The sequence below is a fragment of the Cuculus canorus genome, chromosome 2 (assembly GCF_017976375.1).
Source record: "Cuculus canorus isolate bCucCan1 chromosome 2, bCucCan1.pri, whole genome shotgun sequence".
In the NCBI taxonomy this organism is placed as follows: Eukaryota; Metazoa; Chordata; class Aves; order Cuculiformes; family Cuculidae; genus Cuculus; species Cuculus canorus.
In genome coordinates this window covers 27,237,195-27,381,373 of record NC_071402.1, presented here as the reverse complement: position 1 = coordinate 27,381,373, position 144,179 = coordinate 27,237,195, and the positions used below count along the sequence as shown (strand labels likewise).

The following is a 144,179-nucleotide window of genomic DNA, read 5'->3' as shown; positions in this document are numbered from 1 at the left end:
AGAGATGGTATGTGCTTATGTTCTACAAATACAGAGATAAAAATTCACAAAGCAGTTTGAGAGAAGGACTGAAAGATGACTGTTAAGCACCGACAGTGGTTTGAAATGTTTGAAGTAGTGCTTTTGTACTTACAGCACCATAGTTAAAATGTACACTTGCTTTGGGATTGCACTCCGAAGTTTTGTAGTTTGTGTGTTTTGTAGGCCTATTTTATCAGAGAATCATAAAATTATTTGGGTTGGAAGGGACCTTAAAGATCATGCAATTCCAAGCCCCCTGCCATAGGCAGGGACACCTCCCACAAGATCAGGTTGTTCAAAGCTTCATCCCTTGAAATTTTTCACTGAAAGGGTCATCAGGCACTGGAACAGGCTGCCCAGGGAGGTGGTTGAGTCACCATCCCTGGAGGTATTTAAAAGATGGGCAGACGAGGTGCTCAGGGACATGGTTTAGTGGCAGATGGTTGGACTTGGTGATCCAAGAGGTCTTTTCCAACCTGGTGATTCTATGATTCTGATTCTATGACCTCCAGGGATGGGGCATATACAACTTCTCTGGGCAACCTGTTCTTTGCTCCAGTACTCATATTTTTCCACTCCAGGTCCTTACCCTGTTTTACCTCTTGCTTTTGTCCTCCACATGTGCAATTCCTTGAATCTCTCTGGTTTCTCACTCAGCTTACCCCAGTTTTCTCTTGCAGCCTTGCATTTTGCCAGAGTTATCTCCCAACTCCACCCATCTGTGACAGAGATCAGTGACTCCCTGTCTCTTTCTCCAATTAGTCCTAGTCCCGTTGTTCATCTCCTATTTTTAAAATTCATAGAATCATATAATAGTTTGGGTTGGAAGGGACCTTTGAAGCCCCACCTAGTCCAACCCCACTGCAATGAACAGGTACATCTTCAACTAGATCAGGCTGCCAGAGCCTCATCCAACCTGGCCTTGATAGTTTCCAGGGTCATCTACCACCTCCCCGGGCAACCTGTTCCAGAGTTTCATTACCCTCATCGTAAAACATTTCTTCCTTTTATCTAGTCTAAATCTACCCTCTTTTAGTTTAAAACAATTACTCCTCGTATCACCACCAGCCCTACTAAAAAGTCTATCCCCCAAATTCCCCTTCTTTTGTCAAACACACCTTCTCCAAGTCCCTCTTCCATTTTCTGTACTAGCTCCAGAACTTCCTTCTTCTTGTCACAACCATGGTCCCTCTCTCAAACCATGTCCCTTCTAGGCCAATGTTCCTTTCACAGCTCTCAGTCAGAGATGTTCCCTTCCCCACCTCTGAGCCTCCAGATTCCTTTTCTGAATCTTCTGCTTGTCCCTAGAGCACTTAAGTTAGGCAGATTCCTTCCCTCCTGGGTTACCCAGCAGATGAGAGCACTGGAGGTGGGCTCCAGTACTCAGTCCTGTGGAGGGTAACAGCAGCCCAGCGTTCAGATTAGAGGATAAGTCTCACTTGGTACTTCAGCCCTGGCTAGACTGCTCCACCAGCCTGCAGGACCAGTCATGCCCAGCTGGATCAGCGCCAGGACTGCTGATGCAACTTCACATGCTGCCAAGCAACATGGAAAAAAGAGAATCTGAGAATAAATTTTTTCTGCTAGATGTGCTACCTGCCATGACCATACTAAAGGTGTTTCTGGTATCATAGGTAATTAAGGATCTATTCTGGTGGATGCCTCATTCTTGTGTGCAAACATTAAATCAATAGGGAAAAGCTTACTCCTAGCTATGAGTTCTTTGCACAGCATTGCAGATGAAGTTCCTGCTTACAGATCTAAATGTACGGTTCTGTACACTAGATGAGATTTGCAACTATTCACAGACCACCAGCATTTAGGATTGTCACTCAACAGGTTTACTCGAACTCCTCTATGAACTCCCAGTGCCGCTGAGTGTGCATGCGTTAGTTTTCCGCTCAAGTACAGCAGCAGTTTGTCTGACACCAACAAATATTTTTGGTTAAGTTGTGACAATGACGGTGAGAATTAACCAGTGGTCTGTATGGTGGAAAGCAATGGCCTAGACTAAGATATAATAATATTTCATTGAAATATGAAATTGTATTGCACAAATCACAGTACAAATTTTTAGTTATACATTTGTCTTGAGGCCTATGTACAATTAAAATGCAATTTTAGCTGGAATGCCTACTACTGAATGCTACTTTGAGACTCTCAAAGATTATAGTAACTGTCCAGTTATGCTTTTTAACAGTTTAAGGAATACCTAGGGTCCCTATTTCCTCACTGCCTGGCAAAAAGTGTCTGCTTACATGTGACACTTGCTTTCAATCATTTTATAACAATAACAGGAGCTATAGTTGGCAACTCCACAGTTTAGACAATAAACAAAGACTGTAGGAAAAACGACAGCAGCCTCAAGGGGTTTAGCAGAGCGTGGATTATTGGCAAGGATTCTTGCCAAGAAGACTACAGCAGCAAAATGTGATGACATTGAGTGCTAACCCTCTGAAACCTGAATGACAGTCCCTGCTGAATGCATTAAGTGACTTTTACTTAAGTACTGGAAATTCCAAGTGTCCAATTTTTAATTTTTTTTTCTACTGAAAAGCAGTGTGAAGAGCTGGTGCTGGGCTTCTTTTTGCTTATTGTTTCTGAGCACTTACGATGCATTCAAGTTACCTCTTGTCAAACACAGATCACGTCTCAGTCTTACACCTAAGAAAACTGCTTAAAAATCCAGACTCATGGTTTTTCATTAAATCTTTCCATTCCAGTTGCTGAGATTCCAGAAAGCAAAATACTGCAAAGCTCACAATACATCTGTAGAAGCTGGCAAAATTGTGCTACTAGCGCACACATTTCTCAATAGCAGTCTTCACAGAAATCAAGGACATCTCCAGGTACGAGCCAGTTTCTCTGTATGCCAGCATTTGTAAGGTAACTGAGTAATAAGTGACCCTGAACCCGTTTGCATTAACAGAGACCTGAGACTTTTTTTATATCTTTAGCACTACAAATATAAAAAGTAAATACACTGGGCTTTGTGAGCTACAAAATGTCTAATCCAGAAATGAACCCCACTATTTTGTTTAACTGATCAATGTGATTTATCACAAATGTTATGAAGTGATTGTGTTTGCATTAGGTCCTGATGCTTGCCGGATTTGTGTTGAAAAATTGTTAGAAGACGGTTTCACAGATGAGGGATCTTAGGTGCACTGTCCAAGTTAAAGGTAACCCTCAGTCATTGCCTTCAGTGACTTGACAATGACTCAGTCACATTTCAAAAGTGATTTTTCAAATCAGTGATTTGAATGGGAAGTTCAAGTTTCTTGAAACCAGCTTAATGAATTCATAACTTTAATACCAGAAAGGGCTGTTATGGTAATCCAGTTGGACTTCTTTGAATTCTGAGAGAATGTGGAGCCCATAACTTTCAGCTGACATAACACATATCCACAGGAAGGCTTTCAGTCTTGATTTAAAGACTTGTGTGACAGTGAACTTATCACCTCCTTGATAAAGTACTTCACAGTCAGTTACCTCAGATTTCAGTTCTCTTCTTTTTTTTTTTTTTTTCTTTTTTTCCCCTTTCAGCTTCTAAGCATTACATTTCATTATAACCTTATCCAGGTCCCCTGGAGCAAGCATTACAGAAGGGAGCGTTGGGGTCCTTGGTGCAGGGGGGAGAGCAGCTGGCACACTTGCAGCCCTGACAGACCCACACAGATGTCACGACTGCAGGTCCCCATGATGATGGTTTCCCTAGATTCATAGTTTTTTTCCTTTTATAAGATACTTTCTGGAGAGTCTGCAGCTTTTGGTCTCCACCATGCAAGCCATACACACACCTTGTGACACTAGCTAGTGTTACTTTTTCAGCTGGTAGCAAATGCCTCCTCCTGTTGCCTGGCTGTTTTTCTCTGGCTCAGCAGCTGCTTTCCTTTGGTATGCTCAAAGCAGTTGTCTTGACAACTTGTCATGTGCTTTATCCAAGCAATAACTGGCCATCAGTTAGTCGTTTATAAGGTTGAGTCCTCTGTTTTCAACAATATTTTCGAGGCCTTTGCTGTTATCCCACATTAAACATCAAGTTCATAATAGCTGTTTAGCACACAGCTGCAGTTCACAGGGCAGGTTCTCACCACAGGTTGGCAAGAAGCCCTGCAGGCTAGGACTGGAGCCTCGTGAAGGACACATTGAGCCTGTGGCATTCTGCTGGCAAGGATAGCGCTCTTCTTAACAGATTTAATTTACTCTAGGTTGCATGATAGGAGAGAAAACTCATCTTTAGCTGGCCATGCAGCATGACCTCCCCAGCATTTATCATACTGCTACTCTCCCTTGTACTTAGCGTGCTCTAAAACCTCCATTCCCACCTAATTTTGAGTTCAACTGTATTGAGATGTGTTGTTCCAATGAGGCTAAAATATCATAAGGTCACATTGATCAACCTAGCTTCCATATCACTTAGCACTTCACATTTGGTCACCTGAGGTATGTGTATGTGTTTATTTGTTTTTTCATATATATTCTACATTTCCTTTTGGATTGCTGCTAAAGATAACAGCAGAAGTCTGGAATAAAATCAGTAGTCACTACAGGGACCTCACTGGATATACCCCTTTGACTGGGGATAGTGGCAGTGAAGGGAAGCAGCCTGTGCTACCTTTTCTTTTGAAATATTTAAGCTTATAGCCTACTTATGTCCAGTCTAAATCTGCCCCTCTCCGGTTTATATCCATTGCCCCTAGTCCCACCACTACAGGCCTTTGTAACAGCCCCTCCTCAGCTTTCTTGCATCCCCCTTACCAGCACATGGGAACCCCAGCTCTTTATGGTCCCAAACAATTATCAGAAATTGCAAGCAGTAACTACTTCTTGTATCAGATGAGCTGACTGTACCCTTTTTTCTCTGCTAAGACCTGCCCACAGAGCCCTTTATGTGGCAGGAAAGCCTCACAGCTATGTCACTCAAGGACAGACATAGAATCATTGAATTACCAGGTTGGAAAAGACTTCTTGGGCCATCAAGTCCAACCATTGCTATCTGCCACTAAACCATGTTCCTGAGCACCTTGTCTAGGTCATTCCCCCCTTGTCCTGTCCCCTGTCAATTGGGAGAAGAGGCCAGCCCCCTCCTTCCTACAACCTCCTTTCAGGTAGTTGTAGAGAGCAATAAGGTCTCCTCTCAGCCTCCTCAAGGCTAAACAACCCCAGTTCCCTCAGCCGCTCCTCATAAGACTTGTTCTCCAGCCCCCTCAGCAGTTTCATTGCTCTTCTCTGCACACACTCCAGAGCCTCAACATCCTTCTTGTAGCGAGGGGCCCAAAACTTAACACAGGATTCGAGGTGTGGCCTCACCAGTGCCGAGTACAGGGGCAGAATCACTTCCCCGGTCCTGCAGGTCACGCCGTTTCTGATACAAGCCAAGATGCCATTGGCCTTCTTGGCCACCTGAGCACACTGCTGGCTCATGTTCAGTCGGCTGTCAACCAGCACCCCCAGGTCCTTCCCCTCTGTACAGCTCTCCAGCCACTCTTCCCCCAGTCTGTAGCACTGCATAGGGTTGTTGTGCCCCAAGTGCAGGACCCGGCATTTGGCCTTATTAAACCTCATCCCATTGGTCTCAGCACAGCGGTCCAGTCTGTTCAGATCCCTGTGGAGCCTCCCTTACCCTCCAGCAGATCGACACTTCTTCTTTGCTAAGAGTGCACTCAATGCCTTCACTCAAGTCATTTTCCCCTAACTTCGGCCTCGGCCACCGCCGCTTCTCGGCACCCGAGACCCAAAGACGCGCCGCCCCCAACCCCCTCCCGCGGCCCATCAGCGAGAAGCTCCTCACGTGGAGCGAGAGCCCTCCCAGGGGGCGGGGCACCATCAGGGGTCACGCGCGGGCGGGCGCGGTGGGCGGGGCCAGGCGGGGCGGAAGCGTGGAGAGGCCCCGCCTCCCGCCGGGGGTTCACGCGCGGGGCGAGGAGCGGCGCGCATGGAGGGCTCCGGGGACGAGGAGTCGGAGGCCGAGGGGCCGCTGCAGCGCCTGGTGAAACGGCAGCGCAAGGAGAAGCGGGAGCTGCAGGGTGAGGGGCGGGGGAGGAGTGGGACGGCGGCGGCGGGCTGGACCTGGCGCCCCGCGGAGGCGAAGCGGGAAGGCCCGGGCGGCCGCGGGAGGAGCTCGGAGGGGCGGGAGGATGGGTGGCGAGCGCGTTCGTCTTCGGCAAAGGAGGCAGCAGCCCCCGCGCCGCCCTGGCAAGCGGGAAAGGCGTCGGCAGAGGTGTCAGAGCGCCGCTTTGCTCCGAGGTGCGGTTCTGGGCATGCGGGGGAGCTACCGAGCTCGCCCTGCTGTCATCGTGGGAGCCTGGCGGTGCCTGAGAGCCGTGACACACTGCTAGGCTGCTTGTGAGTTAGAGGAGGTGTGCCTTTGTAAGGCTCTTTAGATTGAAAAGCCTACATAAGGGTCCTTGCTGTCCAGGTGGTTACTTAAAGGGGGCCTACAGGAAGGCTGGGAAGGGGCTCTTTATCAGGGAGTGCAGTGATAGAACGAGGGGTTATGGCTTTTAGATGAAAGAGGGGAGATTTAGATTAGATACTAGGAAGAAATTTTGTACTGTGAGGGTGGTGAGGCACTGGAAAATTTGTCCAGGAAAGTCATGGATGCCCCACTCCTGTAAGTGTTGAAGGCCAGCTTGGATGAGGCTTTGAGTAACCTGATGTAGTGGATGGTGCCCCTGCTTGTGGCAGGGCATTGGAACTGGAATCTTTGAGGTGCCTTCCAACCCAAACCATTCCTTGATTCCGTAATGTGATTTGTTCATTCAAAGTGCAGTTGATCTGAAATAAACTTTCATGTTCTGTCTATTCACAGTAAAGTACTAACAGTAGAGGACCTGTGTGGTCTCTACAGTGATACATATGAACTGTTCACGAGCCACATTGTACCTACCCAGTTACAGTCAATTAATGTAATTAAGTAGTTCTTGTAGCTGGATTCTGTAAGGCTGAGTTTTGTAGTTGATTGTAACCTTTTTTGTTAAGCTTTTGAAATTACTGGTATATTGATGAGGCCTTTTCCTTGTTTAGCTTTTATGCTATGTAGTGAAGTAGGCCAGTCTGCAGCCTTTTATCACTTAGAGTGTTAAAGAAGAGGAGAGATGCTATTGGACTGCTTTTTGTCATTAAATCTATAGGAACTTACTGTGTTTTGGTTGAAATGAAAAAGAAGGGTAGGAATCAAGCATTGTGGTTAGGTGGCTGGAGCACATGACACAAGGATTGACAGAGGCTGAGGAACAGAGGGATTTTTCATGTGAAGGTGTTAAGGCGGTGTCTTACTGCAGTGCTCTACTGCCTAAAGGTAGGAGGTTTATACGGAAGACAAGAGCCTCAGTCTTGCCTTTTAGGAGAGGCAGGTGACCTGAAGACACAGGTTTTCCTAGTTGAAAAACAGATTTCAGTTAAGTGCAATGATTAACTGTTTGACAGATAGCTAACTGGTTTGTTCATCAGAATTAACATAAGGTGCATCTCAGCCTCTGGAAATCCAGCAGTGATCCAGATGATGATCCTTCTCTCCATACTCCATACCCCCTTATACTCTGCTTGTGTATTTGTGTATGCCTCTGAAGTCCCAGATTTCCTTCTTTCCCATTATGTTAATTTTTATGAACAAAACAGTTTTTCTGTCTGTCACACTCAGAGTCACTTAGGCTGATGCATCTGTGAGGCTGACTGGTTAACACAGATCTCTCCATGTGAGCATTCGTGCTGCCTCCTCTTAAAAATTTCATTATCATCACCATCATCTTCACTTCCATTCTGACAGTCAAGTGTGAAGGACAGGAAAATATACAGGTGGTGAATAGCAAGCAGGGTGTTTAATAATAGCTGCTGTAGCTCTAAAACAGTGGAAACAGAAATAATGAGAGCTACCAGGGAGTGCTCATGTAACAGCACAGGCTGTGAAAGCTGTCTTTGCAAGCTAGAGAAGAGCAGAAGACTATGAGGGATCTCTTAGTTTCCACAGCACAATGGATGAAGCCAGACTCTTTAAAGTGTAGAGAATGGACTAGAGGCAATGGCTGAAATTGGTAACAAGAAAAACCCTCACGAGAGGAAACGGGGAAAATATTTTCTTAAAGAGAATGGTTAAACATTGGAAAAAACCTGCCCAGAAAGGTTGCAGAATGTCTGTCCTTGGAGACTTTGCACAGTCATCTGAATAAATTCCAGATCAATCTGAATTAACATAACTTAATGTAGCTTTTAATTCAACCCTGCTTTGAGCAGGAGGTTGAACTAGATGACCTCCAGACATCCTTTTGAACCAAACTGTTCTATTATTTGAGAAAGTCCATGATTTGAGCAACAGATGTCATCTACTTGGATTTGTACAGAGCATTTAATGCTGTCCCATGGGACATCCTTGTCTCTAAATTGGAGAGACAGAGATTTGATGAATGGACCCTCAGTGGATAAGGAGTTGACTGTATTGTCACACTTGGAGAGTTGTGGTCAATAGCTCAATGCCAGGTGGAGATGACTGACAGGTGGTACTCCTCCGGGGTCGGTATTGGGACTGGCACCATTTAACATCTTTGTCAAAGACATGACAGTGGAAATAGAGAGTGCCCTCAGCAAGTTTGCTGGGACCTTGACAGGCTTGAGAGGGGACCCTATGTGAACCTCATGAAGTTCAAAAAGGCGGAGTGAAAGGTCCAGCACCTGGGTAGGCGCAGTTCCTGGTATTGGTACAGACTGGGTGTGAAGGGATTGAGAGCAGCCCTGGAGAGAAAGGCTGGGGTGTATTGGTGGATGAATAGCCAGATGTGAGCCAACAATGTACGCTCACAGTCCAGCAAGCCAACTCTTTCCTGGGCTGTATCAAAAGCATGGCCAGCAGGTTGAGGGAGGTGATTTTGCCACTCTATTCTGCTAACCTAGCTGGACTACTGCATCTAGCTCGGGAGTCCTCAGCACAGGAAAGACATGGACTTGTTGGAGCGGATCTAGACATGGGACACGAAAATGATCCAAGGGATGGAACATCCTTCCTATGATGAAAGGCTAAGAGAGTTGGGGTTGTTCAGCCTCGACAAGAGAAGGCTCTGGGGACACCTTGTAGCAGTCTTCCAGGACCAAAAGAGGACGTACAGGAAAGCTGGAGAGGGACTTTTTACGAGGGCCTGTAGCGATAGGACAAGGGGTAAGTTTTAAGCTGAAAGAGGGTCGATTTAGACTGCATGTAAGGAAAAAAATCTTTACTATGAGGGTGGTGAGGCACTGGAACAGGCTGCCCAGAGAAATTGTGAAAGCCTCATCCTTGGAAGTGCTCAAGGCCAGGCTGGACAGGGCTATGAGCAGCCTAATCTATTGAAAGGTGTTCCTGTCCATGGCAGGGGGTTGGAACTGGATGACCTTTGAGGTACCTTCCAACCCAAACCATTCTGTGAAATGGAGCCTTGACTTACAACCTAAAAAAACGTATGGAATTTAAGCAAGGTGACGGGTTTTACTTCTTGAATACTCTTTTTGCTTTTAGAAATGTTATTTTAAGGGCAGCTGAACTCTGGTTTTGCTTCTCGTCTGCTGCTTGCCTGACTAAAAATTCACACGTTTTTCCTGTGACAGAATTTGAGATCTCAGTGCCCAAGTATCCTTTTTGAAAGCAACAGGCTGAGGTAGACTGTGTTGATGAATTTCATAAGTGTAGTAGTAGCCCAACACAGTTTTTTCTTCTTCAGATAGAGCACTTGCATCTCTTAAGAAAAACCCAGCTGCTTTAAAATGTGATGAGCCTAATAGGCATTTTCATAGCTAAACTGTTAAAACATACTGATGTGTTGTTATTTGTAAACTTTCTGTACAACTTCCAGTTCTCATTTCTGCAATGACTGGAGTATCTGTATTTAGAGATAATGTTTTATTACATTACTTCTCTAACAGCAAAAATTCAAGGAATGAAAAATGCTGTTCCCAAGAATGATAAAAAGAGACGAAAACAGCTAGCTGATGAAGTTGCCAAACTAGAGGCAGAACTTGAACAGAAGCACAAGGAGGAATTAAAGCAGCTGAAGGAAGATTCACCTGAGGAGAATAAGGTACCTTAACTTTAGATTAATTTGTATGCATACAGTTTGTGTTAGTGCGACTTTAATTTTTAAGAATTATAATGAAGCAACACTTTAAAGTATTGCTCTTTTTCCTCTCAGTTATTCTTTTCATCTTTGGAAAGAAAGCTGTTTCGGTGGGTGGGCATTGCTAGAAGGGGCATGTTTTTTTGTTGTTCTTGAGCAGTTTTGCTCTTAAGGCTCTCCTAGTAGCTCGGTCATCTTAAAGATTTTCTTTTTTTAAAAAACAGTTTCTGTTATATTGTCACTCTAATTGTCTTTTGTAGACCACCAGTGTATTGTTGGCCTTAAGTGTGCATTTGACCGATGCAGTGTGTTTTATCTTCCAATTCTGTCAACAATGTAATTGATCTTTTTGTAAAAAGACACTTTCTGTGATGGTGAGAATTATTGTCTAATGTGCCAGTGGTCTGCCATGTTGGCTACGTACTTAAATGCTTCCAGTTTGCTGTTTGATGGCACACTACTTAATTTTTAAAAGGCTTAGCCATATTCAAATTTAGCTGCAAAAAACGTTGTCACCTGAGTAAACTAGGTACTGTTAAATACTCATGTGACATACAAGATTCACCTGTGTTTTAGCACTTAGTAAGTAGAGTGTTGGAAACTGTCATAGTGACTTTACAATCCATTGACTTTAACTCTGTATACTACTGAAAAGAACTGTCATGTGCCTGAATTTAAGGACTGTCTGTGCGACTGGGCCTGTTGATATACTTTCTCCTACTTAAACGAATGTAAAGCTTATGGCTAAATTGATGTGAATCATGTTAATGTTCCATGCTCATAACGTTTCCTTAAGCATTTCCTGAACAGTTTGTGTCTATTTGCTGTTTAAATCTCATAAAGAAACAAATGAAAACCTGTCTGCCTGACTGCTTTCTAACAAAGCGTCAAGCAGAATGTACTTGTGCTTGAAAATGAGAGTGAAAACACCTCTGAATGACTTAGGGAAAAATAGAGTTGGTTGAGAAGCCTCTGCTGAGAATTCTTGTGAAAAAAAGTTTTCAATTGTGAGAGTTTGGCTTTATAACAATCAGATGCATAAGCATTAAACAGAATACTTCTGTTTACTTGTATCTTAGATTAGTTTCAGGAGTTTGTATTATTTTGCTAAATGATCTGTCAAAACTTTACAGTGGAGCACCTTTCAAGCTAAAGTAGTTGTTCTGGATATAGCTTTGCCTGAAAGGATTTTGAGATGTATTGTTTCTTTGACTACTCAGCTTTGTTTTCGGATTGAGACGTGTCCATGCTTCCAAAGGTGACATCAAGTTCATATCACAGGGCTGGCTTTGTCACCGTTCTTGAGAAACGTCAGCTCTCTGGTGGAGCCTTCTCCTGCTTTAATTTTCACGGAACTTCATGATGGCTCTTTGGGTACTTCAGTTTTGGGTGTGGTGAGGAAAGCTTTCCCTTTCAGCCAGTAAGCAGTGTTCACACTTGCTTGTGGAAGCGTGTGAGAAGATACAGAGATTAAATTCGTGATGCGCAGCTCATAACTGTCTCTTTGGTGAGACTACAAAATAATTATAAAATGCATGACAGTAGTTTGAGGTGTGAAATGCTTTACTTTTTGCTTTGACAGGATCTGCAGTATACACAGATCTTTGTGTTTCAAACTTAATTATATCCTGCAATTACTTAGGAACAGAACTTGGAACTGTTTCAGGAGATGCACATCTCAGTTATCATTTATACTAATAAGAACATTTAACTACTTCTTCTTTTTAGACAGATTCTGTAGCTGATGGGGTTGCAAATTTAGAGCTTGAAGGAGCAGAGCAACGAATTCAGCATCCTCGAATATCAAAGGCACAGAAGAGGCGGGTATGGCTTAAGATTTTAAAATTTTATAGATACTTTCATTGAAGTTATATTGACTTAAACTTAACTGTAGTAACCACAGTTAAACAATTTTGCTGGGTGTATTACCTGGGTAACTTGATATTGGTACTGTACATACTGGGTGCCTTGAAAAAAATCTGTAAAGCTACTACCTAGAGAAATGTAAGCATTTTATAAGTAGTTGTGCTTCAACCCTCAGCCATGAGCTAGGAATCAGAATAGGTCAGGAGATGAGAGCCAGAAAAAACAAATTATGTAAAACAAATTATTCTAAAAGAATTCCACTAAAAACATTCATAAAGTAATTTAATTTTAAAAATGCAAAAATACTGTGTGGAAAGTATGCAAGTAGTAGAACTTTACATAGTTAACAAAAGAACATAAGTGCTGAAATTATTGTGAGTTTTTGAGTTGTTAAGAAATGCTATGCGATGCTCAGCCATTAGGGTTAAATTTTGTTAAGCTTCAGATGATAAATTGCGATGGTTTAGCATTCTTATTGTACCTGCATGAAGGGATGTTCAGGGACAAAGAAGCACTGCTTTATTGCAGAGTCCATCCCCTGTTACATGATCAGTACTGCAGAGCTGCCTTGTAACAGGTGCAATAAAGGAATGTTGTTAATTCATTGCACCATATCTAGGAAAAGTAGAAACTCTGTAGTCTAGTTTTCCTAGATTGTGGTCACTTAAACCAGTCTGGCCTTGATTTATGCTGAATTTTATGGGTGAAAGTGAAAAGATCATTCTCTGTACTGCTTCCTTTTTTGTTTACTTGTTTGCTTTGACTTTTTCCCTTGTTAACTTAAGTGTAAATTTACAAAGCATTCTTTAAAAGTAATTTTTAATTTTTGTATTATTACATCCCTTCTTGTATTCTCTGTGTGTATTCTTAGCCATCCTTTGCATTAAAAGCAGTCTTTTATGATGTATACTACCTAGCCTGAGGGAGTTTCAGTTTCATGACGTGAGCTCTGTTATGCAACCATATGCGTAAGTGTTAGATCATATGCTCGTTAAGAAAGAGCAATATTTTCTTTTGTTTAATTAGAATTCCTGTAGTTGTTTGTCAGTGTGGTGAAATATGTATTCTTGAAGAAATTACTTCTATTAATAGGCCTGGTACAGGTGTTGTAAAGTGTTATTTTGCATGTTGCTATAATTAATATTTCTCCTGCCACATAATCTTGTGTGTGGTGTCAGAGGCAGCTGGGATATATTGGTCACTTATCGTTTGTAATGTTTGAGTTTAGGGGGTGTCTAAGATTTGGTAGTACTGGTTTGGGAGAGCATTTCACAGATATGAATGCACTGCGAATACGTTTGAAGAGTTTGAAGCGAGCACTGGACAGTCTCCGTAGGGAAGCAGTAATGGTGCCAAGCCTGACAATATTCAAGAAGCATTTGCGCAATGCCCTCAGACAAGTGGTGTGAATGTTGGGGTTGTCCTACGCAGGGACAGGAGTTGGTCTCAATGATCCTTGTGGGTCCCTTCCAACTCAGGATGTTCTATGATTCTAAGAGGTGTACAGACATCTTCTAAATTTTAACATTTTATTTGATTTTTTTGTGTTTTTAATTTAAGGAAAAGAAAGCTGCCTTGGAGAAAGAAAGAGAAGAGAGGATAGCTGAAGCTGAGATAGAAAATTTAACAGGTGCTAGACATCTTGAAAGTCAGAAACTTGCCTCCCTGTTGGCAGCAAGGCACTTAGAGATTAAACAGATACCTTCAGATGGCCATTGCATGTACAGAGCTATTGAAGATCAGCTCAAGGATCGCCAAAATTCTTGGACTGTTACAACTCTGAGGAACCAAACAGCAAAGTATATGCAAAGTCATTTCGATGACTTCCTGCCATTTCTTACAAACCCTAATACTGGAGACATGTATAGCAGAGGTAAGACTTATGGCATAAGAGAATTTAAAAACTATTTTAAGTATTTCTGGTAGTTCTCAATCTCTGCTACATCTGAATTGAGAGTAACCCAGTGATGTGAACTTTGTCACTTTGTTGATTTGGTTGTGTTCTGTGGAACACAGAAATGTGATCCACTATGAAACCTGGTACACCTGAATCTTTGTGGGTTTAATCTTGCAAACATTATTCCCTGTTTAAAAAAAAAATAAATCAGAACTTCCTGGTTACTAGATGATAATCACATTCTGGGATGTGATTTAAGTTGTATTATAAATGGCTTGTCTACCAGGTTAGGAAAGTTTTTTTTGTCAACCTCTATATTGGTGTTTTCAATTTACATAGGAGAAAGCTGTTAAAAACGAGTATGAAATTCAAGCAGATCAATTTTATAGTAGTTTATGTAGATGCTTTTTCTTATTCTACCCTTTAATTTCACCGTTTACGCTAGGCTTTTGGAGCCCTTTCTTATAAGGAGACTAAACTAAAAAATGTAAAGGCATTTAACGTGAAGCAATGGTGTAGGCTAAGTAAATGCAGTTAAATGGAGTATATGCACTTCTCTGCGTGTCTTGAACAGCAGGCAAATGACTTTATACATTTTTTTTTAACTTACAGCCACAATCATTTAAGTTATTGCTGTGTATTTCAGTTGGTAACTGGGGGTCTGTTGTGAAGTAGGACGCATTTTTCACATGTTGACAGAGATAATTGTCACAGAATAAAGGTGCCCTAAGAGAAGACCGAATGAAGTTCTGCAGAGCAGCAGCGAGTCGCAATTTTCTTACGTTTCTTAAGTCTGCTATAAGGGGAATGTATGAAACCCAGTTCTGAACAGTTTTCAGGAAGTCTCTTTTTCCTTTATCAGAAGCTGTTCATAGAATTCAGAGCCTAAAGGGTTGTAATTTATAAACTGGAAAGCTTGGTTTCAATAGAATGTGAGCTGCAAAAGGTTTATTTAGCTATTAACAAAGGAACAATTTGGAATACTTCAGAGGTTAAAACCAAGGCAGCTAATTTGGAAATTAAAGAAAAAAAACAAACTACGAAACAAACAACCAGAAACAACCAACTCCCCCAAAAAACAACAGCTGAACTACGTACAGTTACAAGATTTTAAAAATGTGCCTGATGTGTAGGTAGTGTAAGAATTGAGCGTACGTCTTGCTATCATATTTTTTTCTAGGGTTGCAAAACAGCACCCTCTGAAACTTAACAGGAAGATAACTGTGTGCTATTTCATGCTTGTTATTAACAGTTCCTTGAATAAAAAGTATGAAATATAAACCTGTACTACTTTTTGTTCTCATACTTGTTTTTATTTCTGTCTTCCGTCTTAATTTTCCTCTCTAAAACATTTATAGGGTTTTTTGGCCTCTGGTAGTTGTATTAGGTTCATCTATAGATATCAATGTGCAAAGACAGGACCACTAAATCACGGTTCAATCAGATATGCTTTATTCAACTATACTATTATACCTTAACCTATTACACCTGGCTACATAAAAACTTATCAGCTTACAGAGTCATGAATTGGTGTCAACTATTGAGGAGGAGGAAGGGATGGAGCATGGTGCTTGGATGGTCAGAGTCGATAGGAACTGGAAGGTGCCCCGTAGTTTGAAGATGTGCATGTATTCCTTCTCGACCCTCACACATCCAGCCCAGCTCCTTTATACTCCTCTTGAGGACTTCAGAAAAGGGTTAGCAGCATCACCCACACCTCAGGTGGCCAGCGCATGAGCAAACTGAGTGCTAACTTATTTGTCCCACGTTGACAGTGGTTTCAACACCAAGCCCTGTTCTCATAACTGCTTTCCTGACTTTTTTTTTTTTTATCCAGTTCTCTCCCTGTTATCTGCCTAGTTAGGTACAAACAGTCACATACTTTCTCACCGCAAACTGGCTAAGAATTGTTGCTTAAGCTAATTCACTACTTTAAGATTTAAGTGTGCAATACTTTAACTATGTATATATTTATATGCCATTTGTGTGTATATATATATATATAATGTCCAACAATGGACCATTGTTTATCATCTCTGATACGTGCCACTGCATGGTCTGTTCTTGGGACACAACAATATTCAACTATTCTAAACTTATCTAACACAACATTTGACTGTACAATACTTTAACAATACATATATATGTCTCATTTGTCTATGTCATGTCCTACAACGGACCATTAGTTATTATCTCTCATACAGTGGTTTCCTTTTCCTTTCCTTCTCTTCAGTGAACATAGTTTTTTCCTGTATGTGTTTGGACTTCTCAGGTTCTAATTCTTCACTGTACAACCAGTATTTTTCCTCAGTTGCTTGTTATCAAATAAGAGATGTACTAAAAGTTGTCTTTTCTTTCCCTGCAGAGGAATTTGAAAAGTACTGTGATGATATAGTAAATACAGCTGCATGGGGTGGTCAGCTGGAAGTAAGTGTTGGATGGATAATTTGTGTTTGTGAAATTCTGAAGTGAGTAAATATACCTTCAAAAAAAGGCTTCTTAAGAAAGAATACCTGAAGGCATAAGGGAACATAGTCATAACAAGTTTACTTTTACCTATGGTTACAGATTGTTTTCCTATAGTAGTAGCTTTTCTGATGATGTACCGCTGTTCTGATGTATTTGGTAGGATGCAAGTTAACAAATTCAGTAGTTCTAAATGTCATTAGAAAGACTGACAGTGTGAGGGGAGGAAGACTTTCTAAGGAGAAAAAGTTTTATTATGCAGACTTTGATGGTAGCAAAGTTGACTAAAGTGGAACAATAGAAGATTTTTTTAATGTAAACTAGAACTTGAGCTTGAGGAGAACATTTATTTCATTTTGTCTTATTTATTGTTTTATGAAAGAGTAGTTTCCAAATTACTGAAGGTAGCCAAACATTATCTGTGTTGGATCATCAAAACAATGATTAATTTAAAGCAACCTGTTTTCAATTAAAGTATAAAAGGTTAAAGTAATTTTCCTTATTTCAATAAAGTTTATTTTCTAATGGTATTTTAAATGTTATGGCTGAACTCTTGTCTCCTAAATGCCATGTTTTACTCTCTCCTCCCTACGTTGGATTTAATCTTGTTATTGAATTGTTTTTATGCCTTAAAGCTAAGAGCTTTGTCACACATTTTGCAAACACCTATTGAAGTAGTGCAAATGGATTCCCCTCCCATAATTGTTGGTGAAGAATATTCAGGCAAACCAATAATACTTGTGTAAGTATGTAATTTTATCCCTTCTTAAAATTAGTGCACTTATTTCTATATCAGAAGGCTCATCTTTGATTCTCGCCCTTTCTTTTATTTTCTGTTATGTGTCTTACATTGAAACACTGCCCGAAAAATGATCTTGCAGGTCAGAAATAGTGTTTTTGATCGATTCACTAAGTTTAAAGACACTGTAATTTGAGTTCTTAAAATGTTGACAATCAGTCTGCAGTGTGATTCAGTCACTGCTTTATAAAATGCTGCAAGCTCATTTTGCTTGTTAGATAATCACAAGATAATAGGGAAATTGATCTGTGATGCTGCAGGAAACTATTTTTTTCCTCTTCAAAGTTTGTCAGTCTGTGCCTAGAAGTCACCGGAATTAAAAACTCTTTGTTAATACTGTCCTGTTTAATGACTCTATATTTTCTGTGCTAAAGCTTGCCTTTTTTAAAGTTGTCGTTCAGTGCTGTTAATGTTTGGCATGACATTCTTTTAGTTAAACTGAGAACTAATTCTGTAACTTCTTTGGTTTTTAGGTACATGAGACATGCCTACGGATTAGGAGAACATTACAATTCTGTAAAACTTCTAACAGATGCCACTACAGAAAATGGCAGCTAGCATACAAAAGTCATAATTCCACGTGGATAAGTGTTGGGCTCCAGACAGACTGGAAAGTAAAAAACTAAATGGAGTGGTTTATAAATGAAAAAAAGACATACAAGTTTTGACTATAAATCAGAAATTGCTCTTAATTTAAAACAGAACCAAACTAAACCCACGCAGCGCTACTTTGAACTTATTGATATTGTTCATGTTTAGAAGATCTTCTCTAAAATACTGGCTGCGTAGATCGGAATCTTTTTTTTTTTTCAATAGAGCTTCATCCCATGCTGCAGTGAAAATAGTCATTAATGTTTTGGTGAATCAGCATTTTTGCTGAAGAATTAAGATTACCTAAAAGTTCCTGCTACATTTTTTTTCTGGCAGATTGTGATGTCCATGTGAGAGTTAAGGCATTTAAAATAATTGGTTTTATTTTGGTTGTTGGAATACAACATATATATAGTTGTTTCTTCAGTTTTGTCAGGATGTAGCTTTAATGCTGTAGTAGGGATCCCCTTTATTTGGGCACAGAAGAGCGGGAGGCAAACCCAGTACTAGAGTATCTTGCATGGCTGAAGGAACTGCACAATTGTTTTATTTTCATAGGATCACAGAATGCCACGTTGGAAGAGACCTCAAGGATGTTTACGAAGGTTTGAGGACTTCAGTTTGGTGGTTTTTTTTTTTTTTTTTTGCGGTTGGCAAGATCTGAATGTTCAGTGCTGTTCCTAGTACTGAATCTATAGGAAGGAACAGTGTTGTTTATGGACATACACTGTAAAATCTGTGCATCCTTTGTATTCCTTCATTTGTGCGTTTTGGTAACACAGAAATTTTACAAATAGCTCCTCAATGTCCTCACTCCAGGAAGTGAAACTGATCTGAATTCCTCCTTTATGGATCTGCTGATCTAAGGACTTCGTGATCCGAAGTGTGATGCTTTATAATGCTTAAACCAGCTGGTTGCATATGGATGTACAAATAACCACCTTAGGTTTTCTCAGTAACTTTAAAGGTGATCTGCAGAAGAATCAAGTTTATTTCTATTGCGTTTAACGATGCATAGAGACTTCAAAGGCGGTGTTGTTTTAATATGACTTGGCTGTTACATTACAAATGTAGATTTTTGTCTAAGCACTGTAAATGTGGCTCCAAAATAAGCAGCATACTGAAACCAAAGTTATAAAGCAATTGTATTTTAACAATTGAAGTGATGGGGGTTTTTTAAAAATAAAAAAAAAAATAAAAAGCCTTAGTCAATACCATGATAGTATTTTAGTGCTGATGAGTTGGATTAGAGGGAAGTGATTCATGTCAAGTTTTAAACAGCTTTGCCTTGATTTGAGGATTGTGATTTAACAGTGTGCATCTTGTAGTCCTTCAGTAAAGCTGGCCAGCAGATTGACATTCCTGGGGCTTAAGTAAGAGCAGACTTTTCTTTCTAAGAAGGAGGAGATCAGTGGATCAGATTGTCTGATTTAAAGCACTTTTAGAGAGAGGAAGGGGGGAAAAAATGAAGCAGTTACAGTAGGTGGGTTTGGACAAGCAGAACTTGAATTATGGCTTTTTTAGACCGGTGCCTGCCAGGAAAACAAAGTATCTACCAGATCAGGAGTTTTTACATCGTATTTATCTGATACCATATTGCACATATAGCTGTATTCATTGCAGCTGGTTTACTGTAGAATGTGGTTTACTGCCTTGATTGTACAAAACAATGTTTTTAATTGAAAAAAAAAAATTGGACTCAATGGTATGGAAAAAAGTGTCTTTATTCTTAATGCCACTATGAATTTCACTGAAAACAATAATCAGAAATACTCTTCTCTGTGTTGCTTAGAGCTGATGTGACATGGAATGCACATGCTGCGTTTTATAGATAACCTGTGAAAAAAGTCCTTTGGTTTATTGGTTTTTCATTCTTGTTTGATTAACTGACTGAGAAGAGATGCCAGAATTGTGGAATGCCCATACCAATAGTTTGTCCTGTTGGATATGTTTACAATTTGTATAAAGCAAAGTAATGTTTTAATATAGTGAGTGACAGATCCTTACTACTGCTGTATGGGACTTGCCAATAAGTAATAAATCGGTTTATTTGTGGCAAAATTTGTTGTGGTCACTTTTTTTTTGGTACTTGGGTTGTTCACATCTTAATTCCTAGTATTAATAAGTTTACTAACTTATTTTTTTATGGCTTTAGGGCTTTAGTATAATAGGAGTTCTTCAACAACTTATTCCTATTCAAGCAGACAAAGCTTTACACTTTATAAAATGAAGTTGTTTCTGAACAAAATTTATCCTCAGTGTTTTAGCAGTTAAAATTGAATGCTTCTAAAAAACTTTATTTGAAAATACTAATGAACTTCCCCATATGTAAAAATGATGAATTGGAACTGAGAGTTTTTTTTCAGAATTTACCTTTTAACTTCTTTGACGAATTACATTTTTCTCTACAAATTAGCACCACTGCTTTTGAGTTGATAGGTATTTAAGTAGCATTTCTTGCTTTTTCTAGCAATTCATTGACCTCTGTTTCTTCAGTCGCTCTTTCTTTTGAGGCCTGGTAGGTATTATTTTTTTTCCAAGATTGAGATTAGGGCTGCTCGCGTAGATGGGAGGGAAACTGCCTAGTGGTTTGCAATAACGTGTGGGACAATATCCTTAAAGGGGAGAAAGCCTGATTGCTGTTGAAAGCGATGTATGCAGAGGAATCCATAGAGTCATGCGGGGTTGGGTCATGTATTGCTATGTTGTCGCCCTGGCAGCCGTGTGGGTCAGGGTGCAGAGAAGAGCAGTGGCCTCTGCTCCGAGCCACGGCGTTTGCCGCAGTCCCGGTCTCCATGCTCTGTGCTCCCTCACTGGCATGGGCTGCGGGAGGTGGGTGGCAGTGGGAGGGAGAGCAGGCCTGCCATAAAGTGCTTAAATATTCCATGACTAAGGATTTTTTTAAAAGAAAAAATATAAAGTGCAATGATGCAGTGATGTTCCTTGTGCACATGTGCACCATTCTTACAACCTGTTATGTTTACATGTGTTGAAATATTGCACCAAAGCTAAAGTGCCATGAGGATGGGAACTCAGTTTGCAACCAATGCTTCGAGGCAGAAATGGCACTAGAGGCAGCTTCGCATCTCATCTGTGCTCCGTCCTTTCTGTCTTCTCTTTTAAACAGGCAGCTCAACAGGAGCTGTGGCAGGCTGCAAGAAAGAAGCACAGCTGAAATTTCAGGTCTACGCAAAGCACATGTCCTCTGCTCTGTAGGTGAAAAAGGTGCTGGCAATTGTGTGACTGGACACAGCTGATGCTCTGGGTTGGTGTCCCCATGCCAATTTCTGCTTCAGTGTAATATTGTTACGGATTACAAAATTAAGAAATAGTGTAGCTAAAGGTGCTGGTAGCAGATGGGGTAGGAGTGCTGCCGCTTCTGGTTGGTACTGGGGCTGTGGATTTTGTTCAATTTCTTTCACCAGTGCTGCTCACCTCGCAGCTTTTGAATTCACCAATGCGACAGTTGAGTAAGAGCAGATAAAGTGTCATGGATGATAGGGGTGATCACAGTGCATAGAAATTGTGTATGTTCTGGTTATCAAGCATACTGGCTAGGTATTAAGTGACATCTTCAAGGACACAACAACTTTCAAGCCAAAGGAGTGAATGCCAAATGCCCCAGAGATACCCTGAAGGCTGTAGTGAGAGTGGACATCAGAATGTCATCTGGGTAGACAAGATGGCTCTTTGGGCCATCCTCTTTAATAGGCCGTGCAATTGTTGCAAGCACAACTTCTTATTTTTAGTCTTCAAAACACAATCTGCCCTCTTCTATCTCCCAGCCTTTCTCCTGGGATGTATTTACAAATGACAAGCAGACGGTGTTGCTTACTGAATCTATGTAAGCAGCTGATCAGACTTAAAAATAGAATGTATAATATAGACGGCATTTTCTGTGCTTTCCTTGGCTCCAATAAGAATACTAATCCACCAATTCCTTTGTTTTGAGACTAATAAAAGCAGCAGATGGATTATGATTAACTGTAACATATGGTTTACTTACATTTAAAGACAACTAAAATCCTTAGCAGTTGAGTCCATATGTTATAAACAGGTATGTAACAAAAAGAGCTGTACGTGTACACAAAAATCTTCAGTAACATTCAAAATAAACTGATGTAGTTCTTGATCAAATAAATACATTGAAGTGTTGATGGAAAAGATTTATCCTCATTACAAATTAGAGAAAAATGGAGTGTACAAGCTTAAATAATGAGAAGATGAGAAATATTCCTAGGGAGCTACATTTTCTGCAAAAGCTTCCTGAACTTCACCTGTCCTTCAAATATTTTTTCATGATAGCTGAAGAGATAATGTATGTGTGGAGCCTGAAGATGCTGTGTTTGTCTAGAAACAAACTTAAAAACCTTCCAGATGTGCTTCACTTTTAAGGCTTTTATTTTTTCCTTTTGAAGAATAATGTTGTCTTATGAAAATATTTGAGCAAGGTATCATTTTTTGAAATTGCTGTGTAAGTAATGAAGATGCACTTTAATAATTGCATTTTGGAAGGTACTTAGAGGAAGGTACTTCTTTAGAGGAATCTAAGGACAGGAATTTTGAACTAATAATTCTTCCTTACTAATGTATCCTATAAAACTCAAAATACGTATAAAATCTCAGCAGTATAAATAGGTAGTCCTTAGCTGTTGAGTCCTGATAAGGCTCCATTGAGTTGGGAAAGAGTGAGGGATGAAAAGTTGGCATATGTAATGAAGAACCATTTTTCTCTTAGGTGTAAGCAGAATGTTGGAGCACAAAAACCCAGAAGCAGAATAGGGAAATTTGTTAGAAGCTGGAGATAATTGAATAAAATGAACAGAAACATCTGGGCTAAGAACAGTGAGGAGGAGAGAGAGAATACGAATGTGAGAGCTAGAATAGCTGGAGGAGTTGCCAAGCAGAGGGCAAAATAAGCTGGTGGCCTGCTTTCCAGAAACGAAGCACAGATGGATTATGTGTGACTCAATGGGATCTGTTCTTATGCTAATGTATGTTTCTGAAAGGGGAGAGCAAAGTTAAGTATTTGCTGCTTTTCTAGCTCATTATTTACTTAATATGAAAAGTATCAAGTATCTCTTTCTACAGGCCTTACTGATGTGTGACTTTACAAGTCATTGCCCTGAAGAATTGTACCCTATAACCAGCAGTCTGAAACATTCAGGGTTTGGTGAGGTCCCCAAGAAACAGCTGGTTTGTAGCTTCACTGGCAGTTTAAATTGCACTTTCTTTGCTGGTTGATAGAACTGCAGATTACTTTAATGGATTTTAAAACTTTATTTTTGTCTGATATATTTATCAATATTTGGCATACTGTGTTTTATGTCACTGATTCAGTTGCAGTATTTGCTGTCAGCTCAATCTGCTGCTTGATTATATTATCCATCTGCTTCTGAACATTTTATCACAAGTTTTGCAGACAACGGCAGACTGAGAGCATGGGGACCTTTCAGGAAACCTAGATGGGACAAGAAGCTGGAGAATGTAATGGAAGAATACCTGTAATCCAACTTGAAAACCTGTACTGTTTGGTAAAACCAAGAATGAAAAGATTCTTAAAGAAAATTACCCTGCTGATATTCCAAATCTTTACGCTGTACTTTTTACATTTTAGTTGTGACAATCAAGTTTTTTTGTTTGTTTCTCTAATAAAGAAACTGAACATCACACCTCTGATAGCACACTCAGGTTTTGCAGTTTCTGTTATTTCTAAAAGAATGGGAATTTGCCCTAACATAAAAAGTGATATTCTTCCTCAAGAGAAAGGACACTACAAAAATTACGATAAGGGTCTCTTACTAGTTAAACCGTTTTAAACTTGTAGCATTTTTTTTGTGAAACATCCTTGATGCTTATTGTAGAAGTAGAGCTATTCAGTTTTTTTAATTTAAAAAAGTGCCTTTAATGGTGGTGATCTTGAAGTGGGACAGGAAGGACAAAGGTTGCTTTTTTTCTGGACAGGTAATAATTGAACTGAGACATTTGGTCACTATGTGGGCATATTGAGAAAACTGTGTGTTTAAAATCTGTATACCAATGTATCTTCTGCGTGTAGGGTGTGTGTTGACTTGTCCCACATGATAGTCCCTTCAGAAAAAACTTAGCTACAGAATTTTGGCTCTGAACTTGGAAGTCTGTGGACTGTTGCAGATCTAGGACATCACTGGAACAGGCTGCCCAGGGAGGTGGTTGAGTCGCTGTCCCTGTAGTTATTTAAACGATAGGTAGATGAAGTGCTTAGGGATACAGTTTAGTAGTGGACAGGTACAGTTGGACTTGATGATCTCAAAGGTCTTTTCCAACCAAGAGATTCTATGATGCTGTGAAAAGGATATGTGAAATATCCTGTGTGACTGAGGCAGTGCCTTGAATGGATAAAGGCTTTTTAGGAAGGACAAACTGGGAAGGTGAGGAGGAGAGGTTTATCTTGATGCTCAGCAGGTGTTTTCGTAGCCTATGGGTTGGGATCAGAAGGGTGGCCTATATGGTATGTGTTGTAATGGGTGCCTGCTGTGCACCAACCAATAGATTTTTATTAATTTTACTAATAATGAATTTTTTTTCCTCCAGTTTGAGCTCCCTGGCCAGCTCTAGAGCCTTAATCTAGAAGTAAAACAAAGTAGGCTAAATTAAAAAACCTACTGCTTAGTAAATACATTTGATTTATGAAGTGTCCATTAAATCCTCTATGTAAAACTCAGTGTCTTTTCCCTGCAAGTTTTACTTATATATTTTAGGTAGAACATACAAGAGGCCTATTTGTACAACAGATGAAATGAGGCTTCAGTTGAGGCTTTTTTGCATTCTCATGTACTTTTCACAATGCAAGATATGTATCATAGTCATGCACGTAACATCAAAGTTTGTCGGATGCACAAACTAAGGTATTACCTTTCAAGAGCGGGCATTCCAAAATGGTAACAAATGCTGCATGGCTTAAGAGTTTTGAAATATAAATTTCAGCTGCATTGCTCTGCAACATTTTCCAGATCAGAGGACTTAGAAAAGTTAATTTCAAGGACTGTAATTAAATACACATTTTAGTAAGGGGAAAAATCTAACCCTGTGTTGTACACCATATAAAGAGATGACAACTGCTGACTACTGTTGTAATAGAAGCTAAGAAATAGAAAATAGAAGCTAAGTAAACAGGCTGAGAAAAGAACAATAAGGTTAGCTGGTAAATATGTAAGCTTGTTTTTTTTTTAGCAGAATTTCTTATGCATATTCACATAAGCATAAAAGGCATAAAGAGAAGATATTTTGTGGGTTAAAAGTTATTTTAACTAATTAAAGCCATCACCTTAAATAAGAAAGCATAATTGGGATATAATATTAAATAGAAAAGTAATTCCTGAAGTTTCTATAATTAAACTTTAAAAGAAATTCAACAAAGATCTCTAAAGCCATTTGCCAATCTGTCAGAACTTATTCTTTGTTTCTCAGGAAGTACTGACACAAGATCTTTGGTTTCGTTTACACCACTAGTTTTTTCTAAAAATATGTAACTGACAACAGTACCTTAAAAATTATGCAAAATGCACCTTTAGAATGAGGAAAAAATGTACCTCCAACCAACTGTCTACATATGTTTCTGCTTTATTCATTAATGCTTTCCTGCCAATTAAGTGAGTGAATATCATCAGAAAAATAGAACAGAAGTACACCAATAAAAAGATAAGATTAAGTTTCTTAAATGGTTTGTATTATTGAAGAATTCTTTTAAGTGGTTGAATTTGAATCACTTCAGTGATAGCAAATGGAATATTTTAATTATCTCATCACTAGTCTTCAGAGAGCAAAATGATACCGATGGGTTGTTTTTAAAGCAGCACATTATTCTTACAGTGTTATTTCCTTAACTGGAGGTTCTCCCTTTATTTCAACATAAAAGTATTCAACAGTTAATAACTAAGTAGTTTTGCTGCTTCAGTTTACATCAACTGTTTTACAAATTAAAACGCTCTTTAAGGATAAAGAAATAAAGATAAGCTCCATGCAGTATACTAAGTTAAAGCTCATATTCCTTTGCAAAAATTTAGGAACACACAGTCCCCTCGTGTCTCTAATAAGTAATTCTCATCTCTTAATCAGACAGGTAATCCTCATTTACTCTACTAGGTTAATCTTGCCACTTGAGTGACAGTTTACTGAAGAGCTAGAAATTGTCAAACTCAGCCCATTTAAGACCCTAAAGGTGATCAGAATATTTGAGATTAACATATAAAAATGTCTCTTTTTATTTTAGATGCACTTTAATTTCGTTATCTATAAGCACTTCAGTGCAAATCGCAGAGCAGTTTTAATAGTAGACTGTTTCAGTAGTGAGACCCTTCTTGCTTCCAGTTTATCAAGTGAAAGTCGACAAATTATTTATTAAAGCACTGTTCAAATTCATTACATATTGTCACTAAATCTTAATTGAAGAGTCTTAAAAAATATAGAAGCAATGTCACTTCTAATTTTGCATATAGTACATCTCACAAGCATTTGCTTTTCAAATATAGAAGCCTGGCAGTAGGTAGCCTATAAATATCCCAAGTATTTTAAATCACAAAACTGTGATTCTGCATGTCATGGACATAAAAATTAGATAGAAATATTAAAGATACATATATATTCCTCATATCTGATACTTCTTTTTTTTTTTTTTTTTTTTTGTCAGTGTGTTCCCTAAATTAAAACAATAGTTGAGCAACTTTCTGAGTCAGTCCTGAACACATTACTGGCACACAAAGAACATGATATTAAACGAAGGTGACGTAGGACTGGTCTGGACAGCAGTAATGGACTTAGTCACACAGCATTAGCTATCTCACTCAGCAGATGCCTGGAACTTCTGTAATTCAAGCTGGGTTTATTGACATCATGAAGTGTGTGTCCTAAAAAGTATAGAGCATTGCTGGCAGACTTTGCTACTTCATTAGTTGGACATAAACTACTCCAATTGCTACACAGGTATCACTCACTCTGTATTCCTTTCACCTCTTTTGAAAGGACTTCTGCACCTCAAAGTAGGTTATGATTTCTCTGCATGTGCATTTCTTACTGCCTCTGCTGTTACTGCCAGTAAGAGTCTCAATCTTATGATGTTTTTTTCCAAAATATGGATTTAATCCATGAGTATCTGGACTCAAACCAGGGACTTAACGTCAAATAGTTTGTAGTACAGCTCTTGATTATTATTGTGCACATAATGAGAAGCGTGAATTGGAAGTGGAAGGTCCTAAATTCCATTGCCATCTTCCTCAGCCATCCAGTGCTCAAGACACACTTCCATGTATATTTACTTTCTGTAGTGCTGATTATCCTAGCTTTTCCCTAGGTCCTCTTAAAGTTGCAGAGTTTTGTGAGTAAATGATTTGTGTGTTGGATTATGAACTTTCAACCACATATTAAATGATGTAATGCAGTAAAAAGCTCTCTTGTAAGAGACTGAGATGGATAAACCTCATTCCCAATGTGTGTGACTTTATGGGCCCCATTATAGAAAAATAAATGCAGCTTCATAGTCATAATTACTTTACCTTTCATGTTTAGCTGAGCAGCAATACAACATACATCATCTTGATACGTATTGTTGATCTTGCCAATGATTTATACCATGCAAGCTGAAATTACCTCACCAGGTTAGATAGAATGAAGTCAGTGAAAAGCAGCTAAGCTCAGTAATTAAGCCAAATAAAGTAGAAATTAGATTTTTTACTGCTTAGTATATGTTATTGTCATTTATTTTTGTACTGAACGGCAACATGCAATTCCTTTATTTTAGTTGTGATAGGTCCTGGTGTGGATGTGTTCAAATAAAACAGATGTATCATAAGAGCAAAAACACAGGTTTTTAATTCATTTGAAGAGCTGTATTGGGATGTGCTAAGATTTTAGCTTAAGAAATATCTCCAGCCTTGAAATTCTGATGACTCATGGAAGCAAAGCATCAAATGAGAACTTCACTGTTTGTCAGGGTTTTTTTAATACATTTTTGTCTGCACTGATTGAGAGAGGTTGTTTTTGTTTAGGTATTTTTCTTGTTATCTTTTCTCATCTGAGGGAAGTCAGCATGGTGGTAACAGGAACTGGGATTCATTGTCATAACAGAGAAATCAAATTATATATTCCTCTACAGTTTCCACTTGAAGTTATTTATTGTTTAGATAAAATATACAGCATTTATACTTATTAAGATATTTTCAAGCACTTTAGCATGAAAAGAGATAATTATATTTCATCAGCCAACATATTCCTTCTTTTAAATTAGGCCTTTGGGACAGTTTTTGCAGCATCATTGTCCAAGATGGGCTTGTCAGTTTGTTAATTTTTCCCAAAGCATTCTGTAATTGAAATCAGATGAGCAATTTCATTTGAAAGAAATAGAAGCACTAAGTCAAACCTAAAATTTGGATGAAAAGGAAACCCATGCATTTAATTTTTTTTTTTTTTTTGTGGTTGTTTCACATTCTGTAACAACTTGGAGCAATATCTTAGTCCAAGATTTCAAAGAGTATGCTGTTACTTAAGGGCACTAGCAATTACTTTCTATATGTCAGTGAATATAGGAAAAGACAAATGTCTTCAAAACAAAGGCCTGATTTGATAACCTGTTTGCTGTTATTCTTAGTGTTTGTTTATGACTGAAGTGTAGTTGCTCTAATGCAGCCCTAATTTTTAGAGGTGTTGTGAATTAATGATTACTCTTTCATCAGTTTAACACTAGTGCATCTTTCTGCTCATTACACGCGCTACTGGTTGGCTGAGGTAGGTAAGATCATAGAGGTTAAACGGCTTGTCCATAATATGGTGGTTTATACAACAGGAAACCAAATTGGGTTACATGGATATGGGATGAGAAATTGAGGTGGAACTGTAAATCTGTAGGAAACACTTGGATATTCAATACTGAGAAACAACAAATTCTGAACATGTACTGGACAGTATGAGCTTGCATTTCTACAGTAATAAATGGATTGTAAAGTGCCAAAGTAATTTGATTTTAAAGCTTTATTGTTTTTCTGGTTCTGGATGATCCTAGATGTGAGGACTTGCAGTACATTTTACTGAAGGACTTAATATTTGGTTGGTTTCTTACACACAGCTGTCTAATCAAAGTCCTTACTCTGCTTTATAATTTGTAGGTTTATAAAGCATTTTTAAGCATCAAATATGAATGGATTTTGGGTCTTAATGTAGGTGGTGGAAATGAGGATTGAAGATGGTCTGCATCTTGGAAAACTGAATCTCTTAAGAACCGTTTGAAAGTGGAACCGCTCCCAGTGGACAATAACAGCTGGATTTCACAACAGCTTAAACAACTTCCCCACTGGACATCGCTTCTGCTCCCATTTCTGTAGATACAGATAACAGTATAAAAGATGAGTGAGAAACTTAAGGGTCAGTTTATGGCATCTCTATAGTGCCTTGCTTACTTCATTATTACTGGCAAGTCATCTGTTTCATGGAGCCAAAGAATCGCAGAATTGGTTGGAAGGCATCTCCTGAGTTCATCCAGTGTAACTCAGGCAATTGAAATCTCTACTTATCTTAGTTATGGATAGAAATGGAGTTATGTTTTTAAAAATGTGAAACTAAATATCACATAGGGAATAATACTAAAAGTAACTTGAATTTTGAAGTGTGGAGTTACTAATCTGCTGGATGCATCCCACGGCTGGACTTGGACAGGGAAAGCAGAGAAGTAGACTGCTGCAGCCCACTGCTAGGTGTCGGTGGGGTCTTCCACTGTTGCCACTCTGTTTGTCTGTCCATCCTATCTCTTCAACTTTAGACTTTTCAGGATCAAAACCTCCTCTATTTATATGGGTAGTCAGGCCTTGGCTGTGAAGCCAAATGGCACAGACTGGCCCTTCACACCAGCCTGTCCAGCGCTATGTGGCACAGCAGTTGGCTTTGGCTCCCTGCTAGACTCTGTGTGGTGTGCCTGTGGCACTAAGAAACAGCCACTGTCCTTTGTGTTCTCCTCTCCTTTTACAGTTTCTGAAATAAACTGAGGGCAATTTGTTTAGATTACCAGGGCAACATTTTTATAGAATGGAAGTGAAGGTATGTATGCATGTTTTAGAGGTGGTTTAGGGCTTTGTGAGGATGGAAAAAATTCTAGGATGTAGTAGTGACGGACTGGGTATGCAGAAAAAGACATAACTGATATAACCTTATCCATACCACCTTTTGGACATGGTTTTCTGGACTGAAAAGTCCTCCAAACTTTGCTTAGTTAGTTGGAGTAGCCCAAAAGATCCAGAGAGTGAGAAAAACCTGAAGCAGTGTGAACACTAAAGAATCAGATACATAATTTCATTCTCTGGCCCTCAGTTGGTGTAGATGTTGCCCATGAAGCCCAATCCCAGTTAGTACTGTACTGCTGCACAAACAATAAACTAATTCCTTCTTCCTAAACTGAAAATAATCTAAGTTGCTTTTCTGGTTTCAGAAAACTTCTGTTTTCTGCAGTCATGTTACTGTCTACTCCTCACTTAGTGTTGCATACGACACAGAAGATGACAGTGGTCCCTGTCCTAAAGATCTTTACATTCAAATAACGAAGACAAAATTTGACTTTAAATTGGAAGCCTTTGTTCTTCCTAAGCCGTTTGAAAAAAAAAGACTAGCACTGTACAGGATGTTTGACAGAATAAGAATTCAGCAGTATTTGTGACACAAATTTGTGGAGAGGGATTTTGAAATATTGGTGTAACAGCTTTTCTTCCAAAGGTGTGTGCCATGCCTTTTATTTTCAGAAGGAAGTGAAAATAAGCCGAAATCTATACCTGCTACCTATCGGGATGGTGCTTTGCTCCTGCCCTGTGTGATCACGGACTGATTGCTGTTGCTGTGCCATAGAGCAGGTAAGGAATGCACTCAGTAGATCAATCAGATTGCTCTCTTTGGTATTGTTTACAATAATTGTTAATTAGTTTCCTAGGATAGTACCTCAGTTGTGATCAAAATAAAAAATACACCAGATGGAAAGAAAATGAATTCTGAAGTACTAAGCTGTTCGTATATGTAATTATTCATTATAACTCTGTAACGGTGTTGAGTTTGGCTGTTTAAACTGCAGGAACAGATAGATCAATCAGATAACATTGCTTACCATTGTTCAGGATTTTATTGGGTAAACCATAAGCAACTGATATGTGATTGCTTTTTGAACTGACTTCTTCCATTTATCATAATTTGGCATTGTGATTAATATTTTCTGTTTAGAGACTTCGAGGTCAAATTTTGAAGTTGCAGAAAATGTTTGTATGGGTATAAATTGTTATTTCTAGTGTGTTTCAGCATTATGGCTATAAGTCCTTCTTTTTCTTGGGTTTGAAATTGGATTTTAAAATGTGTATAGGTGTCTTGATATAGAAACAGATAAAATCTTAAAAATGAAGAAAAAAGATCAGGTTTGAAATGTTTGGAGATTTTTGTTGTTTTCCTGGAAAAACTTTAACCTTAAAGAGGCTCTTATAGCTCATGGAAAATATTGGGAAAGTATGAATTACTTTATCTTTAGAAACTCTGTATTTATTATCTGCCTTTGTTTTTTCCTATGATTTCACGTGAAAGCAAAATTGTTTTTCCTTTCTTTTATGATTAAATTTTGATTTTTCATGTAATTTCTCTCCCATTTGAAATTAAAGTTGTTTGTTATTTCTCACCTTTTTGAAATGATCATGATGTTACAAAGACAAAGCTGATCCAGGGAACATATTCCTAAATGTAAAAATATAATTAGTCAGTTATACCAGCGGCATTTTCAATGTGCTTGAATTTAAGAATGTGCTTAATGACCTTCAAAGTGGTCCAGAGTTACTTATTTTGAAATAATTCTATTAAAGCTACTACTCCTGTAATAAATACTTGCAAGAATTAAGAATAAGTAAATTAAATTTACATAAGAAGGTGCAGATTTTTTTTCCTATAGGTTTTGTGTTAAAGGATCACTCTAATGTAAACATTTCTGGAGAGGTTTTGGCTGCGGGATGGAGCCAATGGAGGCTTTTGGCATCTTTTCGCTTTGAACAATGAGAATGACTGAGAGACTACAAACTTCTTTTATACTGTTGTGCAAACTGAGAGGGGGATCTCGGTAACACTCCACATGTTTTGACCCCTTCCCGAATCTGAGCATTTCTGTAAGATGGTGGTTTAAAAACACTGCATTCTGATTTCGAAGTAGAATAAAAATGTAGATTGGGCATACTAAATTCATATCCTTATCACATTAAGAGGATGTTAAGAAGGCCATCGAGCTGCCCAAACGTATGCAACTGACAAAACCAGAGTTGGTTGAGGGAGCTTAGTTGTGCTTTCCCCTTATGGTCTGTAGAAAGTAACGTTTTGTGTACAATCAGATCATATTTCTAATACAAGAAGATTAGAGTCAGACTACTTTTGTATCTTACTTGTCTCAGAGATAATATTGCACATGATACAAAAATAAATTATTTCAAAAGTTTAAAGAAAAGCCATGCAGATTTTATTTTTTACATTCACCTAATTTATGTAATTTGCATGGTGCTTTTCCTTTTAGTAGGCCATAAATCAAAATACATTCACGATAAGGAGAAAAATACCTTACTGGAGTTTACACAAGTGCCATCACAGAGTGAATGTTTGTGCAGACACATGCACAAATTTTGTCTGTATGTAGAACAGCATCCACACATACAAGTTTATAATTTAGAAAAATTGGGAAAATATATGTAAAGACAGATTTTTTTTAAATTTAAAAATTCTCTGTAATTTATATATAAATAATTTCCTGTTCAATACAGATTTGTCCCATTTTTCTTTCAAATGCCCCTTTATTACAGGATCAAGTTTCACAGTCTTTCCTGTATGACCTTATACTGACATCATTGTTTTAAATTGTTGGCTCTTTAAATAACACACTTTACAGATACACATACAAATATAAATAAGGCAACATCAAAATGGTAGGTATTAATTATATATGCAGATAAAATAAGTTCTTGATGGGCCGTTATTTATCTGACACTGCAGTCTAAGATGTCTGAAGGCAGCAGGAGGTAAAAGAGCTCAAAAATTAAGTCATGGTGCAGCAAAGTGTGTACCTGCTTTAAGAGCTGCCAAAACTTTGATCTTGCAGTGTACGTCCCCTTTACTTCTTTGTAGTTCTTTCCAGTCTACACTGTGTAAAGGAAGGTCATCATACGTCTCACTGCTTTACCTGCTCACGATCTTCTGTTTAATGTTTCCTCCTTCCTTTTACAGATGGCCAGAGGGCACCTGAAACGTAGGAAAGGAGCACACAGAGCTCTTCTGTCCATGGAGACAGAAATGGTATAAGGAAGTGACAAATTGCTGTCAGAACATGTAGGTGAAATCAATCTTGTTTCTCATTCAAAATGCATAAGTAAGTGCACCAAATTTCTTTGAAGTCTGAAAAAAGCACTCTCTAAATTAATGTGTTTCTCTCTCTCATTTTGGACACTAGGTTTTATGTAGAAATAGTCTCAAGATGTGTCTTAAAGCAAGATTTTTTTAAAACATCATTATATCTTGGAGAAGGCTTCCCCCTCTCCAGTGAAACCCTGTTACAATTCCAGCTTTGGCAAAAAGTTACTCGGAGTAGTTATAATTTGAAACAGCAAATCTGTACTGTATATGCCTTATTTTATGTACTCTTATTCCTGACTTAAAACTTACAAACATTGCAAATTTCTGAATGAAAGATTCATTTGAGGGAAGTGATTCTAATCCAGGAAAATTCAAAACTCATCTGTGAGAGGAAAAGAATCAGTAAATAATTGCATCAGCACATTTGAGCACAAGGGACAGGTGTTAATGGAGTGGAAGAGAAATACTTGTATGGAATAAGAGAGCCAGAATGTAGAAATCTTGCATAAGGGGAGGAAAACGAATTGTAAACCAGTGGAAGAGAAGGCAAAATCATCACTAGAACTAAAAATTCAAAATTTCAGAGGTGGCAATAGAAAAGGAACTGAGGGGAAAAGGGAAAAGGGAAAAGGCAAAAGAAAGTGGTTTAGATCACCTGTGAAAATAAAAAACTAAACAAAAGGAACTGCTGAGCACCTGAATCAGCAAACCATCCAGCCATATTCTCAAGTGCATTTTTATTTAACAAAGCACTCCACAGTCAATTAAGCAGTCACTGGTGTCAGGAGAAATCTTTCCATAACCAGCATGAGAATTAATTTAGTCTCTTAGTGGGTTTTTTTGGTTTTTTTTCCTTTGTTTGGTGTTTTAAATTCAGTAAAACATAGGTTTTGTGTTCTCATTGTTTATGGGGTTATAGAAAATGAGACCGAGAAAAATGAAAAAAAAAATCTTTAAGTTATATGTAAATTTTTAAATGCATATCTAATGGAAAACACAGTCTTCCCACTTGCTTTCCAAAATGTATTTGAAACATTTGCATATAGTCAATACAAGGTTTTCTGTTTTACCAATGTATCTTTAAAACACAGGTTTAAAAGTACCCAGGAGAGAACTCTGGCATGGAACAATCTTGTTTGTCTATGCTCCTCATCGTGAGAAAGAAGAGGTGACAATTTCATAAGATTTGGATCTGTCTAGGGCAGATAGTGATTCTTGTAGAAAACAATTGATGTTCTGCAACAATTGTCCAGTAGCTGTGGTGTATTTCTCTTGCCCTGACAAACACATTTCAAGCAAACTTGTCAAGCATCTTAAATGTGGGATTTAATTAAAGTGTGCAAAATTTATTCATGATAATGAATTAAACATGTCTGTTCAGTGAACAATGGCCAAAAGTCATCTCCTTTCCCCATAATCCCTCAAGTAGAACTGAATGCTGTACAATGCAGCCGCTCCAAGTGTATTGTCCCGTCTTTATCAGCTATTCTCTGTGCCAGGGAAGATCATGGAACAGATCCTCCTAGAAGCTATGCTAAAGCACATGGAGGACATGGAGGTGATTAATGGCGGCCAGCATGGCTTCACCAGGGGCAAATCTGTATGACCAACTTAGTGACCTTCTATGATGGGGTAACCGCAGCAGTGGACACGGGAAAATGAACGGATGTGATCTATCTGGACTTCTGTAAAGCCTTTGACACGGTCCCCCACAACATCCTTCTCTCTAAATTGGAGAGATATGGATTCGATGGTACGATGGATAAGAAACTGGTTGGATGGTCGTATTCAAAGAGTAGTGGTCAATGGCTCAAAGTCCAGATGAAGATCCGTAACTAGTGGTGTCCCTCAGGGGTCCGTACTGGGACTGGTGCTGTTCAATATCTTTATTAATGATATTGACAGCGAGATTGAGTGCACCCTCAGCAAGTTTGCAGATGACACCAAGCTGAGTGGTTGCCACAGCAGAAGGATGGGATGTCATCCAGAGGTACAGACTGGAGAACTGGTCCTCTGAGGCCTCATGAGGTTCAGCAAGGCCAGATGTAACGTCCTGCACCTGGGTCAGGGCAATCCCCGTTTTCAGTATACGAGGGGGGATGATGTGATTGAGAGCAGCTCTGCAGAGAAGGACTTGGGGGTGCTGGTCAATGAGAAGCTCGACATGAGCCAGCAATGTGCACTCACAGCCCAGAAGGCCAACCATATCCTGGGCTGCATCAAAAGAAGCGTGGCCAGCAGGGCGAGGGAGGGGATTCTGCCCCTCTATTCCTCTCTTGTGAGACCTCACCTGGAATAGTGTGTCCAGTTCGGGAATCCTCAATGTAAGAAGGATATGGAGCTGTTGGAACGGGTCCAGAGGAGGGCTACAAAGATGATCAGAGGGCTGGAGCACCTTCCTTACGAGGACAGGCTGAGAGAGTTGGGCCATGCAAGTCTGATCGTACATGGAATTACTTTTTTCTATAATCAGTGGTATAAATGTACACCACTGATTGAAATATGCAAGTAGTTGCATTTGGTTGAGTTCTTACCTCAATTATTTTGTGGTTTTTATGCAAATTAAAAAATGGCCTGTGTCTTAGGAATTGGGGAATATGCATCTGTGAAGTGAGAACTTTGAATAAAATGTGTGGACATGTCTCGATGACGTCTTTGAATATGCCATCTATTTTTTTATATATTTTCATGGCTTCTTAAGGAACTGGCATGCAGAGTTGCTCACCGTGTTCTGAGTTACTGTGTACAGATTGGGTTGTTTTTGTTCCTGCCACTTTGGAAAAAAGTGCTGCAGAACTAACAACAAGGTTCCTGATTTTGAAGCAGTTGGTAAGTACGCCAGGGGATTTAGTACGGCTTATTTCTGAGCTGTTGTAATTTGGACTTAATTTATTTTTTTTAATAAGTTGCAAATGCATGTATGGAGTGATTTAAAATACTTTCTTTCAAACTTAACTATTTTGTGTGTGTTTAGTTCACCAAATCCCAAGCAAGGCTAAGACTTTTTATTGAACTAAGCAAGAGAGTTCAGTACAACTGCTTGTTTCCTGTGTTTCCTATATTCTTTAGTAGTAAAGTTGTTTAGAAAAAATTTATGCTTCTATATCTTTCAGGCTTATTTCTAGAACTGGTAAAAGTTGAGGTTACAATTCTGATTGTTATTAGCACCAAAATTTTTGTTTTCTCTAACTTCTTAGCCATGAGGGTAAGAAGTGTATAATACACTGGATTGTCATATGTACTCTCAGATGGTTTTAAGTCAGTTAGGCGAACAACCATTTTGGGGAGGGAAAGCGTTTAATACTTTTTGGACTCATGTTTGAGATATAACCCCTTTTTTTATTTAGTATACACTGTGCATTCTTCATGTGAAACTTTTTGTAGAGTATGCAGACTATAAGGTAGTAGTCTCATAAAATACCTTTTCAGATATTTTAAATTAAAATGAGGAAACAGAGGATTACGTGAATTTGTTAATGCTTTTAGATTGGGGTTTTCAAGAACTACTTCAGCTGTCCCACAGGCTTCCTGGTATTTACTTGGCTGTGGACCTGGAATTCCATTGGTTTGCCATCTCTGAGGGCAGCAAGAGACCAGCTATTTAAATACTAATTTTAATGATTAAATTTCATAGGCTTCCCTTTTTGAATGGCCATATTTTCTGTTTCATGTTGTAAAATCTATTACCCCAGTGATTTATATTATGACAGCCTACCGGTCTGGATTAATATGCTGCCTTATAAATACACTCTTAACTTAGTTTACTCAGTGAGGTGATTTAGTGTCCATTTCAGATGGATGAAATGAAGTCAGTGAGTAAAATATATGGACGCTTTAGAATTGCAGATTTTTCTAACGCACCAAACTATGTGTAAAATAGGAGCATAGTAACCATAGGTAGAAACAAGACATCTAGAAGCTTTCACACAGAGGGAAAGGAATGTGTTAAGATTATAATGGGATGCAAAATAAGGGATTTTATCATCTGAAGAGTCTGGAGGCAAGATATTGCTGATTATTCAGATAGTGGTATCTTCTCTCTGTAAGAGGGTGAGAACAAAAACTTGCTATTGAAGGAAGGCTATGTAAATTGGGATAATCTTTGATTTGGCATCCATCCCTCTGCCACAAGATGATGTAATATTCAAGAACAAGAATGTGAAAAACTTCCTACATCACGCACAGAGTTTAATGTAGCATTTGCTTTTGTGGAGAAATGGTAACACCAGAAGGTGTTACAGGAAAGTGTTTCTTTCGAAGCCAAAGGGTAGTAATATCACATTTCAGCATTCTTTTCCTTTTACTTGAAATTTGTTTTGTTGTTCTATTATACAACTATTCAAGCTCTTCTTTTTCATGATCCTGATGGTCGCTAAGGTTTTCATGTTTTCAACAGGCTCACAGGCAGTAGAGTTACTGTGGCATAGACGTGGCTCTCTTTGTAGTCACACATTGCTAGTGCACCACTAAGTGAAGTTTGTTGCACTTACCTTTCGTATGCTTCTTGTGTCTGAAGGCTTAGAATCAACTTATGTTTATTGATAAGAAATAACTTATGTTTGTCTATTGATAGAAAAGACAATCACAGTTTTGATTAGCTTCCTGTATGGTCATTTTTCTAATAAGACTGTTTTTTTTTTTTGAGTCTATTTGAAAAAGAAGTTAATTGAAGCGAAGAAGTCTCATGTCTGAGAAACAAGTATAGGAAGGCAATTGAGAAAACAGAACTATCTCAGGGTTGTATAGCAGAAGGACAAGAGGCATGGTCACAAGCAGTAGCAGGGGAAATTCTGTTTTAATACATTTGGGGGTTAAGGGGAAAACACAGCGAGAGGGGTTAAGCACAAGAATAGTTTGTCCTGAGGACTTGTGGAATCTCCAACTTTGGGGATTTGCAGAACACTCTTGAGCAAGGTCCTGAGCAACTTGATCTGGCTTTGAAGTTATCCATTCTCTGAGAAAGTGTTTTGATGAGATGACCTTTAGAGGTCCCTCCCTCCCTTCCTAATGTGTTCTATGTTTTTAAGGATATCTGGCCTTAAAATTCTTCAGGAATGCTTGTTTCATAATAGTTGTTCCCAAATAATTCTCTCACAAGACAAGCTATAATCAGTGAGCACATAAATGTTCTGTGGTTGATGGGAACATTATGTTAATTCAGGCAAAATGTAACTTGTTGTGTCAGCGCTTTGGTGGCTACAGAACAGTGGGTTGCACCTTTTGAACAGTTGCAGTTGAGACCTGTTTGTCTAACTTGCAAAGTGGTTGCACCTGAATTCCAGGAAAAATGGACCCCTGTCATGGGGGTCAGATTTGTTCTCCCCGGCTACACCAGGACCACACACAGCCTTTGGGGCCTTTGGTCCCCCAACTGTCATTTGCAGATTAGGTCTCAGATATGAGGATGGATACTTCTTCAAACTGTATCTAAATGTTCAGTACCCACCAACTTGGAATTAAAGGGGATCTGGGGTGAGCAGATGTTTTGAACCTTGTTCTCTGGCAGTCAAGGCTAGAATCAAAACCAGTGGACAGATTCCTTTGTGCTGTGGTTGCTCTGTTCCACAAACTGCCGAGCACCAGCCACCCCACCAGGTACACAAGGGAAGGAGGTCATTTGAGTTTCGATCTGTTGGTTTTCAAAGTTAAAAGAGTCTCCTCTCGTTGTGTGGTTTACAGGTTGGTTTGTGCACTCAATAACTGGAAAATCTGGTTTATGCACTCAGTCTTAATGTCTGGATGAGCAAAATAATGTGATGAAACTGATGCTTGTGATTTAAATATTTTTTCATCTGCATTTTTGTTGTTTAGACCTTAAACAGCATCTCTGTTGGACAGCTGAGTCTGTGTCCAGGCTAAGGGTTACCACACCATATTTCTGTGTTTAATGTCAGTGTATGTGTTTTGTCACAGTATATGTGAAAATGCATTCTCAAATCTGTGAATTTGTAAATCTCAGCTTCCAGTCTATTCTGTGATGCTTACCCTAGTTTAAAAAGAAAGAAAAGCTTTTTTTCCCCTTTTTTTTACTAATTTAAAGGTATGCTGACCTTCAAACCACTGCTATAAATAATCTTAAAAGTGAATGAAAAAAAAAAGGTTTTCTTTACAGATGTTTTCCTTAAGAGGTGGATACTGCTATGTTTCCTATGTTAATTTTAGGTGTGCTAAAATAATTTAATGTAATTTCCCAATAATTCTAATTTGTTTTTATCCATTAGCAACTGTGTGGCAATTTATTAGCAGACAGCTGTAAGGAATGGAGGTTAAGAGGATGGTTACATTATCAGATTTATTTTTGTCTTTTCTGCTCTTGCATATCTGATTCATTAGATTAGCTGGAAGCAGACTGAAGCATTAGAAGCTCTCATGGTCCAGTCCCTTGCTAATCTATCAGTCGACCTGGTGTTTTGAATTTTGGACCAGTAAACACATTTGAAATGTAGCAAATAAACCTTGTATTGATGCTTCAGATCTTTTATTTTTAACAGATCATGTTATTAAACTATTTGTTTAGCATTGTCCAGTTCAAACCCCATCTCGTCATGAGGCAGTATCAAATCTAGACAGAATCCTTGAACCCTGCAGTAACCGAGGTAAATACCAAGCGAGGCCACTCGATGTCAGTGTTGCTTCACACAGTTTTGCAGAGCGCAGCGTCACTAAAGATGCTGGAAAGCCCATTTAGAGAGATGTTAAAGTCGAGCCTAAGCTATTTCAGTCAGGTCTGACTTCTGTTGCCTGGATGCTCACCTTTATCTTATGATTATTCTGATTACTGTATGGCAAAGGTGGCATTAGTGTCACACTAGTGACTCCTAAACATCCCATATCATGACAGTATGGAGACTACAGCTTCTACCTGTTTTCTAAAGGGCAAGAATTATATCTTTTTCCCATCTTTTCCCAATGTTTTTAGGTTCACATTTAAGTATAATACTTGATGATTGAAATCAGGAGTAATTTTAAAGTTAGGTATTACTGAAAATAAATGTATTACATCCAACTGTAGAAAGTATCTTGGCACGCTTCAGTTTGTGAATTATGTTTGATTTTGATGTACCAGAATTTCAGAGGAGGAAGGTCCTTAAATTTCTACAGTAAATAATTTTTATACTTAAACATATGCTTCTTCTGTGGCATAGTTTAATATTTTTAATGTAATACATATGATTGATAACCTATTTTTTTACAAATTCTAGAAACTGAGGAATGCTTTTTTGAAGGTGTGGATTTTTGTCACTATTTTCGGGTTGTTTCATTTTTCAGCACTCTCTTATCATTCCAGAGCTTGTATAATATTCTCGTATGCTGTGTTCTGTGACATAAGAGCTGCACAATTTGATCTCTTTGAAGCAGTACCTATCACCTCTTATTTAACACCTGACTTCCATTCCCATCCAGGTGTGCTTTGTCAAACATACCTGGATTTTTTCATAGGATTTCTCTTGGAATTTTAGCTATCTTTCCTAAAGACACAAGCTTTGTGCGACCAAAACTTTTGCCTGTCTTTTTTTCTTAATTCTTTCATCTACTATCCTCTTAATCTTTAGTTATCTGTATTTGACCAAAAGACAGCAGTATCAAAACAGAGTTCATAGACATTGTTGGTCAGGATGGAGGCATGTTTTTTGATGTTTCTTTAAGATTCAAGTGTCGGACTATTGTATAGCGAGGCATAGGCTTGCTGTCATGCATTGCTGTACATCTGTTTTCCCTTAAAAAATTTAGTTTCTTAGTCTGGAGGCTGTAAATGATATGTTGCTTGGTGTCATTGCTAACTAGGAGTACTTTATTAATTTCAAAGTTACAACAAGGAACAGTGTTTTCCAAGATTAGTTATGATGTTATCAACTCCAGATTTAATGATAATGTAATATTTTACTCATCAAAGTAATTGTTGAAGTAAAACAAAATTTCCACACCAATTCCACATCAGCATGTACATCCCAAACACTCTGCATGTGCAGTTCTCTCTGTGCCTACCAAAGCTTATTTTCAAGTATTAATTGTGGATGTTTGCACTCATATCCTGAGAGATATCCTGAGAGATATCTCAGCACATATCATAAAACATTGCACATATCCTGAGAGAAACCATCCCTTGTTATTGGTGAAGGACAAAAGTCTGTGGATATAGCTAATCCTAGAAGTTCAGATACTAATCTGGGATTGATGAAAACTGTCCAGATTTACTGACTCTGCATGTGCGAGGTGGGAAAATCTCAATCTCAGACTTTTTCAAACAGCTTCTGCATTTTGATGCAAGAAGTTTTAAGAATGAAGAGTATGTTCCTGTGTTTTGAGTGATGGTTCTTTGGGTTTTTTTGACTGTTTTAGAATATTCAGAGCTTCTAGAGAACCATGATTTTTTTTAAAAAAATGAGACCAGTCTCTTACACAAATACCCGTATTTGGGTAAATATTTGTACATACATATCTATGTATAGAAATGTATTTTGATTTTTTTCTCCCACTAAACAATTACAGTTAGAGGTACTGAATATTTTATAGAAAGTAAGCAGCCTCTAACAGTAGCTACAAGGATTCTTGTCCACTTCTGATCATTGAAAGTAGGGAAAGGTCTGTGTTGTGAAACACTTGGCCTTGATTATGAAGCCCTTGAACTGTACTTTCAAGATAAAACCAGGGACATGCAGACACACAAAAGGCAAACCACAAACAGGGAAGGGAAGGGAAGGGAAGGGAAGGGAAGGGAAGGGAAGGGAAGGGAAGGGAAGGGAAGGGAAGGGAAGGGAAGGGAAGGGAAGGGAAGGGAAGGGAAGGGAAGGGAAGGGAAGGGAAGGGAAGGGAAGGGAAGGGAAGGGAAGGGAAGGGAAGGGAAGGGAAGGGAAGGGAAGGGAAGGGAAGGGAAGGGAAGGGAAGGGAAGGGAAGGGAAGGGAAGGGAAGGGAAGGGAAGGGAATCGAAGTTTAGAGGTTTATTCCACTGAACAGAAAAGCCTGTCTTTTGTTTCTTCAGTTCTTTAAAACATGTACGTGGTTAAAGGATGGGCAGGGCAAAGAATAAATATGAGTGGAACAGCTAAAAGTGAGAGTCTTTCTTAAGCAAACTTTTCCTGCTATTTCTTTTATCCTTTTGCTCTTTGCACTTGTAAGGGACACAACAGTGGACACCACCTGAATGTCACTCACTAGAATGAACAATGATGTATTTGCCCTTGTGCTTTTCTCCCCATTGCATTTGGAAACAAAATCTCATTTTTTTTAAAGTTGTTTTGGATGGACATTGTTTCATTTTTTATTTTTCATGTCAATCTAAACAACAAATTAATTTATCTAAATAAAATTTGAAAAATATTTACATTGCCTTCTGCAAGGCAATAAAGTGACTGGGAAGACAATTTATCCATCTTATGAGTCTAACATTTTAATTTAAAGTTCTTTCCATCCAGAGATATAAAAAAATAAAGAGGAAAGCTGCTATGTCCTTGCTCCATATCAGAAAAGGCATTGAAAACTCTTCCATGTTCTTATCACTTTGTGTCTGAGCACTTTGTATCGTACACAAAGTACATGACGTTATTACAAGATCAAAAGTTACTTGGTGAACTGTCTTCATTGAGGGAACCTTTGCAGGTTGGACTACCAAGGGCAGAAAGGAATAGCTTTGAAAAAGAATGAGTGTCACAAGTGCTTTTGGCACTTCCCACATGAAGCCGGTAGCTCACAGTCCTTCATTGCACTTTGAGATTTTTACACTAAAGTCTGAGGCTTCAGCGTACACGAGAGAATCTATATGTTTTCAACAGGGCTTATTGCCACCCGATGTTCTGCATTTTCTACATGAATAAGCTTTTCACTGTCATTTAGAAGACAAAATGTAGATGGAGTAAAACAAGTTTGCTAGCACCAGGGTTACTGACGATTTCATGCCTTCTGACCGCAGCCAGAAAAGCTCCTCCCAGGAGAGTCAAGGCTACTTTCTCCTGCTTGGCAGGGAGATGCCTGCACTGCTGGGCACTTCCTGCTCATATTAGCATAGCCCAGCCTATATCACACACACACAGTAATACCTCATTTCGCCACTGGACAGAGGCCAAAAGCACAAGCATTACAGGGAATATAAAGTGAGAGGTTACTGGAAAGAATCACAAACCAACTTTAGACTACACCAAATTTTTGCAAAGAGCAGAAAATATGATCTTTGCTATAAACAGTTCTTGCATTTCATGTAGCTGTTTATATGATTTAGGTGTTTAATAGTTGTTTTCATTGAGTACAGTTAGAGGGGAGCTGCAGAAATCTTAAGTGCTTCTGTTCTTTTTTTTTCTCTGTAGTTTTGCAACCGCAAAATCTTAGAAGAAAACTGGAGACTGACATAGGTCAGAGTGATTCCTCAGCTGTGTGCTCTTCTGAAAGAGGAACTGCTTTTGGACAGTGGGAATGATGACAAAAGCAAAAAGGAAAAGAAATGCAGTCTGGAGAAAGATCCAGGCTGTTCGCTTTGAAGATATCAAAGTCTGGTGTATGAGAAGGCTGCCCATCTTGGAATGGATGCCTGTCTACAACTGGAGGGAAAATTTGATTCCTGATGCAGTTTCTGGGATGATGTTAGCCATCCAACAGGTGGCTCAAGGTACAGTTAACTCATTTCAGATTCATATTTTGAAATCTGGTCATGCTGAATTGGTTTGGTTGTCGCCTTTTTTTTTTTTTTCCTTAATTAATAGTATCACAAAGCTTTGGTTAAAATAAAGACATGTTTATATATGTAATATTGATTTAATCTAAATAAAAATACATGGAAAGAATGTCTAGTTTTAAATATATATAGCCAGTGTGCAAATGTGGATGGAAATTCTTTGTGTTATTGTAGCTAATTTCTGTGTGCTGGAACTTTACTATATATCTCATCCCTTTGAAAATTTTCAAGACTTAATATAGAAGATAAGTGAGCAGTAACTCTGTTTACATAACTTATGGTTACATAAAATGTTTTATCAGTTAAATAACCACATTTTTCCCTATTTAATATGGAAAGCAAAGTGCATCTACATGATAGAGATGGTGCTCTGGAAGAATCGTTGGCAGGATACTACTACCTGTAGAAGCCCAGAGCACAGCAGGAAAAATAGACAACTTTCTATGCATAAAGAGTGCTCTTGCCGGAGGCATTACTCATGGAGAGAATTTGCCTGCAACCACAGCTTCAGCTTCTGTATTCATTTAATGCTGTATTAGATTACCTACCAAGTCTCTTCACAAGCAACAGTGCAAAGTAGGGGTGGAGCTCGACTCCATTTGGCAGAAAAAAATCCCCAAAAGGTAAAAACTAAAAACTTAAAACCAAAAGGCTGCACAGTGACCTGCAGAATCCTAAAAAAAAACCAGTAATATCACTTGTAAAGTGATTGCCACTGGGAAATAAATGCTTTTGTTGCTTTTTGGTATGTCTTTAATAGTGTCACCTTCTTTTGGCATTTGTCTGGTTTTGTCTTAGGCAAACCACAGCTTCTTATCTGCCTCAGACGGAATTTAAGTCCTTCCCTCATGTGAACTATGTATATTATTTCTTAACAATTTCCCATATTAACTATGCTTAACTATTGTTCATGTAGTTAAATTATAAGAACTCCTTTAATTGTATTATGCAGGAACTGGAAACAACTGATTTGCATATTTGTGCTTTTAAAGTAATTAGGAACATCTGTATTGGCATGAGTTAACTTTAAGAACCATAATACCGTAACACTGCAAAGTATCTAATTTCACTGGTATGTATATATACAACAATTGTAATTAAAATGGTACTAATAACCGTATGTTGACTTTCATTAAAAATATAAATTTAAACAGCAGTTCTGGACTGCTGGTAGTTTTAACCAGGATTTTGTTGCTTGAATCTTGTACCAAGAAGTAATTTAATGTAACAGATAAATTTAACAAGATCCAGTGAAGATGGAAAATACTGGCTTTCTTTTTCTAGATTATTTTTAAGTACCCTAGTAATATTAACCTATTTTTTAATGTTTGAAACCAAATACACCAAAACTCTTTCCTTCTGCTCACCTGTTTTTCCTTACTCTCTTCTCTCTGCTTCTCAAGATTTCAGAATTATTTGAAGGGATGTAAAAGGAGGAGAATGAGATACCAGAGCATTTTAACATGTTTGTGGTGCTTTAACTTGAACATGACAGAGATAATTATGCAAGAAAATAAAGTCTCATTTGGTATATAGCAGAAAGGGAAAAGATGCCAAATTTTGAGAGGTCTAGTTGAGTCTGTTTCCTTCTACCCACAAAACAAACCAAGAAGTTTTGTAATGAGATGAAAGGCAGAAATTCTAACTGTGGCAGGAATAAAGTAGTAATCAGTGATAAGTGACATACAAAGAAAGCACAGCATCATTTGGTGTTGCAGTAGCCGAAGTAAATTCAAGTATATGGAAATCAATTTGAGTTATGGAAGCGTATGGAAAAATCTGCAGTTGTATTCATATGCCACAGTTTTCTGAGTGATGAAAGCTGCATGAAGGCCAGGGTAGAGAGCAGTCCGGTACCTTAATAAGCTTAATTAAGAAAGAACTTTCAACTGAGTTGCATCTTTCACAGTTTCCTACTGTGGAGTTTTTTAATCATCTGTCATTGACCATGTTTAGACTCTTCAGGTTGGAAACTGCTCTGATTTGGTGTGATGTGTCCGTGTTCCAAACTCTCACCTAAATATTAGATGGCATAACTGGCTTCCCTTTGTAAAGGAAGAAGGGAGGAAAGGAAGGGAGGGGGGAAGAAAGGAAGGGAGAGGGAAAGGAAGGAAGGGAGGGGGGAAGGAAGGAAGGAAGGAAGGAAGGAAGGAAGGAAGGAAGGAAGGAAGGAAGGAAGGAAGGAAGGAAGGAAGGAAGGAAGGAAGGAAGGAAGGAAGGAAGGGAGGGGGGAAGGAAGGAAGGAAGGAAGGAAGGAAGGAAGGAAGGAAGGAAGGAAGGAAGGAAGGAAGGAAGGAAGGAAGGAAGGGAGGGAGGGAGGAAGGGAGGGAGGAAGGGAGGGAGGGAGGAAGGGAGGGAGGAAGGGAGGGGGAAGGAAGGAAGGAAGGAAGGAAGGAAGGAAGGAATGAAGGAAGGGAGGAAGGGAGGAAGGAGGGGAGGAAGGAGGGAAGGAGGGAAGGAGGGGGGGGGGAGGGAAGGAAGGAAGGAGGGGAAGGGGGGGAAGGAAGGAAGGAAGGAAGGAAGGAAGGAAGGAAGGAAGGAAGGAAGGAAGGAAGGAAGGAAGGAAGGAGGGAAGGAGGGGGGGAGGAAGGAAGGGGGGGGGAGGCAGGAAGGGGGGGGGGAGGAAGGAAGGAAGGGAGGGGGAAGGAAGGAAGGAAGGAAGGAAGGAAGGAAGGAAGGAAGGAAGGAAGGAAGGAAGGAAGGAAGGAAGGAAGGAAGTCACTGTCCTTAGCGTGTTGTAGTGAATGCAACAAAGATAATGCTCATACCTGCTCCTCACAGAGTTTTCAAAAATTATTTCTGGAGAATTCCTCTGTGATAACAAGTTTTGGAGTCTGCCTTGTAAGTGAGAAAAAAAAAAAAGATCAGATTAATAAAAATATCAGCAATCAATGTATGCAGATAATGTTTGCTCCCCAGATTTCTTTCATAAAGGTTTAATGTAGTTCAGAATAGCTGTTATTATGCCAAAGTTTTAAAGAGCTGCTACCATTTACGACAGGCTGAGAGAGTTGGGGTTGTTCAGCCTGGAGAAGAGAAGGCTCAGAGGAGACCTTACAATGACCTTCCAGTACCTGAACACTGGTACTACAAGAAAGCTGGGGAGCGACTTTTTATAAAGCCATGTAGTGATGGGACTAGGTGGAATGCCTATAAATTGGAGAGGGAAGGATTTAGACTAGACATAAGGAGGAGCTTTTTCACAGTGGGCGTGGTGAGGCAGTGGCACATATTGCCCAGGGAAGCTGTGGATGCCCCATCCCTGGAGGTGTTCAAGGCCAGGTTGAATGGGACCTTGGGCAGCATGGTCTGGTGTAAGATGTGCCTGCCCATGGCAGGGGAGTAGGAATTAGATAATCTTTAAGGTCCCTTCCAAGTCAAACCATCCTATGATTCTAAGATCTTCTGATTGTCAAAGTCAAAATTATTAGTTTCTAAATTTGACTTAAGCCTTCAAACTCCTGTAAGATATAAGCAATTTAATGATAATAAAATAATTTTTGCATGTATAGCAATAATGGATAACAGAGTGATTGATCCTGCTATCCAGTTCTGAAGCAAGACTCTAGGAGAATGAGTGGATTTAGCTTCTGATTTGCATATGTGTTTAAAAGACAACGTTGTTGATGCACTCATTTAGGGGTAGTTTTAATGATCTGCTGGAGAGTAACAAGTCTATTTGAAAAAAAGCTGCAAAGAAGCTGAGGACCACAGGTATTGCTGACTCTTGATACGTTATCTGAAATGTAGTGTGTAATTTTTGTTGCCTTTGTTTAATTTTAAACAATTTTAAACTTCAATGGGAAAAGAAAAGGCTAGAAGGATCTGAAAAACCAAGACTATATTTAGAAGAGGACTTAGTTTTAAGTTAACCTGGTTTAGACAGGTTAATTAAAACCTGAAAACCTGACTTTCTTCATGAATTTATGTTTCCTTTCAATATCTGCTGCTGCTCAAAAAAACTGGGAAGTTTTGAACTGAGGTGTGTGTATTAAGAAGTTAAAGTGAATGTGTGGGTTTTTTCAAACTAAAATACTGTCACTATATTTTTTGATTCAATCTTTATCTTGCTAAGCTCCTGGTGTTTGGCTGGATTCATAAACATTATGGTATTTGTTTTGAAATAATAACTATCCACGTGCCATACTGCATATAATCAAAAGTTGCCCATGTAGAATGAAGGTATAAGAGTTAAACTTTCAAATTTATCAGATATGGGACTATAGTAGAGTTTGTAATTTAAAAAAAATACCTTTTGTATTCGTCTAGCACATGGATACACTTCATATAGAATCTATATGTAGTGTTATATGTTTTCTGGCTTTCTGATGAACTATGATGAACAAGAAATGCTTTGGCTCAAGCAGGTTTCAGTGGGCTGTTTTTATGGGGGGTGGAGGGCCCTTGAGACATATTTCCTCTAAAACTGAAATATGTAGATGGCATGGGATGAACTCAGTATTGTTATTCCTGCCAACTCTTTCTTCATTCTGTAAGCCCAATAATAGCTCACTGAGGATTGGTGTGGTTTGTATGTTTTAATTAAAGTTAATTTAATCTTGAGCTGGATTTATTGCTGAACAACTAATCCCTTAACACTGGCTGGAGATCTTGCCGTTAAGAAAATTAACTATACTGCTGTCCTGCATTCCAGAACTGGTGCCCAGTGTTTTGGAAGGCATGATGCCAAAACCTTTTATATATATATATATATATATATATATGTACATACATATTAGCTTTTCAGGGAGGAATCCCAGCCGGGTTTTCTCAAGGTTGAGGGTTGCCAGGGTTTTTTTTCAGGCTCTGACCATTAATGTAGACATAAATATGCTCTGAATGGACTAACTGGAGCTAATAATTTTATTAAGGGGTAGAGCTGTCTTGTAAATATACATCTGGCATACAAATAGTATGTGTAGATGAAATTGAACAAGCGTATTTGGAAACAGATCCAGAAAAATCGCCTAGAGAGTGCATTGGAGAACCCATGTAGTTCATTAATGGTTTGCAGAAGAGTGTCCAGCTGAACTCTGTTATAGTTCTCTCATGTAAAGGATAATGATGTAAGCTGATCATGAGGTGTAACATATTAGTAAGTAAATGTAGGGCAATGTTTCATACTCACACAACTTTCCAGCAGAGGAGAAAGGCACTGATGCTGCTGTGCCTGCAATATTTCATTCCTAATGTCTACTAAAATTCTTCAAGTTACACATGCTCTAAATACAAATCTGACTGACAGACTACTAGAAATGTGAATTCAGCTTCTGAATGACCTCTGAATCCTTTGAGGCCCAGTGTCTGGGTACACTTGCCTTAGTATGACCATACACGCTGCACAGATGTCCAAGCCCCCGCGCCTGGGGGTTGGCTGAGCACCATGGACAGAGACCGACAAACACAGGAAATGTTGGTTCCCTGAAGGAAGAACAAATTATAAGACCTACTTATAGTCTTCCAGATCAGAGACATCAGGAAAACTCTTAGTGCTGAGATCCTTGGCCACCAATCTGTCAAAATGGATGCCTTTCTCGTGGCTTTCAAAAAGTCCAGTTCATCTGGATTAAGGCCTGTCATGAGTCATGATTGGTCTTTGTTTCTCCCAGCATTGATGCTTCTTAAAAGGCTACCTCATAGTTACCCATTTGCCTGAAACTTCTTATTGGTTTCATTCTCTGTTTAGTCTTACTGAGGTGCAGTGGAATTTCCCTATAATGCCCTTTCAAAAAGCCTCATTAATTTTATTTTGAAGATTGCTCTATTCTTCAGGTATTATAGCTGACCAATGTATAGTAGCTCATATAATTATCTGTATAATATTATAGTCCATGGTGTTAAGATATTGTGTCAAATTCATCCTAAACATGTCTAAACATTTAGTCTCTGATTATCTATAAAGAGTCACAGCTTATTTTTCCCAGAAGCTTCATTAAAATAATAGAAAATATTAGATTTTTTTTTTCTGTCTGCTTTTGGGTGTATCCAAGATTTTTCTGTACAGACGGTTCAAACCATCTTGAATAGAGAATTCATAAATGGATCAAGCAGTCTGCTTGTTTCTTCTACCATAATATTTGCATATCCGTTCTTTTGAACATCAAGATAGGAATGTCAGCATCTGGAGATCTGCAAAGTAGTAGAATAAAACAGTGTTTTCTCAAACATATCTTTGATGTAGTTGTGAGATGATATGCTGGGAAAGCTGCGTTTTGGATACTGTGAATTCAGGTACAATGACTAATACACTGAAATGCTTAATTCTCACAAGACTGAAAGAGACAGTTGCATGAGAAGGAACTGCACTGAAGCATTCTTCAAAAAAAGAGAGGATGGTTGCTAATTCAACATTGTGTGGTCTCTGAAAGATTCATGGTACATTTTTTCAGCATCTGCCCTCCCATCTTGCTTTTACTTTCTTAATTTGGCTCAGGCTTTGAATGACAGAACTAAGGAATGACTTTAAGCTCTGGGTACTTCATCTTATTGTACAGTCCACATATATAGCCCCGGCTACAAGTGGTGTTGGAAAATAGAGGTCTTGTGAGCATGAGTTATATGTGTGCACCATTGACAGAATTGATACTTAGCAGCTTTTGGAGGTTATTATTCATTATTTCCAAAGGATCATTTTGTGTTAATGGTTTTTAACAAGCCAATGTCAAAGAATCTTCCAGAACTGTAGGTCTATGTAGGAAAATTGTCATGATATATAATATTAAAAATGTTTGCTAGGATGTTTTTCTTTTTCTTCAGTAAAGGTTAGCTATCCTGGAGTTAAAAATTAAAGCCTGCAATATGAGTCATTGAGTGTCTGATTTGTTGGTTCTCCAAGAAGAATTGATAGGACGCTCATTAAATATGTGTTAATTCTACCTTTTAGGTCACCTGCAGGAAATACCTTTATTACTACATAATTCAGCTTGGTGAAGAAAGGGAGAAATTGTCTTTTTCTGAATTATCAGAGTGTGACCACAAATGCAGATAGCTTTTTGGGTGGAATAAGATGTATGTGTCATTTTTGGTTCCCTACACTTGGAGTCTGACCATTGTAATACTGTCACATTTCAGAATGAAAGGTTGTAGTAATATAAGAAAAAGTTATTTGAATATATACACAGCCAGAAAAACTTCTAAATTTATAGTTTTCATGATAAATAGTAAATGATATAAATTTTGAAACCTCTTAAATTAATTACAGGCTTACTACTTTTCCTGCTTCTTCATTTAAAATCTAGTTTACCTGTCATATTTCCAAATGACATGGTGTAGCTTTCCTCAGAACATATGTATATAGCACGAGCATATTTCCCGATGAATAAAATTGTTAACTAATTGACCATACTCTGGTGATTCATAGTTCTTTCTATGGAAAAGACTTTTTTATGGCTGTAGCTTTGGCATTAACCTAATTAACAGAAACTATCAACCCGAACGGAGACCTTTCTCCTGTGGTAGGACATGGCCTTGTTTCTATTGGTATCAAGCTTGTTATTTTGTAGTTATCTGCATTTGACATTTACCAACAGTGGTGCAACATCTCTTGCTTTTCAGTGTGGTGTGCCAAAGGATTGTTATGCATTTGGTGCCAGTCAGACACCGTGTTTTTCAATTAAACTGTGTTGCACAATGTTATGATAAGGCAGTAGTTAAAACAAAGAACCACAATATTAGTGTACTGTATCTGAACTTACTGTTCATTCTTTGTTTGCATTTCTTTCTGTGGAATTTATATTCTTATTTGAAAACCTTAATGTCATTGCCATGGAGGCTTCTCCATATTACCAGTGAAGATTATGTGGGATCACTACTTTATGATCTATTTCTTTTGAGTATTATTACTGCTTGGAATGAAAAAATAAAATAGTGTTTCCTGTCTCTTGACTAGTTCTTGAGCATATGGGATGCATTGTAGTGAAGTTTAATATGAAAATTAAGGAAATAATCTGAAATATACTACCAATTACATCTTTAAAGGTATTTGAACCTTTAGAACATTATATGCCTAATAAGAAAGACTGAAGTCTTTGCTAGTTATGTTTGATAATGTCTCTCTGCTCTTGCACACAATTGACATGCTTCAGTAAAGGGAGGAAAATCTAACAAACAGAACCAAGAGTAGAGTGAAAGGCTAGTAATTTCAGTTCTGTCCTGACTGTCATGACCTCACCATGAAAAAAATGAGACACTGCTTCAAGAAACTTAATGTAAATGATGAGTAGCCACACTAATTAAAAGGAAAAAGAGCGATTATGTCCATTTCTGTTTAAAAGAAGGCATCAAAGTTTCAAAGCAGACGTTTTAAATGGCATCTCTCCGAGTCATAACTGATAATGCTACTTTGCTGAGTGCAGTATGGGTGGAGACTGTCCATGTATGATCCATTTTAACAAAATCTTCACTGTAATGTTTTCCTGAGAACAGGTGAACTGCTGGGCCTTGGCTGCTTCGTAGAAAACTTGACACTTCTGGCCTTTTTGCATTTTATTCCCTCCCCCCACAGTGTGCTCTTTGTTACAGACCAAAGCACAAGTTCAAGACAGCCCTTGAATCAAAATGCTCAGAATTGACACTGAAAGCCTATAAGCAAAGATAATTTTTGGCACTTTCCATATTATTAAAATCCCACACACTAAGTAAAAAAATGCTTTCCGGAGCAGTCAGAATAGTTTGATGAGAAAAATTAATCCTACAAATTTAATTTTCTTTAGACATTTCAGTTGTACTCAGAAGACAACTACTTTTCATAGTTCTGAATCGCCTCTGTCACAGACTATTCATGGTTGTTTTTCCGACGCACACACATATTACACACCTTAGATTCGTCACTCAGGTTGAAGGTGGACTTCAGAAAGGCACGTTCTGTGTTACACAAGTCATTCTTGTCTTCCTTACTGCATAACAAGATATTGACCAAGATTTACAGAGAAACTTTGCCAGGCAATTTCTCCCACTCTTAGTTTCTAGGCATAAAAAGTATGAAATGGTGGTAGAGGATTTCAAGACGTCAATGCAGACTTGATGCTGTCTTAGGTATCTAAAGTTTAACAGCAACCAAAGCTGTTGCTTTACAGGAATGTCTCTGCTGAAAGATGCTTTCTTAGCATATTCTGAGACTTTCTAAGAAGAAGATAGATGTCCTCTATAGCTAAGCAACAAAGTAACTGGTATGTCCGTAAAGTTAAATCCTAACCAATTCAGTTCACTCTCTACCTCAACATGAAAGTAAAATACTTTCTGTTTCTGGACTGACCGCTTTATGTATAAAAAAAAAAAAATTAATATCTAAATGATTAACCGCCCCACAGGCACCTAATGACAATGAACCCTGGAATGTTTTTTTACTTAAGAAATTAAAAGAAAGCAGAGTGAATGGGCTCCTTCCAAGCCAAAATTATAGGTTTGAATTGCTTGTAAGAAGTAACCATCCAAACGCCTGGAGCCCTAGCAGTCTCCAACCTATGTTTGTGAGGGTGGGAGTGAAATGGTGCTGCCTCCTCCTGTGAGGATGAACTATTAAAAGTAGTTTGAAACTTCTTCTGGAGACAGCCTAGAAACATGGCATCTGGTGCCACAGAATGTATGTATGACCTTTTTGCCTCTGCTGGTGACCGAGACTCAGAAGAAAGTGTGAGGACTTTGATGGCAGACAGTAGATGAAAAACCTTCCACAGTTCTTCCTGATCCTCATTGTACAGTAGTTGGCTTACGGTGTAGGTTTTTGTAAATGAAGGTGTTTTATTTCCTGCTTTTAATAAGATTGTAGATGTTTTCTCATTAAAAAAAATTGAATGCAGAACAGTTTTATCTTCATATAGTGAAGTAATTCCATTTAATTTCTATAGGATTGGCCTTTGCGGTTTTGTCTTCAGTCCATCCAGTTTTTGGTTTATATGGCTCTTTCTTCCCTGTCATTATATATGCCATATTTGGAATGGGACATCATGTTGCTACAGGTAAGTGTGTATTTGGTGAAAACATTTTCAGGAAAAAGGAATTGGAAACTGAACATGTTTTTGCTGTTATAAGATCAATGGAAGGAAAATTATCTAAGACTAAATAGAGGATATTTTCATGCTTCTTTTTATGATTATTTTTTGCCAGTTTAAGTATTTGAAGAAAGCCTCATTAAGAATATGATGGAGTTACTCCTGACATTATAATTCAGTGTTGCATTGACACTTCCTTTGTAAATGTAGTTTACAAAGGACTTTTGTATTTTAACTCTGCTTTAGAAATCTGCTTCAGGCTAAGATTTTAACAAAAGGCTCAGTCAACAATAGATATATACAAACAAGTATGAAAAAGACTGGGCTGCTTCTTAAATCACAGAAAACACACACTACTTCTCACCTGTCTAAAACACAAACCCTGCATTTCTCAGGGGAAAAAAACCCCGACCCTTTCTCTGCCTATCATCTGCTGTTGTATTAAAGCCAGAGATCCTCCCAGTGAGTTCTATACAAATCCTGTCCATTGGCAGACTAAGTGGGTAGGCAGCAAAAGGTTATGAGCTACTTGCTTGCCCTCAGCAGAGTCAACAGCAGCTGTAGAAGTTGAATGACTTTGATCTCCTAAGAGGTGGACAAACGCTCTCACTTCAAAGACCACAAGTTATAGATGGAAGTTGGAAAAAAATAATACTTTGGTGGGTATGGTAGGCACTCGGTGGCCTCTGAAGTTCGCAGGAAGGATGAGGTACAATTGGACTGGGTAAAGGGAAGCAAACCCTATGGTCATCAGAAGATTTAAGCAGGGAGGAGGTATGTTTTCTTTGTGGAGGAGAAAACGTCCAAAAGGAGGAAAGATAGTTCTGAGTAATAACACACAAAACGAACTCTGCAGAATCTGATTGCTCAAGTGTATGCACTCAGGAATGTTTCAGTAAGAAGTTAGCCACATGTTTTGTGTACCTTTTTTGTTCGTAAATACTCAGTTAAATTTTTAAACACTGCTGGACAACTATAACTTGTCATGCAGTGAAAGGCAAGCTGAAAATTTATTTTCCCTAAAGGTACAGAAAGTATTTGAGACTTTGTATTCCTGAGAAGAATCTGTAGATGCTGTTAGTGATTTGATGCTGTAATGAGTGATGGCATGTATTCAGCTCAAGAAAAAAAAGCATTAAAAAAAAAGTTAAAATTTAGAATTTGGAAAATAAATTTGACACTCAAGTAGGGATAGATTAGTATGATTTGTTTGACCTTCTTTTGTAGGTATATTAACACAAGAACCATTATTAAAAATTAATTATTTTCAACAGTTTGTGGATGTGAAATTATTAAGAAGAAAAGAATTCATCATATGTTCATATGTAGGAAAGTAAATAAATAAGAATCTGTCTCACATAAAATTCTAGTAATGAAAACAGAGAATAAAATGGGTAAATTTGAGAAACTAAGTCTGATGTTTTATCCTTGGGAGGGAATTCTCTTCAGAGAATGATTTGCTGAGAGTTCTGCACCTCCATGGACACAGGTTCCTACACAGTCCCTGGTATCGAAAACTGTTCCTTTCACAAGTGTCTATTCCAGAAGTTAATCTTAAGGAAAAAAAAGGAAACAAACCAGTTCCCTTACAGTTGTAAAGACTTTTAAAAATGAATGTATGTGACATGTGCTGTTGATCCTTTTAGTAGAAATGTCTCATGCACACATCCCACCAGTCTCCGTTATGGTGTTATGAAATGCAGGATGAACTGGAGTTATACTGCCTGCTTCAGATCCCAACATGATCCATAACTCCTGTCCGTTGGTGACAGTCTCTCCCCTACTAGTATTTTCTGTGAGATCAGTGAGGCCCTCCATATGTGTACAGGCTGTAAAAGTGTTCTTTTTTTAGTAAAGTCAATTATGAATTTGTCAGTGGCTCAGTTCTGTCAACTTTTACTCAGTCAAAATATCTCTTCTGTGACAGAGCTGATCTACTTGAAAGGATTACTCACTTGAGCAACTAACCCCTACATCTTTTTCTTGATAGTTTTTGGTGTAAAGGATCTTGGAGCATCCTCTGAGACATCTTCATGTCATAATACCACATATAGGTTTTTGATTTCAGATAGACTTCCATGTAAAATGTTTTAAAATCTGATTTTATGTAATTTTTTTTTTTTTTTTTAAAAAAGTAAAAGTAAGAGAACAGATTTAAAAGAAAAAAGAACAATCTGGAAAGCAAAGTATCTACAGCTATCCTGAACGTTGCTTGAAAAAAAATGTATTATGGGTCCAAGCAAAATATGTATCATGATTCAAAAAAGAAAATGTGATCCAAGTGAACCTTTCATTGCTCAAATGGAAAATTAAAGAGATTATCATAGGGGAGTGTTGGGCACTTGAGAAATGAAAATCTTGGCCAACTGAGGCATTAAATATGGTAGGTCAAACATATGCAGGAAGTTTATGAAGTTAAAAAGAAATTTGAAGAGTCATATGGAAAGTATGACGAAACTGGTAGTTCAAGTTTTTTAAATACATTAAAATTAGGAAGCCAGGAAAGAAAATCGTGGGACATCTTTCTGACAAATGTGTAACAGGGACATTCTGTCACAAGGCCACAGGACTGTTAAGTTAGCAATGTAATTTCATCTGTTGGAAGGGCTCTGGAGGGAATCCTGGGTCTTATTATTATAGACTATAATAAAAAATAAGGTCACCAAAAGATACCTATAATCACAGTCTGTTGGAGAAAAGTTAATGTGACTCCTGTAAAGAAAAATCCTACATAGGATTTTTCTCCTAGAGTACAGTATAAGTGTCAGAAAGCACATAGAAAATGGAAATACTTTGTGTATAACGTATCAGAATGGTCAAACAACTACTGATAAGGTTCCACACAAAAAGTTGTTAAGGAAACTAAGTTGCCCTTGTGATAGAAAAAAAAATCTTTCTGTTAATTATTAGTGAGTTAACGGATAAGAAGCAAAGAGTAGGACCTAGTGGTCATTTTTAGGGTGGTGTTGTCCCTAGTAGGTTCATGCTGGGAGTGCTACTCTATAAAGGCCAAAGTGAAGGCAGAACTGTGTTCAGTCTGTCCTGCAACAGTATAAGTATGGAGAGCTCAACGAAACTGGTGAAACATCATTTTAAATGCCTTTAAAAGTATACATTAAAGAAAATATTGCAGCATATGATGAACTTTTGGAACCTGCTCCCAGAGGACCTTGTGGAGGCAGAAAATACAAGCAGGTTCAAACAAAGCTTTGACAAATTAATGAATGCTAGTCCATAAACAAAATATAAAAGGTCCAGATAAGGATGTACTTCCCTAACATAACAGCTACGAATGCTAGGGGATTATGAAGGGAATGGCCTGCACAAAGTGGCCATTTTATGTGAAGAAATGTGTGTCACACTAAAAGATCAGCTTAGAAATTGTTCTTATCAGGACAGAAATGCACAAAACGGCAGTTTTACTCATAAAGGCCAAGTTTTGAAAAAGACATGATGAGTGATGAGTACAGACAGATATGGAGATATTGGTGACTAATGCATGTGTTTTTTTGTAGGAACTTTCGCTTTAACTTCCTTAATATCTGCCAATGCAGTTGAGCGTCTTGTTCCTTTAGTCAACACTAATTTCACTACAAGCAATAATTCAGAAATTTTGGGCCTATCAGAATTTGAAATGCAGAGAATTGGAGTTGCAGCAGCAGTTTCATTCCTAGGAGGAATCATTCAGGTCAGTGGTGAACACATTCTGTATGTTACTGATGCATTGCATTTGTGATAATTATGACTTTTGTAATACATTTATTTTCATTGCTCTGAGAAAAGCTGACCATGGGTCTGGTCCAATGTTCATGAATGATGAAAGTAATGTCTTTTAAGAATCTATTGCTACTGTGTTGAGATGTAGTAATTGTCTGTGTACATGGCCTTAGCACATTGCAATATGAAGTAAAACCGCATTCAGGCAGCTCTGTATTCAGTTGCTATTGGTGCTCTCTTTCCTTCTCCTTCAGAAATAAACCATGAATCAGCTCCTTCTTCAAAGATTATTCAAATGATTTGTTCTTTTCTTCTCTTCTGACCACAAGCACTGAGTTCATAAAATTATAGAATCATTTGATTTGGAAGGGACCTTAAACATCTAATTCCAATCCCCCTGTCATGGGCGGGGACACCTCCCATTAGATCAGGCTGCTCAAGGCCCCATCCAACCTGGCCATGAACACCTCTAGGGATGGGGCAGCCACAACTTCCCTGGGCAACCTGTGCCAGTGCCTCACTACCCTCATTGTCAAGAAATTCCTCCTTATGACTAGTCTAAATCTGCCCCTCTCCAATTTACAGCCATTCCCTCTAGTCCCATCACTACATGCCTTCATAAAAAGTCCCTCCCCATTTTTCTTGTAGCCCCTTCAGGCACTGGAAGGCCACTATGAGGTCTCCCCAGAGCCTTCTTTTCTCCAGGCTGAACATCCCCAACTCTCTCAGCCTGTCCTTATGGCAGAGGTGGTCTATTCCTCAGATCATCTTCTGGACCTGTTCCAACAGTTCCATATCCTTCTTATGTTGAGGATCCCAGAAATGGACACAGTACCCAAAGTGGCGTCTCACGAGAGGGGAGCAGAGAAAGAGAATCACCTCCCTCGACCTGCTGACAACACTTCTTTTGGTGCAGTCTAGGATACGTTTGGCTTTCTGGGCTGTGAGCGCACATTGCCAGCTCACGTCTAGCTTTTCATCAACCAGCATCCTCAAGTCCTTTTCCACAGGTCTGCTCCCAATCATGTCCTCCCCCATCCTATACTGAGGGACGATGTGATTGAGAGTTCCTTTCTCCATTAGCAGCTGCTTGTCTTCAAAGACTTCCCTCTTTCCTTGTAAATATTAAAATGAAAAAATATTCTGACATTTGACATTGCAATACCTCCTGGGTACCTGGTTTCCGGAGAGAAACACAGAAACGCAACCTAGGGATTCTATGATTCTATGATTTGTGCATGAGGCAAGCTCTGAGCAGGCTTTGTGAAGTTCAGTGCTGTCAAAGCATGAAATAAATTGGAACTGCTTTTTAATCACCAGAAGCTTTTAAGATTTGAAATTTGAGCCTTAGCTGCCCAAATTTTTCATTTAATTAATTTTGGTTTCCTGAGTGTTCATGAAAGAAGGAAGATATTTAGTTATCTGAAGAGACATCCTGATAAAGAAAACATAGTATTAAAAAAGAAAATAAGTAAAAATAAAATAAAATCTGTAATTACAAAAAACATTTAAAATAATGCAGTCACAGAGAAAATTTCATTTTTAAACGCAGAATGGAAAGCATAATGCAGATTTTTTTATGTTTATGTAACTACTACTCTATAAAGAGAAATAGGGCATGGAAAGCTAATCAAGTTAAAGGAATTATTCCCTGATATACCTCAGAGGTATTGATGTGGAGACAAAGTGATGGAAAATAAATGTCTGTGAAATAATTTTGCAATCAGAATTGCACAATGACTTTATAGGACAAAAAACCCTTCAAAATAAGCTTTTGGGTACATTTGTTTTTTCCTATTAGTACATTATATGTGCAAGAAGGCTTGCATAAATATATGTGTCTACAACGAATCCTAATATAATAGACTGAACTTCAACATAACATTTGTTGAATAAAGGAAAGCTGCTTGCAGTTCAAAGTGAGAAAAACCTAATTTTTATCCTAGAAAAACATCGTATTTTCTTAACAACCACAGTACTGTAGATTTCAGTTGCACTACTCTTCCGCAAATGAGAAATATGTGGTTGTTGCATTCCAGTCTTCTACATTTTTACTGGTAAGTTTTCTGCTACTGTATTTTAAAAACTTACATATAATTAATATCTGATGTACAGTATTGGAAATAAAAATTGTATCTGGTTACCTGAAGAATGAGTTTACATAGTCTATTGTCAGTTTGCTTAATAATGACAGAACACATTTGAATACTAAGTGTGTTTCTCTAATAATATTGTCCAAAGCTTTGTTTCCACATGGGAAAAATTACACTGCACTATCCTATGTTATACGTAGTTATTCATGAAGTACAAACATCAGTCTTTATTACGCAGTGACAGTCAGGAAAACAGTTCATTATTCTTTCACAGTGGAAATAACTTCTTGCAGGCTCATATTCTATATCTTGAAAAGGACAACTAGGCTGGATAGTAGCCCTGGTTACCAAAATTATGGTACAGTGTGCTACACATTAGTCCAGAAAGACCACAGAAAGAAGTCTTTTTCAGGTCCTCGACTGAGGAACGCTCACTCCACCCACGATCAGAAGCTACCAAACACTCTTAAGCCACCCACAGTCAACTTAAGATCTGTAACTCAAAAGACCAAAAGCTGTCAATTGTATCTATTGAAACAGGGCAAAAAAAGAGCTTTAAATTGGTGACAGTCAAGCTCAGCTGCTTCTGTTTGACTGTTGGTCTCCAGACAGTCTATAGATGTCTCTGCTTTTGCAGCCTCTGATTTCAGGATAACCAATACAACATACTAAATGAGAGGCTCACATTCTGTATTGTTTCCTTCCACGAGATAGTCACTGTGATTGTCTTTGCCTTCTTGGCCCATGCAGCAAATGATCAGAAAGGGTATGACCATTTCTTATCTGATTTAACAATAAATAAAAGGCTACACTTTCCAGAAAGTTGTTTCGAAGGATTTAAAATTCATTGTCCAAAACTGAATTCATGCAGCAGGTAACACGATATCAGCCTTCCAGTTACTGAGGACAGAAAGTTTAGGATCAGTGATTTCCAAAGTGCCTGTTATGTGATAAAAAATTTTACCAGCCATGGAGTTTGATCCAGTATACAGTGAGTGGAATTTTAACAATAATAAACTGAGCGTTGTCATGGGAAGAAAGTGTTGAAAGTGGATGAGAACCAAAAGGGCTTGAATTAATGAACATGAGGGCTTTGCTTTTTGCAGTTACTCATTTCTCTTCTCCTGGTTAAATCCCCCTGCTCTTTGTCAGGGTAAAATTGTGCAGCAGTAAAGACAGCTGCAAGAAAAGGTTCCGTTTATATTATCTTTCTTTCATTCTCAACTATAATTTTCACTTATTTTCTATATTTTTTTTTGAAATCTCACCTTCTACCGCTTCTGTCTGATCGCTTGGTGTTTAGAACTTTTTTTCATGATAATTTCTCCTATAATGTACATTAACTCAAGGCTGCTTTCCCTCGCTTTGTCCTGTGTTTTCTTTCTTTTTCTATGACAGCTCCTGATTTCATTCACATCAATTTAATCAAGAATGTATTCCTAGTAAAAGCAAAATTAATCTCAAGATAACTACTTCGTACTGAGCTTTTTGTCATAGTGTGGTGTTAAAAAGCTACACAAAGAAATTCTAGCCATCCCTGTCCTTCTAAAATTCTGAAGATTTAATAACCCCAAAAATTTAAAAAAAGGTAAATGTGAGAGTGATCCTGAAATTGGTGAGTTCTGCAATCACGGCACCATTTCTCTGTAATCCACTGTAATAACTTTCTCTGAAATTATATTTAATATTTCTCTGTGATATTATGTACTTCACAGAATTGTCTCTGTGGTTTTCAATTTGCAGTGGAATAAACATCCATCCCATTCTCTGGAAACTTAGTTATTACACGGTTAGAAATTTTGCATCCATACAATACAAAATAATCTTAGAAAACAAACAAAAATTCACAAAGGGAGAATTTGTGTCTTTTTAAACTTTGCTACAGTGAACAACATTTTAAATATATGAATAGGCAGACTGATAGAGCAAACATCTAAAGAAAATATCCAAAATTAGTAATTATTGGTTTGAGGCCTGAATAACTAAAATACTACTCACTGAGAGTACTCACTGAGAGTACAATAATTATCATAATTTGGGCCCAATCTTGAATGGCAATCAATGTTCTGACTCTTCATAATACAGAGCAATTCCTGTGCTATCAATGGGAAGTAGAAAAAAAACTAATCTCAGGTTTAGCCTCTCAAATAGAAGAGGAAAGTGCTAACTAGAGGTTTTTGTGATAAATTAACAGCCACTTACTTAGGAATTTTTGTTTCTTTTGTGCTATTATACTGGTAACTCACTGTATACGTGTGAGCATTATGGTCAGAAATAAATGATCAGGCATAAAGAATGATAACATTTGGAAATTATTATTTTAACCCCATGACAAAGTAAATTAAAGCAAAGAAGGCTGTGATATTTTCTAAAGGGATGATCTTTAGTACAGTAAACACAAAATAATCCTCTTGGAAAATATTGTAACAAAAACTCCGTGCCAAGAGCATGTAACTTTTCAGGCAGAAGAATAGCAAATGCAAAAGATTATGGAAGTAAGAATAGCTTTTTTATCTAATGAATCTGCAGACCTTCTTGCATGGGGATATAATTTACATGTAATGATATCTTAATATGGATGAGAAAAGGATTAAGTGTTATGCTAACCGCAGTAGTGTTCATAGGTATGTAACAACCTTCTTCAAGAACTGAGATATCAAATCTCATTCTTCAGAGGAAAAGACTGATTACAGTCTGGGATAAGAAGAGAAAACATAGTAGTAAGCAATAATATTTTGGCTATTTGTCCTGTATTCCTACTAAGCATCTACAATAGCTGTAGATTCAGCTGTAGTCCATATACCTGTATTAGGGAGGAATAGTACTCTTTCATTGTATGCCTCTACACTGAAATAACTTCTGTAAGCATTGCTGCAAGGCTGAAATAATCTTCAAGGTCAAATAGATAAGAAACTGGTTTCTTTGGATAAGAAACTGGTTGGATGGTCGTATTCAAAGAGTAGTGGTCAGTGGCTCAAAGTCCAGATGGAGATCCATGATGAGTGGTGTTCCTCAGGGATCCATACTGGGTCTGGTGCTGTTCAATATCTTTATCAATGATATCGACAGCAAGATTGAGCGCACCCTCAGCAACTTTGTGGATGACATCAAGCTGAGTGGTATAGTTGCCACACTGGAAGGACGGGATGTCATCCAGAGGGACCTGGACAAGCTGGAGAAGTGGGCCTCTGAGAACCTCACGAGGTTCAACAAGGCCAAGTGCAAGGTCCTGCACCTGGGTCAGGGCAATCCCCGTTTTCAGTACACGATGGGGCATGACGTGATTGAGAGTCTCATCTGGAATAGTGTGTCCAGTTCTGGAATCCTCAATGTAAGAAGGATACGGAGCTTTTGGAACGGGTCCAGAGGAGGGCTACAAAGATGATTGAAGGGCTGGAGCACCTTCCCTATGAGAACAGGCTGAGAGAGTTGGACTTGTTCAGCCTGGAGAAGAGAAGGCTCAAAGGAGATCTAATAGTGACCTTCCAGTACCTGAAGGGGACCTAGAGGGAAGCTGGAGAGGGGCTATTTGTAAAGGCTTGTGGTGACAGGATGAGGGGGAGTGGGTGCAAACTGAAGAGGGGCAGATTTGGACTAGACATTAGGAAGAATTTCTTCACTATAGGAGCGGTGAGGAACTGGAATAGGTTGCCCAGGGAAGTTGTGGATGCCCCATCCCTGGAGGTGTTCATGGCCAGGCTGGATGGGGCTTTGGGCAGCCTCATTTAGTGGGATGTCCCTGGCCATGGAAGGGGTTTGGAACTAGATGATCTTTAAGATCCCTTCCTACCCTAACTATTCTATGATTCTATGATTCCATGACTCTATGAATCTGTGATTCTATGAAATGTAGATGAGCCAAAGTATAATCCTTTTTCTAGCGAAGAAATCCAGTTTGCATGTGGGATTGTGTTTATGACATTGAGTGCTGAATTTTAGTTCCTGTTTTAAATTTTCTGATTGTATACAAGTATTCTACTTGTTGAGTATTTCATAAATGCACAGAAAATAGCTCTTAAAGGTCTTTAAAATAGTTTTACTCTAAGTTTATGAAGTTCTTCATACAGAACTGAATAAATATCTCCATTTCTCTGTAAATAAGTTTTTTGTATCTGTCATCTGAAGCAACTTCTATTGCTCCCTTACCCGAACACTTGCAAAACCAGAAACCTCAATGTATGAACCTGATGTAACTAGAGGTAGTAGAATGGCAATACTCGTTGTGTTTGATATTATGATATTGTAGCACAAGAGGATCAAATATCACGGTACATTGAATGGTATGTGCAGAGTCATTGGCACACCAGAAGGGTAAGGGATTTGTGAGAGGAACAAAGCCATTGCTAGACTGCATGGGGAGAGAAATCTAATGACACAACAGCCTGGGGTAGGGCAGGGCAGGGTTCTGTGGGATGACAGAGCTCTCACCATAAGCCTCATCTCTCTGTAGTTTTAGTATCTAATAAATTTCCAGCTGTTGAAATTACTAAAGTTGGTAATCCTGATATTGACCTGTTGGCAATTGGTAGGCTGGACCAAGATACAGCGTTGTGCTTGCTCAGCTGGAATAGCAGCATAGCAGGAATGAGACAGTACCACCTTCACCTTTGGAGTTGCTTTACTTCACGTTGCTGTGTTGAGCTGATATTTTTATTGTATTAATTGTGCTCACATATTTGAGCAGGACAGAATACTAAGCATTTAATGAAGGCAGTTTCTCAGTCCATTTTTGTTACTAAACTAATATTAGTTAATATTAATTGCACTAGTGGTGCAAGTAAGACAATACAAATAAACCCATAGAGTTTCAGTGCGGTCTATTTGCAGCTATAGTTGTCCTTCAAAGGGCTTTTACTTTTTATCTTTATCTCATTTATCTTACTGTTTATTAAAAGGCCCCTGGCTCATTGTCCTTTCATGAGAAATCTGCATTTTATCATAATTGCTCATACTGATGCCTTTGTTTTTTAGGTAGCAATGTTTATGCTGCAGTTGGGCAGTGCCACTTTCTTGTTAACAGAACCAGTGATAAGCGCAATGACAACAGGAGCAGCTACACATGTTGTGACTTCACAAGTGAAGTACCTGCTGGGAATGAAAATGCCATATATATCAGGACCACTAGGATTTTTTCATGTGAGTTTGGTGAGAAATGCGTTATTCCACTAGCTAACATTTTCTCAAATAACTTTTTTATTTGGCTATATGTAGGTGTAAGAAATTTTTTAGGCATGTATGTGAATGAATGGAAGATGTAGTACCAAAATGTTCATCTTACTAGGTCTGTTTGTAAGAGCAGATTAGGAAAATTTGATGAAGAATTAACAGGAATGGGCCTTATTTTGAAAGGATACAGTAATCAATCTAAAAGATATGTATTGCAGCATCAGCAATTCCATTTATTATCCTGAGCAATTATACACTTGTACAGGGAGGGTTAACTCTTTTTGTTTCAACATGTGGGAGAGATGTATCCAAATATCATTCTAAACATTTTTTCTTCATATTTTGAATAAAACCTGACCATCATTGTAGTAAAAGGAAAAAGACATACGATTTGTGGATCTCTCATGCAAATTTTGCCCTAGATATGTTCCCTAGTGCTTTATGACATCATATTACTTTGCCATAAACACAGCAAGTTTATAGCTTTAAGGTAATTTTTATAAAATGCGTACAGCCTTTCACACAGTATCATGGTTACTCTCTTTGGAAAGTAGGTATTATGGGCTGAAACCTTAAAGGGCAAAGTTGTATAATCTTGTCACATAAAAGATATGAGAACATACTCTTTATGGTAACTTATTCCAGCAAACCCTGAGTTTAGGTGTTGTGAGCATGATGGCTTGGCAGAAGCAGTATCATTGCAATAGTATTTGTCAAAATTATATTTTGCTTATAATAAAACTTTATTTACTTGCTTGGGTAATATTTGTATTGCTCTGATAGCAATAAATTAATTGATTAACAGATTAAGTGAGGTTTCATCTAGTTAGCCACAAAATTAGGACATCTTATTTGAAAAAGGTTACTGTATTTTTCAGTGCTCTGCTTTTTATTTTTTCCTATTATTTTGAAAAATATTTTAATGTGAACACTGTAATGAGATGATGTTGCCTTTTAGAATGTTATTTTACAGTATTTTATAAATGTGATAACATTTCAGATGGATAATCCACTGTTAATTTTTTTACAGAACCAATGTATTCTTGAGAATTAGGGGCATGTAGTAAACACAAAGTAATTTAGGGCCATGCAATAAGCACAAGAAATTTATCTTGTAGGGACATAATTAAAAGTGTCACAGCCATTTTGATGCATAGACAGTTGGCCTGTGAGACTATTACAAATGATTCTTCATATATTCTTTAATTCTTTAAAAACCTCTTCATAAGTCCTTTTTTTATATAAAGTGCGTCTAGCCCCCTTTTCATGGCGTTTCCATGGAGACTGTACTTACATATAGGAATACTGTCATCTTGTAGAGATGACTGGTGTTAAGTACCACAGCCAAGACATAATGAAAACATACATTATGAGCAATAATAAAGACCAGCACTGATATGAAGAAATATTTCCACATTGATGTGTTGGTGATATCATAAGTGAGGTCATTCAAATGCTTTCAAAGAAATCTATTCCCTTATCCCTTGTATTATTTAATGTATCTGAAACAAGTCATTTGCCCTTTGCTTTACTTTTGAATTCAAACAATCAAACCTCTTTGAATATTTTCCAAAGAAAAATAGTCCTGATTTTTTTAGGTTCTGAACTGCTCAGTAAAATTGTGTGAAAACAAATGAACAAACAAGAACAACTCTATATATTCAAACAAGAATAACTCTATACAACTTAAAAGAATAATAAAAAAGTCTCCATATTTAGAAGGGACAGCTTTACCATATAAGTGTTTTGAAAGGTTTCTGGTATCTGTCCAGACTTATGGGTTGCTTTAAGAAGGTCCAGCGTCTCTGTTAGAAGCATCTGATTTAGATGTTAAAAAGCTTTTTTTCTTGTGGTGGTAGTTTTACATGAAAAGTATACTAATTAGATACATGTTGATGTGCACATGTGATTAGAGAGTGAAAGGCAAATTTGGCATGTCTCTGAGGACATATTCTTTACTTCAAATTCTTGAAACCCGAAGATTGGTATTTTTACTTCTATTTTTTTTTCTTTCTCCACTCTAAAACACCTCCCACTCGCAAAGCCAATTGCTTTGCCTCAGGCAGCCTTTGGGTTGGCAAAGCAAGAATAAGAATGTTTAATAAAGTGTGATAGGAGAGTTGAAAGCAAAGCAAGCCAGTGAAATGGATTCTTTACAGCAAGTGAGATCATGATTAGATATGTAAAAAAAAGCTTTGTGTATGGAGAACAAACCTAGTACACTGTCTTTGAACCTATGGTGTTTCTGTGTTTACATATAGTTTATGTCATTTATTAAATTACATTTTCCCTTTGCATGGTTTGTAACACTGCTACAGAGCTGCTCATTGCTGCATCAAGGCAAGGTGAAGGTGAGGAAGAAAAATGGTGAGGGATGTGGGATATAATTTTTACAAGGAACAAGAAAAGTGTCATCAAGTTTCACTTAATATCTGAAAAGAGAAGAAAATATCTGTTTGCCCTTTATCCATGTACAGATATATTTATTCTTCCACAAGTTTCTGAGAAAAAGAAGCACTGCAAAATGAACATCGGCAATGTAACAAACCTACTTTGCCAAACGGAGTCTTTTTTTGATTGTGTTGCAAGTTTGTCGCAAAATCCCCATGGTTGTGCTGCAATTAGATAAAAAAAATCTTCATATTCCTGCTATCAGTGCTTCCCCTCCCTTCCCTCAGCTTTTTCGCAATATGTTCCCTATACAGTTCACAACACTTGACTGTTCTTCTTTCCCACCGTGTGTTATATTTGTATAACAAATATCAGAATGAAAAATTTTTGAAAATGCGATGAAGTCATCAGTCATCTACTGTTAATCTGTATTAAGTGTTTTGATTTATATGTTACTTTAATTTATTTTGTTTGTTTTAGCATTGTGTTAGTTTTAGAATGAATCTTTTGGGTTTTCATGTATACATTAAAAAAAAGAACTCAGAAGATTTGATTATTACATCAGAATACACATTCTTTCTAGAACATAAACCATTACAATGTTTGTTATTACTCTGTGAAATTATGTGAAAACATAATGGAACTCAAAGCCATTAATTTCCCATGAGAATGAGCACATTCAGTCTCTATATATATGTGTGCAAAGTTGGAATATCACATTCTTCACTTCTGTGCAGGTTTACATCAATTTCCAAAATGTTCACTGTTTCCTCATAATATTGCCAGAACATTTGCACTACAAATTTTTACACAAAGCTAGCAATAAAAATAAAAATGCGAGGCAAATAACTCTATTAATATATTATTGCTGTTTTTTAAAATTTTGTTAATTATAGAATGACACAAAAAATTGCTTTCTACACTACAATATCAAATGAAATTCTGCTACAGAGTTGCTAAATTATTTCAGTAAGTGCATCATCAAAAGATGTAAATTGCTGAATTTATAATGGTGTTTATGATGAAAACATTTATAAATATTTCTTTTGAATCAGATGTCAGGACTATTACAAACTTGAACGTTAGTTGAGTATGTTTAGGATTTACGTACTCACCTTGGATGAGTACAGTAACTGACTGGACAGCGTAACACATGACCTGCAGAGTGTAGAGAGATAGCTATAGTATATATTAAGCATTCATGGTAAGATCTACATGCCCTTTTTTTTCTGAAGAGCGTGTGAGTGAAATGATTGGCTGGCTTTGCCAGCTGCATCATGAAATGGATGATTTTAGGTTTTCGGAGAATGCTTACCTGGGAACATGGAAACTGGCTTATTAGTACAGTACATCTTTTGTCTGATGTAGTAATTGATTTCATATGTATTACTGACAGAATTGTTTCAGTGTACGACAGACACTTTTGGGATAGGGCTGTTGGTGCTACTGAACTTGTACGAGCTATGAAGCAGTGCTAATCCCATTCTTTTCCATTTATTTGCTCATGTAGACTTCACATTGAAGGGTATGATTTGAAGAGAAACAGCAAAGAATACAGTAGGGTCTTCATATAAATTGTTGTATAGTCAGAAAATGATATGTAGAAAAGTTCTACAAGACTTGGGCATATATTTTAAAAATTAAATGGAATCTTCTTTTGTCAATTTGTAAGGAAAGAGAAATTCTGAAAGCTAAATTCTAAAGAAACGCATATTTCTTTGTAATCCTTCATTAAAATTATATTTATTCACCCAGCCTTATGTCTCACTTTTTGTAGGAAAATTAGATTCAACACCATAAATACAGATAGCTAATGCCGACACCGCTCATTTCAAAATAAACCTGCATCTCTTTGACAATTAGGAATAAATCAATTTCTTCCCTTTTCTTGCTGTTTTAACTTAGATGTAGCTTAGCCTTTGCTGAGCTGTGGGCACAGTTTGCAATACACTTTTCCAAATTGTCTCCTTTTGTCTTAATTAATTGCAGCTTCTGCTTGGATACTGTGCCAAGTCCTGTGCTCTCTCAAAAATGCATTCTTGGAAAATTAGGTGTACAGAGATTAGTCTAAAGCCACTTAAGCCACAGTCCAAGTTGTCTCATTACAGTGCGGCAATATGTGGTTAAAAGCTGTGGTTTCATTACCATTCTTCAGATTTATGACATATATAGATCATATTATTTAACAAGTTGATTTAAATCAGTTTTCCTGGGGTTTGAGAAACATTTCTGCTAGGTTATACTGTACATTCATAATCAAAAGTCCAAGGACCAAATTTCAAATGACTGGACTAAATATTCCTCTTTGATTAAAACTAAGTAAAACTTCATTTTGTCTTTTTTTTTTTTTTTTTAACCATTTTTAGAGGGTTTTTAATTGTGTTTCTTCCCCCACCCCCAGCATATTATGGAGATATTCTTAGAAAGAGAGAGAGAGGAAAAATCTGGAAGTTATTCGTACTTTACTCAGTCTTCAAAATGACCATAATCTCTTCAAGGAATGACAGAATCAGAACTGTGGTAAAAACCAGTTTCACCACATCAACCACCTTTCTTCTAGAACATGGTTCTTTCCTAATGCTTTCCTAAGATAATTTTTCAAGTACCTTTCTCCTGTCCAATATAATGTATTTATTTAAGCTCCAAACTGTCAAACCTTATTAGCATTACACATGAATTTCAGAATAGGTTCTTAGGGCAGAAAATTATTAATCTTTATTTTGATGAAACTACAAGTGTCACTTTTAATTTATTTTAGTCGTCACCTTAGCTGTTGCTAGAGAAAACACATTTTTTTATGTTATTATTTCAATCCTCGGTTCTTTGATTTTATTATCCTTAATGTTGTGGTTTGAAAAGAAGTTACTTGTGACACAGTGTAAATATATGTCCTAGATTTTAACTGCTGTTCTCTATAAGATTTATATTTCAGGTCACAAAATAATTGCCAGAATATACATGCAGAATTCAAGGGACTGAGCCTACCTTGTCTTTTGCCCCTGTAGCTTTACTAAGCAAGTGTATTATACCCATTTTCATGCCTGTTTGTTCCTCCAGGCAACAGACTATTGCTTTTATTCATGAGGCCTGAAAACTACTTTTGATAGGGATCTGATTATTTCTTTATTAGGAGAGAAGTTTCCTCTAACTTTCTTCAGACCTTCTAACCATTCCAGTAAACTTGTGAATTTTTCATTACTTTCTGTTAATCTGTTATGATATGGATTTATGCCTCATTTTCTGGGCTCTCAACTTCCAGGTAGAATTGAAATTCCAATTAACTGAGAATTGTGTCATCTCTGCTGGTGTGAAGGCAAAACAATCCTTCCAAGTCTGTTACTTACAACATTGTATTCTTCATCGGAGATCACTGTTACCACCACCATTGGTCATTCTATTATTATTTCTATTTCCCATGTCCCTTATGTTCAGCAGCATATTTCCTTTCTTCATCATAGACCCAACTATATTGTTCTGTTTTACAGCATGCTGCTACACAGCTTAACCTTTAAAAAGCTGAGGGCTTCCCATTTTCAGCTCCGTAGCTCTGCTCCTGTGTCCTCTTTGTGTTTTAACACTCAATCTGCCTCCTGTGTGCAGTGATGTAGCCATCCCCCAGCAACCCAGAGCCTGCTGCAGTAGGACTTTGAACCTTGTCGTCCAGCATGCCCCACCACTCGCACCCTTACATCTGCAATTCCCACACATTGGCATGGAGAGTTCCCTCTGCAGAGCAATTGCTATGGATGTGGGAATCAGTCCTTCCTCTACTCTCTTTTTACCTCTTGCTTTGCAGATTTTCTCTTATAAATTTATGCTAGGGAAAGAAATGGCACAGTAGATAATAATAGTGTTGGTAGCTAATTAGTGCGCGCAGCACCTGGACCTCATCAAAGCATGCTCCATGAAGCACTGCTTGTGTAATGGGCAAGAGCAACCAACAGGGAGACTGAGAGCACTCTGCTGAAACCACACAGTTACTATCAAAAAGTATTTGCATGGATCCCCTCGTGCACTGGAAAGGATGCCTTGGAGAAGATGATTGTCTGGGGAGATTCCTGTTGCTTCTCTTTCCATCCAGCCACTACTGCATTTTTCTTTCCCTTTTCATTCTTGCTGATCTCTCCTTATTCCCTTCTCCTTTCTGTCTTTTAATTTTTTTCCTCAGAAGTAACTTTGACTATTGGAGTTGATAGATGTTATGAGCTGTGGATGCTGAAAACAAATCTTCGTGTATGTAGACTTCTCAATGTTTTTGTGCAACACTCATTTATCTCATTGAATTTAATGAAACTAAATGAGAAAAAGATATCACATTTACTGGAATTTTCTTTCTTGTTTCTGCTAATACAAATTTCTAGATTAGTGCATATAAATATTCACTGCACTTTTTGGGTTTTCAGAAGTTGATAGCATTTTAGCAGTAGTAAATTGGATATTTTCTTCCTTGCAAAATCTTAAGCATAGGCCAGTTTTCAGATGACTGAGCTCCTGCTATATTGATTCAGCTTTCACAGATCATTTGAGATGTCTGAAGTTGTATAGAATATGCTGTAGCATGTGAACCAAAATGATATATTCCTTGATCTGTCATTGTTATTTACTGTTCACCGTAGATTTATGCCTACATATTTGAGAATATCAGATCAGTTCAGTTGGAGGCTTTACTTCTCTCCTTGCTGAGCATCGTGGTGCTTGTTCTTGTTAAAGAACTGAATGAGAAGTTTCAGAGAAATATTAAAATTGTTCTTCCCATTGATCTTGTTTTGGTAAGTACAAAATCAAACATCAGAGTTTTTGCTTTACAAAGCTTTCAGTGGTTCAGCTAATCTGCTGAAGTTTACTGTGTTGTCTACAGTTACCCACAGCCACACCTGGTGCTTATTAAATGGATACCTAATTTTCATGGCTGTATGTTAAATGTAAGAACAGGAAATAGTTCGGCTAAATAATTAAGAAAGAAGTAACATACGTTCCTAATTTGTATAATATTTTTCGTATGTTTACTACTTTTTACATAATCATAAGAACGTGAAACATAGAATGCTAAAGTGTAAGAAGTTTGAAAAAGAAAATTAAAAGTAACAAGCACATTGCAACTCCAGGTAAGTCTCGTGCTGGCTAGTTGTGACTGAGATGTTGCTTGTTATTTATCTGCGACAAAAGTAAATACCTAAGCTATTGCTTTATATAATTTTACTTACGGTTTTCCTTTCACAGCATATGATAAACTGAAATTAGCTACTGCATTGTAAATCCCTGTTTTAAGGATTAAGATATAGTCAACCATCTTCAGGACAGAAGATCTATGTTTTTCTGTAGACCTCTACAAGTATATTTAAAAAAAAAAAGAAAGAAAGATGCCTTTCAGAGTAGATCATCACAATTGATGTTTTGCTGGAAAAAGTTGTTCACAAAAGAATAATTTTTCTTGGGCAAAATGTTGGAAAAGAAGGTAGTGTAGTTCTGGTCCCTGAGGAACTGGAACCTGTGCCTGTCCCTTTGGGACTTGTATGCCCATCTTATAAAAAGTACTGGAAGTGATTTTGGACCTTCTCAGGGCCAAACTTTCCACTTTCTCAGCAACGTTTATACCCTCAGGAAAATAAATATAAAAGGCAGACACATCTTCAGCTATATTTTTTTGCTGAAGTCAACACTGCCAGTGTTGTGCTTGGAGAACATCAACTAAATCAGACCACTCAGGAGCACTTAAATTATGAATTATCTTAAGATACTCGCATGAATGGCAGTGGTCTGGGGCATGTGCTGCATAGAGGCAGTTTGGACTGACTGGCAAGGTTCCTAAGGCTTTACAGAGACATATACAGATCCCTTTCATTAAAGTAGAACATCCAAACTCCAACATAGTCCTTCGTTATTGTCTCTTCGATATTTGGCCAAGATTTTTGTAATAATATTTCTCTGTCTTACTGGATTGATCTAAGGATAAATGCATGAACTCTGTCATGTGTTTAGGTATGACAATAATAGGGAGAAGCTAAAAGGAATAGAAAAATAACATCTTTTTCTGTATTGAATCAATAGATAATTGCTACATCCGTTGCCTGCTACTGTGCTGATATGGAACACGTCTATGGAATAGAAGTTGTGGGACATATTCCTGAAGGGTAATATTTTTTCTCTTCACTTGTGGCTTTTAAATATTTACTTCTGAGAACAGACTCTGAAGAGGTCAAAGTAGTTTTCTGAAACAAGAAATGGCAAAAATCTCTTATGTTCATTTCCAGTGTCTTGAAATACTCTCTCACAATTCAACCCCATGTTAACAAGTTATATTTGTATAGATATCATCATAAAAATGCAGACTTTCTTGTACATTTTCATGGCTTTTCATTGCTTTATGGAATAAAAATAGATACTAAAAACCTGATGATGGCTGATGGATGTATGTCAGGAGCATAGCACACAATTTACAAGGTTATTGCAACCTGCTTTTTGAGATTCATTGGGTTACTGTAGCAGAAAGAACTTGCACTGAAATAAGGCTTGTAGATAATTTCACTTCTTTCTACTCCACTCACTTATATAGGAATTTTAGAAAATGTGATTGCTGAGAAAATGTAAAGGGCTTAGATAGGCTTAATTCTCCATGACCTTGAAAGAAAGATATAAAATATTCAGTATAATTACGTGGAAAGACAATTTAGATTTGGTATCTTCAAACTCTAAGGGTTGGTAAGGAATAGCACAGCTGTTGTGTAAGCTCCCTTTTTGAAATTGAGGAGTTTCACTGAATTTCGCAAAGTACAAGTCCAAGATAGCATGAGTCCCTACGTGGCAGATACACAAGTAGAAATAAAATAAGAAAAGTCACTGAGGAAATAATTTTTTTAAGTATTTAGGGCATGCTATTACATGTTATGTATCTGAGATTAAACAGGGCTAATTGTGCCCTTTTGATAAGGGTTATCAACAGCTAAACTGTATTGGTGCAGCTTTAATCAGGAACTTATTTTCTGCCTAACCTCACAGGAGAAGATTCTGTATTGTTGAAAAACAAGAGCAGAAGTCTGGATCATTCTTTTGTATCTTTAGGCACTCACCCGAAATATTTAAGTAGCTGCCTTGTCAGTGGAGAACACTAAAAACCTTCAGAGTTCAGTTTGGCTCTTAGGCTGTGTGATTTGTGCTTTGAAGAGACTGATGTCTTTTTGTGGAGTACAGAGACAATCTGGGATGATTTGGTTCTTAACTGAGATGTTTCACCGCAGTCCCCTTTAGATGGAATAAATGTCCATAGTGTCCATGACCAGGAATACTAAATTCTTTACAAGATCTAAACTTCACAGGAAAACCAAATATAAAAAAGAAGGAAAAGTCCAGTAGAGTTTCTTTTATTGCATTTTACAAAATTATTCAATGATTGCTAATTTTACCTGTCAGTGGGGGACCTAATTTATGGAGATCCTTTCATAATTTCTCGATTGAAGTTTACAAATGGAATAATCCATCTGAAACTGTTTGTTCCTCCTGTACAAATTATCCCCTGTAATTCCCAGCAGATCTTATTAATCTAGAGTATTGAATAATGTCACCTTACATGTATTAAAAAAGATAGCTGCACCTATAAAGATTTTTTCTCTTATGTTTTCGTGAATTACAAGTATATCAAAGTTATATTTCAGGCTTTTCAAAAAGGAATGTCTTTATTTTTTATAGGTTACCATCACCAAAAACACCACCCATGAATGTTCTGCCTGAAGTAGTCACAGAAGCTTTTGGTGTAGCACTGGTTGGTTATGTAGCATCACTAGCAATTGCCAATGCCTCTGCTAAAAAGTTTAAATACGCTGTGGATGATAACCAGGTAAAGCTTTTTCTTCTTATTGTTAGTAAGCATGGAAATTTCTTCATGATTATGGAAATGTATTATAGATGAATGACCAGTAAGAAAGGCTGAGATCCCTATGGCATCTTGAGGCTTTCCAGTTATTACAGAAAACCTAAAATCTAGTCCAAATCAGCTCTGCAGAACGCCCTGGTTTATTGAGTTGCTTGTTCTGGGCAAATTCATCCACCAGGTTCATCTTATAATACTGCATTTTGTGCAGCCAGCAGCCAATTTGGGTGTTAATACACATTTCCAACGTCCTAAGACAAGACAGCTTCTTCTCTGTTGGCTGAGCTCTTAAAGACCAACTGAGATGTTAAATCAGCCACTGATTAAAGGCACAAAGCAGCTCTGGAAATAAACTAGTTACTTATAGCCCCAGGACTTTAAGTCCTGATATTATCAAATGAAGCTTATGCAAAGTAGAAGTCTTATCTGAAATAAAGGTTCATTTGTATAAATAAAGCAGGGTGGGGTCTGACAGTGGTGCCAAATTTGCAGCCATAACAGCTTCCCATGCAGAGTTCTACTTTACAGTGGGCAAATTTAAATAACAGCGGTATGTTTACCTTCTCAACTATTCCACTGGTAGGGTGGGTAACTCCAAGCCAACTGGAAATTGGTGATTCAAGCACTACGGTAAGAAACACTTCATTTTAGCTACCCGGCAATAGTGTGTGATGAAAATGCTGCCTCCGTTTTTATCTTAAATGGTTTGGGATAAATAGCAAAAGGCTGAATGAAAGACAGTTGGTTTTGCAGCTGGTGGTCTATTTGAATGCCCTGTCTACCAAAGTCAGTCTTGCTACATCAGTGCATGGTTTTTAACACCCTTTGTGGTATTGGGAAATATGGTGGGAGTGTTCTCGTCTATTCAGCTCTCTAAAAAATTTTTCAGAACTAATACATTGTGCCATGAATTTTTGTTGATGCTTCAGAGCCATGTCTTTTAGGGAGCAGAGGGAAAGTGCTTTGAGCTTAACACAAGTCAAGCTTCACGACAATGTGTTGTATTGTCTCAAGAATGCTAAAGGGAATACAGCAGCCTGTATGTCTTTCTGCACCTTTGGAAAATATGTAGCTTACACAGCTTAATTACTGAAGTGTTGGAAAATGGATGTCTGCATCAAATAATGGAGAAAAAGAGCAAAAGCACTATGAGAACAGAGGTCACAGTGGCAGCGGGGTGGTGTGGCTGTATTGGCTGTATTGCATTCAGGGGTTGGGCACAGGGCTGTGCATGGTGGTGTGTGGGTGTACAAGGCTATCTGGGGAGCTTTAAGATGTCCTGTGTTGTGAAGGCAAACTTATGGTCAGGTGTTGACCTGGCTGGATACAATACCATTTGTGTCTTAAGCACTTCTAGCAGTATTGAGGTCTTTTCTTACACATTGTCCTCAAGAGACAAATGAGCTCCTTAAAGCCTGGAGAGGAAGGCTAATGCTGGGAAGCCAAGCTGGGACACCTTCTAAGAAAACAATGTTCTGCTTGGGCTGCAGATAGAAAGTGGATTCCACATTTTTACTTTTATAAATCTTTCTTCAGACATGTCTGCATTTTGACTGTGAATAAATACCAAATATATTTATAACGAAAGATAGCATGCAAATAATATTGCTATGATACTTCCCTTTCACTAAAACATGCTCTAAAAGAAAAATAATCACTGAGTGTCTTTTTCCAGTAGAGTCATAAGCTAGAAACAACCTGGACACTGTCCAGATCCTGCTTCTTGAGACTTTGGCCTGGTAAAAAGCAGATGTGGGTCAAGATGTAAACATTTTGGCTAAATTTCTTCTTCAAAATTTAGCAGTGCTGTTTATTCTGTCAATGTGTTTCCTGTTTTTGATGAATCCAATTCAGCACCTCTATTATTCAAATTAGTCCAGAGTTGTGAGAAGATATACTATGTTGGGAGATCTTTTGTCATGTACATGTGTGATTTTTTTCCCTTCAAAAATATGGTCATTGTTTGTCATTGCTAATATTTGCATAGGGACTCCTTTGTTGGCAAGAATTGAAATGACAGAACAATAGGAAAAAAACATATTCTGTTTAACAACTTTGCAGGAATTTTTGGCTCATGGCCTCAGCAACGTGATTCCTTCATTTTTCTTTTGCATACCAAGTGCTGCAGCGATGGGACGGACGGCACTTTTATACAGTACAGGCGCCAAAACACAGGTAAAGGGTTAGAGTGGAGTACTTTGGAGAACTGAGGCTATGATATTGTTCATTGGAACTTGTACTGGTTTATCCATTGTATTTCCCTATTCTCCTTTTTCCTCTGTCCTGGAAAATGACTCTGCCCTGTCATTTTTAAAAATTTGAAATTTGCATGGAATTGCATCTGGTCACAAACTATCTTACTAGAAAAACTAATGGTTCCATTTATTCATTTCTACCTGTTTAACCCAATATCAGTTCTAAAGTCTGTGGCATTAAGGAGCTTAGGAGTTGTGTTTTCAGACTGCAGGAAACTACACAAAAGCCCCTTCAGTTTTATGTGAAATTGTTAGGACTGTAACAAAAGTGCCCTCTAATGGTGTTTAATGGATTTAATGCTATAGGCTAAACTGAAGTTTTAGAAAAAAATCAACTTTCATTTAGTGCTTCTATGTGATTTTCAAAATAAAGTCAAAGTAACCTTAAGAGATGCTTCTAAAAAACCCAGGCAATCTCCCAACTTCCGCCCTGTGGCATGATGTACTTGCCCATCCCTCAGTACACATTGAGCCCATGGAGATGACACTCAACTTATTGAGGACTTTTTGGGCTATTCCCTACTGTTGGAAACCAAACCCAAAAGTTCTTAATGCAGTAGTTCAGAAAAGAGGGAACTGCAAGTATAATTGTGACTCTGTAAGGCTGTTACATGTTCGAACTGCACTCGTGAATAGGAAAGGTAGCAAGCTGCTCATCTATGATCTGTGGATGCGGTGGCACCACATGGCCCACCACAGCTGAGACACCCCTGGGGCAAGCCCCTAAACACTGCCTCTCCTTCCTTCCTCAAGGTTCCATCAGTGGCACCCTGCCACGTAAATATTAAGTCCTTTGGAGTCTGTTGCTATTGTCTTTTTATATCTGCTTCTCTTGTCTGTGTAAAGGTCGTTAATTACAAGGGACAGGGTAGAGAGATGCAATTGACAAGGCTAAGCACAGTCTGTAGGTACTGTTTCTTCTTGACTGTGTCCTGCAATTATTTATCATGCAGATACCACGATGATAAAGAAATAATGCAGGGCTTTATTTTAAAATTTTGCATGTTAATTGTTTGCTAATTAGCCTACATTAGTACTCCAAATTCAATTAATCACAATGAATAATTTATCCAATAATCATTTTTTAAAGCATTTGTATGCAAATAGTTTAGCTGCCACTTTGCTATTAGCTATCTCATATCTTTCAATTGTATTCAGTGTCATACGATGTATCCTCATCCACACAGACTTACTCTTCTGTTACTTGTTCATGTATTGTCTGTACAATTTGACATTGTACTGCATCATGCCTTTTCCAAGGAAGTTTTAGGGTAACCTGAAGATCTATATGGGTAACTTGGGGGCATTTATAGGGTATTTGAGCACTTTGACTCTTGTACAATTAGGCAAAGGCCCCAACAGAAGATTATTCAATATATGAAATCGAAAAAGAAACCACCATGATTTTATGTCAGGGTGGGAAGTTAATGGTAAAAATAACAAGTACCTGCTTGGCTTTATGCATTGGTTTTACAGTACAGCAGGTCCTGCATCCGAAAATTTGAGTGTTGCCATGCATTAGCACTATGAGAGTACTTTAATGGACACAAAATTCTCTCTCCTACCTTCTCGTTGGAGAGAAGAACATCCACTCAAGTTTCTACTTTCGATGCTGCGTAGGATGAACGAAGAGATGCAAAGTAAATCACTAATAAATGTTGATCAGATGACAGTCAAAAAGGAGAGCGAGGAGGTGCTTTGATTATGTGGAGATAAGTCAGTTTAATTTGACATAGGTCATGAAAGAAATGTGAAGAGCCTTTCGGTGGCTCAGAGGAGCTCTTCTTTTCTCCAACAGCTGTACTTGGGATTCAGTGATGTCATTTATTCTTCAGCAATATCTTTTTCCTGGATGAATATAGAAGTGAGGGACTGTTTCATGGGTAGAAGTGTCCTTCAAATAGAATCAATGTTTTTTCTGCTTTTTGGGAAGGCAGAAGGAGGGAATAGTTTCTTGTGACTTTACCAGCAGATTTTGTGTCTCTTTTCTGTAAACGCTCTGTCTATCCTTCTTGATGGTATTTTTAAGTACACCATGGCTTTAATTTTCTAGTGTTTTAACAACTTCCCTGGTTTTGTTTTTAACAACTTGTCTCTTAAAATGAAACCTAATTATTTTAGTAAAGAAGCATACTATCAATATAAAAATAAAGTGAGCATCTGTCTACTTATCGTCAAAAACCTTCTGTGAATCTGGACCGTATCGTAATGAGACCAGAAGTACTCTACTTTGTGAGCAGTCAGAGTGGAGGAGGAGGCTGCAATTTTACTGTACTTTTCCATCAGATCAATACCATATTTCTGTTAAGAAACATATAATTCTTAGACCACGTGTCATGGTTTAGCTCTGATCCCACTCCACAACTCCAGGAAAGGAGAAAGTGAAATGAAAGAGAGGGGCTTATGGGTTGGAAACTAAAAATAAAACAGCTTTAATAAAAAAAAATAAGGAAAGTACTACTAATAAGAAAATAATTAAATACATGCATAAATACAAAATCAAACTCCCCTTGATCTCTATGCCACCACTGATGCTGCAGACGAGGCTCAGGGAAAGGTCTTGGGCTGGACTCAGCAGCAGATGGAAGCTGGACTCAAGAACTGGATTCAGGAATGTAAGTATCCAGAACCGGGGCAAAAAGACAGATGAGGTCCACATTAGACACTAGTCACCAAAGAAGACAGCTTGACTATTATGACCCCTCAGTTTTACATTCAGTATGAAGTATATGGAATGGAATACTCTGTTGGTTGTTTCTGGGTCACCACTCCTCCCTGCCTGTGCGACTCTTTTTCACCCCTTTCATTTATATGATTCCACCATCTCAAGAAGGACCTTTGTCTCTATGGGGACAGATGTAAATGATGGCCTTTCTGCATGCTGGTGCCCCCATGTTATCACCTCTAGAGATAGTCACTGTCTGAAAACATGTAATTAACTTTCAAAAAAATATGTTACTTAGACCAGGCTTAGCTGGAAGTTAGAAAATCAGTTCTGCTTTTGCTCAGATCAGAAGACCACATATTTGTCTGGATTCATGTCACCTGCACTTATTATAATTTTTAATATATATTTTAATATGGTTGTTACATTTTCTAAAGCAAAGTCCGCTGATATGCACATGAAATCATTGGTGGTTTCTGACTTAGCGCAATTGTTTCCTTTTAGTGTTGAACTTGGTAAAAGAAGTTAGAAATCTCTTGTGCTAAAATGACAACACACTTCTGCATATGTATGTGCTATGACAGATCTGTTATTTAGTTCAGTATAGGGTGTGTGGCTATAAATATGTTACAGAATGACAGTGGATGTTGTGAAACTTTGGGGCTGAAATATTGCACACACACTTCCTTTAATCAAGTGTCTAAGTAATGCTGTGGTCTGTGTGTTGCCAGCAGGGTCAAGCACAGATGCTGAGATCTTTTACTACGTTTTTATTGTAGTTGGCTGAAGGTAATCACCAGAGATTTAAACTGGAATTATATGTATCCATAATCCATAGATACATTAATAGCTAGCATTATCATCATCTTATTCGAATTTTACTTTGTCTATAATACTTGATACTTAGCTCTTTTCACACATTTGGATATATATTTTTTGTTACACTGAATGACTTGCTTTTCTTTTCTATTGTTTTAGGTGTCTGGCCTTATCTCTTGTGTATTAATTCTTGTGGTGATCTATGCAATTGGACCTATGCTGTACTGGCTGCCTATGGTATGGTACTTATAAGATTATGTCAAACATTTTCTAAAGACTTAATTGCTTTCAGGGAAAGATAGGACTAGCTTTAAAAGAGCTTTCCTGAATTTCAGTGGGAGAAAGAATGGCAAGGGCACAGCAAGTCTCAAAATTATACAATACAGTGATGACAATGCAATACATGTAGATTTTGCCCCTATATAGTTGCATATGTAGGCTACCACATAAGTATACAAGAAAGCATTTTTCTTCCACTTACTTTTAGCACACAGTTTATGAAAAATATGCACTCAGATTGCTGTGGATTTGTAAATTGACCAAGTGTCCTAGAAATTAATGAAGAGCCACAATTTTTCTCCAGCTACACATGTGATGTATGACTAGTTTTGTAATAAATTTGACACAATTATTGTAGATAGTGACATAAGCTTAATTATGAGGCATTTGTATATATCTGTCGTGGAATACATCTTCCACACTAGAAGGGTAAAGCATCACTGTGTGTTTTCACATGAACAGTATCTAGCTTTTGTTATTACAAATAGTTAATTTTAACTAGAGGCATATCATAGATGCAAAATAAGCTCCAAAATGATCCATAATTCTGCCAGGTTTGCAGATGAAATTTTAATTCAATTGTGTTTTAAATTTATTTTGTACTATTATTTACACAGTGTCACTTGAAGGTTCTCACTTTTCAAACACAGATCCTTTTGTAGCTTATTTTAACCACGTAAAGTAAGGGCTCTTGAAGAGGAGAGCACAATATGTCCTTTTCCTACTGTACTGCTTCCCTCTCTTCATTCTTATAAGGATTATATGTAAATTTTGAGTAATTTCCTGTAGACTTTCTTTCTCATATTTTAGAAAAATTTTTGAGGCTTTTTGTATACTTTCTTGATATTTTATTTCTTTCTACTATGCTTTTTGAGTCCTTCTTACCTATACAGTGCAAGCCTATCACTATGTACTTCATAATTTTTGGCTCCACATGATTTTTCATCCATCTCCTCTCCCTTCCTGATTTGAAGAGCAAGAAATTATTTTTTAGTTTAATGGATTCTAAGTTAATGGATTTTTTTTCTCTAGAGTTCTTTTCTGGGTGATGAAGAAGGGAAATTAAAATTCTTCTCTGTGCAGGAGTTGAACTCTTATTTGCTTCTGGGTCCCCCAGACTGGCAGAATGTGGCTGGACTGGCTACGCATGGAGTAGGTCTCAGGAAGTCCTGAACTTTCTGTCAGGTTTCAGAGTTAGGTGACCTATAGATTGCCTTCAGGAAAAAAAAGTTGGGTTTGATACTGTTGCATTTGTGTCACAATGACACCTGTGCTTGTCCCATTTTTGAATCACTAACTTCAGCTTTTTGATAATTTAATGATTATCAAAATGACTTTTGTTTTTTATTTATTTGCAGTGTGTGCTAGCAAGCATTATTGTTGTGGGCTTGAAGGGGATGCTAATGCAGTTCCGTGACTTAAAAAAATATTGGAATATGGATAAAATAGACTGGGTAAGTGAAACTTAATCTAAGGACGTTTTTCTGACACCCTTTAACAAATACCTGCTAAATAAACTTTAATAGTTCTGTGGCCCTAGAAGAGATAAATGCAAGCTGAGGGTTTTAAATAATATTTAATTAATCTAATTTAAATAAATGCAATTAGAAGGTTTGTGTACTATCGGCTGAATTTCTAAGAATAACAGCATCTGTAATGTTGGTTGTATTTGAAAAATGCATTTTAGCAAATAGTAAAGAATGAAACCTAGTTTAATGCTAAAGACATTTGTATAGATAGATCAGGTTAATCTGAGCAGATGTGTGTCTAATTTTGTACACCTTCTCTAGCTGGTTATCATGATTTTATTGTATTATTGAAGAGGTACTGGTATCTTTGTCCTCTGGGGATATGGAATATATATATAAGGACAAAGAGAACTGGAAACACTAGGCATGCAGGAAGATATATGTCCTAGGATCCTGTAGGTAAGTTGCCTTACCTCTTTCAAATTTTGCAGACAGAATATCTATTGTTTCATCATAATGAATAATTCTGCTGTATGAGAGGAGGAATACATCAGAAAATGCAGATATGTGTAAAGAAACATATTATGAAAATCTAGCCTAATGCAAAATCTGAATAGTGTGACATACACTTGCACAGAATTCGTAATGAATATTAAAGATGAGTCCATGTTTATGAAGACTCCTAGATTTCTCTTCTGTGGGAGTTTATCAAAGTATTGGCCAATTAGAGGAACCAAACCCTCTAGCCACTTGCATAAATATGTATTGACATCCCATAAAGCTTTTGGAAATTCCGTTTGTGTAGTTTCAGTTAACAAATATTCAGAAAGGTATTTTGGCCATATCCACCACTTGCACTCTGTTTGGTCTTCCTTTTAAGCTAGATATCCAGTGTTACAAGGAGTGAATGTTGTAGATCAGCAATTATTGTAGTGACAGAGAACTCAAGAAAATTGGTGGGTTTGGGAGAGAGATATAGATACTCTATCAGTGTATTGAGGTAATAAGTAATTAAGTTTTCCAGCAGGACATTGTGGAAGCTCACTAAACTTGATGCATCTTCATAGACTAGCATGATTGATATTTGTGTTTGTGGTTTTGGCAGAAGAGGATGGTGAGTAGTTAGTTACTACATCTCTGACGTCTGTCATTATTTCTAAGAAAGGCTATAACAGGGAGAGTTTGCTGGGTGTAAATTTTTAACTGGACATACTTGAACAATGACTTATCTCCAATTTATCACCATCAGTCCTTAGCCTGACAGGGTAATTCAACTGGATTTACATAACATCATCTAAAGTAGGGCTATAAATGATTTTACATTGCTTCCTGGTCTGAGGAACCCTACCAAACCCAGTGATTTGAGTTGATTTTGACCTAGAAAATATTGCCCCCCAGAAATTGACATTGGAAATTAAGCAGTTCCATTACCCAGGTTATCCAAAGTGTTTTGGAGACAGAAACTCTAAAATACCACATTTGGAAATAATTAGCTGCTGTCTTTTCTGGAACTGACTCTTTGAAGGGCGTGTGTCATGTAACATAGAAGTCAAATTTGTTAAGCTCATAAATCTGGCAAATGAGAGAATGTGGAAACAGAATATTTTGTCTTTTGTCGCTCTGATTCTTGACACTTCTTTGAGCTCCTCATTGAACACAAACAGAATAAGTAATATTTATTTGTTGATTCATTCTTTATAAAACATTATCCTGTTAAATGTAAAAGGCACAGCTCAGGAATTAAACTCCTTATCAGCCTCTTCCAACTCAGGAGAGAAAAAAAAGATTTAAAATTGTACAACTGACTTCACAGCTGAGCCAGAGCTAAGTTGTATACCTGACTTATAAATCAGGAAGAATGGCAACAATCTATGGTAAAAATTACATGTTCTCTGCATCGTGCTGTGATGGGAGTTGTAGTTGGATATATGAATTGTAACTGTAGGCACAATTATTAATATATAAGGATGTAAAGAATGCTACTGATTCAGCAATTAAATTAGATCCAGCAAAGAGGACACTTGTTGAAAGTGAGACCCTTTCTTGTTGGATCTACTCTAATTGCCCAATCATTAGCATTCTTCACACCCTTGTCAGTCTATCTGTCTTCAGGGTAGTCTGTGCAAACAAATACCTCTCAACTGCTGTGTATGGAATGCTTGTGAAAAATTCTATTAAAGAACTATCACACCACTTCACTGTTAAGCAGCTCCTGTTTGATCGCTGTAGTAGTCTTCACTTCAGCACTCGAATGGTAACTTTTGATGAGGGGTGCCGTGAGGATATATTGCACACGAGACATTTGTGGGCAGGACAAGGGAGCGTGGGCACGCTTTGTAGCCTCCCTGGAGCCAGAACCTCCTCCTGGACTCCAGCAGCTTCTCTGCTGAGGCAACACGTGAATGAACAGAACTTTAATAGGGTTCTCCTTCTGGCTGTATGCCAGCGACTACAGCATTGACCTCTGTAGCAGAGCAAGTTGTCAAAGCCTGGCATTACAGACCACACGGAGCTGGTCAGTCAAGTCATGTTAGGATATGAGTTATCTCTTCCTGAAGTAGGCAGCAGTGTAATCAGGTAGGAGTCTGGTGAACTGCATCCTAAATTCCTCTCAATCTGATAACCAGATCTAGATTGATTATAGTGGGAATCTGGACAGCACACACAGCTGGAGACATCTGTGCAACAGATAATTAATACCAAGTGAAATGAACCCTACCCATTCAGCCAATAGCTGATCACCTCAGTTTGCAACAAAAAGGAAAGTTTATAATCTGGTTTCAAAGCGATATAGAAATGTTCAGTATCATGGTATCTTAGTATGACACTGTTTAGTCACTGGCTCAGGGAGTATTCTCCTGCTTCTTCACTTCTCCTGTTTGTATGCTTTTTTTTCCCTTCAAGTTCCCATTTCACATTCCTCTTGATGGTGGAAGGGTAGACCTTATGCAATGAAAAGGTTTACATGGAAACACACTGTCCACAGGCTTTTGGAGGCAGTTGCCATATATACAGTCACAGTACCTCTCAATGCTTTAGATACTTTCTGATATATGCAGAATTCAACATAAATCCATATCTCCTACTTGTTTCTTATCTTCTTTAGATTTTTTTTTTTTAATTAATGAACTGCAAGCATATTTTGAAGTTGAATTTTGTTTCGATTTTTGAGAATAACATGTGCCTATAATACATTATTGCTAAGATTTGAAAAATGATTCGATTCTATCTGCCCTGGAATATGCAATAACCATCCTGAAGTAAGTTGCCAAGAAAAGCTTTGGTATTTTTATGACTTATTTGTTGAACCTTGTGACAACCCCTGAACAAAAAAAAGTCTGTCAGATAACATAGCTGCTTTCTACAAGCTTGATACTATCCTACCTAAAAAATCACTGACTCCAAGCCAAAACAAAGCAGTAAAAGGGTGATTGACAAATGAGAATATGATTGTTTTGGCTCATCCTCCAGAACAATGGCAGTCTCTGATTACAGTTGAGATGTAAGATCCTAGCCTACTAAAGATGCACTCAACTGGCTTTCTCAGTACTCAGCACCACTTCAACATTTTTGGCTTTGAAGCTTCCTATGTAGTCTTTGTGTTGGGTTTTCATGATTTCTGTTTTCTTCTGATAAAGAAGAATTTGCAGCAGTGATTTAGTCAGATATGATGAGCCTTAGGTCTCCAACTGAGGTGAATTGCTTGATCTCCTGTGTTGTTAAAGATTCAGCCTTCTTAGAACAGGCTAATTCTTGATCTCTGATTTTCAGGTTTGTAGTGCATCTATTAGCCCTTTAAAGACAGTTACTGGATTTATAAAATTTAGAATTACTTTCTCACTGATTAATCAGAACTCAATGTTTGTTGCTCATAAAGATGTCCCTTGCAAATATATATACAACAATTTTTTATAAGGTGTCATTTTAAAATATAACTGGAGATTAAGCCCTGTTTCAGAGAATGAGCTACCTCTTGACCTAGCAGCTCTGCTGTTGGAGAGACTGCAAAACCTTTTGCAGTATTTTGGAAGATGAAGAGGAAAAGGTTTCTTGGTAGAATCATGTAACACTCTGTCCTCTGTAAAGCACAAGTTAGTACAGTTTGACTTACATTTTATAATTCATAAAATAACAATTCTGAAATCTCCTCGAGCAAAATTCCTGTGCTTAGGCTGAAAGCTTTCTATTGTCTCTGGCTTTCCTGAGCTAGGTGGAAGCATCAAGAAGGATAATTTTAACACTGATTGTGCCATTGTGATGTGATCTGTTCCTCGGCAAACATTAACAAGAAGCACTGCAATTGTTGAAGAAGGCACCTCTGGAGATCAGTATCTCCACTGAAGTGAAAATACTTTCCATTCTTCTTTAATATTTTTTTATAAAGATTAGGTGGCAGTCTTTGCTTAAGGCTGCCTCAAAGAAAGAAATATGTGCTGACATTACGTTGATATAAGAAATCAAGTAATTTATATTTTTTTCCTTATAACTGTAAAATTTGGATACCTCTCTGCCATATACATCATTGTAGTATGGAAATAGGATTGATAATTTCATTTAGAAAATAATTAAGAAAAAAACTTTAAAATGTTAGGATCTTTTGGGGTTTTAATATTTTAAATTCCTTTTGAAAGTGATTTTTGTTTCAAATATGTTTCTTTGTGCTTTTGTTTTTTTTTAAATTGTATTTAAACGTATACCAAAGCTTTACTAATCAAATATTGTGATTTCCATGTGTAGAAATGAGTTTCTCAATAATTTTTATTTGTTATAGGATTGGTTTAGTCAGCTGTACTCTGACAAATGCCACTTCTAATTAACCTCATTGCAAATAATAATTCCTGCTTACAAAAATAGTGGAAGAAGAACTGTTTATATGTGACCTTCAGGGTATTTTATTGTCTAAAAGGAAGATTTTAAGTGTGTGCAGTGAAGAAGGTGACAAAAACTTGCAATGTGATAAATCATATATAGGTTTTACAGAACCACTGGGTTCTGAATTATGATGTTGAGGAGACATTATTTTAATCATTAATTCAGTCTTCAGTATTTCCTAGTTCAAAGATCCAAATAACAATCTCTGAAAAACTATCTTCATTTTTAAAATCTTCATTTTTGATTCATGAAATACACACTGTTACAAAAATTGAAACTAATCAACTCTTTCTGCTTCCCTCTTTAAAGGGCATATGGATTAGTACCTACGTGTTTACAATATGCTTTGCTGCTAACATGGGACTGCTGTATGGTGTTGTCTGCACTATAGTAATTGTGATTTTTCGCTTTCCCAGGTGAGAAATAAATGTATTCAAATGTTCTTGTACCACACCATTATGTCCACTGTCTTGTATGTTTCTTCACATTCAGAACAGATGTACAGTTTGCTAAATTTAATAGTGACATTTCAGGGATTTAGTGGCAAAAAACCTCAAGATAAGAGAATTCAAAAGGAAAACTCACACTTCTGCATTTAGTGTAGGCTAAGGATCTCTAAGACATTTCATATTGTGGCATTATTTTGTGATTTCTCTCAGTATTACATGTCTCTGTAACTCATTAGGTAAGGGTAGCTTAAGATCAACAGGATGCTCAATAACAGTTTCTGTTTCCATTAGATATTCATTTGCTCCTTAAGGAGAAAGTATATGTGGTAAGTCTTAGTAATTAAAGCACCTTTATAAACTCCTAGATACTGTCTTGCACAGCAGTTGATAGTTGACATTTTCACTGCTTTAATTTCAATTTCTCAATTTATTTTTTTCACTGTTTTAATAAAACGTAACTGTGCAACTATTCTTATGTCTAATGAAAATTTCACTATAAATCCTGAGTATGAATTAGAAAAAACAGGGCAGAGCAATTAGAGCTAGCATAAATTAATATATTCTTTTGTATATAGTACAGTTGCTACTTCGGATCATTACCAAAGGAAAATGTCCCTTGAGGTTCTTCATCCTTTTGTGCTGCAAAATTAATTGATAGTTTACTCATCCTGCAAATGACTTGCTACTTGCAGGTGGTTGGTTGCATCAACATTGAATCTCACCAAAATTAAGGACAGTATAGAAAGCCTGATATAATGCTTGTTAAAGTTAATGGTATTAACCTTTTGTGTGTAGATCTGTTCTCATACAAAGTTGCAGAACCAGCATGAAAATAGATCAAAATTACAATTATGGAAGTTGGTTTCTGCGTGAATCAGTCAGCGTCTTTTTGGTAACTTTCTGCTACTCAGAGAACTAAACTTCTAGTAAATTCCACTGTTAAAGGAAGAGTTAAGTTTTCATGCTGTTTGCATCCTGCGCCTGGGTGCATAAGGTTCTGCAACAACAGAAAGGGAGGGATATCTGACACAAATTAGCGTGGGCCTGTGTTATCTGATCTAACAGAGGCCTCGATCTGAACCTGCATCGATTAAAGTAAGTAAGACTCTTCCTAGTGATTTCTATGGTCTTCAGTTGCATTACATGTGATTATCCATGCATTCTAAAGGCACTGAAGAAGCTAACAACCTTAAAAACTGTACTGCACAGTATGGGCTACATTAGCAAGAGAACAGGCAGTCAGCCATGCAGTTATGGGCCAAAGTGTCAGCAAAAGTGAAGCAAGGAAAATATTGTAGATAATTTATTGTGAAGTTTCTGTTCAGATGCCAGAGTACTGGATGTGTTACATGTTATATATCAGGATGTATTAAAACCAGCAGCAGCCACAGCTTAATTTATGCAAACAGGAGAGAACAGCTGACTTTTGCAAGCCTCATTTAGCCAGTCCCAGTGTCTACAAACACTCCTTGCACATTGGTGCACCTATGAAATGTTTTTATTCTGGGGTTATTTCCATGGCCTAGTGGAACAGAGCTCAGACGATAGCTACTTCCGTAATTTTCTTGTTCTGCAGTTAAACATGTTCCTGTAAATGATATATTGAAGCAGAAGGTCCTATACTGAGCTGCGTTCTCCAGGCAACTTCTCTTTTCACTGACCGTTTAAAAAGCATAAGGATACTGGCTTTCCAAGTTAAGTCACACATTTTTATAGCCAGAGTGAAATGCTCTGCTTCATCATGCAAAGATGCATGAGTTTTAATGATAAATAACATAACCTTAATTTTCACGACACTCACTATTCAACATCTTTTTTCCCTTTCCTCACAATATATTCCTCACAACAACCCGATGCAATGCTACAGTCTCGGGGAAGAGCTGCCCAGCAGAAAAGGACATAGGCGTGGTGGTTGACAGCCAGCTGAACGTGAGCCAGCAGTGTGCCCAGGTGGTCAGGAAGGCCAATAGCATCCTGGCTTGTATCAGAAGTAGCATGGCCGGTAGAACTAGGGCAGTGATTGTACCCCTGTACTCAGCACTGGTGAAGTTGCACCTCAAATGCTGTGTTCAGGTTTGGGTCCCTCACTAGAAGAAAGACACAGAGGTGCTGGAGCGTGTCCAGAAAAAGCCAATGAAACTGGTGAAGCGTCTGGGTCACAAGTCTTATGAAGAGCAGCTGAGAGAACTGGTGATATTCTGTCTGGAGAAAAGGAGGCTGAGGGGAGATCATATCTCTCTTCACCACTACCAGAAAAGATGCTGTAGTGAGGCGGGATTTGGTCTCTGCTCCCAAATAACATTTGATAGGATGAGAGGAAATGCCATCAAATTGTGCCTGGGGAGGTTTAGACTAGATATTAGGAAAAATTTCTTTACCAAAAGGATTATAAAGTATTGGAACAGGCTTCCTAGGGAAGTGGTTGATTCACCATTGCTGGAGATATTTAAAGTACATGGTCTGATGGCGAACTTGGCAGTGTCAGCTTTGTGGTTGGACCTGATGATCTTAAAGTTTTTTTCCAACTTAAACAATTCTGTGATTCTATGGGTATGATTTTGCAGGTAAAAAAATCTTAATTAAACCTCTGCATTTTCATTATATATTAGCTGCCTTGACTTGAGAATAACTCTCTGGCCAGCTACAGATCAGTAACTAAACTTCCAGAAATTTCTTCTATTTGCATTTTCAAAGTGATATGTTATAATTTTAAAACATGCTTTTTACAGTTTAACTAGATCATTATCACAAAAAATAAGTTCTATGTGCACAAAAATATATACAGATTGTATTGTGGCCATTTTAATCTTTTACATTGTAGTTTTGGGGTGTGTCTCCATGTTTTTGTTCAAGGCAATGATTTGCCTTAAAGTTTTTCTCTGTGTTTTCTTTACAGAGCAAAGACACTGAATTTGAAAAATGTTAAAGAAGTGGAATATAAATACAAAACAGAAGATAATTGTGTAAGTTAAATTATCTTTTTGTGTGTGTGTTCTTCAATAATTAATATTTGCTTATTTTCTTTAGTTAATTACCAGATTGTAATCAGTGAGTCAAGGGACCATTTTTTTTTTTAAACGATCACTTGAAATCTAAAGCCAGCATGATGTAGTAAATACAAAACTAGTCTAGGCATAAGAAATTGGAATAATCCCCTGGTTGTGCTGCTGGTCTGCATAGTGAAGTTAGGCAAGTCCTCTTAGATCTGTTTATCTTAGTTTATTGGTTACTTTGAAATTAGGAATTACTCTTTGTAAAAGTTTACTAATTACTATGTCTAAGGAAATCTCTTGTCAGAAAGGGCAAGGGCCATCTGAGCAGACAACACCTGTCTCTATATTCTTATAAAGTTTCTGTGTTTCCTGAAAGTCCTTTGACTCTCTCATTCACAGTCTCTTTTCTGACCCCATTTCTGCCCCCAGCCCCTTGTGACAAGACTGTCCCAGAGGACGCTGTGTGTGCCTGGGGAGGGAGGTATGGCATCATGAAGGTGTCACAGACCAATGCACACATCTCACTACCCTGTACTCAATCAAGGGTACACGCATGTGAAAATTAATGGAAGAATCTCTTTAAAAGACTTCTTTTCAAATTTGGCTTCTTACAAACTTAAACCTCCCAATCAGAGATTTTAAATTTATTTTCCTTGCAATTATCATCCAAGTTGCTTGTGCTCAGGCCTATGTTAAGAACAGAAGGGTAATGACCCAGAGAGGTGATCTCCCTCCTCCAAAATTAAACGGCAAGTCAGCAGCCAAGAGAGAAATGGAACCATGTGTGTTTTCAGCATGGAGTCCCATCACTAGGATATCCTGCCTTCTGTGCCATGGCAGTTTATATGTCATCTTTCCTTTCCTAATGCTTGTGAAGGGTCTTAATACCAGTAAGCAACAGGCTCAGCAGTTATTACCTCACCGTTAAAAAGTTCTCCTCTAAAGAATTTATTTTTTCTGGCAAATGTTTTCCATCAGAGTTATCTTGGGCTCAAAATCTGAACTTGGATCAGGGGGTTCCTACTTTGGCAATCTGAACAATGTTGGAATGTGTAAGGTACATGAGAATGAGGATTCTGAAGTGTGAATTAAAAACACTATTGTTTAGGTTAACCTGGCTGTCAATTATTATATCACTTTTCATTCTTAAGAAAAATGTTGGAGTAACTTTGTCAGAGATGGGTAAAGAAAATTTGATTTGCTTATTTTTTGTATCAGTACAGAAAATATTTTGACTAAATCCCTGTGAGTCTTTTTTTTAAAGTTAACCACTCCCCTGCTCTTTTTTTCCTTAAACGTTAAGATTAATGCCAGTAACCATGTAATAACAAACCAGTGTCTGCAGACAGTGGGGAAAATAACATTTTGTTAAGAAAGAAAATTACTCAAGAGCTTATTACAAAAAACGAGGGAGGAAAATATTTTTAAGAGTTAGAAAAATGTTTTTAATTGAATGTAGAGTCACTGAGTTGCAGCAGGCATTTAGGGCAATTTTTAATATATGAATGTTAGACTGATCCAAGTTCCTCTGGTAAATAACAGCTTAGACATAAACAAGAAGACTACTAAACATGGAAAAATGCAAGCTTAATGACCTACCCTTCCATTAAGGTTTGTGAATTTATGGGGGCTATTTAATCAATAGAAGAAAAGACACTTTAATATGGAAAAAATCAAGAGGGTATTTAGAAACTTATGTGAAACACATTGCTTCACAGGCATTCACTGAACTCTTACTGAAGCTGTTCAGACTGCATGGGGAAATTGCCAATATCTTTCTAAGGGACAGCAGGAATAGACCACCATTTCTTTCTTTCTTAGCAAGAACACAACAAAGAGGAAGTCCATTTTTCTCAAAACAGTTATCACCGAGAAAGAAGCTATAACCAAACCAAAGGAAGGAATAACTGAGCCAAATTTGTCACAGTTGTCCTTACTGATCCTGGACAAAAGTTTATACCTCAGTCTACTATCTGCTTGACTTGGCCTTACAATTTGAGCCTTTCGAATTTCCCATCTTGTATTTTGGAAAATTATTAGCTTCTTGATCATTATAAGCTTTGATCTTGCACATCAGTCTTCCTTTTTCTTAATTTGCATCTACCACATTGCCAGTTCTGGTATGGCACCAAAGTGCCCATGTCTCCACAACAAGCTGTGTATAGCATTGATTTTATGGGAATCTATGGGCTGTCTCAGTATTTACACATTTGAGCACTTATTGCTCTCTGTTTAGCTCTTATTTTAGAGATTTGTTTCATATAGTCTTAGCTATTTTAATTGCCAGTTAGGCTTTGCAACTTGACTGATCAAGGTATGTTGATGATGGATATTTACCACAATCACATTCATAGGTAAATTGTGCAAAGACCCTGTATAAAGTTCCTGGGGTTCATTTTCTCAGTTTTGGACCTTTGAAATGTTTCCTAGTTTGTATGATGGTGGCTGTGGTGGTGTCTGAGAAATCGTCTGGTTCCCAGAAGTCTGAATAGTAGGCTACAATAAGGAAGCAGTTTGTATGGTTTATGGTGGAGACTTCCATTCCTGTTTTAATTGAAAGTCTGTTGGGAAGTTGCATATCTTCAATGCAATCCTACGCTTTTTAGAACTACTTGAAAAACAGTCCACGTGTGAGCTTCACTTACTTGTGTTTGAGTGGGACCTTGTTTTGTTAGAAAATAAGAGCTTTTTGAACCTGCATTCTCTTGTGGATTCTTGTTTTTTTACATCCTGTAGTGCATTGTCACTAGTAGATCTGATACTCACATAATCAGACGTTTTATTTCAGTAGTAAACAGATATTTTCTGTATCCAGACCCCTTTTTACAGCTAGTGATAGAATACTTTATTATGTATAGCACATTCATGGACTCAAATCCAATCCTTTCGGAGAACTCAGAATCTGAATCAGAATGTTGATCTGTTCTCATGATCTGCTGCTGACCTGCTGAGGTGTTGTCAGCTGAAGTGTTTGTCCATTAAATTAGCAGAATAGTGTCTCTTGTGCAGTTTTCATTCTTCCAAAGTTTTTTATGAGACTGTTGTAGGTGACACTTGGTAATACCATGTTTTGCCTGTGAAAATACCTAATAGAAATCATTGCTGTGCAATTTTCGGGAGGTACATTCAAGGATTCTCTTTTCCTCTGAACTAGAAGGAGAACACACTGAACTGCACATATGTAACCTAGAGATCCCCAGCTTCCATAAAAGACATGCATGAAAGGCAAATGAATCCTTTTCTTTTTGGCAACTGGAGCTTCTGTGTTATTGTGGCTATTTTAGATTCTCTAGTCACACGTTTGTCAAGTAGTAGAAAATATGGGTGATAGTTCTTACAGGCTGCCCAGGGAGGTGGTCGAGTCGCCTTCCCTGGAGGTGTTTAAGGAACGGGTGGATGAAGTGCTTGGGGACATGGTTTAGGGAGTGTTAGGAATGGTTGGACTCGATGATCCAATGGGTCCTTTCCAACCTTGTGATTCTGTGATTCTGTGATTCTTAGATATTTTTATTGTATTGGTTGTAGATATGTACTGGCAAGGTTTTAAATATGTTGTTCAAGCTTGGCCTAAGCATTTCCATGGAGAAACGTCCCTGTTGTAATAAAGTCTTCAGATGGCCTAGATGAACAACAATTTTTGTTGTTCCCCAAACCACCTGCAGTGTTTGCCCCAAAATGTTGTGTACTTTTTCCAATACATGTATTTGTCTGATAAATTATGTTCCCTGTCTGCCAAACTTGCCTTGCCTGTTGGATCATGCCAACTGAAACAGTGCTACTACTATTTGCCAGAAAATTCCTCTTAGTATTATGCATCATAACAAATATGATTTTTCTTTCATGCTAGCATGAATTAAGGATAATTTTCCCTATAGGTAACTTATATTTCCTTTTATACCTCAGTTGTGTGTGAAGACTGATCAAGGCAGTTATGTGTTATGTCATTCTCACAATACAAAGCTCCCTCTATTTTGATTTACAGCAATTTTCAGGATTTTTAAATAAATTTTTTTGGGTTTTAGTCTCCAAAAGTAAGATAATCTTTTCAACATTATGTTTATTTCTTTTCGTAGGAATCATTAAAACAGGTAAAGATAGTTTCAGTCAACAACCCATTAGTCTTTCTGAATGCCAGGAAATTTCATGCTGACCTGATAAAGATAATTGAAAAGGATAGCACGAGCAGCCAGGGATGTGAAGATGTAAACAAGGTAGGATGTGCTATATGCTGCGGTAATCATGGGAACAGCATTGAAGGTCATGATTGCTTTCCTTGCATTTCTTAAAGAATGCAACCAGATACTGAAATGGATATAAGAAGGTAATATTGCAAATTATTAATTTAGAACAGAATAAAGTTAATCCTTATCTTAATCAGATCCAATACAGATTATTTTTCTTATTACCACTTGAAAAGCGTATATCTACTATTTCTGCATATTTTCCTGTAAGACACAGAAAAGCACCGATCCAGAAGTCTTCCAAATTTCTGGCAGAACTTACATAACCTCAGCTAATATAAGGTTGTTATTTTAAAAAGACAATGAGTAACTACGAATCTACTTGAATAAAATATGATTTTCTTTTTTTTTTTTTTTTTGCTGGAGGTGAGTGTATGACAGATAGACACCTCATTTCTGTTCTTAACTATAAATAATTTCAGGAGAATTAGGAAGAAGGTACAAACTGGCTAAAGTTCTTCTCAAAGGAAGTGTTTCATTTTGTGCACTCATTATATTGCAAAAATAAACAGTACACAAATTGCATGTAACTCAATTTTGGCAAAAATCTCTGTAAGTACAGTATTTTTCAATTTCATCCATATATGACTACTGCAACTTCCTACAACACTTTCTAAGAGGGTAAAAAAAAATCTCCAACTATTTTTCTATCATTACAATGAAGACATTCCAATACCATACAGCACTTACTGCGGTATTTCATCCAGTTTGGCAAATTGAGCGGAGAAAAATCATGAAAATTTCTTAGATGAGTTGTTAAAAGGCAGTGTTCAGCATGGTGTACCTACCATCTCTGCTTTCTCCAGGCAAAGAGCTGTGGTGCCCATACCTGCTTTGATGGGTGGCTTTGCCTCATTGTTCAGAAATTCAGCTAAGAAATTATGCTACTTTATTTCCTTGGTTCTGCAAGGCTAACTGATTCAGATTAGTATGGTAACAAAACCCCAAACAGAGAGACATTACTTAAAATTTGCATGGAATTAATTTTTGAGTTAATTTCATAAGTGTAATAAGTTAATTTAATAAGTTAATTTATAAGTTACTTAGGAGAGAGATTTTATCCTTTGTCTCTTCTGTAAGATACTTGGCAGTATCCTGAGTTACTATGTTGTTGTTTTTTTTATGTGGAAGGAAGATCTTTCTGTAGCGCATAATGGGAGTGAAAAAAAATTGCTACAGAAAAACAAATGTTGTTTTTCGTACCTGTGCTGTATTTCTGGTTTTAACTCATATTTATAGTGAGAACTTATCATTCATATTGAAATAACTGTAAAAGATTTCTCTGGTTAAAGGTAATTGTTCAATAAATTTATAAGTAAAAAATGTTCTTACTAAAATATTGGGATAGCAGATGTAATTGCAGGAAGTAAAAAAGAAAGAAAAAGTTAATCTTATAAAATCACTAACTAGAATTTATCTTTTCAAGAACATCTTTCCCATCTTTTGACCACTTTCTAACCAAGCTCTGCTGCCCCCAAAGCATTATGTCTATAATTAGCTTTCTAGCATACTCGGGCATGACAGATGTTGAATCATCTAAAAAGAAAAGTGAATTATCAGTTTGGTATAACTTTAGAAAAATACCAAGAGCAAATATTATATATCCAGTAGTCTGTTGCATGTGATATGATTTTGGAGAGAAGGATTTAACTTTGATGTTGAGAAACAAAATTGTTACGTTATGCATTGCATTGATTTTCTCTGCTTATATACATTGGACTAGTTTTCCTTGGTAAATTAATAGTTTGTTACTTTTATTTCAGTGTGAGCAGAACACATTGCTCTGTTCATTTTCCAATGGAAGTTGCCATGGTGAGTTTTTTATCTATAAATTATATTAACACCAAGATGGATGCAAGTGTGCAAAATACTTCTGTGCTTTTCTATTTATTTCTAGGTAATGTCTGGAGATTAATATTTTCAGTTAGGCCAAATATTCAATGTAGCGTGATTGCTAAATAGTGTTAAACTTTGTTAACCTTGATCTAGCAGGTCTTATTTTTATTCTGTTCTTGATTGACTTTTTAAGATTTCAAAAGCAAGAAACCCATTGAAATGCCTTTTCTGCAAGAGTCTGTGTTCATTTCACAGGAATCACTATGTGCATCCTGAGACAGAGACATAGTGGTGGGGGCACTTCCCACGCTATTGCCTACACCGGTCTTTAGACAAACACCTAAGAGGCTGTTTTGCTATGCTCTGGTCTTGGTTTTTTTTGCATTGACTGTGGGACTAGAATATTAGTATGCAAAAGTAAAAATAGGGTAAGATTAGAGTAACGTTAAATCTCTGTGATTTTTAATGCCACTTCGGAGAAAATTTCAGAAAACAACAACTGAATAATCAGTGACACTGTGGGCACCAGTGTGCATCAGTAGAGGAGAGAATAAAGAAAAAACTAAGATTTTGCTATCAATTAAGGATTAAGCTGGATAATTCCACTCTTCCCAATCAAAGAGAGCCAGAGCACATACACTCCTAGGGGACAGCTTCAGCAACCTTTTGCAGAAGGTACTTTGTACAGATGACTTCATTATGGATGGAATTAAAATGATGTGTTTATTTAAAACACTTAGAAGCATTAAAGACACAGTAAAGAATCTGATTTGAGGCATATTGTCTGAACATTGTTTACATTTATTAACTAGACTCGTGACATTTTTATGAAAGCACAGTGTTTAGTTTACTTGGGGATGCTAGAACGTTTTGCTGTAACACATGGCAACACAATGGTAATGGCTACTGAAGACTATAAAGGTCTACACTGTAAAATACTAGAAGAGTGCAAAGCACTTGATATATGAGGAGATTCTTCAAAGGTCTGAGCAGTATATAGGTCAGTCTCTTTTTGGATGAACTGATTTCTCATGTTACTGGAGTGACAGACAACAAAAAGCTTCTTTTTTCATTGCTTAAGTCCTGAGTTAAAGACTTAAATGTTCTGGTTTTCCTTGTACTAACCGATCCATGGTGATACTTCATGGGAGCTTTAAAAAAAAAAAATACAGAGAGAAAAAAGAAAAATCCCTATAAAAAGGAAAGCAAAATATGGGGCTTAAATTTTTAGGAAGGAGAGGAACAGAAAGATGTAATCCTTAAATCTTACAGCAGTTGAACTGGAAGTCACAGCAATGTACATCTTTGTCAAAATCTTTCCTTTCTCCCTTTGGGAAGTACCAATTTTCCATTGGTCTGCATCAGCACCACATTAAACAGCTGCTGCCGCCGTTGCCACTAGTTCAGAGAGGGAGTAGGTACAGACCATTCAGATTCCCATTCCTAATCAAGGCAGCCTCTACCGCAGTGCAGGATGCCAGCTGGGTGGGAAGGTATCATGAGTAAGTAACGGGAAGAAAGACCAAATTCTTTTCTTTCAGAGACTGAGGTGGTGTGTAGAAAAGATTACTGCAAGCAGCCTAGCAGCTCTCATAAATCCTTTCTGGGTTTCCATCACGGTAATATCAGGCAGGAGATTTCCTTTGAAATTCTGTATTTTAGTTTGAAATGTATCTATTAATGCACATTGGACAGTACAAAGACAGTAAAACTCTGAAGGTCCAAGTCCTTTATCTCTCAGGCTACTGTCAGAAATTAATTAGCACTATTATAACACTACATAACGGGGAAATTCCAAGTCTCTTCCTTTGCTCTGTCAAAACTATTTAGCTTAACCCATCTTTGCATTCAGAATTCCTTTCCTTCATCTTTACTTTTTAACTTTTGTGCATTACGATAGCTAAAATTTGTGCACAAAGCAATGTAAATAAAATGTGCGTTATTTTCTAGTTTTCACTTTATGAAAGCCAGGAATCAATTATCTATGTCCTAGTTTAGGACACATTTAGTACGGAGTATCCTTAATTTAAGTACAAGTTGGCCTGAGGTTGCAGAATGAGTATAAGATCTTTGCAAATCTTACCAATATGTTATTTCTCCAGCATCAATACATGGTAGTATAAAGAAACCTGACCAAACAAAACCCAGCACAGTAAACCTTTAGGAAAATGGAACATTCCACGCCACATGTTTTTCTTCCTTATAGGAGAATGTTAGTTAATACGTAGGCAGGCATTTAGGTACCGTAGAAATGAATATATTATCTGTGTATTTCACATAAACTTTTCCAAACAAGCCAAGATATTATCCTGGGTCATTTAGAATTTCATGTCTGAAGACACAGTTCTTCAATTCTTGCAAGAGTGTTCTTGTTTAGAACATCTCACTAATAGTATGTTCTGCCTGTCATCACTTCATCTCATTGCTCCTTCATTTGTACTTCTAAAATGTGCCATTGCTTGACTGATACCTCAGTACATAATAGTAATATTTTTATTGTGGTAGTCTGGAATTATTTTGTTGAACTATCATTATTTTTATATGCATTTCTTGACTATTCTCCCATTTAATTAAAGTTTTTCATTTATCAAATATCTAGGTGAGTCATTGCAGTCATGTCACATTGAGCAACCTGTTTTGATATTAGACTGCAGTGGACTGCAATTCTTTGACTACACAGGAGTCTCAGTGCTGCTTGAGGTATTCATGACATCAGACAAATTTTCTACATAGAAATATAATTACACATACAAGTTATTGGGACCAGCTACTAGTTACCCTGGTTATACCCATGGATAAACATGCCACTCATGGAAAAGATGAGTGCAGATGTGGTATTAAACTGCACTATGTTCATATTATTTATAAAAAAATAATTATAAAGATTTTGGGTGACATTCGGTGCAAATGTAAGTACCTGTATGCAATGAAGATGACTTTGTGAACAGTTTTGATTTTGTTTTGTTTTGTTTTTAATTTTAAAGTTGTTTTAGGTCATATTTGACCCTGTCATGGTAGCTATGTCAGTTGCAGTGGAGGCATGTGCAGGTTTACTTCTTTAAAATTTCATCTTTAAATTCTGAGATTTTATCTCTGTGTCCTGCTTTCTGCTAAGACAGAGGTCTTAATGATCTCCATGTTTTCCCCTGTGGGTTACATACCTAGCAGGCTCGGTTCCTCCAGCATTGCAGGAGCTCCAAAAAAGCTCCCAGAAGATTAAAATCAGTAACCACATAATGAACAGTTCTATATAGAGGACGAAAAATTATGTTCAAAGCTATTTCTCACATTTCCGTTGGGTCCGGCATTTAATAGTTTTATAATGGGTACAGATTTAAGTCAGTATGCAAGGTTTGGTTCATATAATTCTTCTGAGTAGGATAGAAGATTAGATTTGAGCTTGGGTCTCAGCCCAGGACTTTTCTTATCCTAACCATTCTCTCAATTTACAGCAGTGACTAAGCAGCGAAGTAAGTCCTGCTTAAAAATGTTAAATTAAAACTACCTGTATAGGACGGGATATACTCAAAAGAAAATTGGAAAAATAAGTTTAATGGAAATTACTCTTTATTATGTCTCCCTTCAAAATACAGGTCATTCAGTAAAGCACTAATTAAAAAAATAATTGTGAAACTTATTTCCAAAAGATCTTACAGAACTCAGAAATGCAAACTATATTGAAGAAATGTTTGACAAACTTGTGAGAGCTAAGCCCATGAGGCGATATGTGCAGGTTGAGAGTGCAGCCTCTGAGTGAGAAACTGGTCTGAAACTAAGTTAGGCAGAGGAGGAAGAGACTTTCTGCGTCCTTGTTATTACACTCCTCCACAAATACCATCACTACTGCTAGAGCTAGAGGGAATCTTAGACTGAGTGAGGCTTTTGGTTTATTTTTAGAAACAGCATATTCTTATGTGGTTCTCATTGAATCTCTTGTCTCAGAATTGTTCCAATGTACATGGATTATTTAGTAGGAACTGCTTTGGATGTTCCTCATCTTCCAGAAAAAAAAGCCCTACTCCTGGTCTAGATTTATTTTCACATTTTTTTAACTTTCTAGCTTATTGGATATTGAGTCTCTGTGAAGTTTAACATTTTCAAAGAAAGAATAAAGAACGACTTACTGTAGAATGTACCGTGATCGTTATGGTGCTTTTCTGCTAGACTGCTGGAAATTTCAAAGTTTTCTAGATCTGATTCATGTTCTTGTCAGCTGGTAGGTGAGCATATGGAGAGAAGATGGGAAAACTTGCTGAAAAATGAGAGCTGGAAAAAAAGCCACCCTAAAATTGTAATAAAGAATGAAAAATTGTTAATCAAATTCAGATTTAATTCTCAGCTACTTTGAGAATGGGGGAGGATATTGGTTTGGGTTTGTGGTATTTGCATTATAGAAGGGCTCGCTCTGGTGGCTGCTGGCAGTATGGCTTCAACAGCAGCACTCCACGCTCTCTGCCTGATTTGAATGTGTTCCTTTTGTTTGTTTTATTCTTTGTTGGTATTTTAAATAGCTTTTTTTTTTTTTAATTTCATATTTTCATACAGATTTACATGGACTGTAAAAACAGACACATCGATGTGTTTCTAGCACACTGCAAAGGCAAGTATCAGCTTACAGCAAATTTTTTAACACAATGACTTGTATATACTCATTACCTTATCAGTGCTTGTGTTTGCTTTATTGCAGCTTCCTTGATAAAAGCAATGCAGTATGGTGAAACTCTTGAATCTGAAAATCCTGTCTTCTTTGAATCTATTTCTTCAGCAATCAATGCCGTTCAAATTCACCGAGTGAGACTTACAACAGGGGTAGGTAAAGTCTGGAGGGCTTCTTGGATGCTGATGCAATTTGTTAAAATCTGGGGAAGTCTTAGTTACCCAATGAACATTTTGTGCAGAAAGCTTTTGTCTATTCTCTACAACCAGTAGAGAATATCCTATCATCTTCTCTCCTTTAGAAACAACTTCTTGGTCTTCCACACTATGTCCAGGGGCACTGTGTTGCAGTGAATTAATCTAGGCGCGTTCTCCACTGGAAAAGTGTAAAGTGATCTAGAAAAACCTAACATAGCTTATTGGTGAGGCAAATTAACTCACACCCAACTCTACACTGCTGAAACAACACTCCACTCCTCAGATAGGGTTGCTTAAAGCTACTTCACACAGCACTGCACTTCTGGATCCCAAGCGCATTGTTTTCTAGCTAATGAGGTTGTCTCTACCCTGTGCTGTAGTGTGCTGGTGGACACTGGTGGAAAGAGAGGAGAGGAACTGCACGAGGTAGGAGAGAGAGGAAGAAGGAAGACTTAGCTCAGGAATTGAGGCTTGAGACTTAAACATGCATTTGCTTGAACATGTATTTACTTAATAATAATTTTTGCTTTCCTTGTTAAAAGGCTGTAAACTTAGGCTTTCCTCATAAACTGTGTGAGCCTCTTCCATTACAAACCAAGTGTAATGGAGCATCCATTACAAGTAGCATGCTTTTCCATGGTTTTATTTAATATTCCAAATATGGCTAGAGCTTGGCCCAGAGCCTTCTCCAAGGGACATTAAACTCATTATGGTCTGTGGTTTTGTTGTTTTTTTTTCCCTCCACTTCATATTTTACTAATTAAATTAGAGTTGCCTATGGACAAAATCACTTTCCATTGATTTATCCAGATAAGGTGAATTGGCACAGTTAGTCTAGTGGATTGACCAGAAACACATGTTCTCTTGGGAGCTTTTCAACACTTTTCATTTTGTGGTCCTGCAAAAAAAAATACTAAATAGTAACTGCGGGGCAAAAATAATGAGGATGACTATTGTATATTTTATCTGAGTCTGGTTAGATGAATTAGGGTGATTGTTATGTTATCAAATGTCTGCATTCTTTATAGACATTAATTAATGTTCCTAACATTCTTCTAAGTTATTATGTACTAGTATTCCCATTTCCATAAAATGGGACATAGAAAGACCAGGACAAATGTTCAAATTGAAAAGGTGGAATTAGAGCTCAGAAGCCCAATTCTGAACTGATTCCAGGTTTCTACCAAAACTGCTAGGCAAATCAACACTCTGAGTAGCAGCTTAGTGGATTAGTCTGAAAGGCTTGCATGCAGCCTCAAATTTTGAATGTAATTATGAACAGTGTATATATGCTGCTGATGCCTCTTCAGAGTACCCAAAGTATGTGATTTGGGGATTTTTTAATTTTTTTTTTAATGTTTAACACCTGAAGATAAGAGAAGATGGGCAAGAGTAAAAAGACAACGTGAAGGCAATAGCAGCACCACACTGTAATGAACAGAGTCTATGTACACTTCCCGTGCCTTTTTAAGGTGCTGAAGTCAGCAGGAACTTCGAGGGTTTACATGAAAGAAAGATGGCAGGGTAGGATAAGATGGGGTTAGAATAAGATAAGATAGGTTTAGGATAGAAAAGAACAGAAGGAAGAAGTTGGAGATTCGTGGAAAGTGATTTTTCCAATTTACATTTCAGCTTCCTCCCCCAGGAGAAAGATAGAAGCAAGCAGTCTTTGTGGTTCATTTTCATCTCTGCTGCCGTTTGGAAATGCAAAAGTGCTTTTATCTACATCCACCAAGGATAATGTCATGTAATTCTAATTTTTATGTTGATAAGTTGATGAGACTGATCTGTTGCTTTCTGCAGTCCATCCTCACCAAGAATAACTTTTTGATTTATAGTCTCTATAATGGTGCCATTTGCAAGCTAGTACTGTTTCACCTGCTAATTTTACATGGCATTCTAGGAAAATATTATAATAATATTTTTTCTCTCTCTTCCAATTTAGAATTACAGCAAGTTCAGTGAACAAAGTGAAGTGTGACGTCAATTCATTGAATATGGTTAGTTTGATGTAGTCATACTCAGAATGAACTACACCATGGTTTCTCCTTAGCTTTTTTTCTCCAGAGGATCTCATAGATGATCTTTTGTGTGTCACGTATATTTACTGCACTCAGCAATGACTTTCTGATCTGCCATTCAGAAAAAAAGAAAATCTTTCATCTTCAATTGCTCAGAGAATGTTCATATAATTGCTCTATAATGTTTTTATATAATATTTTTATACACATTTACGCACAAATTATTAGGAAGCAGACATAGCTACTGGCTGTGTTTACCTGTGTGTAAATTCTTTTAGATGTCTTCTGTTGTAACATTAGTTGTAATATGCAACTGTAGTCTTGTGCATAGAATAATGAGACATTATGAATTCTTAAACACAGTGTGTTATATTCGATACAGTATATGCAGGAAGCCATATACCAGTGCATAATATTTTCAATGGCTTCACTTCTCCTTTTTTTTTCTGTTAAAGACAGTCATTTGCAATAACAGCATAATATCACAGCTATCTTATTCTTCCATTTTTTCATACTTTGTTTTGCATGCTTTTTAATGCCTGCTAAGGTCAGTGGGAGCACTGTGTACTCAGAGAGGGCAGATGTCTGTATTCTAAGTGCACTGGCTTTTCCCCTCCTCTGGTAGTTGTCATGAGTTATTATTATGGTTTGCTATAATTTCAAAGCCACAGGTATTCTTTAGCTCAGATCAAAGAGGAAAAACTGGTAACAGTTTTTCAAAACTTGCTCTTGTTTCCAGCATTTCCAGTCTGCATTTCCAGTTTGAGCTTTGATTTGTTTGGTGTTGAAATTGTAAGCTGTGGCAGTTGAGATGTGACAGTGGAGAGACACATCAGGTGTAGGCCACATTTCAGCCCCAGTTCTGGTGTGCAGTACTGTCTGATGGCATGGAAGAATTAATTGGTCAAGTATTTTGCTTCTAATTATATACTGCCATCAATTGTATGAGAATATACTATCATGTCAATATGTTATGTGGCAACATGTATGAATTTTTTCCTCTTCTTTTCTTGCCATACATGAAGACCAGCAGTAACATGTAAGAGTTAAACAAAAAAAAAAAAAAATCAAAAAATGAGGAGTAGGATTTTTCCTTACCAACTTAAAAAAACCAATGGAAGCTAAAAGGTAAATGAATAACAATAATGGCCATTCAGCACTACAGAGAGGAGAGAACTTTGAGGGTGCTTTGTGCATCTGAAGTCTATAGGCAAAATGTAATGCTCAGCATCCCATTTTCAGCAGCTGATACATACATACGTTTGTGAGGTGGCTCATGGAGTTATTTTTATCTCTCTCTGCATGCTTGTGTTAAGGCATCGATAGGCTTTTGGTCTTAGTGATTCCACACTAGTAAAAGACAAGATGGGAATGCATAGGGTTTTTTTACCCTTTCAGTTACAGGTGACTCCTGAAGCTATTCCCCACTTTGTCCCACAGATGACCAGAAGTGTGCTGTACATGTTCTACTAAGGCTACTTTCAGAAAAACTTTATAAAGGGTTGATTAGGAACTGTGAGAAGCTTGTTATACATAGGAGAAATAAATTCTGTGCATTGTCCCAAGCGCATTCAGTTCAGATGAGTAGTTTTTTTGCAGGTTACATCCTCAGACTCAGTAACAGTCTGTAACATTTGATTAATAAATTCTCAAACAGTTTTAGTAATTTATTAACACTTTACAAACTATTTACATTGTACATTAATTGTAGAGCATCAATTGTATGTCACAGCTGAATGAAGATCTCTACTTATGTGCAAACTGAATAAATGAATAAATGGCATCTTTTCTACTCAGTTCTGTATTTATTCTTTGACTCCTAAATGATTTTTTTTCTGAAAATTTACAGACAAGTTCATTAATGAAATTGTTAAAAATAGGGTCTTTAGCAAACATGCATCTACAAGACTTTTGGTTTTATTCTGAATGATCTTGTAAATGGAACAACACAGATGCTTTTAAAATTCCTATAGCATTAGCACTTGATGAAATCCTCTACATCTCTGCATCAAATTAGCAATTTTGTAGTGATAATCAAAATGGCTTCCACTTTCCACTGATTTTAATAGGAATAATGTTTCAACAGCTAAATGGCTGTTTTGAGATGGATATTTATCTCCCATTAGCTCAAAGACCTTCAGTGTCACTTAAAAAAGTGCTTCATTGGCATAAGACTTCAAAATCAAAATAATGCTGTGATTACTGCTCAGTTGTTTCTCAGGGCAGAATTGCAGATGAAATATAGTTCTTCCCTTAAAACATTTGGTCATAACTCTAAATTTCTTGTAATATTCCTGTAATGTATTTTACTTTATAAAATTAGCCTACATTTCTTTCTATATCTGAGAATATATACTGCTAATTAGAGTCCCTTTTTGACAAATGGCACCACTTAGGATAGTTGTTTCACAGCAGAACAGAGTGTTCAAGGCATCCGTAAACATAGCTGCCCTTTTTCATTGCTTTTTAAACCATCTGTATTGAGTTTAAGCACTGTCAGACTGGAATTCTTTTACAGAACCATGGTTAACAGATGAGGGAGGGTAGTTTCTTTTTTCCAATTGGGTTAGGAGGGCAAATGATTTCTGATGCAGTTTCTGTTTCTGCAACCTCTCCCCTCCAAGCTGAACTGTTGACATTTACCAAAACTGGTGATTGCACATTGCCTGTCTTCGAGGGACCAGGATAACACACCATCAGATCTCATACACCGGTGAGTGACTGGCAGGAGATCACTGATTGCTCTGCTGGTGGGCTGGTAGTTGCTTAGTGTCTTACCTGACTTGCTCTTTGCAAATCTCTGGTGGTAGTGTATTTACTTCACTTGCAAAGTCAACACACAAACAACTACTGTTCTTTGGTGAAAATTGAAAGAAACACCATGCACCACCTAGATTAAGTTTTGGAGTTTACTATAAATTTCAACATGTTCCTCAATGCTTCTTTGTGTATAGACTGTCCACTGGCTTCACTCTGGCTCTCAGGAAGAATTACTATGTACATGTGTTGGAGCTTAACCCAAAATATCCCAATTAGCTTCATTAGAACAAGACAGGATAGGACAGGACAGGACAGAGTAGAGTAGAATAGAATAGAATAGAATAGAATAGAATAGAATAGAATAGCTCAGTTGAAAAGTATCGACAATGACCATATAGTCCAAATACCATTACTATAAAATAATAGAATAGTATAAAATACAATATAAACATAGAATCATCGAATCATAGAATAGGTTGTGTTGGAAGGGACTTTAAAGGTCATCTATTTCCAACCCCCTTGCAATGGGCAGGGACACCTCCTACTAGGTCAAGTTGCTCAAAACCTCATCCAGCCTGGCCCTGAGTACCTCCAGGGACAGGATACCCATGACTTCTCTAGGCAATCTGTTGCAGTGCCTCATCACCCTCACAGCAAAACCCCAACTTCTTAATATCTAATCTAAATCTCCTTTCTTTCAGCTTCACATCATTTCTCCTTTTCCTGTCTCTACAACCCTGATAAAGAGCCCCTCTCTTGGGGAGGGACTTTTTGCAAAGGCTTGTGGGGATAGGACCAGGGGGAACTGGTATAAACTGGAGAGGGGCAGATTTAGACTAGACATAAGGAGGAATTTCTTCATGATGAGAATGATGAGATACTGGCACAGGTTTCCCAGGGAAGTTGTGGATGCCCCATCCCTGGAGGTGTTCAGGGGCAGTTTGGATGGGGCCTTGGGCAGCCTGATCTAGTGGGATGTCCCTGCCCATGGCAGGGGTGTTGGAACTGGGTGATCTTTAAGGTCCCTTCCAACCCGAACTGTTCTATGATTCTACAGTTCCATGATTCTCTCCAGCTTTCCTTGAGGCCCCCTTTAAGAACAGGAAGGCTGCTGTAAGGCCTCCCCAGAGCCATCTCTTCTCTAGGCTAAAGGACAAAGTGAGCCAAACTCGCCCTATGGCAAACAGACTGCTCGAAGTCTGTGTCTCCTTACAGTGGTGCAGGTCCTGGTCTCATGATCCCCAGAGGTGAATTAAATCCACTAAGAAAAAAGGGTTTAGTTATAGTTCCCTCCTGAGGCAGACATTAATCTTTGTACCTTTAAGCCTTATTTACCTGAACATCCCTAGGGAGCTTTCAGAGTAATTAAAAGTTTTATTAACTATGATTGCATAAATAGGCTTCTGCAGTGCTGGAAATAGAGTCTGAGTTCTGCAAAGTGATGTGCTTTCTCCATTCATATCTATGTCTAGAGGTGTGAGATCTACTCCAAACCCCACAGCAGAGGCTTCGGAAAGTGTCTCATTTACCAACAGGTTTCAAATAACAAAGCAAATAAGTGTACTACTCTGAGAAGTAAGCAATTCTGAAAACCTAACCATTCACTTTGATTCTTATGTGTGTACTTCAGTGCTCAGATTTTACATTCCTAAACTGAAAATGCATGAATCACCTAGCTTATGAAAATCAATGCTTCCATTTTGCACATTTTAGTATATTCTGTGCTTCCTAAGAAAACTTTAACATGAGATGATTTTCAAGAGATGGCCCAGTATCAAATTTAGAGACTTAATTCTAAATATTAGATAATACATTACACAAATGAAGAGTTTTCTGCAAAAGTTTAGGATGTGCTAATCAGACTATTCTAAAATCAGGATTGGATCACGTGCTTCTTACAGAATTCATTTCATACACTCCAAAACATAGAGAAGAAGAAGGAAAACTACCGGAGTGCAAACTGATATTAAGAACTTAATATAGTGACAATCATAAATTAGGCATAAAATATATAATAAGGAAGAAACTGTTAACATTATATTTATGCAAATTAAATGCTTTTAATTCTCATCGTATGTCTTTCATTTTAAAGGTTATTTGCCCCGATTCTATGATTCAAGTGTCATAAGGTCTGATGTTAGCTACTTTGACATAATTTATTTGACACTTCTGTGTGTCATAAATATATAATGTAAGAAGGAAAGGTACCTTCACTGTTGAATAAAAACATCAATGCATCAATATTGTGTATGAATACTGTTTGACATTTACTAGTTACGAAAATAAAATAGGCAACATGCCTTGAAAATATGGCATTCCTATTTTTGGAAGATACTTTCTTTGTCTACAGAAAGTAGTGTCTCATAAATAAATGATGGCGTGCAGTTTCAGAGAGGATGCTAAATGGTGCTTTCATCATTAAGATGGATTTTTAGTAAAGATCACATAATATGTATGTTTCCATATGTTTTATAACACATTTAATTATTTTTCCTTGATTCAGTTCTGTGTATTAGCATATGTAACAATAAATTTATACAGAAATAAATTGGAATATGAGACAATTTACATGTGGAAGGAGGAAAATGCCCTCATTATTTCAATACTTAGAAGCCTCTTTTTTTTTACATTCTGTATTAACCAGTCTATAATGAGATATGTTGCATTCTCCAACCTCAAAAAAGTATTAAATCTTAATAATGAGAGGGAAGAAATTGCATTACATTCAGAAGTTTGGCTTCTTTGCAGTTTTTAGGGCAGTATCATGTCTGAGAGTTTTACCTCTGTAAAAGAGATTGGGTCAATTTTTCCAATATCGCTTCTATGCATGCCTAGTTATTTGAACACACCTTTTTTTAATTCTCATTTTCATCTACAGATAGTGCACCTCATATCCAATTTATGCATACTGTAGGTATTGCTTATATACAGTCTATGTCTAGTCCAGTAGAGAGGAGTTGTGGACAAGCATCAACAGAAAATAAATTAATATATCTTTAAAACTTGACCTTAGATGTAGCAGCATTTTTCACACTTGGCAATTTATGAAAATATTTGCCTCTACCAAAATTAATGCAATGTCTACATTTTTTATTTTACACTGGTTTGCAAAAGTATAAACAATTTGCAGTGCCATAAACTCCTGGATGCTATATTCTTAATATATTCTTCTTGATAAAATCTATATTCTAGAGCTATGCTAAACTTCTCAATTGCATTCACACAGTATCAAGACAATCACTTTGGAGTGAGATGACTGAGCAACATCATTCTTTTAATTCTAAGAACAGGCACATAGAAGTTAGGATGAGCTCTCACTAAGGGCTTGGAAGATAATTTGAGGAGGATCCTCAAATCCTCTGGCTTGGAAGATAATTTGAGGAGGAAGCCTCAAATCCTCTGGCTTCATGGCATTTCTGGAGAGCATGACATACAAAAAGAAAGAAAGGGCTGTTCGGTTATTTTTTTCTAATGTGTTTCCAATAAAGACGTCTTCTATGATAGGTACATTCAAGAAGTTAAGAATAGAAGGAGTAGCTCATAGTGTTGCACAAGTTGTCATTAAAGTCCATGTTGTTACTCTGACTGACTTGGTGATGGTAAATGCTTTTTATCTTGTTTGTGCTTTCTGATGGTGTCACAGTTTAAAAATCCAGCCAAATCTTAGGAATTATTAAAAAATCTACAATGTTGAGTTAAACTGCACTCTGTAAATTCACTTAAATGTCACAAAGTAGATCCTACTAATTGGATACACTGTCTTACATTCCATTTGAAAGATAAAATTATTTGATCCCTTAATTGTTAATTGTCTAATTAATAGTTATAAGTTTTTGGTGAAACTACTTTTTGTGTATTTTTTGCTCTGTTAAATCACAGAATCACAGAATCACAAGGTTGGAAAGGACCCATTGGATCATCGAGTCCAACCATTCCTAACACTCCCTAAACCATGTCCCTAAGCACTTCATCCACCCCTTCCTTAAACACCTCCAGGGAAGGCGACTCGACCACCTCCCTGGGCAGCCTGTTCCAGTGCCCAATGACTCTTACTGTGAAGAATTTTTTTCTGATATCCAACCTGAACCTCCCCTGGTGGAGCTTCAGGCCATTCCCTCTTGTCCTGTCCCCTGTCACTTGGGAGAAGAGCCCAGCTCCCTCCTCTCCACAACCTCCTTTCAGGTAGTTGTAGAGAGTAATAAGGTCTCCCCTCAGCCTCCTCTTCTCCAGGCTAAACAACCCCAGCTCTCTCAGCCGCTCCTCATAAGACTTGTTCTCCAGCCCCCTCACCAGCTTTGTTGCTCTTCTCTGGACACGCTCCAGAGCCTCAACATCCTTCTTGTGGTGAGGGGTCCAGAACTGAACACAGTATTCGAGGTGCAGTCTCACCAGTGCTGAATAAAAATCGGCAAAATAAAATATATAAAAAAATAAAATATATAAAAAAATAAATCACAGACTTGATATAAACAAAGTCATCAGCAAACTTGAAACTTAGACTGCCATTTGTAGACCCAGGTAGCACAGTTAAACCACTTTCTGCTCATCAGTTCAGTAAATTACTCCAGAGGCAAAGTGGTGGAGCTTCACAAAATGATACATAACATCCCTTGCATTGCTTTAGATTTGTACATCTTGCAGCTTCTGGGGTGACTGGAACCACTGAATTGACAGAAAAAGTAGATGGTTTTACAAACAGAGGGCTGGAAAGGACCTGTTCCATCACTGATTTGTATTTTTGCATTATCTGGTAATTATTCTTTATAATCTCAAAAAATGATCTTTACTTGCACAATTGCTTGGGCCGTGACTTGCTATTTCAAAAATTGCAGCCTAAAGAGACTATAGTAATTATTGCAGCAATTTATTTGTGGTAGTCTATGGATGAAGACAGATTTCATAAACGCAAAGTAGTATTACCCAAAGAAGAGTCATACATCTCCACCCTGAAATACTTCATACACCTCCGCTCCTAGTTACACGCCCTCTTCCTGATGACTTACATACACACATTCTTCATGCAACTTCTTTAATCTGTAAACTGCTAGGACAGATTTTAAATTTGCTAACTCAGTCTCGAGAAAAAAAGAAATTGGTAGACCACATCCATCCTGCAAGCTCTCTATAGCAAAGAAAGATGTGCAGCATCCTGTTAGTGCTGTCATTATAAGGAGGACTGTCTATTTCTCTACATCATGCATCAGACATTGGATATCATTCCTGTCTTATCCAGCTCCAGCTCATATGTAGTATCAATGGTCATCATAGTATTTTGCTGTAAATTCTGTAGCTGATTTGCCATTCTGCATTTGTGGACCTCCTGTGTTTACGTCTCAGTCAGTAAAATCCTTCTAAAATATGCTTTCAAATAACATCATGATGTTTCCTATTGAAGAGCGTTTAGTTGTCACAGTACTAGAATTGTTAGTTGGTACTCTAGTATAGCTACTTCATACTCCAGTAAAAACTCACAATTTCAAATACTCAATTTCAAACACATTTTTCTTCAGGTTCCTTTTTATCTTTGCTCTCTCTGTGACTGCTTTTAAATCTCTGAAAGATATTCATTTCTGTTTTAGCTTGCTTCCTATAGCCAACTTCACAGTTCAGAGTACCTCCATGAAGGAAGTCATGTTTTGAAAGAATGAGAGCAGTCCTAACTGATAAGGAAAAAAGTGTACTTTTTTTGGTCTTGGAGTATTTCCAGATTTGAAACAGATTTTAGAATATTACGTTTGTAGTCTGCAATTTGTGATTGTTGTCATTTTGTTTTCAGTAGTAAAATTGTATTTAAATCTGCCAGGCATAGCTTAAGTTCAGCTTTTACCTGGCTTTACCTATTGCCCTCATTTCACACATGTCCTGTATGTCTCTTCTCTTCAGTTCTCAGTCCCATGAAACAGAAATGGTGACCTGTCGAGGACCCATAATGTTCTGCAGACCAGACGATTTCTTGCCATCTCTCCTATTGGCAGACACTCTGCTCTACAGATTGCGTATCACAAGTGTTGGGGGGCGCAGTAGTGACTGAACCGTATGTGAGATGGTACAGATGCAGAGCTGGAGACCAGGGCTAAGATACTAGTGAGCTGTGAGGCTGTGATGTGGCAGGAGGAAGGCACCGGATGGGCAGCAGGGCATGGGAAGAGAGTATATGTGGGAAGAAATGGCAAGAAGATGACACTGCGTGATATTGACCATAAAAACTTGAACCATATGCCATTGGCAGGCCCTTGATCAGGGTGCAAGTTTGTTTTCTTCAGAAGTGCAGTTTGCCTGACAGAGGGTATTCCCTGAAGGTAAAATGGTATATTTGAATCTTATCAGCTTAAGAAGGAGATTGTTTCTGGATTTCTCATCTTAAATGGTAAAAACTGGGCTATTGTACTGAAGGAACTGTCCTAACTTATGTTTGAAATGAGGGCCACTACTATATTTTGTTAGCTCTGCTGTCAAAATAGTGGATACAATGAAAAATAGAGAAAGATCATCTTTACATTTCTGCAAGGAGTAAGGAAAGTGCCTTATTTCTTGGCCTGGTCAGTGGTGAGACAACTCTAGTGACAACGGATCTTTCCACAGAAATACTGTTTCCTATAGCAAGTATCAGTAAAAAAAAGAAAAGGGCAAGTATTAATTTTGTGGTATGCAAACTGTGTTTGCTTCAGCAGTTTCTTCCTCATGGAAAACAGTAGGTAACTTTTGATGAGTTAAGCTTAGGCTTTTTTTTTCCCCTCCAGTTTCCTGGCATTTGTAAATTTAAGATAGGTCCTTAATGTTATATTAACATAGATTTTTATGTGTCAATTAACAAATGAATTCATTATGAAAACTCATTTAGGAAAGGGCTGACACCAGACAAAGCCTTGAGGCAGCTGTGCAGTGCTAAGATGCAACATCTGCTCCATCAAATTGCACTCAGATGCTCTCATTCCTCAGCTATTTGTGGTTGCTCTACGGTATCTCAGGCAGCTTTGTGCCTCCCCAGGCCATACAAGTTCGGACACACACCAACAAAGACCAAATGTCTCTGTTAATTCTCCCAGGCATGACCAGCTAAAGAAAGTCTTTAAGATACAAAACCCTTTGACATCATGAAAGAAAAAAAATCTGAACAAGCTACATGCCATGTTGATTTGTCATGTGAGCTTTGCTTTTGTTGATTTATTTCCTCAGTATTGGATTTGACATCTATCTGAAATATTGAGTCTACCTTTAGAAACCACCTATTTTCTATGATATGATCCTGATTTGGTGATTTAGTTAGTGTAGAAACACCTCCCGTTACTAGTGGTGGCGTTTCTCATGACATAACAGAAACTGACTCAGAAAGTAGCATATGCTGTTATCACCCATAATAGATCAAAGACTGGAAGCCAAAATTACCATTTGGCATGTCTGTAAATTCAAATATACCGTCTGTCCCAGTTGAAAATTAATGGAATTTTATCTATTTTATATATATATATCTCAGAGGCTTGGCTTTCACTACTGCCATAAAAGATTTTTAATTTAGTATTTGTATTATAGTAACTCTCCATGGGTGTTTAATGTTGTTGCAGATCTCATCAGGCTGCAATTTGTAAAACACATCCCCTTCTGCCTCTCTGCAGATTGTTTCCTCCACATAGAGGTTCAGCGCTTCCAAAAACACAGAGCTGGGAGAAGGACCCTGAGAGACTATTCAGCCATCTCTCTGTTCCAAGGCAGGACCCAATAAACCGTTGCCAACAGGTATTTCTTAACAAAGAGAAAAGCAATACTAAAATGTTATACACATCCACACACCCACATGTCTCCGTATATGTGTAGTGTATGTCAAAAATTCCTCCACGTCATCTGGTAGTATTTAACTTTTGTTTTAAAGGGCTTATAACTTAGAAAAAGATGATTACTGAGGAAAAACCTTACCCACTCACTCTCTGAACAGAAAACTCCTCGACAGTAGGCAGATTCCCATGTATACTTGTGGCAGGATCAGATATATCATGGGTAGCTCATTCTTATACCTGTAGTTTTGGTGCATTTTCAGCCAGCAGACAAACTCCTTTCAAGGATGTGTGGTGGGGCTTTATGCCCAATCGAATTCACAGGCATTCTTTTCAGGCAGCCTCTGCCACTCAAGCGTTTTTGATGAAGGCTTCTTTTTGACAGCTACAGTTTCTAAAAGGGACAAATTATGCGTCCAGTCCTGCAAGCCTGCCTGCAATGAACGCCTTTAGAAATCAGTGGAGCTTTCACATGGCAGATGGCTCCCTAGGATTGAGCTCTACATAATTTTGTGATATTTTAGCTGCAGATATTTTAGTGGCTTTTTCCCTATGCATGACAGCATGATTTGCTGGCTGCTAGAAAATGTCATCAGACCCTTTCTCATTCCACAGTGAAGCCTTTGACTTTTTTTTGAACAAGCAAAAATGTTTTCTTTCCCTCTCGTACAGGACACTCCTATCTGATGAAAAATATTTCCAGATAAATACAGAGACAGTAGAAAGGTAGAAGGGCAAAGTAGCCATGTTGTTTCAAAACAGACCTAATGCCAAAAGAATAGGGGGAGAGGTTTTTCTAAAGGCCTTTAAGCAAACGTCCTACTACTGAAAATATTTCTGTCCTTTAAAATCCTTGTGGAGGATTCTCTCATGATTTCATTTGTGCTGTCATCTGATATCTCATACAATACAATGCAATGAAAAATGTGATAAATTTACTAGACTGAGCTTTTTTGCATTCTCTCAAAAAAAGGTAATTGCTTAGCTATAAATTCAATGGTTACTGCAGATCAGTCCACTCCCAGCCTGCCTCCTACCAAAACATAGCAGAAGAAAAAAGAATCAGGGTGCTTTGCAGAGTATAAGACATTTTAAACTACAGAAAAATAGTGACTATCCTTAAAAATATGGTGAGACATCAGTGATTTTAACAAAGTGTTTTGATTCATTGTTCACATTCATTGCTCACATAATAAACACTTCAGGATTTAAGTCTTGGCTATTGAAGAAATTTCTGTGTTCAAAATTATTCTTAACCATTGGACCAATGATACTCTGAGCTAAACACTACATTAAGAAGGTCTGGAGGCTTGGAGCAGTGCTCAGAATCCCATCAGAGGTCTTCATGCAAATTTCAAGTGCTGTCTTGCCTGAGCCTGGAAATACATACAGATAAAAATCTTCCCCAAAATACAGTACTAGATAAGATATGGGATCAGTTTTTCCTTTGGAGGATGACACTGTATCAAATGGATGAAAGTTGTAAGTAAGGTGAAGAGATAAAGAATTTTCCTCAACAGTTGAGAGACATAAATTATTTTTACATTTGGTAATTAGCACAGCAAGGGAGGAAGAATGCTCATTACTGCACCAGTGACAATGAATCAGTACATGAAGAGTTAATAACCACATCTTTAGAAAATTAGGGAACTGGGACTTTGAAGAAGCACTCTAAGGCATAACATGCAAAGCCATTTTTGCTAATCAAAGAGGCATTGCGAATTTGGCTGATGCTGCTTTAATGAAAGACTTTCATTGTTGTTCAGCTTCTCCATGGAGTTCAAAACTGTGCAACTGAACTCCAAATTGCCTAATAATTTGTGTTGAAGGACTGGGCCTCTTTTGCCAACAGAGGAATAAACGGGTTATGAATTCCCATTTTCTGAACTGTCTAGCCAGTGGGGTGACCTCTTTAAGTCCTGAGTCTTGTAGGCCTAACTTAGTTAATGAAGATAAAAAGAATTCATTTTGTTATAGGAGGAATGCATCAGAATTAGCATTCTTTGTGTAAACTTACTGAACAAGACCAGTAAAGTCCTCTATACTTCAAAATGCTCACCATTTCCTAAGTATGCAGACACTTCTCTCCATATTTTGGAGGAGCCTATGGCTTTTGAGAGCTTAACAGAATGTCACCCAAGTAGTAACTTTCACATACAAGTGTCGAGCAAAGAGACATGCTCTTAGCCTCCATTTTTATTCCAGAAAGTGTTCCATATTGGATTAATACCTTGAAACTGATATATCCATTAAAGATCCTCTGCACTAGGAGTCCTTGAAAAGAGTTGTTGGTGTAACATACATAAAAAGTCGGTCACAAAGGAAAGAAAATAGAACAGAGAGAGAATATGAAAATATTCATTATCAGAGGTAAAGTTTTTTTAATTGTAAGAATATTTCAAAATGGATTTGTGAAGTCACATCTGGAATAAAGGCAATGCTGTTGCGTTCCCCAATACGGGATTTAAAGGGATCTAGTCCTTGCAGTGGCAGAGAAGGCAAAGCATCCCTGAGACACCAGGTATCAGTTCACTGGTCATCAAAAAATATCATTGGAGAAGTTCAAGATTCACAGATTGAGCCCCAAAGTAGAGCTGATGTGTCTGAGATACTCCCTGCCCTGTCTAGAAGGTGTATGCATTGTAAAATACAGATGGTTAAAAAGAGGAAAAGTATGTCAGAACGAATTAATCCTTGTATTTTATTCTGCAATAAGGTCTTTATTGTCATTCTTTAAGAACAGATTAGAGAGGGAAAAGAAGATGTTCTGATGAAAAATCGGTGTGGTGCATAAAAAATGAAAGTGCTTTTTGTATGGCAGTGAAAGAAACTATATTTAGATTTTTCCATCTGAATTTTTGTATCATTAATTAAAAGGATCAACATTCTTGAATTCTTTTAGTAAAACTTTCATGTTAATTGCAAAATCATTTTTCACAAGGGAAAACATTTTGACAGAAAATTGTCAATTTAGCCTGATGTAAACGAGAATTAAATCCTTCTATGTTGGTGGAGAATAACAATGATGGAAATGAAATTATAATGTGCTGGGGAAAAACAAGTTTAATTTACGGGAGACAAGAGTCTCAGTGGCTGTTCGGCTGATAATCTTTAACATCCTTCCTCTGTCTGAGTTGCATCCAATGTTCTAGCTGCTTATGAGATCCAGATTTTAATTCAGAAGATGGAGGTCTCTTGACCAAAACTTCTGTGGTGTCGTGTTTCCAAGTTGTTACCCATTCCAGAAGATGCTAAAACAAGCAGATTGTGAAGGGCTGACACCTTCCAACACTTCAACTGTTGTTCTGAAAACACTAACTGTTTGGGATGATTTTGTTTTCTTTTTTTTTTCATCTTTCAACCACGATAGAATAATAGAATGGTTTGGGTTGGAAGGGACCTTAAAGATCATCTAGCTCCTGCCCCAGGAAACAGGAAACCCTGTTAATTAATCCACATATTTTATGGAGAGTAAATACTGAAAAAAGTGAGTTTTGGTCAATATTTTGCATCTAATTCTCACTAACATTTGAACAACAGACTTACACAGATACTCTCATTCATTGATAGAGAGTTTGAAGTATGCACAACTATACTCAGACATGATTTCCAAGAATGAAATAAAAACCAAAAATACTTTTCACCTAAGAAGAGAAACAGTGTCATTTCATTGCTTTGACCATTTATAATAGAAGATAATAACAATATTATTGATTATACAATTCATGCAATATTATACACTTATGATGAGTATTATTAATTCCATTAACAGTTATGATGAGTATTATTAATTCCATTATTTTTTTTTGTATTAAGTAGACTCCTACTGAAAACTGTTTGCACTTGATTTGTGTTAGAAAATATTTACAAAAAGCCGAGTTGAAACAAATACCCAAACTCTATGGGAATTTCACTTCTAACCAGACTCATGACTGGTTGTTTAAGAGTAGCAGTGCCTGAAAACAATTTTATAGAACAGCTTCCTAATAAAAGTGCATTCTCATTATTTTCAAAATACTTATTTTATTGATTTTGAGAAAACAAACATGAAATATTAAACCCAAGATTTTTTGCTTCTTTAATTGGTTTAATTTACTATCCTATTCAAATGCATTGAATATTGCATTATATGTAATGAACATTCTAATATAACATGAAACTTAAACAAAATACCTAAAATAATAACTGGGACCTCAGCATTTTTACAATTTTAAGTTGAGGGATTTTTGCATTGTTAGAATGATATTACTGAGGTCAAAATAAAATAACACTACATAGGTTGCTGAAAGAGATTGCTTCAAAGAGCATGTACTAAAATTTTCTGAAATTTTTATTTCACAAGAAATTTTGAAATTTCAACTCTCCTGTTAATTCAGAGCAGAAAAAAAAAGGAAAATATAACTCAAGCTTGAATGAGACAGTGCACAATACATAGGATTAAAAGTTGGGAAAAGAAAAGATGGAAAATCTTGGTCTGTGAGGTTGCACTTAAATGCATAAGGATATACATTACTTATTATATTAACAAATATGCAAATGTGCACACGTTAAATAAAAACAAGGATTTTGACATAATGTTAAAATATTCAGGGGTTCATCCACTGTATTGCCTTAGCTTGTAGAGTATATTTATCACTTTTACGAGGATACTTAATTTATACCTATTCTTCACTTGACCCGAGCCACTAAAGCAAACGGATTACCATCAATTCAAGCCAGTTTGTACAAAGACTCTTTTCACTGACAGTGCGCTGCTCCAGCAAGATAACTTAACAAAAGCCCCACATAAAAGACTGTGTAATGTATTTTTAGGATATTTTTATAATTTTGATTCACTTAGGTATACTTTGCATACCTTCTCTGTGTTGATATTATTTAACTACAACGGACTTTGTATAAAACTACAGAGAAACCAAGCAGGGAATTAAAAGGAAAAAAAACCAAAACAAACAAGAATCCTTTCTATGCTTTCATTTGTGGTCAGTCACCACTTTACTCCCTCTCATTTCTTTTGAGATTTGTAGCCAGGAGCAGTTCTATGGCCATCTGTTTTTAATCTGCTATTCAGGATGATAGTCTGTGGATCAATGAACTCTAGCTATAGTCTATAGAGAGACTGCAAATCTTTTTGGGATAATTTCCAGGGGATAATAATATTCGCAAGAGACTTCTTTTGCCTCCCTTATCTCCAACTACAGTTTTTCATAAAAGAATGGTATCGTAGCTGCCTGTTCCAACAATTGCTTCTGTCATGATGCATTATTGCCAGCGAGCTAAACAATTGAAGTCATATATCTTTGAGCTTTTAACTATACTACCACTGCCCAAAGGAGATTTACTGAGACAGCAGTGAGCTGAAAGTGTCAAGCGACTAAATGCAAGAGGGTAAATGGGACAGACTAGCTTTCCTTCTAAAATATTGTTTAGATTTTCTTGCAAGAAGAAAATAGCATGAAATAAAGTTCCTCTGCAAGCCTGAAATTAAACAAGGTGCGCTTACTTTAGTTAGTGTCCAATAGACTAACTAAACTGACATAAATGAGTGATTCTACTGACTGCATGTTATGCTAAGAAAAACATTTAAGAAGAAAATAAAAACTACTGCTTGAAGTCCTGGTGCCCATTGATTAAGCATCTGCTGAGAATAAAAGGCATAAATGGTGGCTCTATAAAGTATGAATCTCCCTGGCTAGATGGACAGTTAACTTGATTAGCACTCCCCTACATACACACTTCTGTGGATGACCTGCAGCCATCCTGCCAAAGCCAGAAAGTAATGCAAGTAAACCCCTGAGAGGAGTCTGCAATGTTTGTGCTTTTCCCTTCCCAGTAAGGAAAAAAAAAACTGATGAAAGTATATTGAACTGAAGGAGATGCAGGTTCTTCATTCCTCAACTGAGTTCGGTACAATAATGCTGGACAACACAGTTCTTTCCACAGGGTTGGCTGAAATCCCTCAACTCCTAAGGACATTTGTTACCACATGAGCATTGCCCTTCCTTGCAGAGGGGCATGAAAGCACAACGAGTCAGCCTAACAAACTGCTCCAAACAAGTATAAATATCCAACTTTCAAAATTATTGTTATGTATCCCATGTAAGCTTCAGCATCTTCATGTCTCTTGGGTGAAACCTAAGCTAACCACTCTTTCAGATGCTAACCACTCTTTCAGATTATTGTAACATTAAAGTATGTTGAGATTCTACATTTTAAATATGAACAGCTGAATTTTCCCCTTAGATACATAAATGCAATTCCCACTGAAATCAATTAAAGCTATCTTGAAATCTCACAGAGTACTCTAAGCTTTATATCCATTTATATATTGGAAGTAATTGGAGATACATCACATGAATTGTCTAATGGAATGATGAATCACCCCCATTTCAGTATCTAGAAGGAGAGTTTGGTTACTTGATCCGTAGCTTTTCACTTGCTGTAAATGTTCAGAACCATAGCTTCTCTCTTCACGTCCATTTATATAAATTATTGAATTTCATGGTACTAATCCTCTTCTTTTGAGCCTTATATGGATTTCCTGCCAAGAAAGAACGAACTATGGAGAAAAAATTGTATTTTAACTTTTAAACGAGGCAAATCTTATAGAAAATATTCCTACTCTATAATGTTAGGAGAACATTATACGGCAAAATAGACATTATACAGAAAACATAAAGGTTATGGTTTTGACCTGGGAAGTATTTGCTAGGGCAATGACTGCAATTATGGAAATTCAAATTTTTAGAGAGTAGCTCTTGCCAGAGTTTTTGCAACTGAATTTTGTGCCGAGCAGGATTCATTCTGCTCAAGGGATTAGACTCCTGCTCTCTTTAGAGCATCTAAGAAAAAACAGAATGGAATGCCTTCCAAAATAGTATTTTAAGAGCACCTAGAAACATTGATAAAATTGTTACTGATTCTAAAATTACTTTTTACTTCTAAGCTGTCTCTCTTTTCTATTAAAACCAGGAAGGATTCTAAGCTTATATGAAATATTTCAGATAATTACAAAATATTTTGTCTGAAGCAATTTCTTTGATGTTGCTTTCATTCTTTTAATAGTAACATTTTCTCAGGATTAACACTTCTAATTTAGTCTGAACTGAAGTTAAGTTGGGGTGGAAAATTCATTTTTAAAGACAGATCTGGCTGGGAGATATAAGTACAGTTCGGAATCTATTAGTAACCCTTCTAGAGAGCCAGTGTGAAGCATTGTTGTGAAGAGCGGGAGTGTGAGGAGTCATATAACCAGGAGGTAGCACCTAGAGCCAGGGACAGGGGAAAGCAGCTTTTTTGTCTTCCTTTCATTTCTACCACAGAGCTAGTTAGCTTTGCCTTTACATAAGAAATTGCCTTCCTAACCATAGCTTTAATATAAGAGCCATAAACTTTTAATTAAGAGAGAATCTGAATGAAGCAGAATATTTTTGTAGAATAATAGTCTCTTGCCGTCAGGCAGGCAAGGCGTTTACTGAAATGAGATTTATCTTCAAAGCAGAAGATATCGATTATGTGCTTTCACAATAACAGTATTATTTCTTTTACCAGGTGATTGATGGAGACAGAATGATTGTAACTGATGGATGTCAGTACACATGGGAGACAGTGGTTTAATGCAAAGTTACTCAATAGCAAATCTTAGAATAGTTCAAATCATAATTGCTCCTTTTGGGGTCAGAAAAATAGGAAAATTTTAGAAAACAGTGGATATTTCTTTCATAGAACACACTTTCCATTCAAAATACCATATGATTAGCATACTTCTTAATCAATTGGCTTAAAAGTACTTAATTACAATAATATTCAATTTCTTCAATAGATGTTTCCTAGCAATAAAGCAATTTCACTAATAAAGTGTAATAGGGAATAAAGAATAATTTTTTACATCCAACCTCAAAATTTCATCTGACATTCATGAAGTGTTTCTATGAACACAGAATACACCTGCTGTAGACATCCAGTTCTGTGAATTTGGCTGTGACTTCATTTGCCCATGAATTTCCTAACGGCGTTTTCAGTGCCCCTCTCCTAGTTGTGTGACAATCCGAATTATCTCTTAAGACTGGTAAGGAACTGTGCGTGCGTGTGTGTACGTGTGAAGTAGGGGAGACACTCTCCCTCCTGGGCATGACTAAGGACACAGCCCTGCCTAATCTTACCAGTGTGATCCATTTCTCCCTTAAAAATATCTACAGTTAATTCATGTCTTCTCAACATATACAGAAAGTAAATGAGGATATGTTCCTTCAAAGACAGGTGGGAAAAACCTGCTTTATTTCATGCTGCCTGTGTTGTGTTGAAAGCAGTAGGTGGGATACTCTTTTCAAAAAAAAAGGTAAGAACTCTTACATTTCCTCTCTTTTTTTTTTCAATTTATTTTACATCCTGTTCCTGAAGACTTGGTATATCTCATTAACCACCAAATCTGTCCTAAATATTGTGGTTCAGGCCTTTCTGACCTGAACAAAACAACATAATTATATTGGGTAAAAATGTTTAAGCATTTTTATCTTTATATCTCTCTTCTAAATTAATTTGCTGGGGTTTTAGCAACTGTGGAAAAAGATTTTTCTCCTATAGTCTGTTAGATATCATGGTCTGTTAGATATCATGGTTAGATATCATATATTGAAAGCCATTCAGAAAAAATGAGAAACGGCATTCATCTCTATTTTCACAAGTTGATTTTACTCCAAGTTCCCTGTGCTTTCAAAGAAAAATAGATATAAATACAAATAAAGCATTTTTAAAAGATTGAAAATAATATTTTGCAAAAGATGGGGTGTGACAGGTCTGGTACTGTCTGTCAAATTTAGAACCATACTGTGGGTAGCTAACAGGTATGTGATGAAATAGTCCTGCTAAACTCAGTGCTTGTATTCCCCAAATGACCAAGAGACGTAAGGGACTTTGAAGATCTCCGGAGGCAGGTTTTTTCTGGCAAGCTGATGCATATAACGAGCAACAGCTTCCCCTTCTGGCAGCCTTGAAAGGAATCTGGGCTTTCCTATTGATTTCATTTAGCTAGACAGGCTTACTGGACACCTAAACTGTAGACAAAGTTTAGGTGCCTCCCTTGAGCGGCCCTTTTGACCAATATCGCATTCCTGCTGCTCCTGCTGAAAAGAGAGTCACCAAATGTTTTCTTGGCCCCCATCATGCTGTCCAAGTCTGCTCTGGTATTGACCCCAGTGAGTGTAGGCTTGTGTTGTCAAGTAATAGCTATATAGTGAGATGTAGGGATGTACTCAAGTTTGGGCATGAAATGAGGAGCTAGAATACAAGTGAGAATGAATACAGGATGTTACTTCTACTTAAAACCTATCTTTTTTGTCTCACTAGGTATGATTGAGCAATCTTGGTGTTTCAGATCCTCAGAGAGCTGCATGTCTTTCCTCCCCCCTCTCCTGGCTCACCAGGCTTTCCCTGGCAGCGTCACTGAGGATGCTCCCAGCCTGTGATGGTATTCAAGTCGCTGCCTGTCCCCTGAAACCCAGCAGCTGTCAACTCTGTCCTCTCTTTCTATTACCTGGAAAAGGCAAAGCAGGCAGCTCTGTGTCCTCAGGAGTGGCAGCAGCCAGGATGGTCTCTGTATGAGGGCACAAGTACTTCCCAGGGAAGTGCCTCCTCCTCCCTGCACAGCTTGTCCTTCATTTGAATAAAACCATTATCAAAACCATTCGGTTGAGTCAGCTATGAAACCACTTAATTCCAAAATCCATACTATGGGTGATTTAGGAAGGACAATTAAAAAGCCAGAGAACAGTCTCTATGGCTTTTTTTATTGTGAACTTCATCAGCCCAGAGTGCCGCTTGCCATCAGCTCAGCTAATAAAAGTCTTGATACGCAAATTGAAATAGTGTTTATAGGTTCCTGCTTTGCTTCCTCTTCTCTATCACAGTCTGTCAGAAAATGCTTTCTTGGATATGAATCACTATTTTATTTTATTTTATTTTATTTTATTTTATTTTATTTTATTTTATTTTATTTATTTTATTCTGACTGCAGATTTCAGGCTTGCTTAAGAGTCTCCATGACATAAATAACAGAGAGAGAAAGGCAATGAGACAATCACCCCGTGGGAGCTGTGTGACTCTTCACAGCTGGGTGCAAGACTAGCCCTGGCTGTGTTGGGAGCTTAACACTCGTCTCTCAGACAAAGTAAAGCTGCAGCAGGGCTTGGGAATGAGCCGGCTCCATCACAGCTCTGCTACAGCCACCTCTGAAGACAACTCATCTTCAGGACCAGGAGTTCAATCTCACCCTTGCCAACCAAAGGCAAAGGAGAAGGGACTTACAACTACAATTCAGCTATGCAAGATTCTGCTTTAATATCTACTAATTCCAGAGTAACAAAGCCGAAGGAAAATGAATAAAACAACAGAGTTGCAGCAGATTAATCTGAAGTTTGTTTTTTGTTCTCATTTTGTCTTACTGGCTGCTCAAAAAAAAAAAAAACAAACAAACCTACTATCATGCTAATGTTCCTTTTCATAGACACTGCTTGTTCACATACTGCAGTGTCTGAATGAGAACCTGGCCCAGATCGTACGTTCTGCATCTCCATCTGTGCTGGTGGGTCAAACTGTTCTGTGAAAAGAGCTCTCTGATAGCTCCTCATATTCAGCTAAACTGTGAAGGATCTGTAGTGCCAGGAATTTGAATCGAACTCAGCTTTTCTTTTGATTAAAAAAATACAAATACACAACTGAAAACCTTCCCCTCTTTGGCCAGGTGAAAAACAGAGTGGGTTGAAGCAGTAAGTAGGAAGTTGTTGCCGTTGTTGCTCGAGAGTAGTGGGAGCATGGTGTTGAACAGCAGGAGTGCAGGCTGCCTCTCATGCGTGGAGCAATACTTAGCAGACAGAAGTCCCTAATCTAACCTACAACAGAGATCCTTGCCTGTTCTGCATCCAGTGTGTGGGCCTTTGTGAAGACACTTTTTCTCATGTTCTTCTCTGTCACAATTTGCTGTCCCAGACAATTGCCAAGGCAGTGCTGCTCTCTGGATAACATTAGTGGATGTGTGTTTCCTTGCAGTTTCTACAACCGTCTGGATTTCTGCTTCTCTCCTCTTTTCCGTTTCCTGTTGGCACTGCATCCTTAACTCCTAACCTCTTACATACATGTGTATTTTTTTTCACTTGCTGGGAGGTGCTGCACAATGAGATCCATGTAGTGAGAGTTTAGCTGCTATATGTCGGAGCACCGCATATGCTAGCAAGTTTTCTCACCCACACCCCTCTCGGTGGGATTTCTCAGCACGCTTGCTTCCCAGCTCCTGCACTCAACATGTGGTGTAAAGTGTAGTAGAATATCTGTGTCTGAGGCCCTGCAGTGTACAGGATGACTCCTCCTGATGTGTATTAATATTGCTGCCAGTGAAATCTGTGGCATTTTGATTGCTTTGGAGCTCCAGTGCTGAAACACTTCCCTCTCTGCTTATCCATGTGCCTCTCCTTTCAGCTTTTTGTCTTCACATGAAAGAGAAGACAAAAAAATTCTTTTGATGTTTTTGAGAATATTGCAAGATATTCTCAAGAAAACACCATTTCATTTGCTCAGGCTCTTGTTCATACAGGCTTTCATGACTTCCAGGATTGACTATTTTAATTTGTTCCTGGTGGTGTTCCAGATTGTTTGCTAAACTGGCTGCAGATGGTTTTGAATGTTGCTGCTGCCAGAATTGTTACTAGGACTTGATCTACAGATCATATTTCTCCAGTCTCACGTTCCCTCTACCCTGATGCCTGTTAAGCAGCATATGGCTTTAAAATTCTTTTACTGACTTATAAAGTTTGCAGTGGCCTTGATTCTCTTTACCTTCCTGACCTTTTAACTCTTTAGACTTTGGCTCGCTTCTTGCCTCATTCAATGTCCACTGGCCGTTCAGGGCCAGCACCCAGAAACTAAGGTCGAGGATGGCTTTGGGTTTTGTGCCTTATCATGCTTTTCTGTGACTTCATTGAAGTGAAGGGAGTGGGTTGTTTTTTTGCTTCTGTTGCCTAATATTCAAATTATTATCTCAAGCTTGACACTAGACTTTTCTACATATATTTACACACAGACACAGGCAAACACTACATCAACTGCTACTAGTACGCTGCACCTTTAACATTGAAGAGTGCTGTTTGATTTCCAGCTGATGTACAGGAAAACTGACCTAATAAATTCTGGAATGTCACTTGCTGTCTACACAGTGTGCAGAGGGAAAGCTCCTTCTATGTTCATGGCATGAAAAAATCAAGAACATTACCTCCTTTTCTTGCATTCTCTTCAAGTACTCTGATTACCAAAAGCTCAGGAGTGTCACTCAGCTTTCTACCAACTTTGTGTTGCCTCAGCTGAAGAGCAGATATGCAAAACCACTACCTTGCCTGGGTATATTCAGTCAGACAGTATTTCGTTCACCCTTAACTAGCTACACTCTGCTGCTAGTTTTCATCTCTGTCAGATACAGAACCAAGGACCACAGAAACAAACTGGGTTTTTTTCACCTTTGTCTGGATGTGCTTGTAGAACTTTTCTTAACTGTGGTACAGCACAAATGCACAGTGGGTGAAATTTTGTATTTACTGAAATCTACGGGAATTTCTTTGGGAGCTTTTTTACCGCCAAGGCTTTGAGGGCTGAGGTTTGGAAGCAGATTGTGTCGCCAAGACGAAGTGCATGGAAAGAGTTCTTGCTGTTAGTAACCTAAGCCAGGATTGCCCTGGAGGCCACTGAGATGTAATCAGGGGGTGTCATAATTTCAGAGCTCCTTTCCAGAGAAGAGCCACTCTGCAAGCCTAACCACTGTATTTATTCTTCAGAGGTTAGTTCAGGGTGGATTGCTGTCCTCTTGCTAGCCTTGACCACCTCTGGAGATCTAAGAATTTTGTCTCCATCTGGAAGGAATTCAGGAGGCTCCTTTCTGCTCCAACCTCAATCTGCAAGACCAGACCAGGAACCCCAGTGTATTCCACTCTGCCTCCCCTGACTGCAATGCAGATATTTGTGAGAAGACATGTAAGAGTTTCTTTCATCTGAGCAGCTCTAACTTTACAGATCTCTTTTTTTTTTTTTTTTTAGTCTTTCCAGTCTGATTTTCTTGGTAGGCTTCTACGTCTTTTGTATTTATTCCTTTTTATTCTGTTTTTCGGCAAGATCTCTTCTACTCTGTTCTCATTATGGAAAAACATTCCAGCCTTTTTTGCTTCTTCAAGAGCTGATCACAGCTGAATATTATATCATTCCATAGAAATTAAAAAAAAAAAAAAAGGAAAAACTAGACTAAAAGAAAAAAGGGGGGAGAGAAAAAAAGTAGGAAAAAAAGAAAAATCTGAAGACTTGTCTCCACTGACCTTTAATCTCACTATATTCTGGCTGTTGCATGCTGGCTGTTTTTCTTTGTATTGTTCTGTAAATAATAATGGGGAGGAGAGGGAAGAAAGAATGGATACATCAGCACTCCTTCATAAAAATCTTCTCTCAAGAGAACTGTATATTTTATGGGAAAAGTAGTCAAAGTTCAGATTACTTTTTGCAGTATAGAATATGTAATATTTATTCCTGTATGGTAAATTTGTCAAGGGAGAGTTGTAGTACTCTATAAAAGGTTGGAGTGTCCTAGTATTGTTTATGTACTATATGGAATGGAACTGTAGCTATAAGGAAAGGAACACAAGACATAGGACATGGGAATGCATTAAAGTTCATGAAAATTTGCAGCTGTGATGTTGAGGCCAACTGACTTTTGAAGTCTTCAGGTATACAAGCAGGTTAGTAACAAGTAGAAATTAAGAATTACTTTTCTCCTGTGTATGCTCACTGTACGACCAATATGAGATCATGGCCCACAGGTCTACACTCAGCTTTTTAAATAATACGTTGGGCAACTGGAAAAAAACAGTAAATGAAAATGAGGAAAAGGAGTAAACTGAATTAACTGAGAGCTAGAGAAATTACTTTGCCTTCACAAACTTGAAGCTCAGTGTGTTTATTGATGTGAAAACATGGATGTTGAAGTAATTTTTAGTCAAACAGATATGGCCACAAAAATAGTTATGGCTGGAAGATCTGGCCAGATGAAGTCAGGAGAAAACATGAAACAAACTTTGAGCAGTGGTGGCAATAACTACCGCAAAAAAATACCAAAAAAGCTGTGGTATAGGCTTAATTAGCCTGAATGCTTTTCTTGAAGACTTGTGTTTACTCAACACAAGCTTTTCTTTAACCACACTTATTACTGAGCTCATTCAGTATATGAAGGCTGGGTAGAATGCTGTACTCTGGGATGTGCAAAGAACACACTAAAAGAGATATTGGTCCATCCTGATCTTAAACTTCAGCAACCTGACAGATGACTTTCTGGGTCAGGACAGGCTTCTGTCACCTCTTGCTTCACACATAAAGGTGGAACCCAGAGAGTTTATTTGTCTTTGCTTTTAAAAAGAGGAAAAAAATGAATATCAATCTTTTTTTTCATAACTACTTGAACTTTTCAAGTTTTTCAGAACTACTACTTTCAGAACTACCTTTAAATTCATTTGACTGAGGATAAATGCCTTAACATTTCAAGACAGAAGGGTCTAATTTTAGTCTGTGGATTTTAACGTGCTAGCTCAGGATTCAGAGTGACACCGAGTCCTCATGAGAACTGTAGTCTAAATGCAGCATTCCCATTTTTCCATGGTGTCTCCAGCTGAACTGGCTTTGTCTGACATTTCAACTTCAGCTCAGTCTAGGATGCTTTTGCAAAAAGAACTGGGGAATGTATTACCTTGGACTAAACTCTCATGAGGCATTGCTGTGATTTTTGTGATCACAATATAAAGTCTAATTGATCTGGTCTGAAGTGTTTTAGCTAACCAAAATGCTTCCTTTGGAATCAGTGTTGCATGGTGAAGATTTAGAAACTTGAAGGAATATTAATATTTCCTCACGGTAACGTTCAGTTTTTGCAGAAAATGCACTTTCTATGAGAAAGCATTCATAAAAATTTCCCTACTAGTTTTGTTTAAGGACTAGGGAACCAGCTCTTAATTGAAGGGGAGAGAGTGCCAAATATTAAAACCCCCAGGGACAGTAAAACTGATTAAATATGCATCTAATGTTCTGTTTTTAATCCATGGTAAGCTACATCGATGGCATACATATTGTTTTAAGTTGTTTTAATTTTTATGAAAAATGTCTAAGTAAAACAGCATGTTCTTTATCCTGGGGTCCCATTCCCTTGAGTCGCCCTCATCGTGCTCATGGCACATAAGTGCTGCTCTGAGCAAGCAGACATGGCAGCTGCATGAGGACTAGAAGCAACAGTGAAGAAAATACTGAAGTGTCGTTTTGTGTGCCTGACTAACTGTTAGGACATGAGCTCTGGTGATCTAGAGACCTGAACTTTTTTACAAAGGCATGGTTATAATTTACATGGATGTCCCATACAGTTCTCTCTTCTACTCTCCTGCAGTGCTGGCTACAGCAGTGAAACATTCAGACCATGCCCAAGCCACAAAAAGACAATCATCCTCAGTGACTTGTCCCTTCCTGAACATACAGCTGTTACAAACAACGGATGACTAAAACGAACGGTGTGGGATACAAAAAATGACAAAATTTTACCCCTGAAAAATCCAGCTTTTCTCAGAATCACAGAATCACAGATTAGTTGAGGTTGGAAGAGACATCTGGAGGTCATCTGGTCCAATTCCTCTGCTCAAGCAGGGTCACCTAAAGCCAGTTGCCCAGGACCATGTCAGGTGGCTTTTGAATGTCTCCAAGGATGGACATTCACAACCTCTCTGGGAAACCTATGCCAGTACTCAGTCATGCTAATGGTGAACAAGTGTTTCCTGTTGTTCAGAGGGAGCCTCCTGTGCCTGGACATGTGTCCATTGCATCTGATCCTGTCACTAGGCACCACTGAAAAGAATGTGACTCCATTCTCTTTTCACCCTTCTTTCAGGTATTTGTACCTGTTCATAAAATGCCCCCGAGTGTTCTTTCTTGATGCTAAACAATTACAATTCTCTCAGCCTTTCCTTGTAGGAGAGATTATCCAGTCCCTTAACCATCTTTGTGGTCCATTGTTGGTCTTCCTTCAGTATGTCCATGTCTCTTTTGTACTGAGGAGTCCAGAACTTGACACAGAACTCCAGATGTGGCCTCACCAGTGCAGAGTAGAGGGATAGAATTACATGCCTTAACCTGCTGGCTGTAGTTTGCCTAATACAGATCAGGATACCATCAGCCTTCTTTGTAGAAAGGGCACATTGTCCGCTCCCAGGACCCCTATGTCCTTTCCTGACAAGCTGCTTTCCATCTGGGTATATTCCAGAATATACCGATGCATGGGGTTGTTCCTCTCCAGATGTAGGACTTTGCACTTGCCCTTTATGAACTTCATGAGGTCTTCCTCACAAAACTTTGTGTTACAGAATAATAATCTTTACTGGATAGACACAAATTATTTTAAAATATCATAGATAATGTAAAGAAAATAATTCTGATCTTCTATCAACACTTACTGCTTACATACCCCTTCCATAGCACTATCAGGGTCATTAAAATATCTAACCTCCTGCTATAACAGATACACATTTTCCAGAAGATATGCATGTCATTGATCACTACACTCCAACGAGGATGAAAATTTAAAGATGTGGAGCTACTGAGACTATCCTTATCACTGAAATAACATTACCAAAGCTTTCAAATATCTGCTGCCCAGAGGAGAAAGCAAATAACTTGTTTTTTATCCCTTGAAGTACTACCATTGCTGTACATGCTGAGAGCTACAATGTGCCATCACTGAAAGAAAATCCACATCTCTGTGGTACAGACCTTTAACTTAGTGACAGTAATCAGATGGTCTCTTGTAATACAGCCAGCTGACTTAAGGAGATATGGATCAGAGACAAGATTGCCTTACAAGCTCTGGCTTCTCAATGGTTTTAGATGTGTAGGATGGATTATAGCAACGTTATTGTAATAATTGTAATATCAGTTGTCTTAGTGCTGATTAGGCTAAATAAAACTGCATGATTTTTCTTGAAATAAGTTGTATATTTATATGTGCGTGTATGCATATGTAGTCTTTAAAAATGAAATATGTATGATGATCAGTTGGCATAAATCTAGGTACAGTGTCATACTCTTCACTGATACTTGTTTCCTGGAAAGACTGATAGATAATTGTAACTCTGGCAAATATAGTTGCTCAGGTGACGCGAAGGGTGATAGGCACCTTTGTAACCCGAAAAGTTAAATAGCTTTTAAGAAAAAATATCTCATCCAAAAGTCTCATGTAATTGTAGGTAAATGTTCAATCTGAACCTCCTTTAAAGCACATAAATGCAGAGCTGGGGTTACGTTAAAACTATAATCCAGTTCTGTAGACAGGACCCTGAGAAAAAGCAGAAATCCTGAGAAAAACTCATCCATCCGTAAGAAACAGAGTCTTCTCATCAATAAAAGAAAAAAAAAAAAAGCACAACAACAATAAAACAGAAGCAGAAAAGACCAGAAAGTATTAGTTTACTTTTATCTCTAATTTGTGGATGACTAATTGGGGAGCACTGGGTGACAGTAAGCAACAAGTACCCAGTGTTTATATCAAGTAATCCAGTGAAATGGTCAAAGACAAGCCAAAACATTTACAGGAGGCTTTCAGCGTGGCAAAGGATCTCAGAGTGGCTTTGCCAATACACAGCTAAGATCTGTTGGACATGCTGTGTGTAAGCAGTTCTCAGTGACTGATCCTGGTAGTAGTGATCATGTCTGTCTTCATAAAAGCATTAGGTTTTTGGCTACTGTTGTCTCTCTAATGTTTAGGAACATGGAGTTGGACACCACCCCCGTCCCTCCCCCCAGGAATGCAAAATACAGTCTATAGCAAATAAATGCATTAAGTATTTCCTTTCATAAAGACACTTCTAAAAGATTATATAGAGCTAATAAATCTTAAAGTCACTATAAATTCCAAATGGGAAAAGGAAGGAAACCTCTTGAATAGCAACATTAGAAGAAAGACAAACATAACAATTCTCTACAGTCTGATGTGGATGGGTAGTACGTATCTGATCAGCAATGCCCAAGACATGCCTAAAGGAGGAAGCGGAAGAGCTGCAGTTGTTGGTGCTTGTTTCCAGATCTGCTCCTGGATTAGATTAGGACTGCTGTATTTGTGACAAGGGTTTCCTGGCCAGAAATATGTGTGCATGCACCACCCAGATGGCCTACACATGGACTGGAAGTGCATCCCAACCTCAGCATGTCTGATTGACTGTGCATGTGCTATGCAGCTGTGCACGCATAGTCAGTCAGATGGATCCAGTACACACCGCATTTACGCTGTCATCTGTACAGTCTATAAACTACTGGAGGAATGAAGCATACGGCACATGTACACAACGTCGGGTTTCTGGTTGCTTGGAAGCTTCCTACATCCTAAGATTCAGCATGAGGGTAAAAAAAGAACATGCCTGGGACAACCCAGACATGGAGAACATTGTTTTTTACATATGATTTACCCAAAACATGATTTTGTAGAATTTGGGAGATACTTGTTGTGCATTTACAGACTGGGACACAGACAGTATGAGCAAACCCAATGCTTTGTTAATCCAGTGAAAGAGAGTAAGTGTTTAATGATTCCTGGACCAAGCTGAGAATGAAACCATGTCAAAGAAAAAATGCACAGTTCAAGCAATGCAACACAGCTCCCAGATGTATAAATCTTTTGGAGTAAAATAAAACCACATGATCCCCATTCATAAAAGCAGCCTTTGGTGGCATTTGCTCTGCCTTTGACTTGCAAACATTCAAGTATGGAAGCTTTTGTTCCTGAGGATGTCTGCAGGGCTGTGAATGCTCCTACATATACACTGCTTGAATTAAAAAGGATATATGTCTGCAAACATCTGTGTAGATAAACACATACTCTTGTGACTATCTTGAATGCTTTTCTTCATCTTGGGGATTCAGGAAGCAGTCAGTACTGTGTTTTGGTGGGCAAATGCAGAGTTGGGAAAACAGAGCAGATAAGTAGTTCACATAAACTATTACACAGAATTATTTAAAGGTCTGTGTAAGAATCAATTCTGTACTTTGTAAAGCACTGTCTAGGAAAGAAAATATAATGGAGATGATACATTGCTCATTGTGATAGTTATGCACAATTTTCAGCTGTGTGTAAGTTAAAATGTTATTGTGCACAAGAAGAAGTGCTTGAGAGATTTATAGAAAGGAAATTCTTGATAAAAAAGCAGTGAGCATTTTTGCCAATAACAGAATTTCTTGCAGAATGCTTCTTTCCCTTGTCATTTCAATTCAAGACCTAAATGTTATTCACAGACACACAAACTAACAATGACATTTTAAAGCTTGCACAGTGCACATGCATCCAGCTCCCCTAGGAAAAGTCAGGCGAACACCTGACGCCTGCTGGGAATTTTCGCTGTGGGTGCCAGACAGCTGCAGCCCATCAGTGTTTCCAGGTGTGCTTATTTGGTTGGGAGATTGCTCCAGCTGCAGACACAATCATAGCAGGGACCCAGGCAGACTGGAGAGATAGAGGACATGCTCAGATTTTGCTGCTTGGGATGCCTTAGGTTTGCCCTGATTTAGAGCACCTGGCTCATTGCAGGATGCAGATGTCTGCTCTGTTGCCCAAGAACCAGCACTTCATTCCCTTTATAATGAGCACTGTGACCTGGGGGAGTTATTAAATCTCTGGTTCAAAAGAGTCTAGTTTTCCTCTCTTTTTGTTTCTCAGCTGACAGTCTGAACTTCACAAACAGATTAGTGGAAGGAGTATATAGAAATTAAAAACTTAATTTCCAAACTCCTCCGAGTAAAATCTAATTGACAATTTGAATTATAGCCTGTGCTGTTCCTTCTCTTCATTTTTCTTTGGGGAAATCCCCGGTTATAGTTTTTCTTTGTCCTTTACTACAGTTTTACAAGCCTATATTTTAAATTTATTCTGAAGCAACTTCTAGAGTCTGAAGCAATTTTAGGACTACTGCAGTGCTGGTGTGAGACCAGACAATATTTGAAATTGAAGAGATTATACCTTACTCAGGAGAATAAGTACCTTTCTTTAAGATTGTCAATTTAATTAAAAAACTCAGCCACTATATTAACAGCAAGCTTATGGATCACCGTATGCCAGTCAAACATAATGAAATACATGCAAATGTTAGATAGTATGTTCTTTTGTCTCTGAAATTAGCAATCTCGGTGAACACTCTCCACATTGTGTGGGAGGTTTTCCACAGTTATTTGGCTTTGTATTTACAAAAAGTGCTTATCCAAGTGTGTACCATTTGAATGATAAGAAAGGTTACAAATAATCCGTTGGCAACTGTGCTTTCTTTATTGCTTATGGTTTGGCATTCACACCTTCCATCAGGGACATCTGCATCCTGTACAGCATTGAGATGGAGTAAAGATGCCCCCTTTGCTGTAAACATGCTTTTGCCTTTGGAGTCTGTTTGCATTGAAGGGGAAAAAAGTCATGCAATTGAAGCCCTGGAGAAATCACTTATGCTCAAGAAACACATTCCAACCCTTCTGTCTGAACAGGTTTGTTTTCTCTTCCCACTTCATTCTTCATCATTGTCAACCATCCACTCGGCCATTTGTATTTGGGAAATCAGGGGACAGGAGAACACTTGCTCTTTGTATTGTCACTGCCATCAAGAGCTGTAGTGGAAAACAGAGAACCATGATGTAACAGTTCTCATGACTATATGTCTCTTGGAATCTCAATAAAAGCAAACTAAATTTAAGTAAGGGACAACCTTATAAGTGAGAAATACGCAGACAGCAAAACCTGCATTGGGAAAAAAATCCAGAGTGTGACTCTGGTATGAGGAAAACTGCAGAAATAATGTTTCTTGTTTAAACATCTGAAAAGGAAACAGTTTCAAGACAAGTTCTTAAGGATGTGACCACTATATGACATTAAGTTTATGCCAAGAGGAAGGAATTCTGCAGTTCTTTTCTCCTGTAGAAATGTGATTTTGATACTATTGCAAGGTCTTCATGGAGCTCTATTGGCGTGATTTTTGGTACGTTGTTTTAAGTTATTACAGCTCTGTCTAAAGGTACTATTTCTGTCAGTACAGTATCAACAGAACTTCTGTAATGACCAATACAATATACTTTAAAAGGTCTTGTAAGGAAACTGCCTTTAAAATCAATAGATCTTTCCTTTTTTGTCCTTCATCAATATGATCATTCTTCACTGAATTAATACGTTTGCTAATGCTCTCAGCTTACTCTGCAGATATGCCATCATATTCTGATTAAGATCTATTCCTTTAAATACATTCTGATAACAAAGGTAATCAAGGTATTTCCAAAGGTAGCAAGTCCTAAAGGGATTTATGAAAGAAAGGGCTAGATTGTAGGCCTGGTGTGACCTTGTTTTTCAAAAGCCACTTGTTACATCTATTTTAAAAGTACTATTATCTAAATTATTGTCTATTATTATTATTATTATCTATTTTAAACTAGTCCTAGTCTTTTTTTATTATAGTGAAACTAAAAATAAAATGTCACATTCATTGAATGTCTTCAATTTCCTGTGACCTGTAATCCTATATACTCAGAAAGGTGATTGCACTTGTAAAGTGTAGTTTGGGGCTATCTAATCAATAACTTTATCATACTTAAAATTTGCATTGTTCTTGTTAAGTTATTTGGAAAAAGAGAAATGATGTCTTTGAAAGGGTAATGACAAAACACACATTTTTCCTACAGCTGGGCCACAGGATGTCACTGTTTCTCTTTCACAGGAAACAAGCTTCAGACGTGAAAGTAGACCAGATTTTTTTTTCAAATGACAGAAATGACATAAAAAGCACAGAAATTAAGTCAGACGTTTCCTTTTGTATGTGTGAGTCAACCTAGGCAATGTGTTGCCTGTGTAGAATAACAATTTAATATTCAATTCAGTCTCATAATGTACCAAGATTGATATATTTTTGGTACATCCCTCCAGACAGAACTGACACATATCAATATGTCCCATATTGCATAAAGAGTCAGGCAGAGCTGACTAGAGTTCAAAAGAAAGTTAATGTAAGACATTAAAACTTCTTGTAGCCTTCCCTATTTAGCACTGAATTTCAAAAATTTAGCACCCTTTGCTACCACAAAACTGGATCTTGACAAACACATGCCGCTTCTTGAGATTTAATATGAACCCTCTACAAGGTGCTTCGTTGCCTTCATACCTAGGGTTATTCCATGCTAGGTGCCCCAGTGGGATGCTGGAAACTAACTTACAGAGGCTTTAAGAGGTTGGAGTGCTTCAGGCAGTATTTTTCAGGGGTGTCTGAGGGCATTGTAGAATAAAGTCCTTTTCACTCGGTCATCTTGATACTTCCTTTTACACATGAAATTCTTTCCTCATTGCAGTGCCTGAGGGAACTCCCTCACTCTTTCCAGATCTCCTTCCAAAGTACCTTGTCTAGAACTCCAGTAATATTGATCTGCCAGTTCACACAAGCCAAAACGTTGTTTACTTACTTACTGCTGGCTGTTGATTTGTAGCTTTCTACAAATCTTTTTGATTTGTTGACTTGTAGCTTTCTTGGGCTTTCTTGGTCTGGAGTGTTGCTCTTCCTGAATTTCTTCTCTATCCAAATCATACCGCTTACACATGATAAACAATGAAGGCATTGTATTATTGCCATGGATTTTTCTCATGCTGTAAACCCTAGTGGCACAGATTTTAAGAGTTATTGTGTGTGGGAGACTAGATTTTCTGGAATGGCTTGGTAAAATAGAGGCATTCTGGTACACTTTACTCACCTCTCTGATTTCTATCCTTTTCTTCTCATAGCTTCAGTAAAAGGGACTCTTCTATTTTCATTCCTTTTGACATATGAAATAAATGGAAAACGTGTAGGAAGACTTTTCACAATTGCCAATTTCATCCCTGCAACCCACTGAGATCTTGAACTGAATCACACCTCATCTTCTACGCGTTTGAAATAATACTCATGCTATGCTTTAAAATGGCAGCCAGGAGTTAGTGAGAGGCGGGTGCAGTGACATGAAACAGAAGACAGTGCAGTACCTGTGGAAATCTTTTTTCTTAAGTCGAGGACTAGATCATCCGGCATCTCTCTCTGAAGTCGAAAATTTCCTATCACTGAAGAGCTTCTAAAAATAATTATGTTTTTAATCTTCATTATAAACAATGAAGGTACTTTGGATGATTCAGTCTCACTAGTTCTCCTTTCAAAAAAAAAAAGAGGAGCTAGCAGTTTGGGGTGAGGGATTGTGTGGTGGTTAGTGTGACATATGTTGTGCAGAATAAGGACCATACTGGATGCAACTGAAGGCAATAACAAAATTCCCACCCACATCAGCAGATCTGAACCTGGCCTATACATGTTTTCTTTATTTAATAAGCCATAGTATATATTAATTCCCATTTTATAAGTGGACTTTAAAGAGGAATTATGAAAACCATTGAGCTCTCCATTGCCAATAGCATCCTCATTGCCATAGGAACTAATGCACTTGAAAAGTGGGGCAAATGTATGGAGATTAAGCAGGACCTGTAGGATGGGTACCTAAACCAAATATGTGTTGACAAGCGGTTCTTAGAAAAATTTCTGTTGTTTGGGAGAATATTTATCTCAATTAGGCAAAGGCATCTACAGGTTAGAGGACAGAGTTTTGGTATTTTACCTGTTCATACAAATTCACTGAATGATGTATTTGTTCCTTGAGTTAGTCAGTTTCTACAAATTGCAATGAAAGCTGCCTTCAAACTTTAAATCTGTGCTCCCACTGGGTCAGCTTGTCATAGTCCTGCAGAGTAACTGGGGGTCTGACAGCAGTGTGGACAAGCACACCTTCAACAGCCTTGGCCAGGCAAAGACATGAGGCAGCAGAGGTGCAGCAGCATGGATGTTTGTATAGGGTATCAGCTAAGCACTCTTCTTGTATGCAAAGCCATGGCCTTCACTGCGGTATTACTGGGGCTGATCAAAACATGACATCCGTGCTGCAGCCATACCTTTGGATGCAGTAGTAAGTTGCTCTGTGACAGCAAAAACTTTCACCAGAGCTTCTCTCTGTATACACTGCTGGCAGAATATGCAAACAAACACAATAGTCCTAATTCACACCAGAGAGTGGACTTATGGCAGTAATAATTTTTGCCTTTTCAAGACCATGTGTTAAATGGTACTTTGTTCTGAATAAGAGAAGAATTTTCTTCAGAATAAAGGATGCGGGAGATCCTATTAGATAGAAGACAGGATACTATAGGGAGGATGAGGGGGTTGCAAAGCTCTCCTGTGTCTTCCTTTTAGTTGCATTGAGGTTTTTATCTAATTTCTATTTCATTTTAAATGAATAAAAATAATTTGTAGGCCCTAGGACCCTCAGGGGTACTGAAGCCTGCAGCAAATTTAAGCGTACTTACCATTTCAAAGTGAATTGGGCTTTCTTTTACAGCAGAATAGTTAGCATTTCAGGGGAAAAAAAATCAGGGTATTTCTCACTGGAGATGAATATGAAGGAAATGTACTTGGCTTCCAACAGAAATAAGGTGTTTTTTAAACATTAGCTTTTGTATGTAGGGCTGTTCCCTTTAATATCTTCTCAACCCTCTGTAGACCAGACAGTCACAACTTCAGTCAATATTGAGCTGCAACGTTCAAAATGTCTCCAGACTTGGGCAGATGGACACTTTGAGGGCTTTCAGATCCAATGAGTTCTGGTTTTGGTAATCTTAGGGATTTGTGGAAAGCTGTTCCGATTTAAAGGGACAATTTTTATGGTGTTTTTTTTGGCATGTTATGCACACCCCAGCAGAGATCTGTGCCCAGCTGTGCCGTGTATCTCTCTTCAGGGTCAGATAGTAGTAAATGTGAGGTTTTAGTCTGAAGCCATATACTTAGTGTTTTCGGTGTCATTTACATATTTTTCTGGTGGCAGAGAAACATAAGAGTTTTGATAGAAAGCCCTAAATCTAACTCATAGTCTAGCTGAGAGTGACAACTGGAAAAAAATATTCATGGGTTTTTAAGTGGTAGAAATTGGAGGGCCAAATCAAATCTCCTTTTGTTCAGCTGGAGCACTGATACTGACCCATGGAGGCCACAGGTGCTTGATTGTTGCCTTCTTGGGGAGGTCTGCCCGAATTTCAGAGACAGAAAGCTTGTTTGGCACTTATGGCATGTCAGCAATTCCCAGTTTAAGACAGTAACCTGTGTACTTCAGGCACCTCCAAGATAAAGCAGCAAATGCGGAGAATAAGTCTAAAGGAGTAGAGATAGGTGCAAAGCCCCTTCATGACTCTTTCTATAACTGAAAATTTCACAAATATCTTTTTCGTAGCTCCTTTTTCTCCAGTATCGAGAATATATTGATTTAGTAAGTGGTGTCTTAAAAAAAAAAAAAAAACTTGATTCCTTTTTTGATTTGCCTGAACAGCTGACATATGCCATTTTTATTATACTGAATGAGATCAGTTCTAAACTGAGGAATATTAGCAAAGAGAACACAGTGAACACCTTGGCTCACTTCAGAACCCATAGTGAAGCCACATCAACAATTTCTCATATTTCTCTCCACTCAGAAGTACACAGACTACATTTCTGAACATCAGAACTTCACAGGCTTCCTGAAATAAAGAGAATGCAGAAGAGAAGAGCAGAAAATGAGTGGCTGGAGACTAATGTCCTTCTTGCTTAAGCTAGCAGGACTCATTATGATTTTGCATAACTTTCAGCTAACTCTGAACAAAGTCCAGCACTTGGGGATACTGTGTTCATTTATTTTATGGGCTAAATCTCTATGGGCTCATAAAACAAGGACTGGATAATGATTATTCTTAGATTTATTATATTTCCTTTGCTAGTACAAACATACAAGAAAATACATGTACGACTCCAGGTGTCTGTTATAAATCTAAAATAAAATCAATCTAAAACCCTACTAATTTCAACCATCAGCAAAAAATATCTTTCATTCATTCTTTCGAGGCCTTCCCTGCTGCAATGTCCAAGTGTTTATAGGCAAGCACTGCACTGGGAAGATCATTAAAACCTTTTTGACCCAGTAAAGGAAACAGGTTCAAAGGAGAAGGCTTCCCACAGAGAACAAATCTGTGAATATCTAAACTACCAGAGTGAGAGTTTCTACAAAATCATGTCTTGAGATTGACTTTGATGTCTAAGAAGGTGCTATTTTAATTGACATTTTGGGGAAAATTGTTTCTTGTTTGTTGGGTTTTTTCCCCTTTTTCCCCTCTAAGTGATAGAATCGTGAAGTCTCTATCCAGAGTAGATTCGATGTTTGCTTTCATGTGGGTGTCTTCTAAGGCGTCTCTCTCCTTAACTGTTTGCATTCTTTAAAGATGTTAGTTACTTTTGTTACTTTTTTTGTTACTCTGCATCTGTGTCAAATGTGGATGAATCAATCGAAAAGGGTCAAAAGCCTTGGGCTTGTGTGGGAAGCTGGGATTGCAAAACACCTGCAGGTGCTAATGCAGAAACCTTGATTCTTTCTAAGGGATAAGGAATGACTAGTCTCTGCTGATCCAAGATGTGCAGTATCCCACAGGTGTGGGATCCCACCCCATTGCCCCCCTGTACAACAAGCGTGATATGACTATGTCATAGCTTGATGAGCTATCCAGGTACAAAATGAGAACTAACTTGCAAGTAGGATCATTTCAAACAGGAAGCCAAGTTTGGTCTCACTCACATCACTGCCTTTGCCTGGTTTGTGGTATCAAATCTGACTTTAAAGGTATCCCTTCATCAATGCTTCCCTGGACTAAATGGTTTCCTTTCCCATGGGCAAACAGCTTAGTGACTCACACTGTGGAAGAGACTTCCTTGCCATCTACAAATGTTGCCTTCCACACTTGTCTCAAGACCATCCTTTAGAAAAACCCCAAACTACTGGCTTCCTGAACATCCAAGAAGATGTCTTCTTTGAACCACTCTCCACCCTCCACTGCCGAAAAGTCTGTTTTAGAGATCTAACAACAAGGTTGGCCCAGAGGCGGGTACCACCACCTGGCTTCCTTCATGGTGTAACACCCACTTATGACTGGTGGTTAGAGTCTGATGACACCTTGTGAGATCCAGAGGTTTAGTTTTGTGTGTTCAACAGAAAAAAAATGGGAAAGTGGCAAATGGGCAAAGAGAAGGAGGTGACCTCCACGGGAATCACCTCAAGGCTGAGCGTAGCAATTCTCTACTCTTAAAACCACATCCAGCACAGACTGACTTGTTTTGAAGCATTTGAAAATGCAACTGAGTGGAAATTGCTGAACAAAACATATTGTAATGAACGTGGGTGTTTCACTGAAGTGAGAGACGTGTTGCACTGTGTTTTGTCTGCTGACTAATACCACAGTCTAAGAGGCAGGCATCACATCAAACAGATAAGAACAAGAAAACTCAGTGGCAACCCCCACTCACCCCAGCTGTGCTCTCTTGGCTCTGTTCTGAACATGGTGATCATAGGCTGTCAGAGCTGTTGTAGAAAATGAGGTCTGGAACATTTAAAAACATTTTTTAGTGAATTCTGTTTATTAAACACCACTGAGACCTTTTATGTTAATTTTCAATCCTTTCAATAACTTGTTTTCCAACAGCACTAAATCACCCACCTCTTCTTCAGATCTTAATTAGGCCATCAATTAAGTAAATCACATCTGCTTGTCCTTTTCACCACAGTTCCTCATGTACAGTAGCTCTGGGTATTTTAGAGTATACATCCACGTTGGCAAGGCAAGATTGGCATTGCTCCCACTGCTGTTGCCATCCACCCTCTGTTTTGCAAGGGTGCACACAGATGTACCAGGGTTGAGGATCACTTCTGCTGTAAATGAGTTGGATTTGAACAAGGGAGTTACTCTTGGCTGAAAAACCCTTAGTATATGCAAGTATAAACAAAATTAGCAATAAACGTGATCAGTTTGCATGACTTAGACTACTGATGAAATAGTTGCCTAGGCTTAAATGGCTGTCAACTGCTGTCACTCTGAATATTCCTTGTTGCGTACAACTTTTCCATAGCATGGAGAAGTCAACACTGTTTCAAAGATGATGCAGGTGTGGACTCACACCTGGCACATAGGAGAGTTTACATCCTTCACTCTGCAGGCCCACCATGAAGCTGGCAGGTGAATGGGAGTTTCGTGAACCATTCCCTCTGACTCCTCTGTCATACATACTGTGCACAGTGTGCTGCCGATGTCTCTGGAGAGGAGGCATTCAGTCCTTCCTGCAGCCTTGCTACAACCTCTTCTTGCTGCTGTTACAGACACTCAACTGTTTACCTTCCTTGATCGCAATGGAGCTGAACCCACCCAGGGTTTTTCATCAGTTTATTAGTCCAGACCAGCCTTACACCGTGCGTCTTAATCTCTTGATGATGTAGATTGTATTAAGAAATCCTGAATCCTCTGAGGTTGCATCCCTGTCATCAGATGGCTTTCGTTCCTGTACCTCATAAATTCAGGTTTCTCATGTTACTGGACATAACTGAGGAAAGAACATTCAAGTGGGTGGAAGTTGTAAAATCTGACTTTGAGATTTTAGGTTCTGACTCCTCTGAGATCCTTACAGAGTCAATGTTACCAACAAAACATAAGTATGGAGTAGATGAAAAACACTACTACACAAAACTCTACCCTCAGAAAGAAATGCACTTACTACACTTCCCACTCTTGGAAATTACTCACCTAAATTGGAAGGCAGCGTATAATTGGTCCTTCATAGTTAATTTGCTTGTGGAACATAATAATACAGTGCATATTACTGAAGAAGGCGTATTTTACAAGCATTTCTTTAACAACCTAAAACAGTTGGATGAGACATTTTAAAATTATGCTACACTTTTCAAAATCAAAAACATAAGTTTCAAATGTTATCCGTCAAAATTTAAAAAATTACCATGGTAAGATTCCATTCAAGACTCTTTTGCTGCTGCACACATGCACTTTGAAGCAGACTACTTACACGATGAACTTACAATGTCAGATCCATCTCATTAGATGAACAGGATCAGATCATTTGGTGTATAGTTGTGATGCTGTAGTGGAGAAGGGAGCTATTAGCTGGAGGATCCTTGTTAAAGACTTTGGGAATCTGATTCAGTGTGTTACAGGCAAATAAATTATTTCATCATTAGTTTAATGAAAGGCAAGTTTAGAGAGCTGATCCTAAATCTATTGCACATGATTCCTCTGCGATGCTAGGCAAGCCACATGGAACTATTTTCCTCTGCGGCTCACTAAGCTGTCTGGTTCTTGTTTTCTGGACTCTCAGGGCAAGATTCTGAAGGCCAGGTTAACAGAGATGCCAAGTGCTCAACGAAGGTAGGACTAGAAGACTGGAGCCATAAGAAACAACGCCATGGGCTGAAAATTGCTGAATCATCTGACATATCCAGACCTCATCATCTCCAGTGTTCAATCAAAGGAAGAAACTTGGGGATTAAATTGTTGCTGTGACAGGAATGCCATATAACTGAGATTGGTAACATCTGTGGAAGAACCAGAAAGAAGAGCTCCATGAGAATTAAAACTGTGTTCGACATCTAATTTGAATGACGTCTGCTAAAATAACCCTGGAAGTGCCTGGCTTCGGGGAATACTGAAGGTACTGAATGGGATCCTCCAGAGTGAAAACCTTGTGGCTGCTTTCTTAGAGTACTAAACCCATGCAGTGAGTGTGCAGAGAGGAGTGTTACATCTTCACAGGCAAGATAGACATTCTTAGTATTCCCTGGACAACATTAACACCCTGAATTCATCTGGCCCTGAGTAAGTTAGGAAATATCTAAGGCACTACCAATTTATCTTCCTGGGGTAAAGAAATGACATACACATGACATGCCAATCATATTACTCCATCATCTTCTGGAAGGTAACAGGAGATACTGCAA

The 144,179-nt window shown here is 37.8% G+C and overlaps 2 protein-coding genes across 2 annotated transcripts; both read left to right on the top strand.

The window, feature by feature from the left end:
• The first annotated feature begins 5,897 nt into the window (after nucleotides 1–5,897).
• Nucleotides 5,898–18,923, top strand: OTUD6B (OTU deubiquitinase 6B). The gene is made up of 7 exons (XM_054060000.1): nucleotides 5,898–6,050; nucleotides 9,913–10,067; nucleotides 11,832–11,927; nucleotides 13,530–13,842; nucleotides 16,232–16,293; nucleotides 16,968–17,074; nucleotides 17,605–18,923. Exons 1-7 carry the CDS (start codon nucleotides 5,960–5,962, stop codon nucleotides 17,687–17,689), a joined length of 909 nt encoding a protein of 302 aa, XP_053915975.1. The 5' UTR covers nucleotides 5,898–5,959; the 3' UTR covers nucleotides 17,690–18,923.
• Nucleotides 18,924–43,152: 24,229 nt separating this feature from the next.
• Nucleotides 43,153–105,507, top strand: SLC26A7 (solute carrier family 26 member 7). Its single transcript, XM_054060698.1, has 18 exons — nucleotides 43,153–43,692; nucleotides 53,604–53,714; nucleotides 57,263–57,435; nucleotides 64,529–64,693; nucleotides 71,731–71,883; nucleotides 73,163–73,245; nucleotides 74,798–74,945; nucleotides 77,040–77,153; nucleotides 80,877–80,954; nucleotides 82,355–82,450; nucleotides 87,647–87,753; nucleotides 90,683–90,749; nucleotides 94,853–94,990; nucleotides 96,784–96,832; nucleotides 99,456–99,556; nucleotides 101,402–101,456; nucleotides 101,544–101,665; nucleotides 103,656–105,507. The coding sequence occupies exons 1-18, from the start codon at nucleotides 43,500–43,502 to the stop codon at nucleotides 103,689–103,691; spliced, it is 1,989 nt and encodes a 662-aa protein (XP_053916673.1). The 5' UTR covers nucleotides 43,153–43,499; the 3' UTR covers nucleotides 103,692–105,507.
• The last annotated feature ends 38,672 nt before the right edge of the window (nucleotides 105,508–144,179 follow it).

Coding starts and splice junctions, on each gene's coding strand:
- OTUD6B (XM_054060000.1), top strand. CDS start 5,960: ATGGAGGGCTCCGGGGACGAGGAGTCGGAGGCCGAGGGGCCGCTGCAG. Junction 13,843..16,231: donor TGGAGACATGTATAGCAGAG/GTAAGACTTATG, acceptor CTTTCCCTGCAG/AGGAATTTGAAAAGTACTGT. Junction 16,294..16,967: donor CATGGGGTGGTCAGCTGGAA/GTAAGTGTTGGA, acceptor TATGCCTTAAAG/CTAAGAGCTTTGTCACACAT.
- SLC26A7 (XM_054060698.1), top strand. CDS start 43,500: ATGATGACAAAAGCAAAAAGGAAAAGAAATGCAGTCTGGAGAAAGATC. Junction 57,436..64,528: donor TCCTAGGAGGAATCATTCAG/GTCAGTGGTGAA, acceptor TTTGTTTTTTAG/GTAGCAATGTTTATGCTGCA. Junction 99,557..101,401: donor GAGTCTCAGTGCTGCTTGAG/GTATTCATGACA, acceptor ATTTTCATACAG/ATTTACATGGACTGTAAAAA.